At 40.0% G+C, this 144,179-nt stretch overlaps 2 protein-coding genes across 2 annotated transcripts in view; one reads left to right on the top strand and one right to left on the bottom strand.

The window, feature by feature from the left end:
- The window catches only part of CD247 (CD247 molecule), a 55,003-nt gene extending 5,944 nt beyond the window's left edge, over positions 1-49,059 (top strand). The window contains 8 exon segments of the mRNA XM_059821055.1: positions 39,804-39,910; positions 42,454-42,507; positions 43,915-43,998; positions 44,732-44,767; positions 45,805-45,861; positions 47,206-47,208; positions 47,851-47,889; positions 48,994-49,059. Of these exon segments, the coding sequence (XP_059677038.1) occupies positions 39,804-39,910; positions 42,454-42,507; positions 43,915-43,998; positions 44,732-44,767; positions 45,805-45,861; positions 47,206-47,208; positions 47,851-47,889; positions 48,994-49,059 (446 nt within the window).
- A 14,770-nt stretch (positions 49,060-63,829) lies between these two features.
- Positions 63,830-112,371, bottom strand: POU2F1 (POU class 2 homeobox 1). The gene is made up of 16 exons (XM_059819352.1): positions 112,344-112,371; positions 107,783-107,848; positions 100,867-100,967; positions 97,864-97,917; positions 96,085-96,204; positions 94,180-94,359; positions 88,123-88,249; positions 79,597-79,691; positions 77,082-77,255; positions 73,215-73,356; positions 70,890-71,035; positions 69,852-70,031; positions 67,069-67,174; positions 66,303-66,648; positions 65,359-65,447; positions 63,830-64,140 (listed from the first exon to the last, which is right to left on the bottom strand). Exons 1-16 carry the CDS (start codon positions 112,369-112,371, stop codon positions 63,830-63,832), a joined length of 2,265 nt encoding a protein of 754 aa, XP_059675335.1.
- Between the last annotated feature and the right edge of the window lie 31,808 nt (positions 112,372-144,179).

Genomic DNA, 144,179 nt, shown 5'->3' with positions numbered 1-144,179 from the left:
AATCATAAAAATGAATTAACAAATTTTATTATTTAAAAAAAACCAAATCAGAGGAGTGAACTAAACACTTTTCTAATGGGATAAGATGTGGTATCCAGGAAATTAATGAGGGAATACTAATTTGGGTGGTGTTTTATTTCAGGTAAGTGTACATTGGCCATTGAATAAAGGAAAGAGCTATGTGACTAAAAAACCTTTTTTCTGGTTGTTCGTCCAAGTTTCATAATCGGTTTGTTCCAGCCAGGAGCATGGGTGTTTTGCATTCATTTCGCTTAGAATGTTGCTGTCATCTGCATGACAGCCAAACCTGAAATAAACAGAGCCAGCTATTTATAAAAATTATTCCCAAATATTTAATGCGCAAGTATGTATTGTAAATTCATTCCAGTTCCCCATGGTGTATATCTCCTCACAAAGCAAACTGAGACTTGGGAGGGGCAAAACAGAAAAGCCTTCAGTTGCTAACTATTAGATGGGTGACAGCAAACCCTTGCACTTGCACAGATCCTGCAAGTGGATCGAGGTTCTTTGCGCAGGGATCTGTGTATAGGAGTAGGGCCCAAACTAATTAGATACTTCGTTTGCAAAACATTTATTTTGAATTAGTTAATACAGAAATTCAGCTCAAACTAAAAATTAACATATGATAATTATTTATTACTTACCAGATCAATTTGAAGCAAGAGTTTGGTATAGTGTGACGATGCGACTTTTTAAATACTCTCGGCAAACATCATTTCAGTGAAAGAGATCATCTTCCTAATGTTAGGTACTGCATGTTTCTAGTTATTAAACATTTGTTTTGTCATTCAGAAATAGCTGAACGGTTGAATGATGTCTTTAAAAAGTATATGTAAATTGGATTCCTGGGCTGGGACCTTACAGCTCACAATTAATACAGAAGAATTTTAAACCTCTGCAATGAAAAATTTTGACTCTTATAATATTATACATTATAGAGGTATAATTTTTATAATACTAGATCTTTTTTTTTTGGTCGCATATCAGTAAACTTCAGTTGGAGAACCCAACGTCAAATCTTTGGTAGGAAAAGTAATTTCTGTGTCTATCCACTATGTGTTATTGCGATTTACATTGTTTCCCATCCAGCCATGTAAAACCAATTGCAAGAAAGAAGTCTTACCGGAATTATGTGGAGTCATCTCCCTCTCTTTCTCTCTCTCTCTCTCTCTGTTTCTCTCTCCATGATGCAAATTTGCATGGTATCATCGCTTTGGGCTTTTATGTCAGCAAAGTAATTCCAGCAGCACTTCGTGAAATCATGCAAGTGCATTTCTGAAGATTGAAAAGTAGAATAAAGTCTTGCAAGTTGTGTTAAGAATCATGTTCTGAAGGAAGGAAGACAGGATACAGAGAGAGAGAGAGGGAAATATTATATAATTGGTATCTTGTAATAAAAGTCTACCTAAACTAAAGGCAGTTTTTAAGAAGCAAGCAAACAGTTCTGTGACTGAATATAGTTGCTCTGTTCATAAAATGTCTTGTAGCAAATCAGTTTCTTTCAATAATTTTTTTAAGAGAGTTATTTCAATTCTACAGTTTTCTTCCTAACAACTTGCTGCTAATTTTCACGATTTATTTGCTATTTTACATTTTTTTATGGTTTATTACCTAAAGGTATGATACCTGACTGAGTTAGCATGCACAGGTGAACTCGTTCTTAAAGTCTTAGTCATTATAGACTAGAACCTGTTAAAGGAATTTGTAATAAAAGACTTTCAGGAGAGGTGTATGGGACTGGTGCTGTATGAAGTAATGTAAGTATGCATTTTTCTGTTTGATTTTTTATTACAACTTTTTATTTTCATATTTCTCAGGAAATGCAAAAATTCTTGCTATTAATATTGGTTCAGTACTTAATAGTCTGTTGAAATTTGAAGAGTTACGAATGCAACACAACCAAAGTAATCCATGTGATAATTAACTGACTTTGGAGGCTTATACTAGCAATAGATCTGACCTCATGCTTGTTTGTTACCTGCAATTTTTTCTCCTCATTTACCTGTAACATGCTCTTCATTAGTAATGGGCTTCTGGTTCTTTCAAAATCTCTCTGGACATGTAAATTCTCTGCATAAGTTTTGCTGTGGGATTATTCTGATGAATAAAGTATAAGAATTAAATCTTTGCAGGTGGTAAGCTTAAAGAGAATTGGTGAAAGTAAATAAGATAAACCCACCATTTTCAACAACCATCCTCTGATTTTCCCTTTTCCGGAGAAGGAAAGGGAGTAATACGCCATCACAAGTTGCTTAATTTTTAACTTCTTGAAACTATTGATCTTTTAAATGTAAAACTGAGCATTCATGTATTATAAGCATGACTATACCCAGTGGACCAGAGAAGATAAGCAAGGTTAACCGATCTGGATTTCAAACACAAGGTCAAACACCATTCCAGTTACTTTAAAAAATGAGTATCTAATGTATGTCATAAAGGCTTTCTGGAATTTAGCTTCTCAGAATAAACATCCAAAATGAAAAAAAAAAATTTTCTCTAAGTCTCTTTCAGTAAAATTAATTTTAATTATGCTTTCAGTAGGACTCAGTCTCACTTCTGTATGAATAGGGAGGTGATGGGAGCTTTGCCTACACATGCACACCATGCTGTACATGAGCAGAATTAAGCAGTGAATGTTAGCACCCACAGCACAGTGCCGTAACCGGGTCCATGTGGGTCAAGGCACAGATGGGTCGCCACGGACTGCCGGCAAGCTGTAAAAAAACTCCCTTGAAAGCCCAAACCACTGCATGGAGCGATTGTTTTTTCATCCTCAGTTTTGGTAGATGGCCTCTACTTTCTGCATCAAGGTCAGTACAGTTTGCTGAGAATATGGATTTCTTTTTCCCTTGCAAATTAGGAATAATTTTATTGAAAATAGCACAACATTGTCCGTTTTCTTTATACAGAAAGCTTGCGAGAGAACTCGGAGTAATTTTTTTTTAAGGCAACTACCTCCCAGATGATTAGCAATGCTGTTTTAGATGTGGTCTAAAGTTTTGATGAAGACTGCTTGTAACTTCAAAATTATGGTCCATCCCCAAAAGTTCGAAAATAACTACAGATCTTCAAGATGTTTGTTTTTTGCAAGAGCCTTGCCTAAAACATAATGAAATGTGAAAAGTTATGCATACCGGATTTGTTATTTGACTTTTTTTTCTAAGGATGCGTTTTGATCACATCTCCGAGTGTTTCTCCTTGACTCAAATGTTAAAAAAACGGGCGATTCTCACAAAATAAATTCTCCTTAGAAGCGGCAGCTTTAATTTATCTTGTTTTGACTTCTCTCTTAAATTTCAGATGTCTCTAGTATTAATGTGAACTAGACAGAACTGGAATTTTCCCTCTCCTGTCTATTCATGAGGTTAAATTAATGTCTTTTCTTCTAATAAGTCAGATGTTATTTTGCTACTTGCCTCAAAACCCAGCAGCATTATAATGCATTTGTTGCTGCTGTTAGCTATGTCTTTTCTGATGGAAAAGCAACAGAAGATTTATTTTTTTTTTATAACTCTCTTAAAGAAGTTACAGATATGAACCTTCAGCCCTATCTTATTGTAACATCTTTTCCAAGGTGTTTTTATCTGACTTTATCTTTCTCAGCTGCAAAGAAGTAGCTAACAGGTTTGCCCTCTTTCTCTCTTGCTCTTCTTTTTACATCTTGGGCCAAATGTCTATTTGTTAGACATGATGGCTTTAGTTGAATGAATATGAGGTTTAAAATAGAGCTTAAAGGGAAGGAACTTTCTGCAAAACTTAGCAAGATCTTAATTTTCCCCCCGCCTTGTTTTCCACTGGAGTAAACCAAACCCTTCCAAAGTATTTGTGTGAGACACCAAACAAAGTCTGTGAGCAATTAGTGTTCTGTGTTTGGAAAGAGGGAAACCCAGATTCAAGTCTTTATTCTGTCTGACTCAGAGCAGGAGCTTGAACGGGACTCCCACGTGCCTTTAAGCCGTTTGAGAGACACTTGCTGGTTTTGATGAGAAATTCTAATGGGAGTCTAGAAATGTTCCCTAATTAATATGCCATCAGAATTTGTACTGGCAAGTGTTTCTGATGAACAAGTGTTTTCTCGTTAAACCTATACAATAAAAAAGAAAATAAATCTCAACTTCAGTTGTAGTATTTTATAGAGTCAATTTAATACTTTGCAGTGAGTTAATGGACTACATGTACTTTGTTCTGCAGAAGACTTAATGATGTTCTTGCCTGTTTTGCAGAGCCTTATAGTAAGGGTCAGCACTACAGAGCGGAGTGTGTATCTAAGAGTTTCCCCATCCACCCTTGCAAAAATTGCTGTGCTCTCTTTAGTAGCAACTGTATTTCAGCACAACCAGAATCCCTAAGCAGCTTCTCTGTGTGAGACTGTCTGCAAAACGGGGCATAGAGGCGGTGCTGTTCTCTTATGCACGGGTACATAAGAATAACATCAATATGAGTACTGATAATATATGTTTATATATTGACAATTCTCTGCCACTTCTGAAACCACATGTAATTATACAGGACTGGAAGATTTAGAAGGTGGTCCTCGGCTACTAAATCTTAAGGGTATGCAGGGATCTGAGGGAGTCAGCAACAGGAAATATGATCAGAAGAGGCAATCTGAGAAAGCCCAGCACATGCGCTGACCTTTCTTGAAGAGAAGGATTATCTGAAGCCAGAAAGGAGGGCCTCAGGTATTTAAAAAGATTTGGCAAGTAGCTTCACATCTAAACGTGCTGTCTACAGGCTGTAACTATAATGTGGGGATAGTATTTAATTTCTGTCAAACTTTCCCCTTCTAATTAGGTCACGTCAGTGTTTTAGTAAATGCCGCATATTTAAACATGCCTGAACTAGCTTTAAATTAGCTGTCTTGTTTAGGCAGCTCCCCAGTGGTGTCAGCATGAGTTTTACTTCAGGCAAACTGCTTGGGCATTTACCAAACTGCTCAGCCAGATTTTTGCAGCTCACATGAAGATCTATGCTGAAGGAAATATGCTGTTATCAGCTAGTTAGAAACCAATTTAGTGACGTTTTTGTGAGCCGCTGCCGCCTCCATAATGACTGCAGTGTATACAAATGTTTTGGAAAGGAGAAAGTTTCTCATTCTGTGCCTTTGGGTTCAGTGGGGTCTCCACCTCCTTTGAAGCTTCAGGATCATACTATAATAAAAGAATAGTAGTGTTCAGCTTCATGCATAGTTAGAAGGTGTCTTATACCCAAGGAAAAGAGTCCTCTAAGTAGCTATACTATCCGGCTTTTATTTGTCAATTTGCATGTATAAATGAGTTTACAAAGTGGTTTTATCAAAGTCTGCAGTTAAATAATGTTGAATTCCTAAAGCAGTTATGTTTTGAGGTTTTAATTTTCAGTGTTTTTCAGCTTAACTCCTCATTATCTTGTTTTGTTTTAGCTCTGAATATTTTTAAAGTATCTTCTGGTGCTTTTTAATCTATCTGATTAGGAAGATTGCTATTACGATACTAAGAAAAATCAATATGAATGGAACATAAACTTTTTAAATTGGGAAGTTTGAACTTCGGGATCTTGTCTGAAGGATTTGTAAATAATTCTGAAAATTCCTATCATCCTCACTTCTACGAAGTCTTTCTCCCCTTAGTGAAACTAATTTTTTTAGATAAAGCAAGAAAATGGAAAAACAGGGTCGCAGGTTTTGTACTTTTAATTGTGGCTGATTTACTGTGTAACCTTTAGAAAGCTACTGGAATGTGTGTAGGCTTTCCAGCAAACCAGTGTCCAAGTTTAATCAAGATGGGCCATTCTGTTAGCTGTTTTTGTTAACTTTAAATTGCTTGTCCGGTTATTGATACAAAAATAACACTTAGAATGTGTTAGTACACACAATCCTGAAGGCTATATGCTATTTTAGTATTTAATTAATCAACAAAGAGGTTTGTTTGCCTATTTCATGATGGAGTTTTGAAAACTGAGATCTGTCAAGTATCCTTTAGATCCTCCAGTGTAATGTATTTTGTGTATAGAAAATTAAAATAGTGGCTGTGTCTAATTTGCTGCTACATTCACAGTGACCCTTACTGCTTACAGGACAGCCTTTGCTTGCATTGGGAAAATGGCCAACCTTTTTCCTTCCTTCTCTTGAACTGATCAGAGAAACAAAAAGGTAAAAGCTCAGTTATGGACATTCTGTTAGTCTTCTGGAAGCAGAGATAGGGAGGAAAAAATAATACCCTGTACAGACTGTGTGTTATTTCAGACTTAGAAAGCATCTTGAGCTCTTTAGAAAATGTGCTCTAGAGATGAAAAACATTTATTGCGCTCCATGCAACACATGCATGCTGTCACTGTTCATGCCGGTACAGCTCTTAACGTGATGGTGTTTAAGCTGGTTGGTGTCTGAGTGTTATTGTTTAGAGACTGCAGTACTGGGATTGCAAATATACTTGAGCAATTATTCTAGCCACCTTTTACTCCCACGAGAACACCTGTGCTAAGACCTGATGATTATTGTGTCTAAATATCTCATTTAGGCTAATTAAAACATACATTATTTTTAATGGAAATCATTCTTGCTATTTCAGTAGATGTTGAAGTTCAGCTCTCAGCTGTCCATCTTCCTATAACGGAATGCTGCTTTTCTCATAGGTAGCTCCTGGCTGTTGAGGACTTGCCCTATGCATTAACTATTAACCAGGCATCAAGGCAAGGACTTCCTTTGGGGATTGACTGCAGTTTATTTGCTCAGTGTATGTAGCCTCTTTTGCCTCAGGCACCAAATACAGCACCTCGGTTTTGAACTCCCTGGTCTTTGGCTTCTGAGAAGAGAACTTGCCTAAGGGGAGCTATACTTCAGCGGAGCTTTTGTTCAGGGTGTTTTGGCTTATACAGGGTAATATCTGTAATGTGGCTTGGAAAATGCTCAGTGCATGGCACTTACCTATTACCCGTGTCGTATGTGAGAACCAGAGGGGTGTGAACTTGCCTGAAAGCTACTTCGGATATTTTTCCAAAGCCTTCCAATCTTGGAGTATTGAGCTGAGAAGGGACGAGGGAAAGTGTGAAATATTTGGCAGTAGAGCCCTAAAGGCAAGTGGCACTTTGAATGGAGTTTACATGTAACTTATCAAAACGTTGCCTCTTCAACACTTGTATGTAGCATGTGGAACATCTGCTTGCGTATTCGTGCAGAGGATTTGAGACAGGTGATGATTGCTGTCTAAAATACACGGGAAGAAGAGAAGATGAAAATGAGAATGCACAGTATAAAAAATAGCTATAGACTGGTTGCTGAATTACTTCTGGGGATCAGAAGAAGGACTGACACCACTCAAATAGTTTTGGCATAGGTTATTCTTGGGGCAAAGGGCATAGAAACTGAGTTCTTATTTGGGAGCAGTTTGCAGAGCTCATGGAACGGGCTTTTTCAGGTGGCTGGCTGTAGGAGCAAGAGACAGTTTGCCAAGGAGACCTTCCTCAGTCCTTTGTTCTTATGTACATATTTGAGAGATACACAAGAATATCCAATGCTTAATCAAGCATATTACAGACATTTATGCTATATAAGCAAATGGCTAGATACAAACACCGATGCTATTCATATTGCACAAGTATATGTGCGGAGAGCAGAACAAAAATGCGTGGATGTGTTTGTAAGCATTGTTACAAGCAGCTCTGTGCAAACCCATTAAGTTCAGATGTGCTATTTGGTATATCAGCATGATAATGTATTTTTCTTCTATTATTGAAGCCATTTTTAAATGTACATTTAATAAGGATCAAAGATGATCTTTAGCAAGGGTTTGTTTACCACTATATGCATACGTATTAAAATTACAAAATCTATTGATAATATTTTATCAGATAAACAGCAGTTTTCTGTGAGTAAGTGAAGTTATACTATTACATACATGCAGCCCAAGGTGGGGGGAATCATATTTTCTCAGCAGGTGTCAGGAATAATGGAATATTTCTTTAAGCTTTACATTACTCTTTCAAAGGCAGTGAATGCTATTGCTGCTGGGACCTCCTCTGTTTCTGTCCTACTTCCTTTCCCTTGCTGACTACTACCTGGATTTTGTCTTTTATAAGCAAGAGGTATGGGTATATCTTTCTAGTTTTTTACTTTCCCACCAGTGACACATCTGAGACTTATTATGTAAAGACTGCTATTAAATGGTTTTGAAAATCCAAACAGAAATCAGGAAATCCAGAAATGTGAATTCATAAACACCTTTTAAAGTTTCATGATATTTGTCTTTCTCTGACCACACTATGTGTATATCCCTGGATGTTCTCCTACATGCACATATGTAACATCTTGCACGTGTCCAGCGCAAGTCAGTCATTCCCAGGTATCCTTCCAACCTGACATGCTGAACTCATAACCCAGTCTCTACTTGAAGTCACTTTTTGAATGAGCAACACAAACTTCTTTCCTTTGATAATCCACGTATGCATTAAAGATTCATCTGCCCTGATTCAACTTCCCAGTAGGAAACTGCAATTTCAATATTTATTCTGTCAGCTAGTTTACAAGTGCCTTATTCACCCTTTCTTAGGAGGAAGTCTTGTAAACCCTATCTGCATTCTTATTTTTCATTCTTCTTATTTATTCACTTGCTGAGTGAAATCTGAGATCACAGTAACTGGCTAATTACCTCTTGTGTGAATTAGATAAGGTATAGACTCAATAAGAACCGCTACAATTAAATTGAATACTTTAAGCTGTATGTATATTAGAATGATATACAGGTCTTCACTAAACTATAGGAGATCTTGCTTGGGTAACACAAATATTAATGAAACGTGAAATACTGTTTGATTACATCCAGTTTGCCCTGATCTGTGAAGCATAATGTTAACATAATTCTTGAAAAATAAGATCAGATGCATACAATTTTCTAATATAAAAAAAGGCTTTGTGTGTGTGCCTGTCACGTTTTAGAATTACGTTACTGGAAGTTAAGGGCTACCTGGCTTTAAAATATTGAATCTGTTGAATAACAAGAGCCTGCTAAGAGTAACACCTTTGATATTATTTTAGAGAAATGTGTAATTTCCCTGCTGTAAGAAAGCTTTGAGACAGAACAAAATTCTATCGTCTCTTTATATGGTTAGATTTCCTTTATTATCCCTGAAGGACAGATTGGGAAATCAAAATACAAAGAATCAAAACAGCTCTCCTCAAACCTCGTAGCGGAAGAATTTAGAATAGAAGAACTAAATGATTGTTACTGAGGATAAAATAATGATTTGACCTGCTCACTGGGTTCTCTGATTCAGATGTTGTTGATGTAATTTCGTGAAGGACATTCAATAAAGCGTGCATTTTAGGTGAGAGGAATATGTGAAAGTGGTTATGTAAGCAGTTAATTTCTTCCTCTAAAGCTGCACCTATCCCTTCCTGTGATCTTTCTGTCTTCAATTGTTCTTCTCTTTGGAAGTAGTTTGTGTGTGGTTTTTTATTACGGTTAGCTTCATGTGTCCCACTCTTTAGAATCTAATGCTGTATTTCAGTAGCAATTTATTTTTAGCAGTGAAAATAACAAAGGAAAAATAACTGGTTAAAACTACTGCCCCTTCAGGAGAATTTAAACCTGAGGGTGGAGAAAGGAATAGTACAGATCTTTTTAATGGAATTAGGAGACACAAGATTTTTTTTTTTATCCCCACCCCCCCATGATTTCCTTTCATATACAGGCTCTTCTAACTGTCAGTGGTACGGGAAGGGCAATGGTAGTTGCAACTAAATTTGAAGAAAGGGCTTTTCAGCAGCTTCTTGCTTGGATTCATCAAACAATAATAAACATGAATATGTTTAATTTCTGAATTTTTGCTGTTGATGACCTTTGTTAGCCAGCTGACAAGTGTGAACATAATGCAGCTCTGTGACATGCAGGCTCTAAAATTTACATCAAAACCCAGTTTTCTGAATCATAACAAGTTTGAATTCTCTAGCATAGCAATAACTGCCTCTGCAGTTACCATTAAATACAAACCACTTGTCTGTTGAATTAAAAATAAAAAAAGAACATAATGTTTTCCTGTACTTATTTTGATTATACTTCAATAAAATGTTTGATTTTTATGACAGAAGATATCTAAGCAGTTGATCACAAACATGGCAATTCTGTCAGCTCCGGAAAGGTGTTGATGGGTTGGGTTTTTAGAGGAGAAAGAAGTCAAGACAGGAAACCATTAAACCAGCAACATCCATCTACTTGGCTGTATGTATAAGTCTAAGACATACTGGGCTACAAAGAGGGAGGTAAGTCCAATTCATTGTGCCGTCTGGTAAGGGAAGAGTAGGGTGATGCTCTGCCATAAGGAAATATACTTTTGATACATCTTTTTTTGATCAGAGAGGCCCGTTCGCATTGCTTACCCCAAGGTGTTATGTCATTGCCACAGTCACTTTTCTTCTCCAAGTGGACCACTGCTAGTGGGTGGATTGTGTGAGGTCACGGAAGGACAGAGGCCTGAATGCCATGTTGTTCAATGTGTGAGATGTTGCCTTCATACCCAGCACCATGTATCAGAAACTAACTGTGTGAGTGTTGCACCTGGTGTATGAAATTAGTCTAGTTTGGCTATACCAGACTTTTGACCATTATTAGCACCTCAACAAGTATCAGTGTTGGAATATGAACTGGAAATCTCCTAAAAGCCACACTGTAAATGGACACTCTTGTAAAAGCAGACAGAAAGAAGCCACTGTGTAAAATCAGTCAAGCTACACTGCAAAATCTGCTTTTTGATAGTTGTCATTATAGTGTGGCTAGCGCATTTTGGTCTCGAAGTGTAGACAGGACTGTGAATTGTGTCTTTACCTTGTCCCTGAATTATGTGATAGCCTTTGATTTTGGTTGGGCTGTAACATGATTTGGGAATGTGGCCTGACACCATCTACACTGCAGAATAAACTGTGTTCCTAGCAGGGCTGAGCAATTACCATCTCGTGAGTACCTTCTACTCCCCCAGTGTAGGCTTCTTTTAATCTTTTAATGAATCAGCACTTGCCACTAATCACATTACTTTCATTAAACTAACGATTTCTTAGAAATTTGAAGTGCTTCATAAGCATTAGTAAGTCCTCATGCTACTCTTCAGAAGTAGTATGTTCCTGTAATTTCTATTCTAATGGGGTAAATCAAGGCACAGAATGGTTAATTGCCTTTCAGAAAGTCTCTGGCAAAGCCAGCAATAAAACTGCCAATTGCTTTAGCCATTAGCTATAGTATGTTTCCGTGTCTGAATCCAGGATAGACTAACAGAATGGAAGACCAGGCTGGAGTGGGCAAGAAACTGTTTATGCAAAAGTGTATTTCAGGACCCTTGATGATGAGTTTTCAGCCAAAGCAAGGGGAAGTTGTTTCATGTTGCTATTTGTGAACAAAACCAGTGACATAAATAGAAACCCATGTTAAGATAAGAAAAGTATCTCCACACAAGCTGTTGCAGCAAGAATGAAAAGGACTGGAAGATAAATGCAGCGTTGAAGCATGTAGTAGATGAGTTGTGAGATATTCTGCATATCTTTACAACCACCAATTAAAAAAAAATTAAAAATCACCAGCCAAAGCAAAATCTGGTTGGTAGAAAGTAAGTACCATGTCCAGCATGCAAAGCCCAGACATAGCAGTATGACATAGAACGTGGTTAAAATCCATTCAGTTCTTCATAACAGGATGCTGGGGATGCTGAAGGGTTACTATACCTTTCCAAAAGGACAAGTGTAAAGAAACATGGAGATAAGGAGTGAGATTCATTAGTTAGCGTTTGGGTTAAGATAGAAAGGGCATTGGGAAAGGGAAGTCTTACCTGATAACAGACACAAGATTTGAGACTGGTTGTTAGAAAGATAATATCTTTCTATGATACCACCCATTTTACTGGGAAAGCTAAAGATGTGCTGGAAACCACAAGAGTAAGGCAGCAGGATTTCTCTTAAACAGCCATCTGTGAGTTCGAAACAGCAAAGCTGGCTTTTCCTTGAAAGAGCTGGACATCAACAGCTGACATTAGAAGGGGGTCAAGATGAAAATAACCACCAAAAAACCTGCCATGAATGTGTTCTTCTGTAGCAAAATGACAGATTGTTGTGTTATGGCCAGAAGGGAAATCTCTTTGCTTTGAGTCTCTTTTTCTGTTGAAATGGCAATACTGCAACTGCTGTATTAAAGGCTTCAGCGGAAGGGAAGTGTATCAGTCCATCTTTTTGATTTATTTCTGGCAACATCTTAATAGAGAAGTGCATTTTCTTTTTGTTTCAAGCAAAATACATATGAAGAGCAGTAATAAGGTCTTGAGTTCCCAGGGGATTGCTATGAGACTGGATAGCATGTCTGCATCAACCCAGATGTCCTAGGATTAGTGCTGGGTAGCAAACCCTCAGCAAGGCTGCTACTGGCCTTTGCAAAGCAGCAGGCTTATGCACATTTGATTATCTCAAAATGTTGGCATCTGTAGCTGAAAACGTATGTATATTTATACCAGCAGGGGTTGAGAAGGAGTGGGGAGAGTGGGAGGCAGAGGAGCCACCATAAATTTTCTCCAGACACAGAGGCTGAAAATGTTTCGAATGTCTTCCCCGATAGACTTGCCAGGCTAAGCTAATGGCAAGAACCAGACGGGCTTTCAGGAAGGCTCTGTGTGGGTGTAGAAAATGAAAACATGGTAAGGCCACAGTCTTCAAATTCCTACGACGAATAAGTTCAATAATGTCATAGGGTCTGAAGCTGTGATATTAATTCCCTTCTCATATGGGGAAAACTGCAGTGCCTCTCACTGATGGGTGTCATATGATGCTGTCACATACCTCTCCCATTTGTGGTGGTTTTGGATCCAGGACTGTCACTGATCTGCCACGTGAACTTCAAACAGCCACTGCCTCTTTCTGTGCCCCTTACCAGCCTTTATCACTTGTTTATTTGGATTCTGACTGCGTAGCACCTCATACAGTCCAGAAATTAATGCACTAATTGAAGCTAACAATAAACAGAAACACAAATCTTTGCAGGATTGAGGTACGTGCAGTCTTCTGGGGACAATTGCTGTATTTAAGCAGGTACACCTGTACCACCACAAACAGTATCATCCAAAACTGCAGTGGTTGAGGGCTGGGGCCCTCCAGACTATGTAATGATTTATGATAATAATCGACTCTTGCTGTTACCATTTCATGGGCACTGAACACACATCAATGAGCAAAACACAACCCCTATAGTAACGCAGGTTGCTACTGGGAGTTTTATGTGAAGGTAAACTGAATAGCTGAGTACCTCTGCCAAAAGTCTCTCGGTAATTTAAAGCAAGAGAGCTTAATATCTTTGTGGTTTTGTTTTGTTTTTTGTTTTAAATTTTCTGTCCATCTCCAGCGACAGTGGTGTTTTCTTGCAAGAGCTTCTTAGAAACTACATCTCTTCCACTGCTGAACTTCTTTGGGGCCAGAGAGGTGTTTCAACACCGAGGCTGACCCCTTTTGTTTTCAAAGTCTTTTGTGCACAGCCTCCGAAATGCGCAAGTTTCGGGCTGCTTTCCCCTCAACTCAGCAGAAAATGTTAGCACCGCTGATCTCTGTGACAGAGCAACGGGTGACAAACTGCCTTGTCATTTCAATCAAAGCCACCCACACTTGTCATTAGATTTATCCAGGGTTAAACCGTTCATTACGCACCAGCCTGGGCTGCCCGGGGTAGCTGTTTTTCTTAATCTCTTGTCATAACTGTTGTAGGTTGGAGGCGGGAATGAAAGCACCTGCTGCCTGAAGTGACAGCTTTATTCTAGGATCTGGGGACTCAGCTGAAAGAAAAAACAAATGGGGACATGAATTACTGGGTATGCAGTTCAGAAGGATAATGCATTTTATAGAATTAAGAGTTTGTTTAAAAGAATTTACATAGCAGTTCTCACCTCCTCCTGCTTCCGATATACCCTACTTTCTCAACATGTTTTTCTATGTTCCCCTTGTTTCCTTCTCCCACATGAAACTTCTTTTTAGGTTTTTTTTTTAGCTAAGAGACTTTGCTGTTTTAATTGGAATATATTCAACAAAACTCATTACCAATTCTTGTGTCAGTTTTTGTTTAAAAATGCAAATATGTAAGAAAAGATGATGTAGACCTAGCTGGTATAATCCATTTCACATTGTAACAGCACAACTCCAAATGCATTTTATTTTTAATTTTGTCATGTCTCAGTGCTTTAACTGTCTCCGGATTGTAAACTTATTTTTCTTCATCTTGTCTCTATAATGTTAGGGTAATACAGTTCAGTGCCTTAACTCTTGAAATTGGGAATCTTGTTTTGAGTCTGATAGTGACTTGCTTTGCCTCCCACTTACCCTACAGCTAAGTGGAAATAAAGAAATTTTTTTTTTTTTTTTTTTTTTTTTAATTTTTCATTAAGTACCATGCTATTTGCGGTAAAAAGCTCAGCTATACCCCTGGGAGACAGCTATTCCCTGAGCAGCTAAGGGAGAAAAGAATAATTTCTTTTTTTTCCCCCCAGCCACTGGAAAGAAAATGACTGTATTTGAGTTATTTTTAATAAATACTCTACATTAGAGTTTCTGACCTGATAAAATTTACTACCGGTGCATTAGACCTTTGATTTGAATTTTCATAGTATCTTCAAGTGCTAGGTATAGTGCACGTGTATTTTTTTTATATATAACTTAAACCACTTAAATTCTGGCAATACTGCTAACTATTTGTTGCTGCTGGATAACTTTCGATGACTCAAACATCCTAAGCAATTCCAGTGACCCAAGCTTTAAAACAGCGTAACCTATTACAGAGTGTTTTCTTATTTCCTCCTAGTTTGGCCATCCCTGTATAGATAAAAGAAGCACTTAAGGTAATACATATATATATTTATATATTATATTATCTTTATATATTATACATCTCTTTTATTTTTAATGTTTATTATTGATATGTATAGTATCTCAATATGCTGCATGTTAAAAATAAGTGTGTTCTGATATTGTTGAAGCTTTCCAAGAGCATATAGCATGCATCTCGAACCTGTTCTCTGGGGCAAGTCTTTATGATTGTGGCCATTAAAATAAGGGCTTTTTTTCATATGGAAAAGCAACATTAGTCATCTGACATTCATCTTTCCCTTGGTGCTCTGAACGACAGGACTTTTATCAGCGAAGTTTCTGTCTGCAGGTAGAAATGCAGCAAGTAGGCTGGAATAGTTTTTTAGGAACTTCCTAAAATTTTTCTGTCAGGTACCTGGTTTGTTCAGATCCCAGAATGGCGTGGCAGATGTAGGCAGAGAGGTTTTAGAGCTGTTTTTTTCAGATGAGCCGTCAGGAACCTGTGTGTATCTCGGCACGGTTACATTTCCGGCAGGTTGGACATGCCTCCTCCCTGTGCAAATGCTTTGGGGTCTCCGGGAGAAGGACAAACCGAGGCTGTGGAATACTGCTGCTGTGCAGGTGTCCTGCAAGAAAACAAGTCCAGGGTACCCACAGAGGGACTAAGGAGAGCTAAGTGCCAAGAGAAATCATTACAACCCCTCTGTTTTACCAGGAGAGAGCTTGTGAGGAGTGTTAGGGAAGAAGCAAAGGAGAACAGAGTAACTCGAAAGGATTTATAGTACGGTTGTAGAGAGAAGGGAAGCAGAAGCCACTCCCACATGAGAGGAGGTGGGATAGTTCTGAGTTCAAGGATCATGTGGACGAGGCATTGTGGGACGTGGTTTAGTGGGCATGGTGGTGTTAGTTGATGGTTGGACTTGGTCTTACAGGTCTTTTCCAACCTTAGTGATTCTGTGCGTGTAATTCTGTGAGATACGATGGGTGTCATCAGACACACATTAAATTATTTATAAGGTAGTGGCAGGTGAATCTTTTGGCATGATGCTGTGAGGGGGTTGGACCGAAATCTTCCCTTGAGATGAATAAGAGCAGTGAGACCTCAATGGTTACTCGGAATCAGGCCTTCTGTGGTTATATGGGATTATGTGGTTATTGATGCTCCGTTTTGAATTTGATTGTAATTTATTATTGGATTATCTAAAACTGGAGAGCTTTTATGTAAGGTGTATGTGGAGGGGGGAAGAAAGGGGAAGATGAAAAGAAGGGGAAGAGAGAACAAGGCAAATATTCTGTAAAAGGTTAAACTACTTGCAGAGACAGCCAAGGTGGGAACAAAAGGGAAAGCATCAGAGGATAAGCAGCAAAGCATAAGATTAGGGGGAGAATTGTAGATATGATGTCCTAGTAACTCACCTTTATATCACCTTCTTCATGTTAGAAATGATCCTGGGAAGCCAAGCTGTGGTTCAGAGACAAGATGCAATTCAAACACTGCTTTGATTGTGACCTGTAAGGCAAAGGTAGAAATGACCTTCCTAAAGTTTTGCTTACATAGATGAGGATGAGCACAGAAACCTGGAGAGCGCTCTGGAGTCATCTCATAAAGATTGTTGTGGTTGAATTTCACACAGCATGAAGCTGTGATAGCAGTACCTCCCTTGCAGGTAAGTAAGTAGGCTTGAATAAACAACTGTGTTGTCCATCTGAACTGTCCACACCAGGGTTTGTTTTCCTCTCTTTTAACACTTTCTGTCTCATTAATGGTATCGAATATGAAACACTCAAGTATCATTAAAACAACGACATTGGATCCTATTCCTTGAGCGTGCTGCTAAATCCAGAGGGAGCAGGACAAGACCCTTAGTCAAAACCAGCATGCGTGGGTTTATTGTTTGGGGTTTTTTTTTAATTTTTTTTCAGCGCTGAAGGCATAATAAGTTTGCAGGAAAACGTGGCTCTTGAAAGGAAGGTGATAGGGGAAAGATGGTAGCTTGGCTTTGTGTCAGAGTGCCTAAGATTGACATTAATCCCTGCCCTGCTATCTGCATAACTAAATTCAGTCCTGCAAAAAATATTTACCCTGTTCTGTTTGTTATAGAACTGTCAATATGTCATATCTTTGTCAAGTATCCTGTGCTTTTGCTTTGTTTAATTCTGAATGCAATCTAATTATTTATACAATCCTGATCTTCTTTTTTAAAGCACGTAGAGTTAGCAATTCAGTGGCTCTTCTGTTTCCACCACATCCTATCGAAATTTGCTTGTACCTTGTCAGTACCTAATGCCTCCCTGCCTCTACAAATGTTTTCTGCCATTCTGTAGCAGGTGCATGAGTCCTTGCTGCGTGTGTAGCTTTAGGAGTTGCTGAATGCTTATTAATGGTCATCTGCACTGTCTCTTCTTGACCTCATTGCACCCTCTGGTTTTTGATCTGAAACTTGCAGACATGCTGATGAGTTGGAAAGCTTTTCTGCAGTGGGAAGGGATGTACTGGCAAACAGGTTGGCTGTAAGACTTAAGTGAAAGAAAGTGTTGGTGACAAGAGCTGTTCAGTAAACATCTCCGAGTGCCACAGCATCATCAGGTTGTGACTCTGGGGCGCAGCTTAGGTAGTGGAACATATGTAGCTGCACCACGGGGACTGAAAACAAGCAGAAGAAAAACCCACGTAGAGTCAGAAAGACGATAACTTCTGTGAACTCCTGTGCTTCTGCGTGTGAGGCTGACTCCCATGGGGTCCGCTGTTGCCTTTTATCGTAAACGGTAGTATGCAGCTGAGCTGGTGCTTGCCAGGCAGACCGAAGCCACAGAAAACTCAGTTTTGACTTTTTGGTGAACCAGTCGGGTCAAGTCTGCAGTCTGACAGGCCTCTGTCACTTGTATTTTTGATTAAAGGCTAGTGTTATGGTTCTGTGCAAGAGAGATGAAGGTGGTATATATCCCAGAGCAGATGCTTGTTGACTAAACCAGAGAAGTTTTTAAGTAAAAGTTATTTCCTTGCCATTCAGTCATTGAATTTTCTCCATCTGAAACTGCGTAGACTGAATTTAAAATTCAGGCTGTTACAAAGTTTCATGTATAATTGTAGTGAATTAAATGGATAAATGCTCATCTTTTAATACCAGTATAGCAAGGAGATGTTACTGACTCATACCAGAAGAAGAGATCCCAAAATAGTGAGACTTAAAACTTTTTTCTGGTGTTAAGTGGAAATCTTTTATCTGTTTTGATCCCCGCCCCCCCCCCCCAAGAGTTTCCTTATAACAGCCAGAAGATTCTTTGATTTAGAAAAGATGTATTGTTTGATATTTAAAAAAAAAAAACTTACTGAGTATTAAAAATGAAAAATTACATGAAAATGTACATAGTCTTATATCTACTTCTGGTATGTCAGGAAACCAAACAAAAATGATAACAAAAATATTTTGGTTTTAATTTTTCAGAAAGAAAATGCTTGTAAGTCATAATCTCCTCCGAACAGGTACTCTGTGCTGTTGTGCTCTGTGAGCATTTAAGCGAAGAGAGAGCTTTTTCATTCCTTTTTTTGCCTTTTTTTTTTTTTTAAATAACTCCATGGATACAGGTTAGCAGCATAAAGTATTAAAACTGTATTTTTGCCGCTTTTTTTTAGTGCCGTAAGATCTCGTTTCTTTAAAATAAAAACAACTGCAGTGTTAGCAATGAAAACATCATTTTTATTTATAGCACATTGATAAACCTAGCTGGAACTTTTTAGCATGCAAACTCAGCTAACAGTCTGGGGCACCAGAAGGTATGAATGTCTGTCACTAGAGTGACTTAGAGCACACATACCATTTTCTTCAAAGTGCAACGGGACAAAATAATTCAGCTTTTCAGCTTTTTTGGGTGAGTTATCGGGTTCTTCTGAAGGTTGAAAAGGATGTTCACGCAGGCAATTAACTTACCAGTTTAAGTTAGAGCTTCAGTTTGCTGCTTTGAGGAGGACGTAATCTGGGCCCTGGGCAGTTACTTCTCTTTTAGCGTAAATGAACACATCAAGTATGAAGTTCAACACGTTCTTATTTCTGCAAAGAAAATGTTCTTGTGGTAACGTGGTGTAAATACCAAGTGCAACATAATATGTGCTCACAATTGAAGACTTTAAGATCAAAAGAAAGTGGAAGAATAACGTGTAAATTTTTTTTTTTAATAAAATTTATGATTTTAAAATCCTTTTTGGCTACTTTTCCATTAACAACTTAGTCCTCTTTATTAGAAACATTAACAGCCTGTACTTTATGTGGTTTATGTACTTTACATTCTCATTTTCTGGTGCCCTGTAACTAATTTTTGATACCTGAAGCTCTGCTATATGTCAGGACAGTTTTAGGCTAGCATAGTGTGGTATTTTGAAGGAGACACACCATGCTCTCCCACAGAGACTTTGGTTTCTGCTTATTGATTAACTACTTAGCTTCTGTGACTGTGGTGACTGGGCTTTAACAATTACCCAGAAGTTAGGAATATTGTAAATAAACTCTCGGAGAAGGAAGCAAACAGCTGATTTTATAGCTTTTTTTTCTCCATGCAGTTAAGATATTAAACACAACTCTCTAAAGCAGCACCCAAACTCTCTAGTAGCCTAAGATACCATACGCTGAGTTCATTTATTGATCTGAATTTTTTAGCCTCTGAAGAATACATTTCTGACCTGACATTAATTTCTCACCTGTCTCAAAAAGGTGATAATTTTTCTTCAAACCTTGGCTGCTGGGGTTCATGCGATTGCCTGTATCTTTAGGGTTTTTTCTTCAGAAAAATACATACACTCTTTTTTAACTTCTCAGTGACAGAAAAACTTGAAAGTGTGGATGGCAAAGATTCTGATTAGAAAGAAAACAGAGGATGCTGCTTTCTTTATCATGATCTTGGGGTGGGAGGTATGAATGTAGTTTGCAGCATTTTTGACTCCCTTTGATAGCACATGTCCCAGAGAATAGATTGTTGAAATACATTATAGCGGATTAGACAGGGCTAGCACACAGGTGTGAGTACTAACATGTGCATGTTGGTTTATGTGTTAGCATTGTCCCTGACATAGTGTAGTTGGCACTCCAGGAGCGCCCTCAAATCCTAGACTGTATGCAAGAAAACAGCACACTTACCCAGAAAATTACAGATTTTGGCCAGGGAGAACAGCCCAGTCCCTCTTCATGAGTGGAATCCTTACTGTGTGCCTTGGGAGTCAGCTGTCCCTTGGCTATACAGGCATGTTCAGGGATGCTTCCAGAGCTGGAGGCAGGGCTTGCCCACTGATAGGGGTGATTACCACCAGTAAGAACAGGACAGAAAATGCTGAATAGATGAAACAGTTTAATTTTCCACTGTTTTGTCTGTATTGCTTAGGTCTCTTCCTTTAAACATAGGAGGCAAATTATAAATGAATCTGCAGTACCCTCTCCGCTCAAGTGGAAAATATGTTGTTTTCTGTTTTTATGAATCCATTTAAAGCTGCTTACTCTTCTTTCCCATAGCTGCTTTCTGACTCTTTTGCCTACTGTTATTCAGCTTTTTATCGCCCTTCCCCAAACCCCTTCCACTCCTCTCCTACCAGACGCTGATGTGAAAGGAGGCAAGAGGGACACAGCACTAAAGCCAGGCTGGGTGGATGATGAAGGTGTTTCACGCTAATGATGGGCATGCTTTTCCAGTGCAGCCTGGAGGGGAAGGGACCCTGCAGAAGGAAACCCCTGGGGAGGTGGGAGCCCTGTGCTGAGACCCCTTTCAAAGGTGGTGTGGCTTTCTCTGCGCTGCGGTCGCCGGCACCCTCCTGTTTGTGAGGGGGGAGGCAGGGAAGCTCTCCTGCAACCAGGCAAAGCAGGGCAGGTGGCTCCCTTCATTACTGAATCTTTTTTTTTCCTTTCACACATGCATCTGCCTGACTGAAAGTCACTGGTGTTACACGAGTGATTTGTTTGGCTGAGCATCCTCCCTGCTCTGGTCTGTAACCCACCAAGGCAATGAGAAGAAATGGCTGGAGTGAGTGTTTGTAGATATATTTATATATACGCACATACATGGATACACCACACACCCCTCATATATGTGTGTGCGTATATATACGTATGCATATACACCCTTGGTATGTGGTATTGTGCGTATGTTTATATGAAAGGGAAAGACAGCAAGCACATTGCACCTAAGTGAAGAGAAAATGGCAATGAGTGAACCAAAAAGTTTGAGGCGCTCATTTAAACTGAATAGTAGCGCAGATTTAGCCACGTCCAACAGCTCTGGAAGATGGCATCAGAGTAGAATCCTATTATATCTCTGTATTTCTTTCAGTATATCTGTCACTGGCTTATCAATAGTCACTTCAGGAGCAGAATGCTCTGAGGCAACACGAATGCAAAATAATGGGGAAAAGGCAAAACCAATGTTGTTGAATTGAAGATATTTATCAAAAGTTCAGTACAGATTTTTATTTTGATTATTGCAACTCTACCACATCTTTGGAATGAAGTGGCTTAATCTTCTTGAATAAGCAGAAAACTTTCAAATACAAACATTTTGTGATGCCTTTGCATTTCTGATTGCAGCTAATGCCAGAAGTTCTACAATACCACAGCTCTGCGAACAGTGCTGTATTTTGTGGTTACCTGGAATTTGTGTTTCTTACAAGAAAGATATAGCCTAACCTCTTCAGACTTGAATTTAAACTTCTGGATGTTTATTCTGACTTCTGAATGACAGAAGCCGCGTTTTGTTGCTTGCTCATGGGAGCCAATACAGTACATTCCAGAGAGCACAAGCAGGGCTTTTTTGCCCTTTGACATAGTAACTTGACTTATTTTTCCCTAAATCTATGAAGTCAGTTATTCAGATTGAAACCTTCCAGTTGCTCATTATGAAGGAGTGGGAGTAGACAAAAACGTTCTGAAAATTCATGCTGCTATTCTGGGTGCCTCTTATAAAAGAGAGGGAGAGAGAATTTGTGTATCAGTGGTTACTCTATATGGATGTTAATTTTTTTTCCCCTCTGGCAATTTCATTTTCCAATTCCAGAGTCAAAGCCGCCTTCTGAAAAGAGATTTGTATTTTGCTTTTTATTAAAAAAAGAGGAAAAACTGACCTTGTAGCCTTCCCTTTCTGTCTTAGCCTGTCAGGCAGCATTTGCACTTGCACTGCCCTGTTGCACCCTGAGTCTGGCTGTGCAACACAAGATTGTTTAGTGTGGTTTTCTTCTCCAAGCTCCCAGGATATGCCAAGAGCCAAATTCTTCAGCTCGGGCAGCAGAGGTCCAGGACATTAGATGTTGAGGCATTCGGTTCTCTCTGCTGAGTTCTCCAGGCATGTCCCATTTCATAGACGAATGCAACAACTCCTGCAAAGACAGCCACGTTTTGAAAACAAACAAACATCGCCTTGTCACCACCATCTTGCTTAAAAAAAAAAAAAGCGCGTTGGTGTATAAGATTGCGTCATATACGTATTGCCTTCAGGTTGTCGAAAGGGCTTTCTTTGGAGCCAGATACTTCAAAGGAAAACCAGTCCCCGCGTATGCTGTCCCATGCTGTGTAGTGGGGTTGGCACTACGCCTGTGTTTGTTTGGTTGAACACCTACCTATGCGGTCTTTCACCAGGGTCTGATACTTAGCAGAGGTGGGATGTTGATCCCAGACATTACTGCTGCTTCCTGCGTCAGTGGGGTCACCTATCTGACTGTTCACAACATTTCTCCGAGGATCGTTTGCTTGCTTGCTCCAGTCTCCTTACACTCTCAAGTTTGGGAAAAGGATGCCTGTGACCCAGATTTAAGGAAAATACTATGTTGGTATTGCCCTGTTTTAGTCAAGCACTTCTTTTATTTATTTCCCTCCTGTAAAAAGAGAGGCTGAAGAGCCCTGAACTTACAAAGCCCTCTCCTACACTTACTTTATTTTGAGGCAACGATTTCTAGCTCGGTTACAGCAGCTTTCAGCTTCTTTGAGCAAGTGCTTTCTCAGACGCACCTGGTATTGCCTGTCTTTGCTAACAAGTCTCAGATGTGTGTTTGCTGGGGCGGGTGTGTAGGGGCGTAGATTTGTATCTGTCGAAGGGAAGCGTAATGTCTCGCTTTGAGGCTTCAAAGGGGCTGGGGTGTGTATGAGTGAGAGACCATGAGCTCTGTTTCGGCGCTGTCAGACAAGCAAGTGTGGCCCCCCATGATTCTCTCGGAGCATGGGAACAAATCTGTGTAAAAAGGATGTTCGAGCCATTTCATAATCAGCTTCATAGCTGGGGCTTGGAAATACTGTAAGGGCTGCCAGAAATCAGTTGTCTTGAACAAGGAAGAGAGGTTGAAGAAATGGAATAGAAAAAAATACAGATGACCTTACTGATAGTAACCTGACCCAAGAGACAGAGGATGGTGATTTCTAAAAGAAGAAACCAGCCCCTGTTGTGGCAATGGAGCACAGCAGAGCAGGTTGTGCAGTGCTGGAGGTGAGCAGACGAAGGGAGCAGGCTCCCTCCCTCGCTGACCCCATGTCCTGCCTATTGGCAGGTGAAAGTAAACCAGAAAAATCACAGGCGATCTGCTCAGTTCCTGAGGAGTTCCCAAAATGGCCCGGCTGGCCTGGCGCTGGCGTTACGCAGCACGCCAGCGAGAGCTGCTCTCTGTAGTAAATGATGGGCGATTTTCTGAGGCTGCACCGGGATGCAGCAGCAAGGTGTTGGAGCAAGAAAACGCGTTTGGTTTTCTGGAAGTATGGCATCAAGCTCTGATTTGTATGGTCCGCACTGAAAGACAGATCTGATCCTTTCTGGTCAAAGTACAGCATATCTAGAATATGAAAGAAGGGCAAGGAGAAGTCATATAGTATCTATAGCATCGTATAGTATCTACGGAGAGAAACGTATCGCTGTTAACAAAATCTGATAAAAGGATGATTAGTGGCCAGGATGGAAAGCTGTAGCATAGAAGTGAGCAAATAGGATAGATGTAAGAAATGTGATTTATCTGTCTGCAAAGGATAATAAAGTAGTCGTTCTCTACTTAACTATGGCTATAAAGCTATTATTAAAACCAGCCTGGAGAGTGTCTAGTGTGCAATGCCCAGGGGGGCAGCAAGCATGAAAGGGTGCCCTTGGTTGATGTCATGGCTCTGCGTTTTCTGTTTCTCTCTGAACTATTCTGATCAGCACCGAGAATGTCATTAAACTGCAAGTGCTTTTTTCGTGCTTAGAAGTCCTATTTTATCTTTTTACAGTACAGAGTAATTTTGAAGAATAGGAGAAACACTGAACAGTGTGTAGGTAACTACAGAAAATAATTTAATGAAGTCGGTTTAATGGTTTTCTGTCCTTTTCCACCGTTAAGATTGTCTGTGTAAAATGCACTTTCTCAGCCTTTTAACAAGTACTCGGGAAGTTTGTGCATCAGTTGTTTGGGTAGGATCATTCTGATTTCAACACATTATGATTACGTCAATGCTTGTTCTATAGGTTTCCATTCCCATGTAACCTAATAAGGTTATAAAGTATATTTTTAAATAAAGTCAGACATGGTTTTGCTGAAACTGCTAGGGTTCTTCTCTTTCTTACGCGGTTCTTAGAGCGGTGCATTTGCAATTTGAGGAACTCGGATACAAATGACTGAGAGAGTAATGCCAAATTCCCTATAATATCACAAGCAGTATGCAGAAACGACTTCTTTCACTTCTACAATTCTGCTCAATAATAAAAATAAAATACAATTCCTGACTGAAAGCAAGTATATTAATTTTGCTTCATCAGTTGCAAAGTGAGTAATTATTGAACAAAATGGCTATACATTTTTTCCATGAAAATGCTGGTGTCATCAGCCACACTAGAATAAGCACAAAACATTTCTGTGGTAATTAGTAGAGTCGGTCAGGGTTTCGGGAAGTCAAAAGAGTTCACAAGATGATCCACATGTGTTAATAACTTTGATTAGAGCTTTTATTGTCAATTTCAGCACTGATAGGTAACTGCATAGATGGTAAAATTTAGGCTGCTTGTATGCTAGTAGAACTTGATCGTTCATCTGCCTGGAGTTTGCAGAAGAGGAATATGATCCTGATGAGAAGCAAGTCTGTATGCAAACAGACAAACGTAATACCTTCACTAACTGCACTAATCTGCTAAGATAAATGAAAATAGCAGTGTTTATTTTGTTTTTAAAATATAATTTACTGACACTTCATAAAAAAATGAAAGTATAACTGACTTTGAAATATTATTTTTTAAAAAATCTTAATTATTCAGTTATGCCTTGAATTACAAATTGGTTGTGCATGAAGTCTAAATTCTGATATCTGGTATTAGGTTATTCTGCAGATAGCATAACCAGCTGCAGAATTTAATGTAATCTCTTAAAAGCTGCAGAAATACTAATCTCTGAACAGCCTGTCTAGAGGGTATTTCTATGCTGTAGTCAGCTGAGAATTTTAAGTGAAGCAGGATATTCAGTGTGACAATTTATTTAGCTTTACCTAGCTTATATTAATCTCACCATAAAACTGTCATTCATTTACTGCTCCTAAAGAGTACATAACGATTTTTCCTAGGATTTGTAAAGTATTTTTTTGCCTTATATGCTACCAATATTATAATAGTGCTAGAAATGTGATAGAGAAAAGAGAAGAAATATTGTTTCCAAGCTGGTAAACTATGTCTTAAAACCATAGGGTATGGATCACTGATCGTTAGCATGGTAATAAAATACCCGAACAGACGCTTTCTCTGTCCCAGGTGGTCGGACCTTTTCTTTTTTAGGGACTTTAACTATGCTGATTATAAACTCACGAGACCGAGATACATAATGGTGGGGCACTGGAGGAGAACAAGGCAGGGAAATTTTACTTTAGGGGGCTTATGGCACTAGTTTGGCAAAATAAAACCATCTTGGGTCTATGCAGTTTTGCTTATTATTTCTCTGTTGAAATTTTCTTCAGTGTTTTCTCCAGCATGTGAAATGCAATGTATTTGTTTAATTTAAAATAATGTTTGCTCTATAGTTGTATCTAGATCTTTATGCACGTATTTAATTTAGATAAAAAACCACTATGTGACAGTGGATGCCACCGTATTCTAGAAATTTCAGGTGACTGCATGGAATCTGTTAGGTGATGACTTTTTGTGTCATGTCCAAGCTGAAAATTGACTGACAGGACAAATACACAATGAATTTTTCACCATTGTTTTTTGTGAATCAGTTGTTTCATATTCTAAACAATATCAGGTAGAGCAGGTTATAAAGCCAGACTTCTTTTGCTTCATGTACACGGACTTTTCTCTTAGACCTTTGTTTCTTGTGCATGTGCTGTGCTCTTCCTCAATGAAATTGTTTGGAGAATTAGTTACATACATTTGGTCCTCTGCAATGAGCTGAACTATCTGGTCCTTCCTCCTTTTTTTTTGCCTTGTAGTAAATCATTCTAATGTAGCTCTTGTAATGGACTTTGAGTAAACCATTGCTAATTTTTGTTAATAAAACAGAAATACATGCTGTGGGGTGTATTTGTATAAAAATAATGCTGTTTAAAGTGAAGGGTTCAGAGACAACTATTTTTTTTTCTGGCCTTTGATGTGTAGGCATGTAAAAACGAATTGCAGAAGAACAAATTGTAAAGTTACTCTGAAAGCAGGGTAGAATACAGTAAAACTAAAGAAAAGAGTAAAGAAAAGTTATTTTCCAGGAAAAAAAAAAAATCACATCATAGCTTCCCAGACCTAAATTTGTTACAGTAAGAAAGATTTCTTGTATAATGAATATTGTGTTAGAAAAAACATTTGTGTCTATCTTTTAATTATTGCAAAACATTACATGTTTCTTATGTGTCCTTGAAGGTATGTGCAAGTCTGCTTTGGGACTAAACCTATTCGCATTGAATTAAATGGCCTGTGCTCACTTCTGTTGAAATCAATGGTGTGGAGAACGAATTCACCCCATTACAGAATCTGGTCTTTAGTGGGTAGAGAACTGAGCCATTTATTTACATTCACTTGTGTTTCTTCTTCCATTTGGATGCAATAAACCTGAATATAATCCTCTTGAGTACTATTTATTTGAATAGCTTTGCTTTTTTTGTCTGTAAAAACAGAGTAACTTCTCCAAACAGTTTTCAAGGGATAGATTGAAATAATTAATGCACATCTAATGGCTAATTTGGTGGGATAACACTTTGCTTAATGGGATTAATTCCATGCTTGCATATACAAGAAACTTCCGGAGGCACAAATGAGGCTACTGCAAAGCACCTCAAAGTAGCATTTGTCCCTAATACCTTTCCTCTTCCCCTCTGTCATATAAGGAATACACACCAAGTCCAGATGTGAATGAATTATGAATTAATCAAAGCTAATGTCAAAAAAGCATTTCTATTAAGGGAGAACAGTGTTTTGTTTTATACAAGTCCGTGCGTTATCTGGGCAGCCCAGCTTTGCTACGTATTTTAAGTAGTACAATATACAGTTCTGTGGCAAGAAGAAATTTTAATGAGTAGAAGTAGAAGGATTTTCATAGAGAGTACGTAGCAAAAGTAAATGTAATGCTAAGGATCCTTTTCACATTTAGGAGAAAATTTATTTCCTGTGGGCATTTGATCATTAGGCAATATTGCACCCCATCCAACAGTTCTATAACGGCACTTTCCAACACTCTGCTTGGAATAAAGCCTTACCTAAGCTCCGAGTGTTATGAAAAATGGAGCTCATAGATATTTCCTTTGCATTCTAACTCTGTTTTGGCTGCACATAGAAAGTAAACAAACACAGTTTCCAGGCAGTCTTTTTATCTGCTGCACATCTCGGAGGCTTCCCAATAAGGCTTTTTGTGGGGAGAGAGGGTGTGTTTAAAGTAGATATAGTTTGAAATTTTTCATCCATTTTAGAAGCAGCATTAAAGACCTTAAAAGAAACACGTTTCATGAGATTGACAAGCGATTAGATCAGTGTACTGAGCGTGCAATGTGTAATTCTATACTTATAAAGTTAGTTGGAGTGAGAAAAAGCAGAGTGAATATAATATCCCATCGTGAGTGGCTGTTTCAGGTATTTGCCCTAAAACTCCAAGGTATGAACAGAATTGTTCTGTAAACTATATATGGTAAGTGGCTGAGAGCTACTTATCTGCATTAAGATGCAAGCAATAAATACAAGGAATCTAAACACTCTAGAAATAGCTGTGACATTCCTCCAGGAAAACAAAACAAAGCAAAACCCAGTCATAAGCAGCATGGTGGGATTTCTGTGTGCAGTGTTTCTGGAAAATATTTTCCTGAAAAATCCCAAGGAAAAACCAGTACGGTACATTCAGTGCTGTAGATGAAATTAGTTTAGATCGCTGATGATAGCTCACCTTTCCAGGTTCCTTATACTGATTTACACTTACCTAGACAGAGCTTTTCAGAGAAGGGCCCTTCTGTTTCTACATGCTTTACAAAGTACGATGTACACATGCTACACTTCACAAATAACATCAGCATTGTATTTTATAGCAATATGCGCGTTCTTATCAGCCTTGTTTCCTAATGAGATCAACCTTATGCAGTCCCTGTCTTTAGCAGTTTGCCCATTTCCACCAAATTTAACAAAGGGGTTAAGGTGTCAATAGGCAATTGAGTTTCTCCAGGTTTCATGACAACTGATGGCTGGATGGAGGGAGAAAACCCAAGGCAGTGCCTGTGTGGGAGCGGTACGAGCTCAGCAGGGACCTGTTTGTTTTAGGCTGCTGTGGGCTGGCAGATGGACCTCCACAGCAAATACCACTGCTGGGCAAGGCTGGAGTTGTGTGACCTGCAGGGACGTGAGGGTGGGAGAAGGTTTAAGGCATGGTCAGAGATGCTGGAATTTTTTTTATAGTGTAGGAATAAAAATGGAGTGAGGAGAGGAAGCAGAGACTTGCAACTGGGGATATAAAACAGAGAATACAAATTAGTCTTATGAGTGATTTCAATAGCCTTTTTTTTTCCCCCTGCTTGTGCTGACTTTATGTGTCTATAATTCAACTTCTTCTTGGTTTAATGCAAATACATGTCAGCCTCTGAAATCCCATCTCTATCATCATACGTGCTTGATGGTATAAAAATAATAGATCCTGCAGTGTTCACTTTGGTGGACTGATGTCAAACTAATACCCTCTCTGGTGGATTGACTGTTGCTGTAGAACATTGCCATTTTTTTTCCTTTACCAAAAAGATCTGCAAAAATCCCGGTGTGTTGATGTTCAAATACTTTCTTCTTCAGCCCCTCTGAAACCAGCACGTTCAAAAACTATATGAAAACTCAGGGTCTTCAGTGCGTTCCTGCTGTCATCCCATCCTTTTTTCAGCATGTGGAACGTGAGCTGGTCACTTCGTCATTAAATGCTTGCAGGAATCGATGGAGATGTCCTGAATAGAGGGAGTGCAGAATTTGGCCTATGCTTTTCAGACCAGCTGACCCAGAGCATTGCTATGGGTCACTAACGCTTTGTGCAACATAGCCTGTAATTATCACTAGCAAATGAACTCTGAAGTTGAGCCTCTTTTGGAAAATTATTTTATGTTATTAATAGGTCTGCAATGTAAGCTTAAATACAGAGTGGATATCTGGACTGTCAACAACACAGAACACTGAAAAATTTAAAACTGCAAAAAATAAATGCTTTTCCAGAAAGCCTACAATGCTGAGGATATTCTGCTTTACAAAAAATGCGATTTTAATACCCATGTTATACATCAACGACAGAAATTGTGATTTATTTTTTTCCTAACCCTGCACCATTATATTCTTAAATTTGGTGTTCTTACTAATTTTAGATAGCTTTGCTTGGAAGCTCTCATATTCCCTTTCAGCACAGTAGTTATTATGACCAATGAACAATTGGAAAAAATATTGTTAATACAATAGAAATTAACTGCCAGAATAGATATCAGGCATGACTGGAGACTTTACCTCTGTTAACACTTCTCATTTCTTAGTGGTGATGTAGAGATATATTTTAATGTATATATTGGATACTGGAATTAACTTGATAAATTTTAATACTAGTTGCATCCACTGTAGATATGGGTAAAGCATAATTGTTTACTTTCATGTTAGTCACAAACACTGACACAGGAAGGTTTGAACCTTAACTGTAAATAAACAGGAAATTTTCTTTGTGATGAGAGCTTGGGGTCCTTTTTCTTTCCTTGTTTTGCTTTTTCCACGAGTCTGTGTCTCCACAGAGAAGTAATTAAGAAGGTACTAACTCATAGTGTCTGAGATTTTGAAAGCACTTCAATATTTTTGACAGTTAAAATATTACTTTAGTTATTCTTATCTTATGGGTGGCAAAATAAAGGTATTGCATAAAGTCATTAATGATAAGGAAATTCTTTCCACTTATTCCCCCCACCCCCCACAGGAATGCATTGCTTTTTAACAGTCCTTAATTCAGTCAAAATCTATGTGTAAGCTTTTCATATTTGCCATTTCCTACCTACGTATGAGAAGGTATGTCTCAAAATACAGCCTTTTTTTTTTTCTTACCCTGTAATGCAAGCTGAGATAAGGTTTTCTAAAATTGGGCGCAGCCCCTCAGGTGGCAGTGATGGAGGCGTACCAGCCACAGTTATATCACTTGACAGAGAAGCACAGGCCTCAACAGTGAGGTGTTAATGGGGACATAGTCATGCCCCTGTGTCCCACTTGCAGATCCATGACTAATGCCCTTTCTCTTTAGCAGGGTTTTACTCTGCCATAAAACTTTAGCTGTATAGTTGCTATGTGCTATGAAAATGTGAACGCTCCCAAATTAGAGGAAGAACATTTCAGAGGTGGAAGATGCAATTCCTTCTTTTCTCAAGGGGAATCTGTGAGGGTCCGTGGAGTTAGGGGTTTGTTCCAAGACCCTTTGCTGAAGGGCTCCGTCGAGGACCCAGGCAAGGTTTGTTGTGATATTTCCATTTTGTGATAGCTCGTCCATTGGCTCTTTTTTACGAGGCCTGTAAAATGCTTCATGTTCAGATTGTTGTTTTCAGAGTGGAATATTCCCCAATGGTGGTGGTATTATTGCTAAGCTTTGGTGAGCAATGCTGCAAAAAGACTATGCAGGGAATTTAATATTAAACCAAATCCTTGATCAACCTTTCTCTTTACTCAGTACGTAACTGCTGTTGCATGTATTTTTTGTCTGTGCATCTCCTAGCAGAGGCAGGACATGACATGCATGGTTCTCCATTAAGTGGGTCAGTAGCAGGGGACTGAAGGCCTACTTTGAAACCTCTCCCTCCCCAACATGTGTAGCTGCTACATCGTATGGAGCCTCAGCCCTTGGGGCCCGTATAACCTTCTTCCTGCCTGATAACCTGAGGCCGCCACTGCCTCTGTAAGATGATTTAACTGTTTCTCTGCTTGACACCAAGCTTCGCTAGTAATTTCTTCACCCTCAGAAGCCCTCTTGCAAGTGGATGTCTATACAGGGACTGCAATGAAAACATCTTGAGACTGCAAGTCTTAAAACAGTCTGCTCCCTGTTGTCCTGCTGGATGAGCTAAAGTAAATCTTGCAACCTTTCTGCAGCTTTGCATATGTCTACCTACCTTATGATTCAGTCATATTTATCTGCTGAAAAACAGTATATGAGGCATGTGTTGAAAACCTTGGATGACAGCCACCTGAGTTTCGCAAAATGTTGCTATAGGCTTAACCTAAAAAAGTGGATGGCTTTCGCTATTGGGGGTTTGATACCCTTCCTGACACTGGCTCTTTTGGCACGGGTTAGATCTGCTGCTGTCAGTGAGCTTAGGTGGAAATTGATCCTGGAAAAAGGAAAGGAAAACTGGTTTCATCCCAGTAGAATTAGCTGTGATGAGTGCACGGTCACAGCTTTGTCTGACCGTACGTCAAGGATGGCTCCTGTAATTGTCACAGCTTTGGTCCATGTTGGCTGCAAGACAAGGAATTGCTCGTGGGCTGACTTATGTCTGTAAATAGCCTTGTAGCTGCAATTCTCCCTCCAGCACCTCCACCCTTAGCCTGCCTCGTTGTGATGGAAAAGTTTCCTGCTTTTCTTCTCTGCTTGCAGCTGATCAAGAGAGTTGCAATTGAGCTCAGTCTGAGACAAAACAGCTCTGTTAAGTCTCTTGTTGGGCTTGTGCATCTCTGCACTTGGTTTGACACTAGCTGTGAAATCAGAGTAGTCCCTCCCTGCACTAGGACTGAGACAAGAAGAAAATGCACTGATAAGTCTGTGCTTGCTGACTGGCTCTGAATATTTTGTGCACAGGTATTTGTATTACTTTATTACCCAGCTAGTAGAGAGCCATTTCCCACCAACAGTGATAGCCAGCATAAGCTTAATGACTTTTGGAAGTCTGAAACTAGGATAAAAGGTAGTGGGGGATGCCTTATAAAACTCCCAGTTGGGAACTGTTCTTCATGTTATCAGTGTGTTTGATTATTGGAGCCATCCGCAGCGAGCTAGCTGCAAGCTGTTTAGCACAACCATACCTCCTCTGCGTTTCATAAAGTCTAACTTAAAAGTACTAATTTAAAGTGCTAGGGAAACGTCTGCCACGTCGGTGAGGTGCTCACTGAACAGAGAAACACATCTGATTGCAATCAACATCATCTTGTGTCTGACTTAGCGTCTCTTTCTTCAGCCTTGCAGCATGTAGTCTCTTTGGGATTCCCGGTGAGCCGAGATGTGTAGACTGAATTCTTTTAAGTAGTCCTCCATCATGTGCATTGGGTTGTAGAAGCTAAACATGAAAAGGCCACCTAATAGTAAATCAGTTTGGGGTGAGTTACTGTTGTGGGATGCACAGACAGAATTGGTAGGGGAAGGGAAGGGATAAGTGACCTAGAAACAACCGTTTGAATAGTAAGTCTTGCCTCTTGGCACACTTAACACCAGATTGGATAGGACAATAGAAAATTTACAGCAGGGAACATCTTTTGCATTAACTAGATTAAACTTCTTCTATCCCTGATGAAAATGGGTCTAGTAAAAGCACATGTGTCTAATCTAAACCCACTACAAAAGCTGAAAGAGCTGCACAGCTTGCATCTGTCACCTGAGCTTCTTGAATATCCAGGCTCTGCAGTTGCCCTGTGCTTGGTCTGCTGTATCTAGGAGGCAACATCAGGTTTGCTTCAGGAAAGCCCTTTGCACCAAGTTCTTGCAAAACTGAGAAGTGAAAGCAGTTGCTTTTTCTGAGAATGACTGACTGTTTTGACGAAGTGAGGAGTCCCCTTCCAGAGATGAGCAAAGCACTCCCATCCTTTCTGTTTCTGACGAGGCTCTGGAAGGATTTGGAGGGTGAAAGATTGCCTTATTCAATGATATGTTCCAAGCTAACCTTCTTCATCTTCAAACTGGAAAGTTAGACCATTTATTGTTGTTTTCTGCACACACCGGGTCCTCTTTCCACAAATCAGAGAGCTGTTGGAGATCTTCCTGTCTTGCTCCTGTTACAGTACCCTGGACTTTATTTATTAGAGTCTTTATTCCATGATATGCTAGAAAATGTTTGGCCCTTTGTGGCATTATAATCTTTTTCTTTTGAATCTATTTCTTCCCAAATAAATCATAAGAAAGCTTGCATTATTTGAACTTTGTGATAGCACCTCCCTGAAACGGATCCTAGAAGGAGTATGAAGGGCTCATGAGGATCCTAAAGCACCTTAACTTGACCTCATGTTTCCATAGTGCTAACATTTTTTGGCGTAAAAAAGTGAAAGTTAATGACCTGAAATACTTCCTTTTTTTTAAAATGTAATTATTCTGTCTGCATAATGTCTGGTATTGCAACCTGAATCCTGATCATATCAGCCATTTGCTCCTTGGCTTTAAAGCTTGCCAGAGCAAGTGACTGGTATGAAAAGACAAACCCGGGCATATTTTCAGGCAACAAGCTCAATGGCATTTTGCTGTGTTGGGGTTATTGTATCTTCCTGGGTTAAGAGCCTGCTGGCTTTCCTTGGGTGTCTTGGTTTTGCAGGGATGGTAGTGGGGAAGTTTTATGTTGAAAGTGGTACTTGGCCCTGTAGTCTTAATATAATTTAATGATCAACAGGACTATCTTTAGCCTCCGCATAAAGGGAGAAGCCTCCTGACTTCACATCCTTGGTTTGATGCGAGTGATGCCTTTCACTCCACTTGTTTCTCTTAACTGGCTACCGTGCACATCAGACCTGTTAATACACCATGCCTGGTGTAATTCAGGCCTTTTCTTCCCTCAGTTATTTTTGCTCAGATTTTTCCATCGATCTGCCCAAGTGATGGCATGGAGAAGCCTCTTCCTTCTGCGAGGGAAGGAGGATTTGGCCTCTGCTTCTTCAGTCTTGGTGTGTCCCAGGTTTGTTCATTATTTATAACTACGAGTAAAAAACATAGAAACATATAAATAAATAAACCTCAGGATAGATGTGTTCTTTATGAACCTGGTTATCTTTCCTAATTTTAGGTGGCTAACTTTTAGGCATTTAGTCTGGGCTGTCTCTTCAGATGCAAGCCTGTATACACTTGAAGTGAAGCACCATGCAGGGTGCTCGTGTCTCTTCCCTTTCAGCCCTGAGCCCAGGCAGCTATCTTGGGTTCAGCATCTTGCTTTCCGACAGTGGCAGCGAGGCAAGATCCATCACGGCTGGCCTCTCCATGTGTTCGACCTCCGTAGCGAAAATCTGGTGAGTGCCTGACATGCGGCATGGTGGCAGTGGCATGCGCAGCTGTGGAAGTCTGTCCCCCAGGGGGGTCTGGAAACACAAACCTGCAGCAAGAGGTTTTTGGAAGATAAGGGGTAGAAGTGAGGTGAATTGCATGCAGCGACTGTGAGTCCCTGGGATCACTGCTGGTGGGGGACAGTGGCATCTAAGAAATGCTGCCTGCTTCACCCTGGCATGTAGCTGTGGCAGCTGGAGAGAAGGCACTACAGTTTCTGCCTTTAAACACCTTTGTGACTGCAGTTGCATCAATGAATGTCTCGTGCTAGGGTTGGTTTTCATGGGCTTCACTGAGAAACTTGGTTTTAGGGAAGATAAAACTCTTCATTTATAACAGTGTTACTGAATTTTGGTAACCCCTACAAATAAAACTCTTAAATGAATCACTTAATGAGGGCCGTGGGAGAGAGAAAATTTTATGGTGGACAGATTTGATCTGAATCTACAAGTAGTTCAGCTTTTACGGTCTGTATTTCTTAAACTATTACCAGGAATCATGGTCTAACTCAATTCAGGTGCACACTAACAATGTTGGAGGAGGAAAATCCTATTAAAAAAAAACGCACTGGGGTGTTTCAAGGGTCCAGGCCGTGTTTCAGTGATTCACTTCAGCAGATCCCCATTGGGACTGGCTGCATTGAGCTGGCAGTGGGGGCCAGCCCTGTGAACTGCGCCCCGGGCAGCCTCAGGGTGCAGCATCCGCTGATCATGCCATGTTTTGGAGCAGGGTGGATGTGTCTGGACGTGGGTTTTGGGACTCCCTGGCTGTCTCTGAGCCTGGAGCAGGGGAGCGGCGGAGGTGCGTGCAGGCAGTGGGTGGGCAGGTGGCTGACAGTAAACTAACGGCCATGTGCAGGAAAGCTGGTGCTGGGCCTGCACCGGGGGGGTTGAAACTGCTCTCCGAAACCGCACCATGCAGGGCAGGCTGCTGTGCAGCAAAGCCTCCCTCCCCAGCCCCCGGGCTTCCTCTCCTTCGGCTACCGGGGTTGCTGTCAGTCTGGAGGGTTTTTTCTCACTCGCTTGTCACTAGCAGTTGGTGTGAATTGCCTTTTTTTTTTTTTTTTCTTTCTCCCCCCAATACTTTAAAAAGTAAAAGGCCGTAGGGGATTCTTGCGGGGGCACTGGCAGTGCTGCTCTGGGGGCGTTGAGTGTGGAGGGGATGAGGGAGGTGTGCCAGCCCGGGGTCTGGGCGCATGTGTGCAGGGACCTGCAGCGGCACGAGAGAGGGCCCAGGCATAGAGGAGGGCAGGGCTGCATCACTGGGTGGGAAGCGAGAAGAAGAGGGGAACAAAAGTCCAGGCTTTGGAAGGAAGAGCTGCTGGGAAGAAACTTCTCAGCGGCAGAAGGACAGCCTGGGAAAGAGTCCCAAATGTGGTGGCAGGAGGCACCTGGGGTTTGGGATTGAGAAGGGCTGACAACCTTGTCACAAAATGCAGCAGTGCTCCCCTTTCTGACCCCGTCTCCTTTCCTGCTGCCTCATCTGCTATGGCTCTGCCAGTCCTTACTCAGCCCGTGTCAGCTCCTTGTACAAAGCTTTCCCTAGCTTCTCCTGTACAAACTCCTAAAAAAAAAGGTAATTACCTAATGCTGTAAGTTGCATAGTTTGTTTCTGGTTTTCCTTAACATCCCGGTGGTCTATGAGTAAAGGTCATTCCCGCCGTGCAATGGGAGATCTAACTGTGCAGCTACTTGCATAGGAGCACGTGGTAAGCAAGAGTAAATGCAAACTCTTGAATCGTTTACTCCTTCAGAGCTTGCTTCCCTCCCGAGCAAGAGCATCACTTTGACCTCATCCTTAAGCCCTTGTGTATTTGTGTACCTAGATGTCAACTTGTGACTCAACTCCTTTTTGATGCTTGGAGAGAGAGATGCTGTTTGTCTGACCCACGTCTAAGCAGTAAGCTTGACATCGTTTACAATGCAATGTAACTGTATTCTCCACCGGCCCGTGACTTGGCATTAGCTGTGCCGTGTGTCTGTGCTTAGACATCTTGCTTTAAAACCCTGCTGTATTTTACTGGACTGCTGAAATTTGGACTGGTAAAACACTGGTATATGAATATTGAAAAGACGCCGTGTAACTCACGGTAGGCACTGGTTAATCTGTAAGGTTAACAGAGTGGGAATCATCAGTGAAATGTTTATTATTCTTGCTTCGCTCTGTGTGAGGCAGCTGAGTGTGACTGCTCCCTCAAGCCTGGCAGGCTTGGCTCTGCCCAGCTCCCATCATCAGCCCATCCACTGCAGCAGTGCAACCTTGGTGGTGCCTAAGGGACTGGCCTTCTGTTTGTGCATGTTGTGCAAATATTAAAGAGGCAGTAACCCCTCCTGCAGCGATTTCAAAACCTAAACAGATCCTGTTCGCATGAATGGATGCTAACTGTTTTAACTGCTACTTGTTCATTACGCTTTGTATCTCTTTGACCTTTGTTTCAATAGGCTTTGTATCTTTTGTCTTTTTCTCTGTCTCGCTTTCTAATCCGTAAAGCTGTTGCAAAGGTTATTATTTAGAAAGTGGTTTGTGCCTTTTTTTTTTTTTTTAAAGAATACAAAAATTGAACATCAAGGAAGGAAAAGACATGAACTAATTCATTTTCTTGGTTTGTTTCTAAATGTTGGACTTTATCATTGTCTCAATACATATTTTTCCAGCAACCATCACAGCCAGACTATGTCTAGCAGGATTTCCCTCATTGAACAGCTTTAATCCATTACCTGGGGTGCCGGAGGCCAGGCTGCCCCAGATAAGCACCGTGTAGGCACTTGGGCAACTCTGCAGAGTCAGCCAAGGTTGACCACGGCTGACACGGAGCTACAGCTAAGCCCCCTGCACTCTTGACTTCTCCTCCATAGTTCTGTACGTCTCCTGCTTGAGCTCCTCCTGGGCTGGGGAATTTATTAGTGCTGGAGAAATACTGGACTTGAGATGACAGTGTGAATGTCACGGGGCAGACTGCTGCGCTGCACGAAAGCAGCTGAATTACTGCTAGAAACAAATTGTGTCTGGATGCTGTACAGCTGTATTCCCTGATTCTGCGTTTTAGCTACCAAGTCTAATGTGATTCCAGCTGTTTTTTTGTTGAACCAAATATGGCATAAAATATTGTACTGTGAGTGTTTAGAAGAAAAAATCTAGGAAGCTAATCTCAGCTTGTTTGTTGGTTTAATATACAATGTCGGGCATGTAACTTAATCTCTCTGTCTCCATTTACCACATGTATATGAGGTTTTATAATCCTGAAAAACCTTATTTTTAAAAAAAACAGAAATAGGAGGGGAAGAAGGAAAACCATCTAGGATCTTAATGTACTTCCATGGATTTGTTTCTAAACATAAGACTTAAAAAAAAAATTAATGCGAACTCCTAGTTCGGACAAGCAAACAAATCTGCTGTTTGGAAATGTTTCTTTTTCTGGCCGTGTTAGGCTCTCAGTGGGAACAGTGCTTATATCATCATCTGCTTGAGAATTTACAATTACATTACCAAGTATCCGGGCATGTCTTCTCAGCCATGCTTTATACAAATTGCACACTTGAGCAGTGTGACAGGCCATCATCATTAACTTTATTTCTGTGAAGGAGACTTCCCCACAGTGGTGAGTGCGTACTGCCTGAATGTCATCTGCAAGTTTCTTTTAATGAAATCATCAACGTGGCCCGATGGGCGAGGGAGAAACCCCAGCGCGCACAATGGTCCCGCTCTCAGCACTGGAGTAACTCAGCACCTTGAAGCGCTGCACTGAGTGGTTCAACTACCATCCATCACATGTGGTTAATAAGAATTGCCATACTTTGTTCACCTTAGGAAGAAGATGAATCATACCAATTCTTTTCCATTTATCTTCATTGAAGGGCTTCACAGGCTCTTGATCATTCTTGTCTTTCTCTTTTGAACTCCCTCCAATTCTTTGTTCAAAGCACAGCTCAGATTCATTTTTAAGGGTTTTTGTAGTTTGGTTTTTTTTTTTAATAGCTGTGCAATACAGCTTTTCCTTTGGAGATGGACCTGGAGCTGCATATTGGATCTATAGTTACTTAGGCTTCTTGACCTGAATGGCTTTATTTTTTTTTTTTAGCTACATTTGTGGACTTACTACATGTTTACGAACTTATACAGGGGCAGTTTCATCAGTTTTAGCAGCTGAAAACCAACAATATTACTGTGCCCTGCTTGATGCGGTCAGGGTATAAACATATGCAATATTGACTAGGAAATGAACATCAACATCTTCTGCATAACAATTTTATTGAGCTCTCAATTACGGTAGTAGTAGATTTTACTCCCTCAGAAAAGTTTTAACACTTCTTTTAAAAACAAATACAAAATAAAAGTCTTGGGCGGGGAGGGGGGCAATCCATCCAACAAAAGGCAGCCAGCTGATGTTCCTTTGCAGGGTATTCAGCTTTAAAACCTTCCTCTCAAACTGAAAGCACATCAAGGTGTCTCATGGGTATCTCATGGATGTGTCCTGACATCTGGGGTGAAAAGTCTGTCCCTCCTGCCCATAGTTCCCTTCTCATGATTAATGGTCTCCAACATCCCCAAACTGAGAGCCCAAGAGAACTCTCACAGAGGAGACACTGCAGCTTTACAGTTACAATATATAACCTGGGATATGGGAGATGCATCCTCAAATTCCTCTTCGGAATAGAGTAGTGATTTCAGCCTGGATCTCCAGCCGACTATGGTGGTGTCAATCTTTCTTTACATGTAACACAAAATTTTGTCCTGAGAAGCCCTTCCCTAAAATTTTGTCCAAATGGATGTATTTTCTCACACACACACACGTTTTAGTTGATGAAGGAATCCCTAACCAGACCCAGTAATGAATCCCTGCAGGAGATGCTGCTGGGTTTTCCCAGAAAACAAATGCTCTGTGCGAGGCTTTCTTGCAGTAACTGCAGTGTTGGTGATCCTTTGTTATCTCCATGCAGATCCTGTGCTCACTCCCTGACCTGTGCCTGTGAGATGCAGGGAGCAGAGCCTGGACTCTCTGGGTGGGAAACTCTGGGTAAAATGTCCTGTGTTGCTTGAGGGAGGTTGCAAACATTTCCATCCTTGGAGATACTCTATCTCAGCTGGCTGAGGTCCTGGACAGCCTGGTCTAACTGGCCCTGTTTAGCGAGAGGGTTGGACCTGCAGTGGTCCCTTCTGACCTAATTAACCCTATGGTTCTTATTCAGATTTCCATCTCCTTTGCGAATGGACAGACTTGCCCTCATACTGGCTGTTTTTTCATGAAGCACCATGCAGCACTGCCCCATTTATGCTGTCAAGCACGCAGCGATACAAATTGCTTTGTTTGTTGATGTATCTGATGTTTCCGTACAGATGCTGTACCAATCCTTGGACTGACAGACCCAAGACTCTGCTACTTACTGGATGGATTCCTCTTCATTTACGCAGTCGTCATGACAGCCCTTTTTGTGAAAGCGAAGGTCAGTCTTTCCAAACGCTGATGCATTTGGCTTTGGTGGTGTAAACAAGCTGGGCTTAGCTGGAAACTGGGGATGGAGAGAAAGCATGTCTCTTAGATTAAGACCTTTTTTTTTTTTTCTTTTTTTTTTTTTTTTAACTTTTCTCCTTTTCTTGTGCCAGCCTGAGCAATGTGGGGGAGTTCTTTCTGAGGGCTCATGTATGGAGAGGAAGAGAGCATATAAGAGTATTTTGATGCTATAGTTATCGATGCAGTCAGAGATTCTGGATATTGTAGCTGGGAAATGCCTGATCAACAGTGATGTGGTTTCTTCTGCTGCTTTGTCATTGGAATGAGAGGAGGGGATATACAGAAAAATCAGGATAAATGTCTCAAGAAGTCAGACGTGTTTGATAGTATGAGTGTGATGATGCAAATTATATTACCCCAACAACCACAGGAGTCAGGGGGTCGGGACAGACACAACTTGATGGGTTGTTGCTACCATCCAGCAGCTGTTCAGCATCTAGGGAGAGACTTGGTGGCTTTAGCGCACTTCCACGGAAGAAGTGATGGAGGCCTGTACATTTCCAGACGGGTACATGCCCTGAGAGCTCTGCTAATCATAGGAGAGGAGCTGTCTGCCTCTTCCCCGCACAGCGCACTCCAATGCAATGGTGCTTTCAGACAAGCCTAAGCAGGCCAAAAGGTGTCTTGGCCTCTGCATATCTGGGAGAGGGATGGAGGGATGTTTGTAGGAAACGAGCAGAACTTGGTAACGGTGAAGGAGAAACTTTTTTTGTTACAAGTGTAAATCCTGACTGCAGATGAAAGTGCTGCTCTGGAACTGGAAGCCTTTTTGAGGCTGCTAGAGGGACGAGCGGCTGGGGCACACCGAGCGTGCACTGTACCTGCCGGCAGGAGCTGTGCACCTCGCCCGGTGCAGGGCAAGAGAGCGATAGTTAAGGAGGGCTCAGCAAAGCATCCAAGGAAGAGCATGAATCTGGCACAGGCAGCTGCCGCAGCAGCAGTGTGCTCGCCAGCCGCTCTTCCTCCCCCCACCCAGAGCGTGTCTTAAGCGTGCTGCTGCGGGGGCAGAAGCTTGTGTGGTTTCTCCTGCTGGGGCTCCCTGCAGGGGCAAAGCGGGAGCTGGAAATGGCTCCTGGTCAGAGACAGTGGCCCCCTGCCTTAGGTCTGGGAGCGCTCGCTGTCCTGGTGTGCCTAGCTCTTTGCTGGTAACATGCATAGTGTTCAGTCGCAGCAAGTACACTGTTGCATGAGGGAGGGCAGCGGAAGGAAGGGGAAAGCCATGCCTGTGGTTACGCTGGAGTCTCGCAGCTGAAAGCAGCAGAGGCGCTGTAGCTGAAACGCCACCATAAAGCACCAAGAAGCTGATGAGGCATTTTCCAAGGCGCTTCTGTCTTGTCCCAAACCTAGGACTTTTTTATAAATCTTCTATATCTCTAACCTCACCTCCTGGCTGAAGGAATTGTTTGTGGAGGTTTTTGGCAAGGGCACAGCCTCATCTCTGTTGTGAACTTTATGGACCACGTGGGTGATGCATGTGAATATTTAGGGTCCGTTGCAAGGAATATGGGTCAGATGCTTGGTAAATTACTGGCCCCGCCAAAGGTTTAGTGGTGATAACGGCACTTTCACAGGGAAAATGGTGTGGTAGGTAACTAACTTGTAATTACTACAAATATGACTTTAAAAAGCAAAGTCAAGTTTATCCTATGCCTGAAAACAAACCCATCTAGAAAGTTGCTTTTAATAAAGATTTTGACATATAATAATAACTCAAAAAGGTTAAAGCAATACAGAATGGAGTTTGACACTGTTTTTTGAAAGGACTGGAACACAAAGTAGCTGCTCTCACTGGCCTAGAACTGCCCTTTTTTTCCGGAGTTTGGCTCAGCAATTAACTGCTCATAGATATTGTGAGGAGCAGAGCCAAAGAGTAGCTACAGAACGGAAATCCTTGACCTACTCGTTAGTTGCTACTCATGCCAACTTACCATGGTGGCACCGCGGCCCCACCAGCCAGGTGCCACTCCCAAGAGGCGTAGGGATCCCCTGTGCCCTCTGAAGCCGAGGACATTCAGGAACTGTGCAGGCAGCACTTTTGTTGGAGGACTGGGGGCTTGGAGGGGTGCTTTTGGTTGTTAGCAGCCCCAAGATACCCCGTTTTTCTTAACACAGGCTGCAATTGTGATTTTATAGCCTGATGGAGCTGCTTTCAATAGCACAGGATTATGATACACAGGGAATAGGAACGCAAAAGCAGCGGGGGGGGGGGTGGGGGTGGGGGAACACCACAGGTGCTTTGAGTAGCTGCAAACTGGTGTTATGTGCAAGTAAAATGACCTGGCTGCTGAGAGCAACCTGGCATGTGGATAGAAGTGCAGGTGCAGCAGTGGCTTGTATTGCCTGTAACCCCATCAGTGCCTCAGGTTGGCTGCTTAGGGGTTGCCCTGTTTCTGATGAAAATAACTTCTAGGAAAGGGAACGAACGGACTGAATGAAGCCACTGTTTCTCTGCTCATGGTATGGTCTCTCTTCCAGCTTAGCCAGGCCTCTGAAACACAGCTGCAGCCAGGCCAGGATGATGTGTATAATGTAAGTAACTACTGTGTTTTGCTTGTTTGTTTGTTTGTTTTCAAATTTGCTATGCAGACAGACCTTTTTGAGCACTTACAGATAGTGAGTTGCCTGTGGATCATAAAAACTTTGGATGACCCAGCTAATGAAAGCCCTATACCCAAGTGTGCAGCACAGCAGTTGTAAGGAGGAAAGATAAAACCTGAGAAGGGCAGCTTCTGTTGTCATTTATCTGGCTAGATGCTGGACAGAGATACAGGCTGTAGGTTCCTGATTTGTTCCACTGAGCTGTAGGTATACCAGGAACCCAGACCGTTTCAGAGACAGGGCTTGGTGTGCTGCACCATGTAACACGCCTGCAAGAGCTGCGTGTATGTGTGGGCAGCCACCAGGCTATGATGTGCGCACCCCACCTTCGCGCCCAGCCCTCTGCAGTTGGCTTGCAGCTCTCGCTGATCGCCGTTCCTCGGGCAACTCACAGGCATGCCACCACCCATGTTGCCAATGTTACTTGATGTGGACTGGAGAAAGGGCAAATGCCCAGGAATGCTGTGTTGCTGACTTTGGGTGAGTGTAGCTCTTGTATCATTGAGTGTGTGGAGCCTGAGTCACTGCAGCCCGGCTGTCTCCATCCCTGAGCTTTCCTGTTGCCCCACAGCGTGAGACCTGTTGTACCAGATCATACTAGAGGCGTACCTCGTCCGCTGTGCCCCGATTGTAGCCAGCATTGGATGGCTCTTCAAGCTTCCTAGCTAAATTGCTCACTCATGGCAGCATTTAAACTCTAGCTATTTTTGCGTTATCTTTTGCTTTTAATTTTTTTTCTCTCACGCTTTTGACCATAGCCACATCCTGTGATAAGTTCTACTGTTTAACTGTGTAATGTATGAAGACTAATGCGTTTTTTTTTCAGTTTAAGAACTGTTGCTTGTCATCTTTTCAGTAGCACTCTGTCAGCTGTATTATTCTGACCTGAAATCTCTCCTTTGCCCTCTTCTAGGGTAACCTTTCCCAGATAAGAAATGTGTTGTGCATAAAATTTCTGCAGCCACTTGATGCACATTTAGATGAGATGTTCTGCAAGAAAACTTAGGCTTGTGGATCTTCACCCACCAGTAGGAGAGAAAGCATGAAAGTCAGAGTCCCTCCCCCTCACACGCTCTCATTTTCAGCTCATTTCTACTTAAAAAAGGTTCTTGGTGCAATGGCTTGCAGTTTTGTGCTGCACAAACCACTCTGTCATTTTCATGGCTTAGTTGTAGACATTTTTGTTGACAGTTGCATTAAGGGGTAAAAATAATTTCTAGCTCAGTTACAGTACTCATGAAGTTAGACACCAAACTGGGTTCCCTTCCTTTTCCTGTGTTAAGAGCTATTTTCTCATGATCCTAATGTCCGTCCCTGCTTCTTGCTTTCTTATTTCAGAAACTGTCTCGTGGACACAGAGATGAATATGATGTTCTGGGGGCAAAGCGAGGTGCAGACCCTGAGCTGGGCGGGGGACACCAGGTAACTTCCTCCCACACATGCACCTTTTTTCTTTTAATCTGGTTCCTTCCCCCTTGTGTCTAACCGCTGTTTAGACATGCAGGCATTCATCACATAAGCACCAAGTGCCTTCCTGGAGAGGGAACGGCAAAATCTGTGTAGTAACTCAGGCGGCTGGCAGCGTGGCGGGGACAAGAATAAACCTTCCCCCCACCACCACCTTTGATCTTTGCCCCTCACGCCCCCCCCCCGCCCCCGTCACTTTGCTGAGAGCTTGCAGCTACCTAGAATAGGAAGTGACACCCAGCCTTGGGGCGGATGTGGAGCAGGCAAGGCGGGAGTGGGTGTTTCACGAGAGCCTGCTGCACGTGATGCTGCCAAACAAGTGCCAACAAAGTAAAGCAGCAGCCAAAACAACTGTTTCTGCTGCAGAACCCAACAGTTTCAAAGGAAGAGGGAGGGGAAACCTTCTGCATCAGTGTGTAAGGTTTGCCTACACACTGCCTACACCAGCAGGTGACAGCTGTAGAGATAGAGAAGAGCTAAGTTTTATCAATTACTAAAATTAAATTAATTTTCCAGAGAACAAGTTGTCTTAACCGAGCCTTATGGGTGGAGGCAAGATGGCATGTAAGGGGTATGGCGTGTCCATACAGCTGTAGCTGTGCCTTAGAGCCAGTGCACAGGCACATACAAGGTGGTGGGGGATGCTGGTAGTGCAACATGTGGGCAACTTTCTCCTTTTGTTTTCCAGCAGAGAAGAAGGAACCCTCAGGACACCATCTACACTGTGAGTAGAGAGAGCTGGAGGGAGAGGAGAGGAGAGGAGAGGGAGGGATGGCTGGAAATAGGAGTTTCTATTTCATAGGAGACTTCCCCCCCCCCCCCCCCCCCCCGCCCAGTTTCAGCTTTGGTTCTAACTTAACAACTGCTTTGAAAGACTTCTCTTCCCTTCTACCACCCCTTTTTTGCTAGAAGATTTCTGCTTCTTTCTCTGTGGTAGGAGAAAAACATGGGCAGATGGGGAAAAGAATTTGTATCAAGATACCTGCTGATCCCTTTACGTTAGCTATTAGTGACTAGCCAACCTTCATCCCATGTGACTGATGCTGCAGTATTTTATGTGCTTGTTCTCCAGCCTTTCTGGCTGCTCTCTGACAGAGGCCAAATGCCAGTGCATCTAAGAGTGGCTGCTTAGTAGCCTCTTGACTTAACTGATTTAACTTCGGGTAAATGCGGTGGTCTGTCCTCCTAAGGATAGATACATGGATGCTAAAGTTCATGTTTTAACTCGGGTCTTTCTGGATGTTCAGTGAGGAATGAGCTTGTCTCCAAGACTGGCCTTCATCGTTACTGAATCAGATGCTCTGATCACAGCTGGTCATAAGCATTTGGGAACTGCTTCCCCAGATGGAGGAAGAGCTCCTCTTTCTTAACCCTCACCCTGCAGTGTTAGACTTCCCTTTTCTCTGGGGCTGAGCTGCATGTTCGGGTTTGTCTCCTGAACAGATGCTGCTTAAAGCTTTTCTTTAGAGAGCTTTCATTGTAGTATCTGGCGGCAGTCTAGATAAATGATGAGGGTAGAGTTATATTCATTTAAGTGTTTGGAGATACGGTGATATTTATATGCTAAGCAGATCTGATCCCATATAGCATCTACTTAAATGCACATTGGTCAAGTCCCACCACTATCCCTTCTTCTCTGGAACATATTGAAGCTTTGAAGGCAAGGCAGCCCCAGAAGCACAGGCTTGGAGTGCAATCATCCAGGGGGCTGGCCTGGCTTTTCTAGTAACATGCTGACTCTTTCCCCTTCTCTGCTTGCAGTCACTGCAGAAGGACAAGATGGGCGAGGCATACAGTGAAATCGGAATGAAGGGAGAGGTGAGTCCTACTTTCCTTCCTGGTGAAAACCTGGGATGAAAAATTCTTCATTGCCACTCCCTTACAGAGCAGTTGCCCCAGCTGCACATAGCTAGCTGCCTTGCACAAGGAAGTCCCTTGTGTTGCAGAGCACCTACAGGCACAGCTAACAGCAGTTACCTATTTCCTGTAGTAACCGGTGTGTTTGGTGCAGCACTAAGACAGACGTGTAGCTATAGCATTACAGTAGCCGTAAAACAAGGTGGAGATCAGACAGTAAACTTTGGCCCATCAGTATTAGAAACACAGCCCGTACACCAGCAGTGTCCCTGGGGGGACTGAATAACGTCAAGGGGAAATATTTCCACTTTCGGACAGAAAAATTCTGACGGCTGCCCCAGCTAAGGAGGCAGAGGGTATGAGATGGGTGAGGAATAGTTGAAGGAACTGTCTAGTTTGAAGCGCTGCAACATCTGTGGCCCAGCAACTCACATTAGTTGAGCGTGCTCCTCCAGGGCAATCCGAAGCTGGAGGTTCACCATTTCCCCTCTATGGGCTGTCAAGGCTGATCTGCTTTATAGGTACAAGTAAGCGCTTGCAAGCTCCTCCTTGGGCCTGTGTTCAGACAAGTAATGGGGGAAACATTCTCCTTCCCCCACCTCCACTCTCCAATTTTTAAGAAGGAACAGATCAGTTATGTCTAAAGCTAGCAGCAAATGGAGAGTTTTAGCTCTGTGCACAAACTGCTGGGGGAGAGAAGCTTGTGTAAATTAAAAACCATCTGAGGGCACTGTTTATAGCAAAATGAAAAATTGCTGTGACCTACACAGGTTCTATTTTATGTCAAAGTGTCTTAAATATAACCTTTCATTTCCCTCTGAAAAGTGAAAAAAAAAAGGGCACTTCAAAACAAAGTTTAGTGCTGAGAAATGCTGAAGCAACACTGACATTTAATCCCCTCCCCTTTTTTTTAATTCTAATGCCCATCTGCCACATTCCAGCTCAGTTTGCAAGCTATGAGTATATGAAGTCTCGCCATGTTTTTATGACTGTTTCTGTTACTGGGGGGACACATCCCCCCCCCCCCCCCCGCCTTGCCTCGTTCTAGATATACGATCATTTAACAGACTGCTGCAGTTTTAATTGTGGCAGGCACTGCTCTTTGCCATAAGTTCATGAAATGTTTGCGATAGTCAGTGTTCCGCTGCTGCGGGGGAGTTATGACCAGCCATGGGCTTGACATGCCAGCCTCCGTCCAGGGGTCTGTAAGCTCTGCTATCCCTGGTTCTTACCTGGAAATCCCACTCTCGTGCACAACTTGGCTGCTTTGTCTGGCAGCTCCCCCTACCCCTGGGAATGCAGCAGCAAGTGGGTTCAAGCAGCAGGTTTTTCTTTGTACCTGGCTGGTCTGAGTGACCTTGTTTGTATGCTCTACTTGTACCAGGACAGTCCCGGTACCTATTTTACTGAATCCTGCGTGACTTTGTCCTCAGACAGCCTTGTCTGCGGTTCCTTTGAAGCAAGCTTGAGAGCTTACCAAACGTGTGCTGGAGAATTTACTTACACTTATCCATGTCTGTCCAATAGAGAGCAGAGCCCCTCGGACACCAGCTGACATGCAGCAACTGAAAAAATTCAGCGCCATTTCTTCCAGGTGTGCCTTCAGCGCAAAAAAACAATCGGTGTCAATAGGAACGTTGCCAAATCTCTATACACACAGTGAATCAAAGAAATAGCAGTATTTTAACAGTATGACAGGAAAACATGTCAGCAAACCAAAATAATTTCCTTTTTATTTCCAATCCTCACCATTTTCTCCTTCTACAGCCCTTGCAGCATGTCTGGGCTGGTCCAGACTTCGCAGGTGCTTTCCCTCCTGTGCAGAGGGTCTCTAGGCCAAATGCAGCTGCTGGCCCTCAGTACAGGATGGGGGAAGTCAGGGGTTTCTTTCCTTTTGCATAATGGGAAAAGCACTCATTAATCTATGCTTCTTTTTCTTTCTCAAACCAGCAGCGGCGGCGAGGCAAAGGGACCGAAGGTGTCTACCAGGTAGGCAACACATCCAGCACCTGCTCCCCTCATCTATCTTCATGGCTTAATTGTAGCCTCTAGTTACATACCTCACCACACTGTTAGCAATGCATGATGAAGCAGAGCTTTCAAAGCACCTTTCTGAGGGTAGTTACTCAGATTCAGGGCAAAGACCACAGTGTTGGTACTTTGATAAAGTGGTCGCATGTTCTAAATACAACTGGCAGGAACACTTGTTTAGCTGCTCTGGTAAGAACACTTGTTTAGCTGCTCTGGTAGGAACCATTTCCACAGTCCTACATCTTGGAGAACCACCTTTTGACTGCGGCAGATGACGCATACAGTTCTGTCTCTGAATTGTTTATTGTTTAGATGGAAACCTTCAGGTTGCCAAATCTGCTGTTGTAACTCAAAGCATCAGTGGTTCAGCCCATCTGACTAGAGCATACAGAACACAAACTGGTCAGCACCTCCAGTCCGTTACCTCTGCTCTGGCAGCCTCCTTGGCTGACCTGCGACACTGCCATGTCTTCTACTGCCCCGCTCTTGGAGTAGTAGGTTCCACAGCTGCAGCAGGGATCTGTAGCTCACACATTACAGCTGACTTACCCCACCAGAGCAGGCTGGCAGGAGGACTGCTGCATGGCAGGAAGGGGTGTGAGGGGATGCCTCCTGGGGTTTGCAGCCATCTGAAGCCCCACTGCCATCCTACCGGGAGATGAATCTGACTTTCCTTCCAAATTACAGAGGAGAAGTCCAGAGAACAAAGTTGATGATTTGCTGTCTATCCATTTAGTTAGCACAGTTCACTCTAGCATCAGTTAGCTCTTAGTCAATAATATGCAGATAAAATGTACTCTAAAGATCTGCAAAACCAATTAGGATGAGTTGCTGTAGCCATACGTACATAACAGTTATTCAGGATGCATCTTGCCTTCAGGTAAGTGACAGCTCTTGACACCAAACAAAGACTAAGGAAACACTCATGAGTAAAAACCTCTGTAAGGGAAAAAAAAAAAAAAAATAATTTTGCTGTGAGCCCCTGCCATCCTGTTCCTGACCAGTCAGCTAGGGAGAACTAAGCACTCACTCTCACACCTCACCCATTTTTCTCTTTTTCAGGGACTCAGTACAGCAACCAAGGACACTTACGATGCTCTCCAAATGCAGCCTTTGCCTCCCCGCTAAGTGGAAGTCATGGAGGGGATGGGCAAGGGTGAGAGACGCCTGCCTGCTTTGAGGAGGAGAGAAAGCCTTTTTCATCCAAAACAAACACTGTATTTTCTCAGTGCAACAACCTGCTTTGGTTGGTGCACAGAGGGAATATGTCTGGACTTGGTCAGTCCCTTCTCCCCTCTTGAATCATGTAACTGCAAGCTTTAGCTATTAAAATGTACATATCTGTAAAGTTGTTTCCAGTAATAGTGGTTATTAGGCTGATTTTTGTAAGATTTGTGTTGTGGGACCAGACCACACCTACTAACACAGCTGTTTTCGTAGCTCTTACTTCCAGGGGTATCAAGACAGACATGTAATTACGGTTTCACTGCATTTAAAGAACTTGTAAAGATAGAGCTGTAGTTATCTCCTGTAGTATTTATCTTTAGACTATTTGACACAGGCCAGCTAAACTTTTTGCTTTAAATTTACCTTTTAAAAACTGCTTCAGTGGGGGATGACTTTTTTCTTTAATTGTAAAAAGTGATGTGATGTTACTGTAGTGAAGGACAGAGGCTCAATGCCAGCTTTTCACTACAAAGAAAATGAGCTCTAAGCTCCAACAAAAGATAAGCAATGGCATTGCCGCTCATCCAACACCTGAACCTAAACAAGAGCCAGGTAACCTGCCTAGGAGACTTCTCAGAAGGGGGAAGATACCCTTGTTACAATGAAAACAAGGAGAATGGACTCTGATAAAGAGAGTAATACTGGAAAAGCCAGGAAAACACCCCGGAGAATCCCATTTGGCTGAAGGGTTTGGCCAAAACTTATGCCCCCTCACATTAGCAACATCTACAACTATCACTGCAGAACAGGCTCCCCTTTTAAGAGTTGGTATGGTAATTCTAATGTCAGAAACAGACCAAAACTATCACTTCTGGGCAACAGAAACTGTCCAAAAGCTGTCCAATGTAAATGCAGTTTCCAAACCAGTCTATCATCAGGTTACCTTTAAAAGATGATGCAGGTATCATTCCAAACAAATAATAATTCAGTAATGTAATGCATTTTTGATGAATTAATAAAGTTAGTGTCAAAGACCTGTGTGTATGTGTGTGTGCCATGCACAGCCGTGGGAATGGTACAAGCTCATTAGCTGACGCAGTCAGGCTGGCTGGACCAATTTATACCCAGCAGCGTAATCTCCTAGGCAAGCTGAGGAGGACGATACTCTGACAGGAGCTTCTAAACACATCCTGGGAGGAGGGACGGGATGTTGGAAAAATGCTGTCAGCCCAAGTATAAATGGGACACTCACCTCCTGCTGCATCCTCAGTTTTGCCGGTGACTTACAAGACGGTGAGGTGAAGCCTATAAGCAACTCAGCAAGGACAAAAACAGCCGAGCAAAATAAAGGGTATTTTAACTTGGGTCAGTTTAACATTCCGCCAGTCCTTACAGAGGGAGCAGAGCTAAAGCCAGACTGCGGGAACAAGAGCTGCCTCTGTGGGCGCTACCCAGGTGAGGTTACATGTTCATTTCTTAAGGGACTGGGTTAGCAGCAGAAAAACTTGCTGAAATTGCTGCTACATAAATTACAAGACTGTGCCTAACTTCTCAAGCAGTAAAACTGTATCTGCAGTAGGTGCTTTGAAGACTATTTCAAAGACACTAAATTAGGGCAAAAAACCCCACCAAACTGAGACATCCCATGCATGGCAATGAATGTTTCTTGCAAAGAACTTCCTGGATCCCTTACCATTCTTCTGCAATGACAAGAAAGATCTCAGACAATTGGGTGATACCTCAAACAGCTGAGCTGAAAACTACAGTAAAGTTGCTACTGCAAAGCACTCTTGTTCTTGATGCAAGAACATGAGTACTGAAAATATCTTTAAAAAAAAAAAAATCATGATAACCATATTTGCAAGATGTAGAAGTCAAAAGTTTCAGCAGTGATAAAATACCAACCACTAAACAATGGGGAAGAAATTCTTAGGAAAAAATATCACCTTTATGCTCGTCATATACAAACGTATCTTAACCTCAAAAAGCATCCAACGCGTGTTTCGGAGACACTCACCGTAAGCGTGAGCCGAGTCTTCTCTTTGCCTTCAGGAAGCAACTGAAGCTGTTTTTTCTTTTAGGAGAGGAGTTGATAATACAGAAGTAGAGCAAAAGCTTCAAGCTGAGTGCGAAAAAAACCCTGGGGTCTCCTCCATTTTGACAAGACAAAGAGCGCGAAAGAACAATCTCCTGGCCCAGTTCGATGCACCGGGGGAAGGGGAATTAGTCTTCCCCTCACACATTTAAAAAACTACAAACAAGTGCATACATGTTAAAACACTTGGAAAATGGTTTAATGATGTTTACAACAGAAATGAACTGTACAATTACAGTAAGTTTAATATATATAAAAAATTACAGCAGACAAATGCATCTACACAAAATCTACCTTTTCATTCTGATTTACTGTAATCTACACAATCTCTCAATGCCTACAGCTATCTGTAGGCAACCACTGGGAAAATAATAATAATAATAATAATAATTAATAATAATAATAATAAAGGACATCTTTAAAGAGACAGCATTTCGCCTTCCTCCTCACCCCTAGTGTGATCAGCAAGGTTTTGAAATGTGTGGGACTCTCACATTTCAGTCTCAGGAAAAGCCTGGGTTGCGTTTGGGTACGGGTACTCCCACATGGCCCTCAATTTCAAGTGTTCTGCTGACCTGAAGCGTATAAATGCAGTACATGAGGAAGGGAAAGAGAAAAAAACCTCCTGGCCAGTGTAAGCAGGCAGTTGCACAGAGTAGTGAAACCATTAAGACTGAAAATTTCTCTTATTTAGAAACGAAGCAAAAAGGGACTGCCCAGACGCCACAGACGTTCACAAATCATCGTCTCTTTGAAAACTATTGCCGGATTTAGAAGAAAGGGCTTGTTTTTCAACTCCCGATTCTTCGTACAAAGGGTTAGCTTTCAAACTAATGTGTTAAATGTTTTTTTTAAAACAAAATTTAAGCTACTTCTTCCTCTTTGGCCCATCTCAAAAACAGTGAAAACCCCTTTACACTGAGAAAGAACCTCAGGTCAATAGGGAAAAAAAATAACATGCTGTCTCTTTAAAAACAAAGAAAGAATCCCAGTTGGGAGCGGCTGTCAGTGAAAATGCGATCCAAATTGGCGGTCTGGTGGAAATTCCTCATGGAATATTATGTACAGTTTAAAAACCCTTAGTTGTTTTTTTTTTAATTATTATTTATGAACACCTAGGCAGTGAAAACTGTTATGTTAATACATACATAGACACACCCAAAACATACAAAAATACTATTATTTCAAACTACTAAGAATAGGACAAGTTCAGTTATCTCCATGCTATGACTTTAAGAGCATTACACTGAAACAAACAAGAATTTAAACGACAATTTTTTAATATCCCAGAAATATACCAAAATATACATCTAAGCTTTGGAATTACTGAGGTTAGACTAATGCAAGTGCTGGGTAATCGTACTTAATACACAAGTCTAAGGTTCTGCAGGAAAGAAATTATCTTTGGTATCTGCATCAGGCTAATAATATTAACATTTGGATTTTGCTTTGGGATAGAGCTTGTATGACCCTAGAACCAAACACCCCCCAATCAACTGAGATTAAAAAGATCCATGTAAAAAGTTCCTCCATTTGCAATCCCCCCCCCAAAAGTTAAAAAGTCACAGGCATCTACCTAGCATAAAAGGTTGAGAAATACAATGCATAGTTGCACAGTGGTGCTGCAAAAGTAAAAGAAATCTAGAAAAAAGGAACTAGAGGAGAAATGAAAAGCTGCTTCTTCTTCTTTCAGGGATTTCTCACAACGGGACAGCCTCTTCCAAGCAGTGACGGGGGGAGGGGGGAAGCTCAGAAGTGCACCTCAGCGTGTATTAATCAACATCACCCAGCCCCCAGAGGGTTAAAGCACCCAGCAGAGCAGCCAATCCTGCACCCAAGTCTTCAGCTCCTCAACCCACCTGCGAAGCCCCCCGGCCGCCCCCTCCCAGCACCTGCGCCCCAGATTTCACCCCGGGGCAGTGAGTTTCTTCCCAGGGCAGTTGGGAGGCCGGCCCCGGGGCAGCGCCCTCTCGCCTGGGGCAGGCCCTGGGGCTGGGGCCCGGGCTTGGCCCCCCAGGCTGGCAGCTGACGGAGACCCTCACCCTGGCCAGGCCGGCCTCACAGGTGGGCTTGGTGCTGAAGATGCCCTTTGTCTTTGGTTTGTTTGTTTGTTTTGAGTTTATACAATCATTAGGAAATCTTTGGTTTTGGCTGGAAATTTTAAAAGAACAAAACAAAACAAAGAAACCGCCCCCTCCCGACTTATAGCAGCCACCGTGACCTGACAAAGCTTCTCTTTCCCGTGGGGGTAGGGGAACTACATTCAAATAAAGATGGACTGGGTTAAGGATGCAGCTTCTGGCCAGGCTGGGGAGCGGGGAAGGGAGACAGGATTGTCAAATAATAAAGAAGAAAATTAAATATTTGGAGTTTTCTTTTCTTTTTTTTTTCCTTTTTTTGGTCATGTTAAAAAGCGAGTAGCGTGTACGCAGCACTGGGCTGAGAGCGCCTCCGGGCCTGGAGTCCAGCGCAGCCCCGGGGCAGGTGCCCCAGGGTGGGGAAAGGCAGCGCGGGCGGCCCTTTTCCGCGGAGAGTGGAGGGGAGGGGGTGGATATTCACAGACTGATCAAGAGGACCCCTTGTAACCAAAGGAAATAAGATAAGATTGCAATTTGCCCTCACTTTGCAGTAGCTTTTAAGCAGCGACATTCAGAGGCGTTAGGGGGTCACTCCCCGGGTTGCAGGTCACGGGGTGCTATAGGCCAGAGTTCAGTGTTCATCAAAGGAGGGAGGGCAGACTTGGCAACTCTGTAGGGTTTGGAGAAAGTTAAAGCAAGTTACTCAGTTACGAGTTAGAAATGAGGTATACGACAGCTCCTGTACCTGTGGCGGATAAACACCCCACACCTACTCACACCTAGCCTTAGATACTACCACAGAGGAAGGAAATGGAACAACAGCACTGGCGGGGACGAAGAAGCTACTGCCCGGGTCCTTCCCGCAGACCACTGGCATGCGAGGCACCCCACTGGGACCAGCGCTGCTCCAGACCTCGTCAAACCACCCACGGGCGGCTCTGCAGCGATCCCTTCCCTTCCCTTCCCCGTTTCGCAGGGAGGCCCAATCCAGCTCCCCAGGAACTCGCGGGGAGCGGCTCTGATCTCCAGCTCTTTCACATTGCGTTTTCCCCTCGGACTCGCTCGGGTGCAGGGAGCACCAGGGTCACAGAGGCCGACACATGGAGAGTGAATGGGGGAAGAACTAAAGGTTTTGTCTCAACTGCCTTGTTCTCAGGACACTGTCACGGGTGCTCTTTTTCCTAAATTGTTTCTCAAGGGTGTTGTGTGATGTCCACGATTTGCCCCTTGGCATGCCATTTCCAATGTCTTAGGATTCCTTCTGTTTAATAATTTCAGATTTCTATAGCACTGCAACATGCCAGCTTTGTCCACACATAACATTATCACGTTCAGGGAATAGGACTTAAGTAGCTGCTGCTACAAAACTCAGCAAAGGCAGTATGAATCCTGAAGTGGGGTCTACCACAGATAACAGAATTTTGGGAGGAAAGGGGAAGCTAACATGATAAATTAAGTATCTTAATGGTTTTATGTAAAGCTCTGCCAGAGAATATTCACCAGCAGACCAACACAGTTTTAAGACAGATCAGCATTTTGGTCTGAGCTACTTGACAATGTCCTGTTTGGTAGAGAGATGAAATAAGGCAGAGGGGGTATGTTCCAGTTCTGGGGCTGAGCCTCAGCAGCACTAAGGAACGCCAAAGGGTATCATCTTCCCTCGCCTCCTACAAGCTGTTTCATTTCCTTCCTCAGATTTGTTTTCCTTAAAGCACACCTTGTTTTCCACTTCTTTTGTTCCAAGTGCTCTTTTCTTTGAGAAGTCATTTCTTCAATATCCCTATTACCTATCTATAAATCTAACTAGCTCTTTGAAAAGTCACACAATATTAATACCACTTTTACATAATGTCAGAACAACAATTCTATTAGTAAAGCTTTCAGTGAAGTTCTGCAACCCGATTGGTGTCCGGAGGAAGAGTAGCTGGACAACCCACCTCTCCCCCTTCCTCCCTCCCTTTCTTCACAAGAGCTCACCAAATTCATCGATAAAACAACTCAGCCCAATAGCATGATACATGAACATGTACAAGGCTACTTTGGGGAGCAAAGAAAGGAGTCTTCAAGGTCCCTCCCTTAAGAGAAAGGCCATACGCAAAAGCTGTTGAACAGACTCTGACCTTGGACTACACTGCTTCCACATTCGAAGGAAAGAAACAGTTTTCCCTGACTGTATCCCAACATCAGCCTAAGACCTGCAGCACTGGGCAAGCCCCACACACCGTTTGTCTTCACAGAGCCAAAGCAACTCTATGCTGAAAAGGTGGGAGTACCCACAAGAGATGAGGTCCTTACAGAAAGGGACACTGACCCAAAGCTCAAAAAAACCCCACCCAGCTTTTCCTCTTAGCTGCTCTGAGAAGAGCAGAGCTGACAACTTATCAGTGCCTTTGGTTCCCTATGAGGCCACCGGGAATTCTCCCACCCCAGTGGAGTCGAGCTCCTTTAGAAACCCACCTCTCTCGATCACCGCACACAGCCAGGTGCACACACTTGCGCACACACGCACTTGCACACACCCCCACGCACACCCCTCCCCTCTTCCCCCACTCCATCGGCCTTGAAGGGAGATGAGAAGAGAGCCTTGGGGTCCAGATGGAGGGGGCTGCAACACCCTCCCCCAAAGCAATAACCACTCGCTCTTCTGCTGCTCCCACCACAACACCAAGACATATGCCAGGAGAACGACCCACTCCCTCGCCAACAACCCCTCAAAGCTCCTCTCTCCCACGACTGTCTCATGGTATTTCAACCCTTTCAGGCATACCAGCCAGGTGTTAGGAGTAGGTTAGCTTTCACTTCTCAGTTTGGTTTTTTCTTTCATAGTTTTTGGTCTAGACAGGATTAGCATTGCTATTAGAAAAGGAAGTGTTTAAAAAGTTTTCCACCTATTATCAAGCACTACAAGCCCTACATTCAGTAACAAGACAAGGGGGATAAAAGGAACCTGTTTCACTTTTGCTCTCCCAGATAGATTAAGATGCGACAACCATTCTTCTCCCTCCCCGAAGTTAAACACAACGGACCCAGTTCAGCTCTGGAGTAACTCACCTAACTGAAATGGATTTACACCACCTAGGCTGATTCTAACCCAGTACAGCCATCTTCTTTCTCCCGAGCCTCCCGGATACGCGTTGCCTCATCTTTAGATCCCAGCGAAGGGCAAGGAAAGGCCAAGAGGGAGGGAAGTGTGCGCACACTCGAAAAGACCCTGAACAGCAACCCAATCAGTAACCTGCATGCCACCACGTGCTGTGCTGCAGATTAGACCACAGATAAACCAACCAAACAACAATCCCAAACCCAGGAGCGACAAAATGTTTCCTTTGGCAAGACAGGTACAAGGAAAAAAATTCATGAGCAAACATTTTCCTTCTAACACAGTCAACCCCCTTCTCTGCCCCCAACATCCACCCACCCCCACCCGACCCTATAAAGTTGTAACCTATAAACAGGATCTCAAATACATACAGCATAATCATGTTTATCAATCATAATAAACATCAGTTCAACTAAACTCTACAGCTAGAATTATCTCCACTATTTATAAAGTTTGCTTTTCTCTTCTGATTTTTTCAGTTTAAAACCAGTTCTGCGACAATGCTAAGCTATGCTGAGGTATTTTATGAAGGTGCCAGAAGCCAGCTGCTACCCACAAGTATTGTTCTCAGAGCTGTATGGTGCTACCTTTTCGCTGAGGGAAGACAAGGGAAGGAACAAGGAGGGATGGAGGGAGGGGGCCCAGATTATTCCAGTTACGGACGGTTCTTAGCAGAGTATCGCAGATGGATCTAAAAGCAGCCCAAGACAAAGCCCAGTAGTTGCTTCGGTTTTAGGAATTTGGTCAGGAAAGAAGTACCTGGTATGTTCTATATCCTAAACTTACTTGTCTACTCAACTAAAAGGTGTCTTTTGCCTTCTCCCACAGTTAAAGTATTTGTGGTTCCAGTGCAAGCTTCCTAACACCCTTCTAATAGCATCCCAGGAGGGTAAAAGCTCAGAGCATGTACCCACTAAGAGTGTCCTGGGAGAAGTGGCAGACAGATCCAATGAAGATAGATAAGCTGAAAAAAGATCAAGTTCTTTTTCATGCATTAACTCTGTGAGTTTGTCTGTGAAGTACAGGAATTGCCTCTTTCCATCGTTCCAAAAGCACTGAAACTACTTGTGCTGACATACAGGGAATTAGGTACCGTTCAGGTCACAGAGCAAAAGATATGAACATTTTAAGACATTGCAAACTGTGAGTCAATAACTTTACAACAAAGCCTCCTCTGTCAAATATCTTTAAATTATTTTAGGGGTCTCCCCGCTGGAAAGAAGAGAAAGATTCACAGGCAGCAACAGGACTAGGACTTAACAACTGAAAAGAGCAGAACCTCTGCAAGGTATGTATCTTGAATTCTGTATTGCTATAGTATTTTGGAAAGGGAAGGAGAAGTAACAAAGAGGTATCGGTTGCAAAAATATAAAGGAATTTGAGTTGGCTATGTGAGGGCTGACAACCATAAACCCAGTGGGGGGTGGCAGGTCAGCTTACTCCTTTGGTAACACTCTACCCTAGGCGACAGTCGGGTGTACATACAACAGGCATACCTAGGCCCTGTGGATAAACATCATTTAACTGTTTCAGGCAGAACAGGAACAGTGACTCTTAATAAAGTTAACATGGCAATAAATTGATGTATGTTTTAAACTTCTGGTTAAAACCAAGTATCATTGAAAGTTTGGACCAGACGCACTATTTTGTCTGTCCCAAAACATTCTAATGACCATGAGAAGCTACTTGTCTCTCCAAGATGACTTTGTAAAGCAAATTTTTATCTAAGAGAATATCAATTGATATTTAAGTTAAATCAGATGTTGTTTTGGTTTAGTATCTGTGGTATGGTTCCAGCTGTAACAGGTGTTCTGCTCCATTTATAACAAAGAAAGAGGGAATTTCTGTTTTAAAGAATGTTGCTCTGCAGGAATGCGCACAGAGTTAAGGAATTAACACTGCTGTCTCCTTCAGTAACTCAAATGCAGAAATGTGTGATAAGCCAAAGCACACCGCAAGGCTTACAGAGGTGACAATTAAACATTAGAATGAACCAAAACATTAGGTTATAGTTCCAAGAGAAGTAAAAAAAAGAATTTTCTATTACTCATACAATCATTAGCACGGATGCACATGGAGAATTTTCTCTAACATATTTTGGTAACAGCCATTCTCCTACTGCCCCCTGAGCAGAACTAGTTATTTCTATGTTTTGGTTTGGTTTGGGTTTTTTAAAGGAATTAATTATTCTAAAAGATTTTGGCAATATACAAAAAAATCATAAGTATAAAATTTTTGTCTACGTTTAATGCTCACTGTAAAGTACGTAAAATTAAAATAAGAGGTAAAAGTAGAGGCAGTGGATTGCTCTTGCTCAAATGAAAAGTGATCATAGTACGGGAGAACATTTGCTCTTGTGTGTTAAGATCAGCAGATAGCTTCTTCGCTCAGTGCTGGCATGTCCCTGATTAACCTAAAAGGTGCAACAAATCACAAGCTGTAGCTCCAAATACATCAGGAGCTATGCTGTTTTCACTGAAAATCTCTTTGTCAGCCTGTTCATTAAAAGATAAAATTCAAACCTGAAGCTTCTGATGTCCTAAAAGGTCTATAATTCAAGCCATCAGAACATATGTCTTCCTCTTAATGTTCTGGAATTTTAGTTTTCTCTTACAAGATAAGCTCACTAGCACTCAAAATTACTAAGCAACAGCAGCACATTCCTACATGAAGATCCAACTGACTTTCAAGTATGTTCTCCTTGCTGGTTCAGCTAAGCACAGATTTCCCATTCATGGTAAAGTGACTTTTTCAATCCAATTTAACTTCCATTTTAACAACTATTTATTGAAGCAGAGGATCTTAAGAAGTAGCGGGACAATGATGTGTCATCACAAGTTACCCAAAGAAAAACAAAAAACTGAAGTAACACTAGCCTATGGGCTGAAAAAAAATCTCTTAAAAATCAGGTACTTGTGCACATAACAAGCATGGTATCTCCCCAAAAATTTTTTGAGTACACATACATACCATCTCAGAGCAACATGATAAAATGTACTTAGATTAACACATACTGCACACTAACTCAGAAACAAAATAAATCCTCTTAAGGAGATTTAAATAGACAGATGTGACTCTTGTAAGCAGCCATATCTGTGTGTAGTTTCTATGAGCTGTTCATGAATCATTCTATGATGACTATAGAGAGTGCGTTCTCAGGAGATCAAGTGTGCTAAAGCCTGGAATAAAATAAAACTGGAATACATTTTCCTAACATCATAAAAAATTTCATCACCAACCTACACCACCTCATCCAGAAGCCATTTTCTAAATTGTTCTTCTAGACCTTCAGGGCATATCTGTATTTGTGTCTCTGTAAATCTCTTGCTTTTTGAGCTTTGTCCTTGGCTATAATGAGAGAGTTTTTTCACCTTCTCTTTTCCTGCATATGTCCTTTGGCATGCTTGCAACTATGAAAAGCAACCCACACATCTTTAAATACAGAGACATGGAGCTCTGAAAAAAAGATGCTATTAGCCTTCTGGTCCTGGCTGACAATCAGTACCGGAGCAAATGTACCAGCATACAGTAGAATAATGTCTAGAAATGAACATTTGCACAGAAAATCTTCCCCTAAAAAGCATAGTAAGGATTTAAGACAGAAAATCATCTCCGTTCAACATATGAACCCACTGATACTGGAATCAGTGATGTAACTTTGTGTCATTGGAGGGAAAAAATCAAATTTGTCTGCTAAATAAATGTCCTGGGTCTGTCAGCAAGTTTGTGACAATGCATGTCCCAGTGTCTACTGGGACAATAATTCTTCATTTTCAACACTCATGAACTCAGACCATGATCATATTTACTAGGCCTGTATACAATTGTTATTGTCTCTTTTCAGATGCATCAATTTCTGCTGTCAGCATGATTATGATTTAAAAGAAACTTCTGCTACATTCTAGTACATGATCTCATATTCCTTTCATGCTCTGAAGGAGCGTATGCACTCAACTAAGCAGATGTACACCCGCTGCCAAACTGATTTCTGTCTTTCACCCCTAAACATTGGAGGTAGCCAGAATCCATGAGACAAAACACTGCTAGGGATGAAAAGCAGGCTCCAGGAGCAACAGTCAGTCACTGGGATGTTTTAGGACAATGAATCAGAGCACAATGGTGATGGACGCCATGGGATATGTGCTGTTTGGGTATTATGTCAGCTTCTGCAAGCAAAACCAAGCCCTTTCTCGATATGTGGCTACTCTGAGTTTCCAGGTTCTCTCAGAAAAAGACTTGCTAAGAAATTCCCTGGAATCTGGGCCCCAGAAAGGGTGATTGGGTAGAGAGGAGGAGGGTAAGGGGGTATAAGGTGCTCACACCAAAGCCATGTGACCAATGCAAAGGTAGTCAGGGAAAAAAGCAGATTTTTATAATAAATAAACCATCCAAGCTGCATTAGTGTTCCAGATATGTACTCAACAAGACCCTCTCCCAACCACAAACCAACAAGAATGGGACATGAAAACTCATTCAGACAGCTAATGGCACAGTCTCTTTGAACTGTGGAGAGAGGATTTTATGCTGATTTAAGGCCCACCTTTCTTTGCGTTTCCTAGATATATGCAAGGACCATGGTCCCCCACCCTGCCACAAAACCCTTAGGGAACAGAGGATACATCGGAGAAAACACCGGTAGTATCCTCCCTTTAAGAAAAAAAGCTTCCTGATAAATCGTATTTTTGCACAGGCATGAAAGTAAGCGGGTACTTTCAGAGTCAGGAATGAACGTTACAGCTGCAGTTTTCCCCATCTTCTTACTTCACTGAACACAAGTCCCAGGGACTTGCATTCCTTTGGCAGAAACTGTAGTTCATGCTATGGCCTCCAGACCAACGTAAGGGGTACCAGCATCTCCTCTTCCACTTCTTCCCTACCTCCCTGAAGCTCACCCACCTATACCTTTTACTGCTCTGAAGCTATTACTGTGGGCCATTTCCATTTCTGCAGTATTATTCATAGCCCTAAAAGCCTCCTGCACAGCCTGAAGTCATAGAGACGCATCAAAAATACTTAGATTTATCCATACTGGTGGGATGAGGGTGGGGCCTGTTGGATTAACAATCCTCTAACACTGCCATTCTATTTACACATCAAACAAAAGAAAACAAATTAAAATCAAGTTAAGAGTCTGCCCCAAGGATAAAACAAATTACCAACAAAAAAAAAAAAGATTAAAAACAAGCAGCAACTTTTATATAAAATTAATAAAAACAAAAGACAAATGAAAAAGAAATTGTCAGTAGCATCTATCGCCTCTCTGCATCTGAACTGCACTTATACAAACTAGTCCATTAGTACAGCAGCTTGCTAGAAATTGACTTTGGTTCAAGCTTAGTTTTAAAAAAATAAAACATAAAAAAAATAAAAAACACATTAGAAACGGTGGACGGACATTTGTTAGTTTCCCTGCTTGCAGTTCACTAGTTTTGAAGTTTTAGGGATAATTGGTTTAAATATTCAGTAAAACAGAAGGTGGAGAGTTAAGAGATGAACAGAGCAAAACCATGGTGGTGGGGGGAGAGATAAGGGGTTCTGCCACTTGAGTGCAAACGCAAATCCCACATGCTCAGGTCACAAACCAAAGCATATGTTGAGTTTAAAGTTGCTGCCTTCTGGATCTTGGATGAGAAGCTCCAGGATCCCCCTGAATCATCAACAAAATGAACATAGCTGCATCAGCTCATTATTTTAGGACACTCTGGTGACAAAAGAAAAGGGGGTGGGGGGGGGAAGGGACTCTTCTAATACCCTCGCTAGCTAAAAGTAATTTAGTTTTATACACATGGCAGAAACCTTTAAATCCATCAGGAATGGAAAGTTCAAAGTGAACTGCATTGCAGTGATCCAGTCTTCTCTTTTTAAAAATCTTTTTTTTGGTTCAGACACTAGATTGTATATTTAAGAATATACAGATCTAACTTCTGTACAGTTCGTTACTCTTCCTCATCCACGTAAATATCCTTTGCTACATGGATCAGAATCAACCTTGAAAAGATCGTTACAGTGGCAGGCAAGCCCTGACACTCTGTCAGAGATGCTTATTGCCGTTTTTACATAGCTAGCAGCATCACAGCTCAGAGACTACATGAGATCACCCAGGTATGTGCAAAGCCCCAGAGTCAGCTCTATTGTGTTGGCATAAACAATGGCAACTTCTGTTCTCATCTTGTTGGCTTCTGTGTTTTGCAGTCAGCAGCACTTTTTCACTAAGAAGTTTTTCTAAATACAATGTTGGAAGCATCAGAATTAATGGAAAAGGAGTATTTCTATAATAGGGAGAATCTGACCTTTTGAAATCCTGTACCAACTCAGCTGGCAGAAATCTAGGACTGTAAATGCTGCTTTACATACTGCCAATTAGCTTGGGTAACTTGACGTTTTTTAAATATTTGTGTGTATGCTCTTAACAGCAAAATCGAATCAATAGAACAGAAGAGCCATCGGTACGTCACACAATCTAGACTTGGGAGGTCAAATCCCACTCTCGAAGTAAAAAGGAACCATGCACACAAAGCTAAGAGCAGAATTTGGCCATTTTGTCTAAATAATCGAGAGAAGGAGAACTGCAGTTTGGGACTAATTCCTACCTCTGCTTAAAAAGCATAGACCCGCCTGGAAGTTTGCACACAATGATCTCTGCTGCTACACTGAGCTTCCTGCACAGATGATGAACATAAATTCTTCTGACCTCTACAAGTAACCATTAGACAAATTCAAGGATGAGGAAGCTGTTCAGAACGTTCCCAGAAGATTAGGACAGAAAGTCTATTTGTGCTCCATTCTTCCTCTCCACCCTCCTGCCCTCCCCCCATGGTGTGGGAGCTCGCTGAAAATAATCCAGGAGCAAAAGACAAACGCGTCCAAACTATATATATAAAAATAATAATAATAATAATCATAATAATAATAATAGAGATACACCAGTAATACAGGCCTGCCTAAATTGTACCAGTTAAGAAAGGAACCCCCAACACGATTGATACGATTATAAACACCTTGTATGACATAATGGCCTGTACAACAGACCTATAAAATGATAATTAAAAAAGAAAGATATTTAGACCAAAAAGAAACAAGAAATCCCCTTCCTATGTTTGAGTTGATAACCCACCTTAACTTGTCATTGTGACTGCTGGAAATGATAAGTAGTCCTTTCACTTTTTTTGTGGTTTTTGTTTTTCTGTTTTTTGTTTTTTTTTTACATTTTTGGTTAGAAAGTTCTCCGATCCATGAAGCGATCCTGAAAAGACAGTGTTTATTATAAAATTAGGCAAATGTCTGTCCCAGCTTTAAATCCTTCCTGTTTTGCTTTTGTTTTTTATATTTTTCCTTCTCTCCCTTGTCCCCAGCAACACGGCGAGAGGATGCCCATCACATTTTCAGTTTATAAACCCCGCTGGCAGCCAATCCCACCGCACAGTGAAACAGGCTGCTGGCAGCACAGCTCAGCCCGGCTCACTGTGCCTTGGAGGCAGTAGTGGTGGTGGACGTGGCCCCACTCGCAGAGGCCACTGTGAGGAGAGAGTTCTGGATGGACTCGGCTGAGGTGGAGGTGGCATGAAGGCTGGCGACTGGTCCAGAGGCCCCTGCGGAGGCTGCAGCTGCAGAGACCAAGCTAACTGGGTTGCTGGTGAGCAGAGAAAGGTTCTGAGGGTTCAGGAACAGAGGGGCAGTTACGATGTTAGGAGTACCTCCAGCATTGGCAAACACCAAGTTTCCAGTTGCATCCAGTGATGTTATTGGAAGAGAGCCACCAGATGCAAGAGCTAAAAAAGGGAAAATTGAGCAGGGAGGAGATAACATTAGCAGTAAGCAACAATGCAAAATGTGCCTAAAAGCAGCTGGTCTCTGCATTTTCCTTTCTCTGACATGAGTGCTCTCTACACCACTAATGACAGTCATCTTATCATAGGTTGTTTTTTAAAAAAACAACTCTTTTTATGAAGAGTGGATGAGACCTTGCAGATACTAAAATGCCTCTGTTGTCTGTTCCTAAACTAATTCCATCATGCCTTTCTTCAGATCTTTAAGAGCAATACTGGTCTATGTTTCCTGCCACAGAAAACCTGCACATTCAGGCAACCTGTACTGGAAAGGGTTGAGATGAGTGTTCACATGAAATGACAGCTATCCCAAGATAAAGAAGGCCATGTAGCCTTGAGCGTAACATTTTAAATGCTGACATACAACCACTGTTACAACTTACTCTCACCAGTCTACAGGTGAGATTATGATCTTAGATTATGATCTCCTAAATTTATCTGTGACACTTTACGAAATGGTTCTTTCTTGTACCCTGGAAACAAGATTTGTTAAGCTAGTTCAGAGGCTATTTTAATACATAGGTTAGCTAGCTCTTTAGGCGCTTGCACGATCTAGTTTTTACAGATAACGCACTATGAGCTGAGAACAACTCCTGCTAAAGTCAGTGGAAACTTGGGGCTGTGTGGCACTTCCAAAATGAAATCTTTACTCCTCTGAATAAGGATTTATCGATTTAAAAAGTTCTACATAAGGACTTTAGGAGGTAGGTGGTTTGTTGTGGGTTCTTTTTAAATACATCTGAGGACAAGAATTCAGGATCAAGTCTTGCTCGGAAATGCCCTCCTAACAGACCTCAAAACAGTGCAACTCTGCTCAAACTTATGCTAGAAGAGCTATAAAAAGCAAATCTCTCATCTGCTGGAGATACATGCCAATGGGGGGAGGATAACAAAATAAATTCCAGATCACATTCAATATCTTAAATGCCTCCTGTAAATCTCTACAAGATCATACACAGTTCCAAACCCCTTTCTGAAGTTGTACCTGCTCTTATCTCTGTGGTACAGAAAACGTATTTGCGCATTTAAATTTTGTAAAACCTTTACTCCTATAACATTTATGTCCAATGCTGAGGAGTCAATATTCTTTTTTGGTAGAGAAAAACAAAGCACATAAACTCAAGTTGCATGACACAGATGCATTAAAAAAATACTACTGACCTTGAATAGTTGCCAGTGTACTGTTGCTCATCAAGGCCGGGCTGAGAGCACCACCTAATGTCCCTGGATTGAGACTGAGTAAGGCACCTCTGCAGGAAGCAAGATCGTGGAAGAAGAAACAAAGAAAAAGGGAAGGAGTGTTACTTTTAAGAAAAGGTTGTCACTGCCCAGAAGTACACCATCATATTTAAAAAAAAAAAAAAAAGGGAGGGGGAGCAAGACCAGAGATTAAGGGCTAATTTTACTTTATTTTATTTAGTTTATTTTTCCTTCATGATGCTTTGAGTAGATGTTACCTTTCAGCTGTGTGGTTAGCAACAGGCCTGAAGTATAGGCACTGTAAATACATGACTTGTTTTGATTGTTGCTGTAAAATATTCTTGTAAAGTATTTTGGGGAAACTGCCACTTGTTAGAGAGCTATCACCATCTCCGAAATTCAGATAAGACAGATGTAAATCAAGAGAAATTGAAGAAACAAAGAGTTATCTCTCAGAGCAACACTGTTAAAACTAAAACTTCAACAATGCATCATCATGCATCTTTTACAGCTTCTTGCTCATGATGGAGAAATGAATACAGAGGTGTGAAGTGGGTCTAGGCTAGGTCTCCAATTTACAATTAGTAGAACAGATTCTATGATTCACTGGTAAGTTGCAGCTCTTAAGTCAAGCTCTGCAGTGGGATGGATGATTTATCAAATCACAACATTGCTGCAACACAGCTTTTTCATCTGTAAAATGAAAACAACATTTGTGCACATTGACGAGAATGGCCAATTACCATCTATAAGTAAACCTTCAGAATTTGAGATAAATGACACTAGAGTCACAAAGTGAGCTACCAGAAGACAGTGATACGTAAAAGCCCATACAATTCAGCCCAGAAATAATCCTTCCCTCTTCTGTCACCTCACCTAAAAGGGTGTGAAGAATTCATCCTTACCCAGCTGCAAACTGCGAGGATGCCATCAAGCCTGGGTTTAGTCCTGCTGCAGCAGCCATGGCAGCAAGACTTGCATTTGCAGGCAACTGTGCAGCTCCTTGTAACGCAGCTGCTGCCGCTGTTTGCAACCCTGATGCCGTTACCATCACCTGGCTGGTCCCAAGAGGGGAGGACAAGGGAGCGGAGGTTGTCTGTGTTGTGCTGGTCTCACTGGCACTGGATGCCTCTGAAGTGGAGGCTGAGGCAGAAGGGGAAGGACTCAGGGAGGGTGATGTCACTGCTGAAGAAGCTGGAGGTGCTGTTGAAATCACTGTTGCCGTGTTGTTGGAGGTGGTTTCTGTTGTGCCTAGAAGATTGATTCTGGTTAGATCAGTACAAAACAGAAATGACTCAACATAAACCACTACCAACCTGAAATGAACTGCACATCCAACTGAAAAGGAGACAAACACACATTTCTGTAGGACCAAGAAGCACCAACAGTCCAAATGAGAAGCTCAGACTATAATGAAAGGACACTTCCAAGAGGAGGCTGAGGAGCTCTAGAATCTAGAAGCTAGCAATGGAATAAAGCATATTTCATTCCAGCACCACCTGTGATTTTATTCCCAGAAAAAAAGACTGAAGTTTCCTAGTGGAGTAACAAGGAACAATGACAAGAATGTCCTGGGATACCAGTGTGACCAATACTGAATGACCTTTTGAAGAGCTTAAAAGGGGAAATGGTAAAGGTTAATGTGGAGGGGCAAGGGAAATCAGCCCTTACCTGTGACTGACAGACTAGTTACAGCAGGACTGGTCAGAGGGAGCACAGGATTGACAGTCAGGGTTGTAGCTGCACTGCTAGTCACAAGGCTTGGCGTGGTTGCCACCTGGAGGTCAAAAAAGAATACAACTGCTCAACTGTTAGACAAAAACGAGTTCGCTACTAGACTTGAATTTCTTTCTTCCCATCCTCAGCTGAGGAAGTTATCAGGGAAAACACTGCATATAAACTAACTTTTTTGTAATTTCATTACTTTATCATTCAGTGGACCAACCATAGTACCTTCTCTAATTACCAGCAATATCTTTATTCTTCATCATTCAGTATTTGAAGGGAGATGTATCAATTACATCCATACTGTCTCAGGACTGCAAGTTAGCCCTCCCTCTCTGCCTCCCTCCAAAGACAAGCACCTTGTTTTAACAGTCACTCTTATAGAAAGAGTTACAAAATGTATTATTTCTGCGTGGGTGTTTTTTTCTTGTTTAAACATCTTTTCAGCTCCAAATCTCTTTCTCTGATAAAATTATTTAAATGCCCCAGCATTACCAAAGGTATTTAGGGTAATGTGATAAACATGGATAAACAGAAAAACAATTCACTTTTACTCAACCAAACTGTGAAATTCTGTGAGATAGGCTCTACTCTGGTAAATTTCCTTGTGCCAGAGGAAGGATCTCTGAATTTTAAAGCATTCAAATGACATCAGCTAATTTTACTTGTGGACAGCTTATTACAAGAAAGCTACAATAAACTGAAGACATTACAGATAAAAAACACAAAAAATTTAAGGCTGGAGGAACTAGCTTATGAGGAAAAATGAAATATAAGGAGAGAAAGGACTTCTTATGGACAAGAAATAGTGTCCAAAGGTAACATTTGAAGGCTGTTACACATCAATGAGAGAAATGAATCCTTTAGAATTGCCCAAGAGAACAGAGCCAAGGATATAGGCTAAAACCTTCCTCCTTTCCCCTCTCTTACCTTAAGTTTATTATAAGAGAAATCTCTCTCATGCTGCATATCCTCTTATAAGAAGTCAAATGCTTCATGCATTTTAAACAAGACTGGGGCAACTGGGACAGATCTAAAAGCTTTCTGCCCATCTCAAATAGTGTATGAAATGAAGAAGAGCTAGATATATAGCACACTTCTCACAAATGCAGCCCAGACATCATATCTGTCATCTGTCTACCAAACAGTTAAGGCCAAGGTCACAATCCACATTTCAGGGCAGCGAACGACCTAGAATTAATACAGCTAACCCCGTGGTTACAATGACTGACTTTAGCCAACGCAAAAGTAGGTTGACATGAAAAGAAGCATTCCCCTCCAATCCTGCTTCAAGAGCCTTAGCACTTGTGCAGCCAGGCTACAAGTCAGATTGGTTATCTAGCCCTACTGAAAATTCATCATTGTTCTTCACATGGTTAATCTGCAGTCAAATTAGTAAACCAAGTCCAATCATCCTGTGGACACATATCCTCCAGAGCTGACACAGGGAATCAACAAAGCACACAGTCAGGGAAGGCTAGGGGGAGCAGGGCTGGAACATCCATTTGAGTGATAGCACCGTCTTAAGAGAAGCTTACAATGAGTGAAAATGTTTAGTGAAACATCACTGAAAAAACGGAGATTGTGGTTAACACCTCAATTTCTTACATACAATGGCAGTTTATAATAAAAGGAAAATTTATGTAGGAAAGATTTCTTAAGTTGCAGTCTGAGTGAACTTGCATGGTTACTAAAACACACTGTCATAAATCTCACTATGTTCTGCTTTGGTAGCAAGGCATGCAACCTTGCTTTCCAATTGGGAAAAAAAAGAAGAAAAAAAAGAAAGAAAGAAAAAAAAGACTAAGTACATTTAACACATCCCTTCCCCTGAAACAAAAGGTTGCATGCACACATCCTGAGACAGGGATGAGCAGAAAGAATGTCACCAAAATTAATGATTTAATGAAGTACTGGAAGATATTAGCTACTACAGTGATGAGGGTGGAATAAATACTACAAAAGGACAGCTACAGGCTACATAAATTCCACCACATTCCTATTAGCATAGCTACTATGAAATCTAATAGCTACTGTTGCTATTTATGAAAACAGACCTCCATGGACATTGGTAGCAAAGGAGCTGAAGGAACCTTGATGCATGTGTTTTGTTACTCTTTATTTTCATGAAGTTTGTGTTTACCTGAGGCAAATACAAGTGTGCGAAATTAATTACATGAGTATTAGCTAAATTGTTCCTTTGTTCCATGTCTTTTTTTTCCATAAATCATTCCTGACTTAAAGTGACAACAACAGTATCATTGGCTTTGTGTGACCTAAGTCTCCAAATAATATGTTTTACTGCTGCTCATCTACTTATCAGAGCAGCCAAAATAAGAGGGAAGGGGTAGAGCTGTTAAGCATTTTTTTTATTACTATTATTTTACAAAAGAAGTTTGGGCAAGAGAGAAAGTCCAGATATAAACTGGAGTTACTATCTGGAATACTTACAAAGCAATGACCTCAACTGCAAATTTGCTAGTCAGAATATTTACTCACGAGCTGACTTAAATAAAACACCCAAACTAAAGGCCCAACTACTGCCTGATTTGTAAGCATTCTCTCTCTCATACAGTATGCAAGTAGGATATTTAAAATGCCAGTAAAATACAAATTTGTGAGAACAAGTCTGCTGTACAAAGAAGGTGTAGCATGTGCAACTCCCACAGTGAGCACAGTAGAACTGTGTCTTTCAGTGATCTTTGTCAACATGGTTTCTTGATTCTTACCAGTGAGGTTGGGCAAGGGAAAATTGCTTTGATGGGCGAGCTGCTGGTTCCACCACTGCTGGGTGGGTTGATCCTTTTCTCCTTCTGGCGCCGGTTACAGAACCAAACGCGGATCACCTCCTTCTCCATGTTTAGCTGGTCAGCTATCATGGTGATCTCATCCGAGGTAGGCTTTTGGTTCTGAGAAAAGGAAACGGTACTTGAAAAGCTGTGAAATTACCTTCTGAAGTTTTACATTATAGCTTCTTCTTCACTAGGCAGAAATCTAGATGGGCCATTTATATCCAGAATCTAGTCAGTCGTATAGTAGAGGTGGACTATAATACATACTTCTGCCCTCCATTTTCCTAGTTACAGGAACATTTCTACCAATAGTAAGCTGTGTTTCTCAGAGACAGGTGATGAAGACTAAGCTCACATGCTTCTTTTTGAGAGAAGGGATCTGACTTGTGAGTTAATCCTTCAAGGAATTCTAGACCTTGATAAGAAAATCTTTCTTTCAGCATCTCTTGAAAAGGAATAGGAGAGATTAACTACAGCAATAGACAAATGAACCCCAAGTTGTTTAGACCTATAATGAAAGACAGGTAGATTGAACAGGCTACTTAGGCTATCTGCCCATACAGCTGCACAAAGTGCCTATCAAGAGTAACATAAGGCCAGCTAAAACCCTCACATTATGTATGTTTAGAGTGTCAACCCATTTATCCATCTTCAGAAAGGGTAATCTTTTTTTCTTCTTTTTGATGTGCAGAATATCAAGCTTAGATCTATGGCTCAGTATCTTGGAATGCAAAATCACAAAGTCAGTGAACTGCAAGAACCAATGAGTTTTTTCGAGGGGTTTTCTGTTCTTTTTTTTTTTTTTAAAGTGAAGTAGATGTTGATGTGTGCTTCTTGGCACAGCCTTTGTATTCACCTTGTTCAGTACAAGCACTTTCCTAAATAGCACAGTAATGGGTTCACTCTAACAGATATGATTGTTAAGCAAAGTTTCTCAATTTTTTATAGGCTGAGAAGAGCAACAGGATCACCGACCTCCAGGAAACTCTTCTCTAAGGCCACACGTATGTTGGTCTCTATGCTGGTGCGTTTCTTCCTCCTACGGTTCAAGCCTTCGACCCCCAGCCCTGGGGAATTCAGGGCACTTGGGCTGGAGAGAGTTGAATCAGATGAGAGGTTTTCTGGAAAAAAAAAAAAAGTAACCCAAATCAGGAGATTTTATTTGAATGCAGTGCAGCCTAATGCAAGTGTTCTTCACCTGTGCAAGGTATGTTAAAACCCACTCTGTATCTAGTCCAGATATATAGAGATTTCTGAAGATCAGGTGCGTTAATGGTTGTACTTGTAAATTGCAACATATACTTGAAACTTAAAAGCTAGAAGTAAGCCCAGAGGGTGCCCTCTGCTCCTGTATGCTACCACAGTATCCCTTTTACAATACCTGTACAAAGTTTCTGTCTCCCTTATCTCATTCCACCCCACACTCATTCACTGCAAGTCACAGTTTAAAGAAAAAAGGCAGTAACTGATATCCATGAGCCACAGCTGTAAGCCACAAGCAATTATGAAAAAGTCTGAGCAGCCAGAAATTTCTTTTACTCACTCTGCAATACATGAGAGGAAGTTCATAACCAGCTTCACAGTGTTCAACCTCTTCTCTCTGGAGACCTTAGCAGATACTCAGTACTATGCAGTTCTACCTAACAGCCTACACAGCTAGCAGCTCCCACTCCTTAGCTTCACTAGGTCTCTAGCTGTCAACCCCTAATCCTGTCTTTTTGGCTCCACAGAAGAGCCAAGAGAGAACAAACTTGACCCCACTTTGTAGCAGAAAGTGCAAAATAACCAACAGGCAGGTTCCAACAGGGAATTTAAACAAAATGATTAATTATTACTGAAGATCCCTCATTGCATCGGGGTTTGTGGGTGATAAGCAGGTGTCAAAGTTCACAAATTCTAAGACCATTCTGGTAGGCTCAAATAGGCAAGTACATTCAGTTCATTATTTTCTAGATTTTTTTTTTTTTTTCAGTAATGGCACCCATAAATGTGCTGAAACCCCTCTGCATCCTGAAAACCCCACAGAACAAGCTGAGTTCTGTAACAATAAATTCTCCAACACTCCAATGTAACGTAATGGAGGGGATCATCGGTATGCTTCTCCTGCCTGCTTTTACCTAAAAGTAGCCTTTAAAGTCATCTGAATCTTTCTTCCAAAGATTTTCATGAAACTGAATCAGAGGCAAAGACAATGGTTCCCAACTTCCAGGCTGTAAAGGACCCTGTCACTGTTTGCAGTCCTTAACTATACAGATCGCAGTATTTCTTCAGACTAGGAGGAAAAGCAAACTATGACATTCCTTTCAGCACTGGTCTCATCCAGTGTTGCTGGAAGGTTTGGGGACCACTGGCCTGTGGACTAGAGCACTCAGTGTGAAGATCTTTATGTTTTCTATCACAGATCTAGATTACCTAAAGATAACCCCTGTCAGCACAACAGAATGACACTTCCTTGTTTCAATGCAGGACAAATTTTCAACACTGCATCCAATTACTTTCAAAATTTCAGAGAATACTGTAGGCATCAGCATAAAGCTCTCTTCATTTTGGTAAAAACAGGAAGGCACACACCGTCCTTGCCATCTGTTTTGCAGATACATCAGTTTTATACTATGTACAGTTGTATGCTTGGAAGAAAAAACTGGCTGACAGCGTTCTTCAACACTTTCTATCCTAACACCTAGCACCACCATCCAAGCTCCTTTTGCAGGTGGGAAAAAAAATGAAAACAAAAAAGGAACACTACCAACATTGGCACAATGAATAACTTATGTCCCAGGAAAACTAGTTCTGGAAAGAAAAAGCAAAACCTAATCCATAAAAACCTTCCTATGGGGAGAAAGAGAATGTTTATATGGACCCTTGGAGACAGATGAAAAGAATGCACATGGGGTGTAGGAAGAAATGAATGCAATAAGCTCTGCCTACTGAAACAACAAAACATGCAACCCTCTCTCTACTACACATCTGAAAAAGAAAGCTAGAAGAGGATTAGAAGTTATATGCATTAACATACATGGAAGAAAACCATGACACATATTATACCTCACCCCATGCAATTATTCAGCTGGCTGCAGAACACAATTCTGAAAGTTCATATTGGAACAATTTTGGATGCATATGGCCACATGAAAAGGGAAGTATGGACACTTGTTCCTACACCCTTATTTGTCCCGCGGACAGTTACGAAGATTGGTGGCTTCATAAAACTGTAAGGGCACAAACGAAGCAGTTTTTCAGTGTTTTTCAGAATCCTACTGATTTTGGTAGGCTGGTGAAGAAATACACAGACTCATTCACCTGCATCATTGAGCCACTTTTCCAGAAGTGGCTTTAACTTGCACATGTTCTTAAAGCTGAGGTTCAAGGCTTCAAAGCGAGAGATGGTAGTTTGGCTGAAGTCATTTCCATAGAGTTTGCCCATAGCGAGCCCAACATCACCCTGGACAAAGAAAGAGAAAAAAGGAATTCACTAACATAGGCACTTCCAAAGCAAGGAATCCTGTCACATTCTTATGTTCTTTCAGTGACTCCACTGCCGCGTGGGATTTCAGTTTCACAGGAACTTGCTCGGCACTACCAAGATTCATGCTAAAGCAAATAATCACAAAGAAATGTCAAACCTCAGGCAGTTTAACCATGTAACTCTTTCCAGAAAATCCACGATGATTTATCTTCTTTGCATTATCACTGAACAGAACATTCCACTGAATATTAACTTGTCATTTTTTTCTTAGTTCTTTAAAAATAAGTGAAGGACAAGCTCTCTTTAGGAGCAGATTTAAGTATCTGCATATTTCAGACCAAAGAAGAGAAGTTCAAATAAGCAGAAATGCAGTGAATTCATGTTGTCAAATTAGTAGAAAAACACTCTTCGAAAAGGTGTCTACAAACATATATCGTGTTTAAACAGATGCAAAAATATTCTTATCTGAACTTTTAGTATCTTCTGAGGTTCAAACCAAACTTCTCCCCACAGATAAACATTTCAAAGCAGATAAGAAGTTGAACCATTTCAAATAATGATTAACTGTAGTCCTCACTACCATTACCCATCTGCCAAAAAGCTATCCAGAAGATTTACAGACAGATGATCATCTCTTTACACCTGTTACTGCTTTTCAAAACTCAGTTTTAGCTAGCTATCAGACATTCTGCTTATCCCAATACCTATATATATACATCTCTAAGTAGTTTACACTTGGAAAATCTTCTTTAAAAAAAAAAAAAAAAAACAATCCATTCTTGATTGTGGCCATTAAAAACACCATAATGTTTTGTTGTTTTGTTTTAAAACTGGAAGGTCCTGCCGTTTGAAAAAATGTAGTTATTTTTTAAGTATGCTATTTGGTCTGAAGTAGTTTAATTTAGATTTTTAATTTTTAACACAAAAAAGTATGAAAAGTGTAGAAAAAGACACTGAAAAGCTTGAGCATAGTTAGTGGAGTTTAATTGCAAGTTAAGTTAGGTTAGTTGGATTGTGCATAAAGCTTGCTTTCTTTCCTTTTAGGTCAGATCCACAACCACAGCTTGACACAAGTATACTAACAGCATGCAGAGTGGACACATCCAAGCAAGGAAGAAAACCACCTTTGGTAAGCTTCATATATTGTGCAGGTTGCATAAAGAAAACAATTTCATTCCTAGAAGAGGACCAGGACAATTGTTTTGTACGCCCTTCAATCAGAGGAAACATGTGGGAACTCACATTTATACCTCTACCCATATGCCAGGATTCCGTGCATTTTAAAACTCATAAATCATTCCAAGAGAAGTAACATGGATGCTCTAGTGGGCTTATGAAGAAGAAAACCTGGCTATGTAAACCATTTTAGAGATAAGTTGATTTATTTCTTGGCAGGAAAGAGTTATGAAGTTTGTTCCAGTCCCCTGACTAAATTTAATTCTGGTATTTATGTTGTTCTTACTAATATTCGCCATCTGATTTAAAATGAATAGTTAACCATTTCTTTGCAAATAGTTTTCAATGCCAAAAGGTGGCAGCATTTCAGCTGTAGGCAAAGGAATTTACATATTGGGATGAGATTTTTATATATTGGGATGGGCCACTGAAAGGATGCATGGAACAGAGGATAAAGGTAATGTGCACATCTGATCTACCTTGTAGGTTGAATGAAGCTCTGGTACTGAACTGAAGCTGATTATAACGTACATCATTGTTGTGCGTACTGGTCTGTTAAGAAGCACAGATGAACTAGCAGAGGTAATACCTTTTACAGAATAAAAACAACATTGTCTAAAATGTTCGCTCACGTAGGTTGAATCTGTACCAACCAATTAGTCACATACCTGCAATAATGCTAAGATGCAGTGTGCTCATTGTGTCTCTGTATGTCAAACATGGAGATATTTTTAAGGAAAACAGTTAAACAAAAGGATTTAAATCCACCACCCACTTTTTGGGGTGGGAGAAGAGACAGAACTGCTGAAGTTCAAAACCTGTTGTATTGCTCACAAGACAGAATGCAATAAGTGATTAGTTTGCAATGCAAACTACATCTTTCAATTATTTCTGAAAGGCGGGGGTGGCGCGAGTCTGAAAAAGCTTACAGTACCACTGGAAATAAATTCTTTTATCCTCTGAAAGGCAGTCTATTTATCCAACTATAGGAAACCAAAGTAATAGGGTCCCTAATTATCATCCAATTATGCAATTAGGTAGAAGTTATTAGAACTACCTAATTATACACATACAAACTCAGAGTAGGATAGGAATGATCAAATGCAATTTTATCACTTTCTCAAGATTCCCCTTTTTTAAGCTTGAAAGCAAATAATGAAATGTAAGCCCGAGCAGTTGTGTTCATTTTTCCTCACCATGAAAATTCACAACAGGGTCAATAAAGAAGGGTTAACCCATAACTTAAAAACTGTAGTTGAGCCTTTATAATAATCTCACAGCAGGGCTGTAAAGATCTACATGAACCTCCTCAGTCAGGCTATAGGGAAGCTATTGTATTTTACTCTATTCTAGCTTCTGTCTGTGTCCATCAGCTGTATTTCTGTGCCTCCCTCTAGTGGAAAGAAGGGAGGGAAGGAGGCCACATGCCAGCAAAATGCACTTTTACTAAGAACATTCTGTTCTTGAGTTATAATTAAGATGCTGCCAGGAACTTTCATTATGAGCCCTGATTTTTCAAACATTTAGGTCTTTGCCAGAAAAATAAATCTGACTTCAGCACATACTTTCACCTAGAGTAGATTTACTTATTCGGGGGGGGGGGGGGGGGGGGGGGGCGGACAACAAATCACATATGTTGGATTGACTGCTCTGAGCTCAGACTTTTAAATACCTACTCTGATTTTTGCATACTATTTCTTCTAGCAAAAACACGCCTATGCTTACCACAGAGTCCTGCCAAAATTAATTGTTTACCTGGACAGATATTTTAATTTTGCAGGGAAGAAAAATTCATTTTGATACTAATAAGAAAGGATTCTTGGATCCAAGCAGCATTTCCCTTCAACAGAGTAACAGAACATATAAATGCACTTTGTACTTTTAATTGTTCTTCTCATTCAACCATTTTCACTGTGTTCAAGATGACTTTTCTTCTGCTCTATAGGTATTTCTGAGCTTTTAAGCAAACCAAAACAAACCACAATTCCCGCTCACCTTTGTAAGAAGAAAACTTCAAAGTGACAGTCTTTTCAGGTTTTGTTTAGGAGCCTTAGCAAAAGCATTAAATACTGAAATCATTGATGTTTAATAGGAAAATACACTTGAGAGATAAAAACCCTTTGACATCCAAAGCAACTCCACAGTTGTGACATACTTTTTAAACACACAGAGCAGTTAATTGTGCTGTATGATTTTTGGAACTTTGTACTTCTGAAGGCAGCTTTAAAGTGCTTTGTCCCATTCACTTTACATCCTATAGAATGGATAGTGCACATGCAATGACATCTGGAGCTGGTAAATGCACGTACCTGCTGGGAAAATGGCTATGCTTTAAAACCAACAGGGAAGTAAGATGGATGTATGGCTTCTTCTGTTATTTCTTACAAATCCCCTACATAAAGGCCAGAGCATAACCCTATTTAAGAAGCTTCTCCTAGGAAAAGGTGGAATTGTAGTCACCCTCCAGACTTGAAAGATGAGACCTCAGATTCCACACTGGCAGGCACTAAGGTACGCAGTCTCACCTGAGTGAATCCAAGTTTGATCCGTCTTTGTTTGAAAGTCTTGGCAAACTGCTCAAGCTCCTCAAGGTCACTGGGCTCCTCCAAGCTGGGAGTGTCGATTCGCTTTGGTGTTGACTGGCTCTGTGGAAGTGGCTGAATGGGGGTCGCTGCTATTGTGCGTGTTGGGGTTGCTGGCTATTAAGAGAGAGCGCAAGGAAAAGATCAAAACCAGACTTAAAAGAATAATCAGCAAAAATTAAATTCAGAAAAGGTATGTGACGTTTCTGTGAGAAAGATCAATGAATTTGACATTTCCCACAATCTGAAAGTTCCTCCAATTTATTTACATTCCTCTCAAGAACGAGCAATCACAATCCAGAAAACGCTATTAGTATGACAGCCTTTTAAAGGCTCTGTCAGAACCAATTAAAGAAAAGTAAGAGATGTTCAACGCAGCAGCTAACCAACAACTTTCGTTCTACAGAAGCTGCTCAAAGAAAGGCTGAACACTCTTACTTGATATAGTTCTATCATTTATAGGCAGCTTGGCATTCATCCCCTTTTAATCATTTTAAAATTGAATTTACTGCTTGTGTGAGGTGGCAGATTGTCATCAGCCCAAAAGATTCAAGTCTCCTATTTAATCTTGGAACAGTGAGCACATACAGGGGCAGCAAACATGGCAAGTTTCCTCTAATGCCATCTCTTGTGACTGACTCAGCTCTTCCAGTAAGAAAAAAAAATAGATCCCCCTCTAACCCCTCTGTTGATGCTTGCCACAGTAAAAATGAATGTACTGGTGCTATGAGAAATTAAGCAAAGGCAATCTGCAGAAAATAATTCCTTTAAGGTCACACTTTTCTTCTATATAAAAGCCTGGTTTTCCAGGAAGTCCACACCAGGTTCACTATTCCTGAACACTGGCACACTAGAGCATTTTGCTATGCAGCAATAATAAGAATTTGAAAAAACTGAGCATCATAGAAAATATTCCCAGGTGAACAAAATATATTAAGATCCCGTATTGGACAGTTCAGGCTTTATATGCAACAGGAACATTGGAAACATGTTTTGAGTGCACAACTCTACCTTCTTACATGCCATAGATGAACTGAGATGCAGACACAAATCGTTTACTCTAGTTAAATTCTATTCAGTTCAGCTGAGGCTCTCAAGTAAAGGTGATGTTATGCTTTTATGTCCTATGCCCAGTTCTGAAATTACAGGCTCCTTCAGGGCAAATAAGAACAGACTGAAGTCTATGCAACACTACAGTACTATGCCAAGTCTATGCAAAGGTCCAGAAACAGCTGTTCTAAAAGAAATGGCCTACATATAGCTGAGTCTTTACATAGCTCTTTATGTTGTTTTTCTCCTGGGTTAGTGCAGTATTTTGCAGTGCACAGCAGATGGTAGAGGGAGGTCAGGATCTATAACTCCATTACTTCAGAAATAATATGATCATATATGATCCTTCTAGGATTGCAGATATATGTGTCACACTACAAATGTTTTTAATATTTTTTTAATTTACATTAAACATAGTGGCTAATTACTGCAATGTGTCTTTACTGACTTCACCTCCTTTATATAATTTATTTTCTTTTTGTAGCTTTGATACTTTTTTTGAATCCAAGTATAATCTTTCGTAGGGAGTCATGCTGCTAACTGAGGTATGAACTACAGAGGTGAGATAAATTCCATTTTCCACATGGTGCCTGAAAAATACTATAGGTGGTATAATAGAAAATGTCATTTTCTAAGACCCTGATAGACTCAGGCATCTTATTACAAACTAAAACATTCTTATGTGTAACCAAGTTGGCAGGAAGATACCGTATGATATTACACGGTATTTGAGAAACAGCATGCAGGCATGTAACTAAACTGCACAATAAAACCCAGAGTGAAGCAAAATCAAATTTGCAGGCACGTGCAACCTTAAAATTGCTTTTCTTACAGTCTGAAAGCTTAATCATTGTTTAAATATTTTAACATATATCTAACAGAATATTTTAATGCATTTCTAACAAACTCTTCACTTTCACAGAAGGTAACTAATAAGACTGGCAATGACTTAGCAATAATAGCAAAACAACTAGGCTACAATAAAGATAGATTACCACTTCAATCTTTAGAAAAAAAGATACTTGTCACTAATCCTGTTTTCGAGTTTTTTAGGTAGCCTACCACTTGGTCCTCTGAATTTCACAAATTTGTAGATTGTCCAAGAAAGCCTTACAAGAAATCAAGATGCTCTAGAGCCATTCACTCAAGATATCAATCATGGATATTTTCAGCTAAAAATAAAAATTTAGAACATTAAATGCCTGAAAAGAGGCACATTAGGGTGGTAACTACAAAACTGAAGTTACTTCAGCTCTACACTGAATCTATCTATCTAGAAAGATAAACTCACTATTACAGCTACAAGTAACTAATACAATAGCTCCAGTAACTAATACAAAGGGTCCATTCACTTGCAATAGTTTAAATCCACTCAAAGCAACTCATGAACTGTAGAAATAAGCCTGACCTGCGAGGCAAGGGTGATGCTTGGCTGAGACTGCAGGAGGTTGGCTTGGCTTTGCTGAGGTAGTTGCGTTAAGAGATTCTGCGCTTGCAGGAGACCTGGAGAGAGAAAAGGGTGGGTTTGGTTTGCCATTTAAAAAGACTAAAACACGAAATGAGGTGAAACAAGGATCTTGCCAATCAGTGAAAGTTACAAAATATTTGAGATGCAAGCCTTCATTTCATCCCTGCATAGATATCTTCAGACTTTGGACTTTTCAGTCCAAAATCCCCTTGCATTTTCCTGAAATACATGTGGTGACAGAAGGGTAAAAGAAAGAAGTCTGAACTAGTCTCCTCTGCAGAAAGAGTTTGTAATGATCTAGGTTATCCCTGTTCTGTGTGCAGGAATCATTCATTGCCCCTTTCAGCTTGCAGATTTTGGGTAAACCTCTTCCTGTAACCAACAGCCAACCAAAAATTAAGAAGCCATATAAAAATAAACAACAGAACACTAATCAGATCAAATACTAATACTAATCAAAACCACAAATCTGGCTCCTTGATCACCCTTCTTCTTCTCCTTATCACCCCATTCCAACTGCCTAGCAAGAAGGCAACTTTTTCTGGTAAACTCAAGCAGACCACACCAGAAGAAAAAACAAGCCCAGATAACCTCCTCCTGGCTGAAATAAAGAAGAAATCTTCTGGAAAAGTAATCAGAACGTAAAGCTTAGGTAAGATACTGAACACTGGTTAAGTTGCACAAATAGAATAAACATTACACTGAATATATGAAACCCCTGCTATTATGAAAAGGTGACAACATTAAAGCACAGTTGGGACTGATGCAACCAATATGGTGTCATTCTAAAAATAAATTCACTTACAGTCCACTATTTGTATGGTTTACAAAATCTCTCAGGAAATTGAGATATATGCTTGCATCTATATATTTTAACTAGAAGCTATCTGATTTTTTTTTTTTTGCATTTCTAATACTAAAATTTATATATTTTAAAGGGCTAAGAACCTTGACAAAAATATACCCACAATTAGTTAACTCCCTCAATTTTATTGTGAAAAATATTACTGTTATTCTTTAGTTAACTCCTGGTTACGACTATCAGCTTCGCCTATAATAAATTAAGACCCTGACTAATTAACCTACACTTAATAGGCATCTTCAACATACCAAGTTCCTAAACCCAGGGGGGGAACAATGGCACGACAACAACAGATGGACACTATGGCCACTTAGGACAGAACACCAAGTACCACTACAACTCTGTAATTTGAGTTCAATGTTCTGGCTCATCAGCTGGCCAGTCAATCAGAGCACACCACTCATGACCAGCTCCCTCTCAGCAGAATACAGGTAGGGGACGCAGGAATTTAGGACTTGATAAATATTGAGTGAGAAACTAGATGTTTTATGCGAGGTTAAGGCCATAGGAGACATGAAAAGAGGGACTACCATCAGTAGGAAGGAGAAAACGTATCCTCAATGACAGATACACAACTACAGAAGAATTGGCTTCTGACAGTGATATTACTGTTACTTTTTTTTTTACAGTGTTGAATATGTATTTTAAATAGAAGATGTTGCTATCAAAATGCTCAAGACCTACAGAATAAAGACAGCTGCTTATGCAACATAATAGCACAGCATAGACAACTATGTAAATTTGCTTTGCACCACATAATCAGCATGTTCCAGCTGTGTTTTTGAAAAACCACAGCAAGGGAACAGATCAGCTTAAGGAACTTCCAAGACAGCTACCTACTAGTTACACAGTGCTTTTTACAATGCAAATATTTGTTCACTTGAAAGATGATTTCAGCTGCCCAAATCTAAATATTAATTAGTGAACAGTCAACTCTAAGTGAAGAGGTTTTGACCTTCATTTAATGACAGTGAATTTTAACTGACAACTTGAAATAGAAAGGGGCAAGCCATCACACTGACACTAGAGCGACTGACCAACAATGAAGCAAAAAACAGGCAGCTGACAGTGACCACATTTGACTTCCAGTCCACCAGTAACGCCATCAATCACAAGTTACTGACTCATCTTAAAACCGTAATCAGAGTAATTAGGACTGTCCTTTTGTGATTTTTTGTCCTCGGAGAAATCCCAGAGGATGTTTTTCTGGCAATAACACTTCTGCTGAAGAGCATAAGATGACTACAGTCTTCCTCGTTTTATTCTCACTTGTATATTCTGAAGTAATTACCGGAGAAGGACAGTGTAAAATATTCTCAACATGTTTAATCTACTCAGTTTTTACATTATTTTATCTTATTTAAGAAATACTGATATAAGGCATCTCAGGCAGAAACTGGAGAAAGAATGTTAGTTCAACCTGCAGCTGACTGAAGTAATGATCAGCAGATGGGGAAAGCAGCTGAACTGTTTTGGCAAAGTATACATCTCTTCCACTGACTTCTAGTGTTTTCAGACAGTTGCTGTGCACACACTTCGGACTCTTGTTGGTTTCCATAGGTGGGCAGCTACAGTTTTGCTCTTTACAAACATGACTTCTACTAGTCTAAGCTTCACCTTCATTTTTTTTCTGAGAAGAAAACTACTGGACCCCACTTCGGTCCAAGATAACTTCAGTGACTTAACTTACAGGGCACATAAACTGTATTTTAAAGGGTGTGCTAAGTCCAAAACTGCACCTTTTAGGCAACTGCTGAAATATTGGTGTTTCAAACTTTGCTGTTTCCTTAGGGACTCATACTGGCATCAATACTGTTTAACATCTTTATTACCAATAATGTTGATGGGACAAAATATATTCTCAGCAAGTTTGTGGACAATACCAAATACAGGGAAAGTGGTCAACAGGCCAGAAGTCAGGGTCTAGACAGGCTGGACAAATGGAACCTCATGAAGATCAATGCAGGAAAATGCAACGTCCTGCATGGGGGCTGGAATAACCCTGTGCAGCAATACAGGGTAGGTACTGGCTGGCTGGAAAGCAATTTCACAGAAAAAACCCCTGGGGGTCCTGGAGGACAAAAAGATGAACATGAGCCAGCAGTGTGCCCTTACAATAAAGACAGCCAATAACATCCTGGGCTGTATTTGCAAGAGTTCAGCCAGCAGGTCAAGGGCTGTGATTTTTGCCCTCCGTTTGGCACTTGTGAGACCACATCTGGAGTACTGTGTTCAGCCTTGCGTTTCCCAATACAAGACACAATGACATCCTAGATTTTGTACATTCAAGACCCACCAGTGTGGTTAACAGGCTGGAACACCCATACAAGGAATGGATAAGTGAGCTGGTTTGTTCAGCCTTATGAGAAGACTAAGGTGACATCCTATTGCTGTCTTCAAAGACACAAATGGACCCTTCTTGAGGGTGCACAGTAATGAGATGCAACAGACATAAGCTGGAACGTGGAAAACTCCAACTAGATATAAGGAAACTTTTTTTTTTTTTTTTTTTTTTTTTTTTTTACCATGACAGCGGTCAACTACTGGGGCAAGTACTTGAAGAGTCTGAAGAATCTCCACCCTTGGAGATGTTCAAACTCAACTGGCCAAGGCACTGCTGTAACTGGACCTGCTTTGAGCAATACTACATGACCTCTAGAAGTCCCTTCCAACCTACATGATTTCTTGAATCTGTAAAAACTAATATTGTACTTGTACACTTAACTTTACAAAGGCGGTATTTCTAACTCTGCTTTGGGTTCTAAGAGCCCAGTGGTATTACTGCATTAAATATGGCATACAAATCACCTATGTGACGCTCCAGAAGAATGACTGCATGGAGGTAAATAAGGTTTTATGCAAAAATATGATGCTTTAGAGGCATTTAATTTTTTTTAATAGTTAAAGTAAACGCATCTACCATCATCCAGGATTTTTCCTGTAATGTCTACAAGTAGCATGAGTAACGGCCCAAGTCAAAAAACTCTTCCTGCCAGTCAACAGTTCCCAAGGACTGATCTGGGGTTCAGTTCTTACTGTCTAAAATTGAACAAAAGATAAAACAAACATTCAAGTGCAGACGTTTTCAGCACAATTTTTAAAAAGTTGGCCCAGAAGCATAATACGTAATTCACCCCTAACTGATCTCCCAAAAGAGTGAATTTTTTCATCTGAGAAGAACTTGACTGCTTTTTCCCTGCCAAAGCTGATCATCTTCTCACATATACTGGAACTCAGCTTGCAAGACAAAGCCATTACAATGTCATAATTTGATTAACTGGAAACAACTGAGAGGGAAAAAGGAAGGGTGTCATACCACAAATTGCATACAGTGCCATTTGATCAACTTTGTTGATCACTGTTGATGCAAAGAAACTTCTGGGCACTTTGGTGTACCTCATTTTATCAAATGCAGATCTTCCAAAACGGGGACTCACTGTTGGAATTATATTGGTATCCAACACAGGAGAGAAAGTAGTAATCTATGCATTCCTACAAATCTGTTCCACTGAGACCTTAAGCTGCTGCACCTTTTGCAGTATCCAGGTACCCTTTAAGATCCGTTGAAGAGTATGACGCAAATATGCTGAAGCTGGTGAACCGCGGTTTTGAAGAGTACCAATTCAGTGATCCATGCAAAGCTGCTGCCATGCTACTTCAATGAAAGTCAACATTTTTATCCATTGATGCTGTTCATATGGTTAGAAGCAAAGACTTGATTTCAAAGAGGACGGTAAATACTAAGTATTTAATTCATATCTTGGAAATGGGTATCTGCAGCACAGGGGAAAAAGTCACTGTTTAAATCACTTCTTCTGAGTTCTTCCTCATTCCACTTCAATCTCTCCCCTTTTATCTGGGGAATGAGTTTGAGTCAGCTACATTTTTATTCAACTGCTGTGTCAGCAAATATGCTGTCATTAAGAGTCTCTTGACAATGAAGAGCTGGGTCTCCTCATCTGCATATTGAGGGGACCAAAGCTCTTTCACCTGGTTCACATAGCATATTATTAAAAAAAATGAGGAGTCATCCTGTAAGGACAGCACAGGTGCATAATCTCAGATGAGATGAATACTTGTCCATCACAAATTTGATGCATCTGAGAAGAAACACAGGCAACTTCAGGCATCTTCCTCCATCCTCACACTGGGTGAGGAAGCTGCACTCTGATTTATGGTACCAGAGGCCAGCAGGGTAGGTACCAATGTTTAACATTCATTATCCCATTTTAAAAATGTGGGGGTTTTGGTTTTTTTAATGATACAAGTGAAGTCTCGAAGTCTGTAGGACAAGTACGCAAGAAGAGAACAGGACTGGATTTGGCCTGCTATCATCATCCCAGGTATTTTTACGATAAAAAAATGAAATCATAAACAATGCCTTTGATAATAAACAGCAATAATTTGAGAATAGGTAGGCCCAGTTTCAGTGTTTAAAGCTAATCGGTAGCTTGTCTTCCACATTTGCCTTTCGGGATACTTTCTTTATAAGTACTGTTTCTAAACCTCCTTGACAATGAGGCAGTCTTTTCTCAGATCTTAACTTCTGTTTCCAAGATTAATTTAAATGAAATGCAGCACCGTTTCCCCTCTTCATTCAGATTTTTACTGATACAAATTTTATTGGCAATATATTCCAAGTAGAAAGGCGAACGGTCATCTGATGAGGGTAATATTTTTAAAGAAGCAGCCATAATTGCAGAAAAGGATGTTGAATTGATCATTCTAGAGACAGATCTATTAGATACAAGAACAGATACAAGAGGTATAAAGACTGTACAAGGTGCTACATTCCTGCCTGTGACTTTAACAATAATATGGGGACAATAATTGCTCCAAAGAAGAAATTGTTCCAAATTTCTATTTCCATTCAATCTTCTGCTGAGGCTTGAAACAATTCCTTCAGTTATGATGTTACCTATTACAAGCCATGAAAAACAGGAACTTCACAATTTGTTTCACTTAAGCCACTGAATAACCAGAAATCATGTGGAAAAGGAAGATGACTACATTAGATATATGGCAGCGAATTTATGGGGAGAATTTCACATCTGCTGCTGTGATCTATAATGTGTGTTGAAGATAGATAGCAGAATAACATCCTGATTGTTGATTAATATTTTAGGTATTGAATTTTCTAAAATTTTTCAGAAGTTGGGTCTAAGCCATGATGTTCAACCCCTTCCAAGAATCTAAATATGATTGCTGATGATTGCTTTACTCTGCACCCTGTCACGTCTTCAAGTAAAAGAAGCTTTTCTCTACGAAATGTTTACATGTCTTCTACGATCTTGCTTAGAGGTACTAGCTTTCACTTATTTCCCTCATAACTATTCTCTTGTATTAAAAACAATGTTTCTCATGTACGTGACTACATGGCATGTACAAAATATGTAGAGTAGTCTGTAAAGCAATAGATTTCTTCCAGAAAAGATAATCTATAAATAAGTCTCAATGTTCATTTTAGTTATTAAATGCGTACACACATATATATAAAGCTGCATGCAGTACCAATGAGGCATCCAAAAAAATCTGAATGCCACTGGTTTTAAAGCTCTATGCTAGTTTCTTTAGAATATTTATTATTTTATGAAGTTGACTAATGGAGCAATAGGACAAGAACAACATGGAAAAGTCAGCTGCAACAGCAAATAACAAAATAAAAATACACACTTTCTCAATCTTTCTCATAAATAATAACATACTGTTTGAGATCTTCTAACAATAACCATGAAATACTGCAAAAAGCCATACCAAAAAGTGAGATAAGGGGTATTATGACATACATGTTGCTTTATCATTGAGTGCTCATGAAGAAAATTAGATCCATTCAAGCATTTCAGCTTGGAAGGTTGTCACACACTAATGGCCTATGGTCGGAATACAGAATATAAATCTTCCCACATTTTTGAGCTATTCAGTTGTCCAGGCTGCACATTACCAGTAAAACATGCTGTTTCTACACATACTGACTCACTGATGACAGCAGTATGCAGGTCTTAAATTGTAGTGAAGAAATAATTTTCAGAGCTAGCCCCCGGAAAAGGTACTATGAAAACCTCTTCTGGTAGTTATTTTATTTGAGAAGATTTTAAACAAATGAACATAATGCAAACAACTCATTTCGAGATATAATTTGCTTCTGTTAGTTTCCTTCTTTGTGCAGCATCTTCAGACATATTTTAGAAAACCAGCAGAAGTTAGCTGAAAAACGTAGGCAAACATTAATACCAGTGAGTTTTTCAAAACAATGCTTTTGTGCTTGCTGTTTCCTGAAAAGAATTTATTTTAAAAAAAAAGCCTATTTTAAAGAATCCTTGAACTAAATTTCAGTCAAGTTTGATTTTTTCTAGAAAAGTATGTTAAGCTTATAAGTTCTGCTTCATTTTAAGAAACTAGTACATCATTACATGGCTCCATGAATAGTCTTTTAGTCATTTTCTACTAGTGCTGGTATAAAAGCTCTCCTAAATCAAGTTCTATTAAAATAAAGTTAATTTTGACTAACCCTTTATTCAAACATGAGAGCATTCAGACAGTGAAAGAGCTTCAGCATAACGGAAAGCCAGTTCTATCCAAGTCATAGTATGTAAGAAGGAATGATGCATGAAAAAATTGAAAGGAACAGAAGAAAATGAGGTGCAAAGAGCTGCTTTATAGGACAGCCAGGCTCTGGAGGACTCTTCAAGCATAAGAGGATTTGCCTTCTGAGCAAGAATCTTTGGATTACCAGACCTGAACAACTGAGTAGAGTTCATGTAGAAGAGAAAGGGGGAAAAAAAGAGACCACTAGAGTATATCAGTATAGGAGGCCATGGCTAAATGCAGTTTTCTGTGGGCATCAACAAATGGGGTGCAATCAGTACTGTGATGTATTGCAACTTGAATGCATTGGTTCTTAGAGCAAAGTTCCTGTACAACATCTTAACTGGTCTGGCACACTACCACCTACCACTGTCTTGGTTTGCCCTTAGCACATACGCCACAGCCAGTGTATCACCAAAATACTATTTCCAAGAGTTGTTATACAAAATCAAGCATTCTAGCTCTTCCCAAGGTGTAATTATTATTTCAGTTTATGACAAAATTCACTGTACCCTCTTTAGTCTTAAGGACTTTTCTAGTCTCCCACAAGGACTCTTGATTTTGTAATCTTTTTCTAGTCTTAGAATTTTGTAGCCCTTTTAGCATTGACCTAATCCAGACAGCCCACAGACCCTCCAGGCCTACAGCTCCTAGGATTCTGCCTTTGAGTTCTGGAGAGTTGTCTTCTCCAAGTTCTCTTCCCAGTAGGCTTCCTTCTTGAGAGCCTGACCCAGAAATTCAGATGCTGCAGTATTTCCCAAGAGGCTCTGTTGTTAAGAAATGTTCCTATGACACGATCTCTGGATTGATCCTCCTTGAGAAATGAGCTACAGAAACTTTGACAAGGCTGAGGTCTAACACCCAGAAAAGGGCAACCTGTTAGAGTTTCCTAATTGCAATACTGTTACTTCTCCTAGGGAATATCAACAGTTAGTGAAGGTGTACGAACCACCTCAGTTTCACCTTGTCCTCTAAAAAGCTATGTAGGATTTTTTTTTTTTCTGGCAAGGAGCACTTACCCTGCTGCCCCTGCGGTGTTTGTGAGATGATGAACTGTGCTGGCTGCAAGTTGGTTGTTGGATGCACCAACACAAACTGTTGCAGGTTGAGATTCTGCTGCTGAAGCTGCTGCAAGTGCTGCAAATCCTTAAGGAAACAGGGGAAGGGAAAAAAATAAAAAATAAAAAGAAAAAAGAAAAAAGAAAAAGGAAAAGAAAGAGCTGTGTGTTAGACATGTAAGTCAGCCATGACTGCCAATGTAACTAGATTTCCTATCAACCAGTTACATTCTAACATTTAGAGATAAAAGTGGATGTCAAACGCAGCAGTCCTGCTACTGAATATCCTTTTGGCTGGCAATTTGAATTTCACAGTCCTTCATAAAACCAAACAAAAATTGTTTACCAAATAATCCAGCAAAATATTTCCAGCACTGTTCTGCTTTTAAAAAAAAAAGTGTCAATCTCCCTCCCCTCCAAAGGCAGAAGTTTTCAAATACTTTAGACTTATCAGCACAGAGATTTCTCAGACTTATTTTTTGAGGATGTAACTCTGCTACAAAATTCATTGTTGACAAATCAAGCATATTAGCTTATTTTTGTTTATAACAACAATGTGCAATTACCATTCTAATCAGCAACAGGAAAGCAAAAAAAATCACAGATTCCTAGTCTGCACTCTCATTGTTCAGGTCAAATTTTGGGAAGTAGCTAACTCAAATAGTAAATAAATATATTTGATTAGTTCTGAAACAAATTACAATAAGCTTAATAGACATGGCTATAATTAAGGTTAAAAGGAATAACCCAAAACACTGCACTGTTGTAGAACCCTACTTTCATGTATTTAAATGGTTCAGAACTATTAATTTTCTATAATTAAATGACTGGTCTCAATGTAAATGCTAATCTCTGAGAAACTGAATCATCAAGAAAAATGATTCAACTTGCTGTTTAGCTGGAGAATGCAAACATAGAGAACTGCTTAAAAATATTCCCCCCAAACTAGCCTTTTTATTTTCCTCTTCTCCAAACAGGACAATAACAAGAGTAACTGAAATTTGAAAATTGAAGCACAATGTGAAGCCAGCCAACATAGGGAATCTATGAAACCTATCCATACACGTGTAGAATCTTTCCATCTTTCTGAGAAGAAACTGTTTCAAAATACCTGCCAAGCAGGTGGATAAAAACCTGAAGTATTTCCCACACTTACAACCTCCCATTAAACAAACCAAACCAACCAAACAAAAAACCTCCCAAAACTCTATTTCAGATAAGTTACTCAGATACCGGGGTATCTGTTTGCAGACAGATACTCTCTTCTGGGTCCAGCTGTGTCAGAAGATGTTAACCATGCCAGTTTGCTCCTAAACACTGTTCGGTCTGGCTGCTTGAACGGAGCTGCTCATTTTAACATACTTCCTAACATGCTTGAGTTAAAGTGAGCCAGACTAACAAAGACCTGCTTCTTAAGGCCAGCAAATTAGCCCCCATGCTTTTTGGCTGATTCAGGTTACTGAGCACTCACACAAGCTGCTCATCCAGCAGATGTGAAAGGCCATTAACTGCCAGCAATGGAAATGGTGATGGGAAGTCAAGACAGACTGACAAGGATAAGTTTTTATTTACACAATACAACCATTTGCAGAATATAGTTATCTATGACCTTACATTATTTTAAAACTGTTAAACTGAGACTTAAAAGTTGCAACAATCTCCTTACGGGGAAAGGGGGGGGGGGGGGGGGGAGGGATGGCGCGGGGAGGAGTGCCAGTGGGTGGAAAGGAAGTCTAGGGAGGAAAAAAATACAGTCCATTGATTTATGAGACCGTAGATATGCATTATAAGAAAACGACTACTTAACCTGAATTGTAAAGACACTGGCCGTCAATCACTTGGGCAGCTTGGTCATGTTAAGTCAAGAGCATGCAGTGTTATAATATGGTAGACAGATACCAGATGGATTGACCAAGCAATGCTCTTTAAGAAATGGAAACTTCTGTTGTATAAGAGAATGGTAACATTTTAAAAAGTGCTCCCAGCGCAACAGAGTTTTTTTAAATTTGATAGTATTGTTTGCTTTCAGAAAATTTCAGAGTAACCATTCCTATGCAACCATTCCTATGAAATCAAGGCCAATTTCCTTTCTAAAAAAAGAGAGATGTAACCACTCCAGTTTTCTCCCAGGAACTCCATGTTTCTTCTGACTTCATATCATAAAGTTACATTGGTCAGAACTGCTACTAAAAACTCCTGCTACTTGAGCCCAACGCGACATGGACCTCCACTCATTTATTCATTGATATTCAATGCTCTACTGGTTACCGCTGCAGATTGAGCAGACCCTCCAGCACAGAGGGGCTTATACCAAATTGGATGCAAGGACTAGATGCAGAGGAAGAAACAGAAATAGAAATAGAAAAGAGTAGGGTATGCTGACTAAGGCTGCGAACGTGGGGTGGAAGAAAAAGAAATGAAGAGAGGCGGAAGGATGAAAATAGAGGCAGATAAGAGAAAAAATAGAAACACAAAAGGAAGAGTTGGGAAGAAATTTTTGAACGAAAAAGTATGGACAGAAAAACAGGTTGAGGACCTCCCCCACCAAAAACAAACAAATGAACACACCCCACACCCCCCCAGATGACCAAGCAGATCTCAGATGATTTGAAGAAGCACCACAGGAGATGGAGTTACATACAAGAAAGAATACAAAGAAACAGTGGCAGTCTATTTGTAAGATCAAAGGAGAGCTTTTTGTTTAAGACTATAGTATTCATAACACAGAGTACCCAGCTAAGACATGACAGCTCTTATCATCAGGCTCTTACACTTTAATATGAGGAAACTGTTTTTAAATTGAGGCCTCAGGGATAACTGGTATAAGCAATCTTATTCTGTACATCTGCCTTGGTAAATGGTATCTTGGCTGAGTCTTGTTTAAATACAGAAATATAATTCTGTAATGCAGAATGGAAATGATACCTCCAAGGCTAATCACTCTTAAATAGCCCTACCAGCCCCTCAAATTCATTTGAAATCCAACTTTATTTCTACCTTGGGAAAGTTTTATTATTTAGTTAATTGTAGCATTACAATAAATCTCCCAATAGCAACCATGCAAACAACCCCAACACTGTTTTCCTATACTGATCTTTTTTCTCTCAATGGTAAAATCTGTATACTAGCACAAGCACATAGCAAGAGATTGAAAGACTTTTGGGTAAACATGCATGTCTTCTGGTGCTGCCTAACAATTTAGGAAAATCAAAATAATCCAAGTCCTACCTTGGCAGAATAATCTGCCAAGTGCTATGTCTTGACCTGAGGAAGTTTTTTTGTTTTTAAAAAAAAATTATCTAAAGTTCTAAATTCAATGCCATTATGTCTAGTTACAACTTCAGTACAAACTTAAGCATCTCTGTCATTTTGAAGTTTACACCATACAAACATTGATCACAGATCATGAAAACAAGTAAAGTTTACAAAGAACTCCAAAACTTGGTACAACTGTTTAGTGACAATTTAGCATCAGCCCAGCAGCAACACTAACTTCTTATAAGGCTGCTGCAGCAGATATCTTACATTAACTGCAGTGCACATTAAAGAAGTCGTGCTTGTGCAATTAGTTAATTAAAATAAATATGGTAATCCCCCTGCTGCAGAGACCTGCCAGTTAATCAATTATTCAAAAATCATCAATTAAAACAAACATTCAGCTATTTGTGCAATCAGCTATATGTTTACAATAGCAATGCAAACAAAGCTGAGCACTGTTTACAAATTGTTGTCAAGATGGATCAAAAAGCATGGTATTATCCACCTACAAACCTAGACCGTGGAAGTTTTCCATAAAGTATCTCAAATTATATCCAACACCTGCACAAATTATGCCCTAGACTTTCATCATAAGAAGCAGCTAACAAGATTCAACCAAGCTACATTTATGTATCAAAATAACCTATCCTAAAAGAAATTAATTGTGAAGTCAAAGATTTAAATAATCAGGAGTATCAGAAAACAAGTGAAACTTCAATTTGTTCCCCTTGTGCTACAAATACATATTATACGGTGGCAAATACATGATCACATGTTATTTTTTCATAGAGCCTTTAGCTCATTTACGTGCACAAACCAGAAAATGTTCACTTCAGGAGCTCCTGTTTCATGGCATGTGCCTGATCTTTTCAACTCTTCTCAAACACTTCTCGGAAGATTTTGTAAGTTTTGGAGAAAACCCCAGTACTAAATTAATAATTGTAAATGCTTCACACATTTTCATAGCTTCCCACTGAAGTGGAAGAGTGGGATTAGCATCTTGCACATGCACAACAATGCCTTCAAAAGTATCCACTAATTTCGCGGCATATTTGACAAATGTAAAGCCAGAAAGTTCAAGGTACAGATTTCATTAATATGAAATTTTAATGTTCCACACTTCAGTAAAGCAGACCTCACTATCTTAAGCTGCCCACGTGGAAGATGAGGCATACACCTGTGGATCACTTACATTTACGTTAAAAGACTCGCATAATATCAAATGGGAACTCTGTGACAGATGCCTGGAGAGATGTTAGAAGCTAACCATCAACTTCTCTGACAAGGACATTTCCCATTCTTTTCTTGAAATTTGTCTGTATTACCAGCTACAGACAAAGGCTTAACAAAATTAAGAGATGGTCTTGGCAGTTACGAGTTTCCTTGAATGCTACATCCTTGAGTCATCTCCAGATCATGACAGTGAGGTGGGATCCTTTACTAAAAGAAGTATTAATATCTGGTCACTTGACTTGACACAGTGCACCAAGAGGCTCAGTGTGAGGGGTCTGTGGGCAACATCAGTACTGGCCTTTTAAATGTGGGATGGCATCACTCTGGCCTCTGTAAGGACAGCCAGAGGGGTCAGAACTTTTAGACCAATGCCACAGAAGTTTGCCATTTCAGCTAATAAAAAACTGATAGCACAACCAGGTTGTTATTCAGCTAGTGGACCAGCACAGTAAAGGAATAGCACATTTCACCAATGGACTTCACAGATTGTGACATTTCCATTCTTTTACTTAATCAGCCCTCATCTTCACTTTTTAGACACTTCATCCCAGCTGAATGCAAGTGAAAATAGTCTGAATAGAAAGCATCAGACAGTCTTAAAGAAGCTGCTCACTGTAAGAAGCAGCAGCTTTGGAGATTACATACCCAACATACTTTGCACAGCTAGACTAATCAACCTGAAATATTACAGACTGAGAACCTTAATCTATGGAAAGATGGACCTCAGCATCAGCAACACAATCCCCTACTAGTAGTACTCAAGATGCCTATGCTGTACGTTCGGTTACCCTTGTCCAGAAGTCTAAGGAGTTTCCACACTACATATGCTAAGCATAGAGTCAGTGGCACTGCACCCTCCACACTGAATTAAGCCAATCCTGGAAGACCCAAGAGGAACTTTGCTACTCATAGTAAGCACAACTTCCTTGGCAAGCAGTTCTTCAGAGTTAAGAATTAATGGGCCTTTACCAGCAGACCATAAAACTGGACAGATTCCAACACCAGACTCATTCTGGCAAGTTTTTCTCTAGACACACAAGAGTGCCCTTTCTTTGTTACTGAACTCTGAGCATTAAGCACTAAGCCAAAATAGCACACAAATGTGTCAAGTCAAACTGCCTTTCTTCAACTCCATCCTTTTGCTGTTTGGATCTAACAAGCATCCTTTGTGATACGCAAGTTTCCCTTCCCATCCATACAGGTCTCGACAAGTGTCATTTCTATAGGCATCTTTCTATAGCCCTTTTTCTCCTTTCTCAAGCTAACTACAAGGAGGAAGATTCAGAAAATACAGCATCTGGTCAGATTCTGGAACAAACTCAGAAGCCTAGTGGAACTGGTGAGCAGCTGGTACACATTCTTTGCTAAAACTACCAACTTCAACCTCATCAGCTAAGGATGCATGAGGGAAGACTAGCAGTACTCTAGGACTCTAGAAACTCACTGAATAAGGAATAAAAATATTATTTGAATGATGCAATTAGTCAAACCTCTTTATCTTCCACCCTCTCAAGCCTCAAGGCTCACCTGTGCAATCTGTATTGGCTGAGATAGAGGGATCTGCGTCATCGGCGTTGCAGCAGAGGCCGAGATGGTGGCACCAGCAGCGCTGTGCTGCTGACTGGCTGAATGCTGCACTGCAGCTGCCAGCAACTGTGCCTGCGCCTGTTGTAGCAATAACTGTTGCTGGGCTGGCGTCAACGTGAGCTATAAATAATTAGAAAACACAGCCATTAATAATGGAAAGAGCCACTTCAGCTACAAAGTCATTAGCTAGCTCATTACTAGTTATATTAACCAGACATTCCTAGAACTATTACTACAGTTCAGCCATTAACTAGCCAATGACTCTGGCCTTAAGTAAGGACAGCTGGCTACTCAACACAGTGTAGGAACCAACCTGCCACAGACCTGACATAAACCAAACCGCATGAACGCAAATATTTGCGCTTAACTGGAACCTACAGAACCTAACTTTACTCCTACGTTTTCTTCACAACTCTACCAAGAGGTTCAGGAAAAAGGTAATTAAGTAGTAAGCAAAAGAAAAGAATCAGTATTGCCAGGATTTGAAAGGAAATTTACACCCAGCAGAACAGCAAGTGATTAGTCAGATGAATGAGAAGCAGGAATGCTGGCTATGGCTACTGAACAAACTGATAACACCCCAGCTGCTTCACATTAGCATGAATCCCTGCCATATTCCATCATTTCCATTATGCCCTAAGATATAAGTAAAGAACATGAGCGCCATTTGTTTCTCTCCAAGTCTCCCCATCTGCTTTTTTTTTTTTTAAATAGAATAGAGTTGGCAAGTTTACATCCCTTCCCTTTCCCAAACATGCATTATCTCTGTGAAACAGGTGGCAGCAGTCTCTCCTTTACATGTGAAATGAATCTTGATGCCCATATTTACTGCATTCCATATCTGCATAGGCCTGGAGTTTTGAATGTTTCACTACTGCAGACAATCATAAATTAAAACAAACAAGTATTTTTTGAGAATGAGACAAATAAAATATGCTGGGTTTGAATAACATATTACAACAGTCTCACTTTTAAAACTTTCTAATGTAATTAACCAAAAACTAAATAGGATGTTTATTTACACACTAGCATACAAGAAGATTTAACAATTGAACATGGTTAAGACATCGTTTCATTCAAGTGTAGAGATGATCTAACCTAATACTTCAAATTATAAATACATTGTTGGGGCAACTGCCCTAATTCCTTATTAACATGCAAACTCTTAAAACTGCAAAGCTGATTACGTGGAAGCAAACTCTTTAACCAAACCAGCCCATTCACAAAACTTGCTCTTTTTTTAAATGACTGAAAGCATTTACAACAATTCAGAAACACCAGTAATCCTAAAACAACAGTTATTTCATAATTACTCCCAAAGCCTTGCAATTAAAAAACTCAAAATTGGTTGGTGAAAACAGAAGGGTTGAATAGGCTTAAGGCAAGCACTAATATAGTTACTTAAAAAGAAATGTGTTTGAGAAGAGGAAGAATTAGTGTCAGCAGTTCCCGTAATTTTTGTTCTTCACCTAGCTGTCTGATAAGATTTAGTCTCATGCTTCATTTTAATCTTGCAAAAAAATAAAAATTCCTCTTTATGACATCAGTGACTTTCTTATTTGTACACACACCATGTTTTAATTTCTTTGCAGAGTCAAGACAGATACTGAGAAGAGAGAGATTTTTTTTTTTTTTTTTGAAGCAAATACTTTGCAACAAAAAACAAAGATTAAAGTCTGCTTTTTTAATAGGAAGACATTTTCTGTCCCCTCTTTCACTCAAGTTTCTTCCTATGTTAAAGGAAATGACAATAACCTCCACTGGCAGTTCTACGGGGACTGCCGTCGATACTGCCATCATTTGCCGGACAGGAGGCTTACTGCAGTATACTTGGGTAAATCTTACCCCAGTGATCTGTCCTCCGGCCAGCATGAGCTGGGTCTGGGGTATGGCCGCCTGCACTGAAGGCTGCTGGGAAGGCTGGCTTGGCTGCTGAGAGTCCCCAGATTCTTCATTAGATTTAGACTAGTAAAAAAAAAAAAACCCAACTCTTTATAGTGTAAAACAGATGTTAATGTATAACACTGCTATCTCAACACTGCACAATAAAAATCTTTCATCTGCATACAAAAAGCCCTTGGGTTTATTTTAAGAGTGTGTTTAAGCAATGGCTCTATGCGCCCACCGTCTCAGCTACGATTGCTCAAACATGTCTGTAGGTAATGCAGTTTAAACAAAACAAAAAGGATCTCAGGTCTTTTGTAACTTTTTGACATTATTTCGGGTCTCTCTTCATTTTACGCAATGCAACTGAAGCTTACACTATCTTTCACCATAAAGAAAGAAAAGGTTGTTAAAATTATTCATTGCCTAAAATTCTGAACAATGGAACAAGAGAAAGGAGATTGTGTTTCCATTTTCTGTATCTGCATCCTGCACCTCTAAGTTATCATACTGTTGGCTTATACAGAACTGGTTTGAGAAATCCTCACAGGTTTATCTACCTACAGCAAAATACATAATATATACAGTGCTTTTAAATAATCAAAGTTTAGCATTTATTTAATTGAATGCTGCTTTATTTTAAAAGATTTGAGGGTTTTTTGCTTTTTTGTGTGGTTTTGGGTTTTGTTTTTTTCTTAAACAGAAGACACTGTGAAGACATGAGGGAGGAAATGCAAGTGCATGAAGAGAGGGGGAGAGAGTTTTATGATAATTAAAACTGGTTATGCAGAACATTAAAATTCTGCATAGATTTGCATATTTTCCACCACCTGTTTTGGGGACTGCAGAGCAGGCTAATTAACATAAAGGCTCTGATTAATTCTGCCAGTCATTGAGCGATAATTACAGCGCAGGACTGTAAACATTCTGCACTGGAGATACAGCCTGTTTGCCAACATCTCTCTCAGGGATGGAAGTTTACCATGGCAACCAAGGCAATTTTCTGCCTCCTTCCTCTTAGAAAGGAAGGTCACTATACCTCCTCTTCTTTCCAAATTGTTATTATGTATAAGTGGGTCCACATTCTACTGCATTTCATGTAATGCACTACATACATTCTTTAATAACAAGCAATACTGAAACCAGTTTTCAATAAAACTGCATCCCTTGCCCCTTAATATAGTACTGAGAGGAAGTGGCACGTTAACTGATACGCTAAGTGTTCAGCATCATAAAAAGTTTGAAAGCTTTGTTGTCTCATATACATTATTAAACAACAATTACTCTGACTTATTTTGAAATCACTATGTGTTATTTACACACGCAATCTACACTACCCACATTACATAGTTAGTATGTTACATTATACTCCTATATTCAGCTACCAGAAGTAAGGACAAATTGTAAAGTAATACTTGCTATGTTTAAAATAAGTGAATAAATGGAAGCACATGAAATATTCCTGGACTTTTATAGTTTTCACGATGCAAACACCTGACTGAAATTCAATAGAAAATTATGATCACGGCATGTTTTAAGCAACTCCAGTTTCTGAATGCTTACAATCCTGAACCTGATTTACAGTTGTAAAACTATTACTCCTTCATACCTATCACTTGCAAGACCAGCCAGAATGAAAAAAACAGAGGAACATATCATAGGTTAAAAACCATCTCTAATGGGACCATAACGCTGTTTGGAATGACAGAAGGACAAGTAGTAGAAGGAAACTGTCTTTACCTGTACATTTAAGGACTGAGCAGCAGCCTGTAAACTTGTTCCAGCGAGCTGGACCTACAACACAATGCAAAAATGGAAATGAAATAATGTAGAATCCACAGAAGTCTTTAACAATGTAAAAACGAACAACCTCCCCATCTGCACCCCAACAAAAACTCCCCCAAGAACAATGCATGCCCCCTCTAACACCTGAATCAGTGAAATAGGGGTTGTGCTCCAGACTGAAAAAAATCTGAAAGACTCTTCCACAGTGTTATTTGTCTACCTCTTGCTGAATGTATTCCTGCCTAAGGATCTAGATATTATCATGAAACTGAGTTGAAACAGAGCATTTTGGGGTGGATAGGCTAACTATTCTTATTCCTGTTAAAAAAATCCAGGCTTCAGGGGAGGGCGTTAAGCTCTACTCATCATCATCCTTCTAATATTTCAGAATGGGTCTTACCCCAAATATGTACACTGCATTCACCCGTCTCCTTATACGACACAGGAGCAATCACCTGCATAGCACAAAACCCACAGCATAAACACTCTTCCTCAAATCAACCCATTCAAGTATTTGCAGTCCTCAGCCACTGCAAAGAGATCTCAATACAGAGGACTGGAGACACTTACAAAGGATGTATTGATTCAGGTATACTCAAAACTTGAATTCAATGTTTGTGATTAATAAGTCCAAAGAAGTTCTTGTGGGTTAACAGTGAAGAGAAACTGATGCTTCAGAAAGTGAGATTTTTAAAGAGTGTTATTTTATCTCTAATAAGGATTTTCTCTATACAACAAACGCTAAACTTTCATTTACTGAAGAACATTTTAATCAGTCTCGCCTTGTTTCCACCACCACTCCTACTATAAAGAAGGAATGCTATGTAATTAATTACCAACACTTTCAAAGGTCAGAGTTACAGCCTGTAGTGAATTCCATCTCTGGCCGTGTTTGAAAACCACTGCTCATTTGAAAACCAGGCAACACATAAGGATACAATAAAGCAAAGCAAAATGTAGCACTCTTGCCTCTATAAAAAGATGTCCCCACATAACATACATCACAAAAGAGAGTCCAAATATCTGCAAGCACAGGAAGGAGAGTTTTAATTTAAATTGCAATACATGAAATTAATAACTGAATATTCGAACAGGCAGCCCTTAAGAGTCACCTTGGAAATTACTTCTTACCACTCTAGATGAAGGTACTAGACTTACTAAGCATGTTCTACATCTAAAAGAACACTCCCAGAAAAGCTCCTCCTCATCACAAGCAAAATATAGTTTGACACAGTTGATGTAACCTGAGCTTTTAACATGAATTAACAGCAGAGAATAATCTAAGCAATAATAGCCTGCCATCCAGAAAATATACTCAGAAATAATCCTTTAAAAATTACACGATAAAAAAAAAAAACCACATGAAAGACTACATTTGTATCTCACTCAGGTACAGCCAGCGTATTCCTGAAAATCTCTTTGAATGCAATTTGGACACCCCTTCCACCACACAACAAACATTTTCTAATTAGAAAGTAAACTGTTCCTGAACAGTTGTCTACAACCTAATATTTTGTATTAGTCTGGAGGAAAGCACTGTGTGTTAAGGCTGAATAACACCCCACTAACAGCAGCCACACTGGAAGAGGACAGTTTGACAATAGATTCCCACACACCTGCAGGTGCATAAAAGAATAGCTGAGATTTTCCTTTGAACTAGTTTCAAGAAATGAATCGCACTTTATCAAACAAGAAGTTATAAAGATCCTGACAACTGTTTAAAGAAATACATTTCCAAAGCAAGATAAAGCACTGTGCTAAATACAATCACTGTCCTGGATCAATCTATATAACAAAACAAAGACTAAAACAAACACACAAAATTCTGAAGAACAGCTGTATCTGTCTCTGTGTTAAACACATACTGACAACCCATGAAAACTAGTCAGCTTCTCTCCAATAAAGGCAGCCTACAACTGCCTGTTGGTTCAGCAAATTCGAACACTGGCACTCCTTAGGTTCTATATAACCCAATCCACTAGGAAAATTATAATTATGTGACAAGACGTGTGGAATGTTCCATACAATAAAATAGCAGTTCAGAGCTCTTAAAAGAGGGCATAAACGCTTCAGTACATCAATTATACCACAGTAACTGTGCAACCTCAGACCTCAAACATTCAAGGTCAGCCAATTAGGTACAGTATTTTAAAGTTTAAACTCGGTGCTGAGGAAGAGAAAGAAATTAGGACATTTGTTTTCATACATCAAGTGCGAACAGATAAAAACCTACAAAAAATGCCCCTTATACTTCTCTTCACCTAGGGATGCCCCATTTTGCTTCAGCCTACATCTAAAGTTCAGCTTTGATTCCCTAAACACAGCAGCAGCAGAACAGAGGGATAGTAGTAGAAGCCTGAATATCATCTGACAAACAGGTCCCTGAAATAACTTTAAAAAAAAAAATTTAAAAACTCACTAACCATGTACACTTAGTAATTATGATCACTTTGTATTTCTAGTTAATGTGTAAGAGCTTGAAAGATTGAAGCATAGTGCTGACTACCATTCAACACCACTTCTAGTTTCTTAAGTAGGTAGTGACTCAGAACTTTGGCAGCCGTTGGGCTAATACAATCCTTAACCAAAAAGATTAAATTTTACCTTGCCTTTCAATTTGCTATCTCCATTAAGGTTTAAAAAACAACACAAAACAAAACAACAACAACAAAATAAACACCAAAAAACTTTAGGCATTCTCAAGTCCCCAAAAAGGGGCTTTCTAGTTCCCCCAAATAAGTCTCATCCTACCTTGATGTATTCTGCAGCCTAATACAATGAAGTGAGTGCCACCATAAGAGCTTTTTCCCATGCAAGCTATTTCAGCATGTGGTCTACCCATATGTTTCTGTACATGACTACCCATCATTCACAGAAAGAGAGAACATAGAACACACAAGAGCAGCTGCATTCGTACCTGCCAGAGTCTCCCCTACTTTGAAATGGGTCTTCTCTTACCTGATGAAGGTGCCCAAGGAAGGCCTGGGCCTGGGCTGTAGAGATTGCTCCTCCGACAGGCACCGGCTGCTTTTGAAAGTCCAGGCCATTTGTTTGTGTGCCTGGAGAAAGAGAGATATTAAGAACTATTAGTTATTATTGCTTTTATGAAATGGAATAAGAATTAATATTCCTAAGTCTCCTGCTAGTCTCTCAATACTATGTAGTAGAAAAATACTCTGAGAGTAAGACAAATTGAAGTTTTTTACTGAAATAGGGGGATGGGGAAGCAGTGTCACTTCCAGCTGAACAAAATCAACATCATATTTTCTTTAGCTTCTATCATCTTACCTACTCTACGTACGCTATTACCCCATCATTCTCTACCATGGTTTGAGAACCAAATGGGTGCATGCTGTTAAGGTTAAACCATGTTTCCATTCTCCATGCACTCCCTATCCAGCAGCTGAAGACCATCTTCAAGTTCAGAAAGTGGCAAGAACAAGGTTCATATAAAGTCACCTTTCATTAAAAACAGGTAAAATTATACTTGATGAAAACAGAAGTACCGTATATACATGGCAGTTACGAGCCACAGTTTTACTCATTTGATAAAAGATACCTCCACATTTCTATGAATATTTTTGCAGAGCTCTCATTACATACAATAACTGCCTGGGCTTGCTTTTGCTGTCACCCACTTTCATATAGCTAAAACCTGATTATTTTCCTATGTTTTTGTTGTCTTCGTTCTAAACAGCTCAGAAGACATGAAAACCCCCAAACTATCCCCAAATAATCTGGTTGTGAGAAGACAAAAAAAAAATAAATAAAAAGAACATTTCTTCCACAAGAAACCAGCACCGAATTCTCTTCTACTAAGAGGAACTATAACTACAAATTTTTAAGAATCATTCTGTGGGGAAATGATAAAATCCGCATTAGGGATTATCAACAACTGGTTTTGTATGTTGGGTATTACTACCTACAGTGGCTAACAACAAGAAGGGAGACTCTTGAGTGTATCAGGCTGCATGGAATTTCTAGAACAGATGATGCAATCTTAAAAATTGCATGACTGAAATGAAGTAAAACCAGCTTTAGACTTGCATGTTTACTCTTCATGACAATCAGATTTTGTTCCGTGCCTATGGACAGGTGTTCAGCTAACTCCTACTTCAAAATTCCTTCCATCATCTACATTTTTTGCCATAAAAATCTGGGTTATCTACTAAGCAAAAGAGAGTCACAGTTGTTAAACAACAACAGAGGTTTGCTATTCCTTGGAAACATCTGCAAAAGCAAGCAGGCGTAAAATTTGATCAGTAAAATACACTATCTAAATTTTACATTGCTATTTTGACCTACAAACAGCTTACACAGATAAAATTTCCAAAGACAGAGTCACTGTTCAATTAAATACAGATACAATGTGGATAGTCAAGCTTTCTACCATGTCAGGTATACCTAAGGTAGCCCTTTGATGCATCTTTGGTGGAGGTGCTGTGGGGGAAGAGTTGGTCTACTCTCAAGTTTTTAATTCTATGCTTTGAGCCAGGGTTTACAGACTTAAGAGACATATGTGCAGCCAAAGATCCACAGACATGTTAAAAATATTCAAATTTTGAACTATGTAAAATTAATTTGCTTAATGAGTCTAACATTCCAATCCAAAGTGAATGGAAGTACTATGACTGGTCTGAACTGATCTTGAATGAATGCAACTTGGTTGTATTTCTCTAAAGAAAGGTAGCTAAGAATGTCTGCTGGAAAGAGCTAGAAGAATCTCATCTACTCATCTACTTTCATTCTTTCCAGTAAACTACAGAATTGTCTCAATGCAGAAGGCCAAAGGGAATGGGAAAATGATTGAGTAAATATATAAAAATAATTCCTGGCAAACAGCTACTGTAATTCAAAGGAAACAATCTACCACCTCCTCATTTAAGCAGATGTTTTGAATCAGTTTTCAACAGGTGGTCAGGGACCCCCAAGTAGAAAACAAAAAATACAGATAAGAAAACCTACTGTGAGGCGGATATTCCACATTCCAACTGGAAACTTGCAGGGGTCAAGAAAATTATCCATTTCTGAGAGGACTACCTGGAAGTCTCACCTTATAATAAATAGGTGACGTTGTTCTAGTTAACTATCTTCCAAAAAGAGCCTCAAATCACGATACCATATTAAAAGAGCACTGCTGTGCATGTGTGCAGAAGAAACGTTCCAGTTAGCACTTCTGACTCTTAATATGGGAATTTGAAACGAGCCTCCTAGGGTTGATAGATTAGAACAAAGCAAGTTCCAAGACTGAGCTTAAAATCTCCATGGGTCCCAAAAAATAGTTTAGACAGGTACTGAGAGAAAACAACATTTTGTTTAAATTCAACCCTGAAGGACTCCAACTCCTTCTTCCCAAACCTCCCAAAACCAAAGTCAGAGCAAAAAAAAACCAAACCACACCTGTTCACTCTCTGTTCTACTTGCATCTTAAGTTTTCTTTGGTATTTGGAAGTACAGTGTCCCCTCCCCTTTGGATGCAGCCTTAGTTTTGAAAGGAATGCTACCCTACTTGCTTGCATTTATCACAGGATGCCTATGTCTTATGAAGAACAGCAGGGAAAATTAACTTTGAGGCCAGTGTATGAGCGGCCTTGCTCTTAAGGTGCTCATAAGGATGTGACACCACTCCCGTGGAATCTAAAAAAATCTGATAGAGAGACTGGAAAATGGAGCTGTCAGAAGCAGAAGGTCAGCACATTGTAAGGACATGAAAGGGCCAGAATGCCACTTCTACTCAAGATAAGAGTTAAATGCAAAAACCCATGGTGATTATCAGACACTGCAGATGCAATCACAAGTACTGTGATTTTAACAATCCCAAGTATTTACGTCTTTTCCATCTCCATCCCAGCTCCCATAACTGCTAGAGCTGATCTAGCAGCTCACCAATGCCAAAAAAACAGGAGTGGGAACTCTTCATCTCCCACCTCTCCTTTCTTCTCGGTTCCAACTACATTGTCACTGTCCTGAATTAGTTTTCTGCCAATTATGTGAGATGAATTAACTCACCTTAGGGCCCAGCAAGCACCAGATAATGCAAAGCAGGGGACATCAGAGACGTGGTAGAAGGGAAATGAGCCTCCCCCTCCACAAGCAGTTAAGACTGAATCAAGCTGTAGGATGAAATTTCACCCTTATAGCCCAAGTCCAATGCAACTTAAGCACATTTAAATTCTGGCATAAATTCAACCATGTAGTTAGCTACTTCACAGAGTTGGTTTGGATGAAGACTAATACTAAATGCAAATAATTTTCAGCCAAATCAAATTTTTGAACCATCTCACTTAGTGCCACTCCAGGGAAAGGAACAGAACACTAAGTACCAGGACACCCTGAATGTGGATTACTTCATGCTGGCTTGGAATTATACCTGCAGAGGGTAAAGGCATGACAAAATGGAGCAGGCAAGGTAATGTTGCATCTGCAGTCAGCAGAAGAACATACTCTCAAAATCCAAGATCACAATCATTAGACTTTAGCCTGAGTTTACAAACTGCAGCAGAAAGGAAGAGGAGCGAGGAACTACAAGTTTGGGGCAATGTGGAGTAAGGTGCAAGAAAGGACTTAGGAATGCAAGGCAAACAAGGAGAAGGAAGATTTCAAAACTAACTTGAGTGAGTATCTGCACTGTGCTCTGGGAGACACCTTCCCGCACCAGCAGTACATTTCCCCATCTCTCTCTCTCTCTCTTTCTCTGCATGTGTGCGTTGAGAGAGAGAGATCCCCAGCACTCAGAAATTGCTGATTCCTTGTCCATGTTACTAATAAGAAGTTTAGCATTGATACTTGCTCAGAATTTTAGCAGTTAAAGAATATTTCATGGTCCCTCTCCCACTCTCCTATAGACATGCTTCTTATGGAAAGCGGAAAATCAATCTCCAGAAACGAAGCAATGCAAACAAGAATCCTGAGAATCCTTTCAAATACTACACTTACAAAAATTACTATTTTGCTGCTATGTCAATGCATGTTTTAATGCAGTTTCCATAAACATTATAACCTTAGTTTTCATAGTACTGCATTCACATAGCTTTTAAAAAAGTATATGCATTAAACTCTTCTTACCTTCCTCTCTTTTTTCCGGTATATACTAAGTAGACTGTCCACCCACAACTAAAGGTTGGAAAAGATCTGTGTAATTCTGCAATACTGACAACCAGTTGATCAATTCATGTTCTTGTGAAAACAGCCATTCAACAACTCTTGTACTCTTAAAGACTTTTTCTGTTGTTGTGTTTAATTCATCTGAAATATGGGTTGCTTTTTTCAGATGCTTAAAAGGGGAGTCCAGTTAGCACAAAAATTTTAAAAGTTAAAATGTTTCAGGCTTTTTGTTGTGACCAACGTACTCAGGGGACTTTACTATGTTCCCTAAATAGTCAGAGTTAGAAATACAAAACCCTAATTCGTTAACTTCCATGAAACTTAGCTGTTAGCTCAGAGAGGTACCAATGCTAAGTCATCTTTACCAGTGGTAACCGTATTTTTTTCTGCTGAGAACACTAGCTCTACCAAATGTAAATTCCATGCCCTACAGTAATTTCTCTTAAAATTTTTTAAGTTGCATCAGCTTACTACAGTGTAAGACAGGAATGACACAAACAAACATCCTCTGAGGTACAAAAGATAGATTAGTAGTGCTTACACAGCAGACTCAAGTGATTTACAAATGTCACTGGAAAACAGACAGTTACAGAAAGTTACAAAAATAAGAACTGAGTGTTTATAAAGATCATCTTCACGCATTTTGTTTCAGAGCCTATACTCCCCAGACAATCAATGGCACTTCCAGTTCCTTAGCATCCAAGCTGAAAGCTGACTTCTTTTCACGAAGTATGCACAGAGCCCAGAACCATAATCTAAGTACCCTCATCAGAAGCCTAAAATTACATTCCGTGAGTATTCCTTTCAGGGTTTAACATCTGCCAGTTGACTAATGCAACTGGATTCTTGAGCCCCCAAAGAACCTGACAAATGCCATTAATCACTACCTCCAGTGGTTTATGAGCACTATATTTAAAAACAAAACAATGACTGCAGAACAATGGGTCCTCAAAGATTTTAGATTATTTTAGTTTGCATCATTTAAAAAGTCAGGAAACAAAACTGAAAGGAATGTCTGGGAACATTTAAATTACAGAAGTAATGTTTGCAAAAGGTCCGAACACCACTAAGAGTCAAGCTTTTGTAATAACTAACCTTAGTATGAGCGTATAAAAAACACAGACGTTGTATCCCCCTTTTGTGATCAAAGCACCTACACGCAGCTTTACAATCCATCAATTTCTTTATACCACGACCACCACCTTCACATCGATGAAGTATTTGCCTAGGACAGCAGATGCAGTACTTCTGTGATAATGGGCTACCTTTGAATAAACCAAGTCCTCCTCATTAACAGCTCAGTTTAGGTGAAACTGCTAGTTAAAGCTGCACTTAAGGAAGCGCGTTGGGAATGCACTCTTTGGAGAAAGCATACGGAGGGAATGGTGGTCATACAGAGCAGGAAGGCTGAGTTTTCTCAGAAGTTTAGACACACCCTCCAGCTACAAGGATTCTACAGGGATATTTAAAACCATTGTTCTCTTGATGCTGTTTATGATTATGAAATATTTACAGCCCATATGTTTTTTGAAATAATGCTTTATATCATCCTACACCAGTATTAAATACATAATAAATAATTTTTGTGCATAAAAATATTGATACCTCTCCTATTATAAATACAACAGAAATTATAAAAACCAAGATGCCAGTAACAAAACACACATTAATAAGTGAGCAGAATTCCTTTTGACTGACCCCATGCATTGGCAGAAAACATCCAGCCTCTCGGATCAGTATCAGAACATTCAGTCACTTTTAGCGTATTAAAGTCTTGCACAAAGAATGAGGAGACAGCAGCATAAAATGAAATAAATTGTTAATTTCATCACAACTCCAGAGTTGAAAATAAAACCCTTATTACTGAACCAAGAGGAGGAAAAATAATTTTCCTCACACAAGGTAACTACTCTCAAAGCAACAAGTTCCTTATCATTAATATTTTCTCTTCCCAAATGCTATTCTGAGCTCAGAGTAGATTCTGAGTTAGGTTAAACTATTTACTTTCCATTCAGAACCATCATTTCTCTTGCTTCCCAAAATGAACACTAAATTGCCTCCAGAAAAGAATTAAAGCATGAGATAGCATGATTGAGTTATAGTGGCTTAACAAGCTTCTTCAAGGGCTTAGAACTTGGCCACATCTTAAGGATGCGCCAAGGCACATTGGCGTGACACAAAGCCTATTCTTCCCCAGCCAAATTTCAAGGTTCTATTCTAACACATGAAGAAATTACAGAAAAGCCAACTAACATTTTTTTTAAATGTTGAGAAATGATGCTTTGTCCCTTTGCCTTGTTCTTGAGAACTGTTGTGAGAGCTTCAACGAAATCTAAAATGGAAACAAGATCAGCCAGTGGCCCACATCCTCCTGGGAAAATTTCAACCCAAAAATAAATGAGGAAGTTAGAGGTGTTGAAGGTATGTTCTGCCAGGAAACGATGAGACTACTTATGGAGAGCTAGTGCCACCAGACCTTCCATAATATCAGAAACATTACAGATAGAGGAAGTGGGGAAGGGCAATCTTACATACAAAGTGCGGGTAGTGCTCTGATACAGTAGGTGCGAATAATGCCCTGCATAGAGTAGGGTTAATAACAAGACAAAAGCGTTCCCAAGTCTCTAAAAACAGTAGGTGTGGGGGGTTTTTTTTGTTTGTTTTGTGGTTGTTTTTTTTTAAATTCCTGTAAACTGGTAAAGAAATTTTGCTTTTAATATCCATTCGATTCCACCAGAAAGTATCCGTGCATCAATTCATCGTTTCTTACCTGTGTTCCCATCTCCACTCTCCATTGATGGTTTACTGTTTTCTGACGGATTGTTCATTCTTGAGTCTGCATTAAAACAGAAATAAAGATAAACTAATACAGCAAAAAAACCCCAAATCTATTCATACCTTCTTGTCCAAGGGAAGTACAGAACATCAGGAATTTGATATGTGCTTTACCCTAATTCAGATTATAACACAAAAAGAACTATATGTTTTCCATATGTGAAAACATGGTGTTAAAGGAATAAAAGACAGCATGCTAGAGGGGAAAGATAGGTAGGAACTTAATTTTCAGTACAATGAAAGTCACAGAAGGAAGGGGGTGGGGGGGCGGGGGGAGAAAGACAGAAGGAATGACGACTACATCGATTCAAAAACGTTAAGTCTGACCATGGCCTACATTATTCTTGTGTTGGTCCGTCGTCCCGTCGTTGTTCCCTGCCCCACCCCCCCAGAGCGAGAAAGGAAATTCAGTCATCATAATTAAATAGATGCCATTTTTCTAATACTGCATTTTTATTTTACAGGAATGTCACTGATATTAAGTCATTTTCTATTTCCTATATATTCATGCAAAACCATATAAATATAGAATAATTGCTCTTCCTTCTCCCTCTGGATGAATCTGTTGAAAAGTCTGCTCTTGGTTTCAAAGCTTGTCAGCTGAATATAGTGCAACGCAGAGGGCCTCTCCAGATGGCAAATGGAGAATATAGTTTCCTTATATAGGAATCTATACAGATGTTCTGTGTACAGCATCAGCTCTCCAGCTTATTACCTCCTCATTCCTTGCTACCGACCTCAGTGTGCCACATTATCACAAACCAAAATTACAAAAAGAATCTCAAGACAGACCAGTTCATAAAATAAAGTGTAAGCAAATCCTTAAGCACATTCTTCCATTCCCATAACCAGTTAAACGCAAGTTCAATGAGCTCAAAATGAACTCTTGACTCCAGGATATTCTCTTGCTAGGTGCTTAAAAGGTTACCTCTGTCATGTACTTTCATCAAAGCAGTGATTTCCAAAATACCAATCGGCTGAAGAAGAATACAGTAACAGCCTTAACTGCTGCATCTTTCCCCCAGATATTTCCAAGAATGCCCAGACACCTCACCGCCTGGCAGTCTATGAGAGTTGGAAATGAGAAGCAAGACTATTGCCGTATACTATCACCCGCTACTGCCCAGAAAGACCAGTGCCACCCTCAGGCTATCAGAACCAGGGGCGACAGCAGCAGAAGAACACAAGCACAAGCCAGAGGAAGGAAGCACGTGGACAGGGCCTGAAGGAAAACAGGAATCACGATGAAGTCTGGCTGGGAGTGTGGGGTGGGAAGAGGAGGGAACTAGTTAGAGATGCAACATGCGTGAGAGAAAAGTTAAAGAGACATCAACCTTGGAAAAACTCCAATAAGCAGTTAGGAAACACAATTTAAGACACGTCGATATTTTTTAAATGAATGTAATTTTCCACATCAACAACTGCTGCAGTTGAACCCAGTAGGGCCTAGAAAACCCAGAGGACTGTAACAAACAGGAATCTTCCTCCAACAAGTTAACCCAACCTCTCCAGAGCCTCAACCCTTCTCAGAAAGTTCCTACGCCTATACTTAAATCTTTCAAATGTCAGCCACGTGTAAAAGAGAGCTGAACTATCAATGTTACTCTCACTATAAAGGCAGATATATTAAACTGCTTTTTGAAAGGGGGAGTGAGTGAGGAGAAACTTTCCAGCTGAGCACTGCTGGCCCACACTTCAGCAAAGGCTGCAAGTTTTGCCCTGTTTTTCACCACCTCTGCTTAGCAGATTCAAGCTACAAGTTCATAGTCTTGAAAGACAGTGCTCTGCTGAGGTTGCAGATACAGAACCTGTTGGTTCTCAGCTCCTTATTGTGTTATTTTCCACATTTGGATAGTATGATCCACACTCTAGAAAGAGAACATGGGTTCCATTGACTGCACAGAAATGTTTGTTGTTCATGTGCCACTCCCTGCTGATAGATCTGCGTGTAAAACAAATACAAGTATGTTTCTATCTAGAAGTTGCGTGCACCTTAAATTGAGTTTATTGTTGTGGCAACAGTATGTTTATTTAAAGTGATTTTAGGCAACATTCATTTGATAAACAGCATTCCTTGACAAACAGCTGGCTACTGAAATCAGTTTCGGTTCAGAGAACACTGAATGGGAGACTTCTCTTTGGACACAAACATGAAGAGTCCTCATCCAACATGAAAATGAGCAAGGGGGACTTAGGAGTCCAGTACATTTGGTTGTGGAAACTAGGCTAACTCATGGGGCTATTGGACATAGGACGTGTTTTTTAAGCCCAGAAGGGAAGAACACAAGTTCAAAAGATCACCTCTCAGTAACACGGGATCCATTCGCTGAACCACTTCAGAAAGCTCTTGCAAGGAAAACAACACAGGGCCTCCTGTGCTAGTTTGTTGCAGAAACTGAAGTATTAGAGCCACTGTGCAGGATGCTAGTAGTAGAATAAACCAACTGAACCCAGAGAGGGGACACAACTGTCCTGTGCACAGAATTCCAAGCAACGTAGTGACTGTTCCCTCTGTATGAGGAGGTTCATACAACAAACCTTCCTGCAAGACCAGCAAGTTTGCTCAGGACAAAGTTAGAACTGTACAGACCTCTTTTCATAAAGCAACTAAGACATGTTTTTCTTTCAGGCTATGCTGCAAAATGAATCCTTTTAAAAAAGGGTTTCAGTGTTTCCTAGTACTAGACATACACGTAAAGTTTACTCAACTACCAAAAGCACGTCTAAACGAAAACTATTTTGTTGTAAAGATTCATCCCTAACAAAGACCTCAAACATTGCTATTGCAAAAAAGCAGCAAGTTGGATGAAGAAACATCTTTCTGCTACTGTTCAGGTTCAAATGAAGGATACCATCCATTATTTCACCAGCTGACTATTTCTTGTTCAATCTGTGGGCCTTCTGCATGTAAAGCATCAAGAACAATGCCGCTATTTCCATTGCAAATGGTATGACATACATCTGAAGCACAAAACTGCTACCAGCAAAACAGACATATATCCCCAGGATACTAAACCTACAGATTCATTATACATCAAATAAAAAGATTATTTGGTTTATACATGCTCATACGATTTCTGCTTTTAAGTTAAAAGAATAAACAAATGAAGTGGGCTAAAAAAACCAAACCATAATGCCATCACCTCTTCTTTTTCCTTTAGATCTTACTCGGGTTTTAAATAAAGGCCCTGGGCTACAACTTCTGCCAACATTATCTAAAAACAAACTCCACAGAAGGAAGGATCGAAAGCAGCAGGTGCATGATTGAAATCAAACTCTCAGGAGTGAATACATTCAGTACTGCTACTCCGCTAGCAGGGCTGAGGGTGTCGCAAGGCAATGCTGTGCCAGGCTTTCACATACCCTCAGTAACATTTCAAAAGGTATTCAGAAGAAAGAAGCAGCGGACACCGCACCAACCTGGAGTATTAGGTTCTGTACATAGCTAGTAAAACACAGAAAATCTTAACATGGAATATATCATTAACTATTTCCTTTCACCCATTAAAGTGAAACTGCTTAATACTCCATCAGCACCAGCAAAAATGATTCATTGATGCATATGGAAAAATCAAAGTTCAATGTGAGCGAAAACATGGCAAGAATTCTCTAGAAATTCATTTTCAAAAAACCACTTCATATTCAGAAACAAATATTCAGATGTCTGCTTTATAATTTACCATCCAAAAATAAATTCTCTTACTTTGACATTTAAGTTCTTACATGAACTTATAATAATGGAATCAAAAGAAAAAAAAATCTATACATTGAACTTTAGGAAAAGAGCCTTGAAAATAAACAAAACCTGTTGTAAAATTGGGATGATCCATTATTATAAATAACTTTAAAAGACACGAAGAAGAAATTACGGCATGTCTGTTCTGCAGTCCTGATAGAATCTCAGTGCAGGAAATACATTATCCCAGTAACCTTAGGCACAGCTTGCAACGGTATCAATGGCAACCACTGTGCACGCCACCTTATTTTCTATTACGCATGAAGAACCTTGCTATTACATTAAAAATACACAGACATAATATACGTTCTGTTGGGGAATGGCTCAATACAGCTACTAAATTCTTTGAGACGGGGACTCACTCTCATTCATTTTAATGCTTTAAAATTCATAACACAGGGATATGCAAGTCAAGTCCAGTGTTTGTTATAAGCCAAATGCTTCTCAGATTGAAATCCTAAAAGCAAAAGGTCTGTATTAATATCATCCAAGCCTAGCAGCAAATCTCTCCAGTGCAGAGGAAACAAATTCTCCTGGAGCGAGGGAAAGAAGAAGAAAAAAAAAACAAACCATGTATTTCCCTGGTACAGATCTATCTATCTACCAGGCAGCTACTTGCTGCCGATTTACTGGTGAGCTTCAGCCTTACAAATACCTTCTCTATCCTCTGCATGTGTGATTAAGCCTCTATGCATAGTCAACTTCACAGCCTCTATTTCCATATTAAACGCTCATAAGAAAGAGCTGAGCTGGTACCCACCTAGAACGTAGTCGCTGCAGTCCAGCATTGCTGTGGTATCCTCTACAGGTTCAGATAGTCCAAGGAAAGGGAGAATGGCAATTTCTATCAAATCTACACTACTGCTCTCGACCGAACACGAAAGGGAATAGGGAGGTGGGGGAAGAAATACAACTTCAGTTACACCATAGCAATCTTCAACTGAACAGGGAAACTTCGGTTGCTCTGTGGAGTTTTAGTCTCTCCTACTAGCTGTGTCTGACATTGTCAAGGCGACTGAAGCGTGAAAAGTTCCCCTTTTTGTAATAAAATAGAAACAAAGATTGCAGCTGGCAGTTTCCATAATGAAGCTTAATCAGTATGCGCCTGATTAGGGCCTTATGCAAATCTCCTCTCGTTAGCACAGCAGCCAGCACTTTGAAGTCCATGAACAATTCATTTGCAGAGTACACTGAAAGCGCTCCCTGCATAATTTAAATCACGGTATAAATATTTATCAGCTCATTTGCATATTAATTGGCAGTGCATGAAGGGAAAAATTATCTCCCGAGTGCCAGCATAATAATTAGAGAACAAAATGAATTTTCTTCCAATAGCCTGGCTTCTCAGCCCTAACTCAAGCACAGTACCACAGGGGAGCAGGGAGGGGAAGAGACAGAGTCCTGTTCAAATGCCACTGAAATGACACGTACAAATTAGAAACAACTCTACAGACTTAAGCACCTTTAATCTTATTCCTGCTGGCAACAATAACTTCAGTAATAAAGGGGATTTGGAAAAAGCTTTCTACACAATCCAAATAATCCCACGAAAACAATTAGCAAGGTAGAAGCTGAAGACAAAGCTGTCAAACCGGTGCTTGCACATCTGCGTGGAGTTTTCCACATCCGAACACGAACTGTCACAAGAAGGTCCTCGGCAGGAAAGAGTACCACCAGGGCAAGGAAGCGGCACGATTCCCTTTAAATGGCTAAAGAGCTTGGTGATTCATTATCGGGTAATCCCTTTGCCACGGCCAACTTAACAGCAGTGGATATGTCAAGTATTGTGTAACATTTGACACCCACTAATCTATCCCAAGTGAAATCAAAATAGATTTAGCCTTTTGCTTTCCAATGACTTCCAAGAAAAAAAAAAATCTATTACTAATCCCTTCCACAAGCGTACACAATATAGCTAAACAAAGCTTACTGTGGAGCTATGGTTTTTTGAAAGGGACACTTTACACCCAGGTTGCATCTTTGAACCACTCACTGATAACCAGAACATGCTGCTGTGACCACAAAATACACTGAAAGACTGGAGAACTGGGAAGAGGCTTTGGTCTGTGGAGGAATCAATCTTCTTTTCCAAAAGCAAAACAAAACTAAGAAGAACTAAGTGTACTGACAAACTATGAGGCTAGATTAAACCATTTCAAATAGTTTGTTTACCACTCAAATACTAATGTCCTAAACAGCAAGAACACTTAAATAAAAATTCAACTGTAATGTGGACATCACAACATTTAGTATTCCATATTCTGATCAGGAAAAGATAATGTGATGATGCAGATGACTACAGGGTTGAGCCACCCACTTCCAGATGTTGATGCAAATTTAAAGAGTAAGGTTTTTTTTTTTCTTCCTTTTTTCTTTCAAAAAAGCTAGCTGTACTTTTCTTCTCCTCATTTCTGAAGTGAATTCAAGCACCGCTTCTCCAAACAAGAGGGAGCAAGAGAAAAAGGACTTCTCAATCATCCAGTACTGACTAGAATTTATTTCCACGCTTGACCTCTTCTTCTGTTCAGGTTCATATCTCTACTTAACACAAGATGTTCCTTGCTATATATTTAACATGAGTGATCTACACTTGAAAAAGATTGCAAGAAGGGAAGGTGCTCCCAATTGCAGGGAAACAACTGCGTGTACTGAATAGGTTTTCCTAATACCTTGTTTCCAACTTGGTTTTCTACTCATGCACATGTTCCATTGAGACCTCTGAAACACATCTCCATGGTTCACAGATCTTCAGTAAACTTCACTCTTCCCTACACGCTTTTGGAGTGCACTGGGAGATAATCCATTTGCTTCATTGGAAGAGTCTGGACACAAATGGTGTAACAAGCCAAGCACTTCATAAAGCAAGTGCCCGTTTAAGCAGTGGCTGAGCTGAGGCAGCCGGTAGCATAGTAAGAGGACATCAGTGTTATCTTTGGGATGCTTTTCAAATGAGAGTCTATGTTGAGCCGGTTGAACACAGGTGCAGCATCAAAAGCACACGACCACAGGAAATGACCGTTAAAAACAGGCACGTGTGTAGTGATGGATGACTTGTATCAAGCAACAGAACAAGCACGCAGCAAATGACAGCCAGGGAAGAATGTGCCTGAAGCACTGTTTGCAAGTGTGCTGGTGGTACCATGGCGCTACTCATTGTCCATACTATCAACATTGCACTGACAGCTAACAAGGACAAGGCAGAAGTTTTCTTTCAATTCCCAACTGTGCCAACCAATCTGTCTTACAAATACCAACCCCCACACAAATGTTCATTTGAACTGTAACTTCCACTAACCTGATAATTGAAATAAAACCTTATACACTGACGTTTCAAACTAACAACTGGGAAAAGAAAACAAACAAACCACCTCAAAACATTCTTTCAGTGACCACTTCATTCTTTGACAATTTTATTATCTTCCCTTTTATGCAAGTTCTTAATTTTTGGCAAAAAAAACCCTACTGTTTCATTTAGGCCACACTACTGCAACTATTTATCTGGTAGGCTTCCGAAGGAGGCCTGAAGACACAAGTAGGAAAGGTTTGGGGAGGAACAGTGCATACCACCCTGCTTCAAAACCAACGGCAGAATATGCTAGTTTAACTTTCTGTTTAGGTTCTGCCACGTCATTGGCTGTTCTTTTCTTTCTGGAGTCTTACATTAAAAGTTACTTAACACACTGAACCAAAGTCATACCTCTGGTACTCATGTTTAAGCAAAACACCACTCTGGGCTTTGCACACAAAGTTTCACTTTTCCTCCAAAGATGCCTCTAAGAAGAGAAAGTGGTGCACCTTGCGATCATCAGTGCAAAAAAACTCTCCACATCCTGCGCAACTACAGGCATCTCAAAAACTGTTTCTCTCCTCTTCACCCAATTCTACAATTCTTACATTGATAATTTTTCCCACATAATTCTACTCATACTTTTCCTTAAAACCAGTGGAATTAAGCCACTAACACGAAGCCAGGTATGACAAAGGCAAACGTTCTTCAGTCAAATACTTCAGAGTCTACAGACAAGGCTTTAGGAGACTCTTTCTACCCCATTCTCTTCTTCTCTTCACTATTTACATATCTTCCATACCTTCCCATTTCAAATGCATGGGTTTGTTTTGCTGTTTGTCCCACCAATACGTCCACTATTTATTCAGTTCTAATGATTATACTTGATACTTTAATACCTTACTTTTTGGAAAGGGAACCTCATTTTCCCCTGTAGATTATGGAACTCTTGGTTAGACCTCGTTTTTTTTTGTATCTTCTATTTCTCCTCCTGTTTTTTTTCCAGTTATTATGCCCAACTGACTGACTGTAAACCCCACAAAATTATTCCCCAATGTCATCTATTGTAAGTAAGTGTTATAGATCGTGAAAGTTGTCATAAACTAGGGGGAAAAGATGTTAAAACCCTTATCTTCAGATGGTTAGCCGGTCTCTCTTTTTCCTTCTTTTATTTAAAAAAAAACAAAAAAACAAACAATACAAATGAGGCAGAATTAAAGGGATAAAGGGCAAAGTTATTACCAACATTATTCTATTCAATACATTTATGGGGGGAAGAATCTTCATTTTTATATAGTAATGTTTCCATATGAAAGTAAAATGCCCTCGATGACAATTACTACATGCCCTCAAAACAGTTAGGAAATTTCTGCCACTAGCCAGCTTTGTGACAAGCGTGACCTTTGTAAACTTTGCAGGCATGCTTCCTGACACAACATAGCAAGATTACCCAATAAGCCAACAACGCATTATTTCCCTTTTCAACGGTGTACTTGGAATGATACAAGAAAAGGAAATATGGTATTAATTGAAACAGATTAGCAGACTGCCTTCATTAGTGTATCAGTATCTAGTTTTTTATTTTATCTTGAAGAACCACTGAAGAAGACTGGTCACCAAGCTTTGAAAAAAGTGCATGACTAAGCTCAACCTCAATGAACACTGGCAACACTCAGAGTAAGGCTGCTTTCTATATGCCACGCCAGCCAAGACCATAGATACAGTTAGCCCTAAACTGACATTACACAGAGCTACTACATTTTAACGCAAGACATTTCCAAGTCTCCATTCCACAAGCTAAATGAAACCTAATAAAAATTTCATCAAATAGAACTCCAATGTGCTATTAACAAAAAAACCCACACCACATACTTCAACAAAATAAACTGTTATTAAAGTTGGCACAATCCTCTTAGAGTAATTACGGACAGACAGACAGCAGCCTGTTCATAGTTAGGGCTGCAAACTAAGCTCTAATTTTAGCCACCAGCTTTAACTTTGGCTAACAAAATTGATTTTATCTGAAAATTGCAAAGTTTGCTCCGAAAGCCAAAGAGCAGTTGTCTGGAAAAGTCAAATAAAATTGGCCTGGTTTAGAATTACCAGTCATTACGCAATTGCTATGAATTGGAATTTTAGTCTACATCTAATTTTACATCTGTCTCACAAACTCAAATAATAACTATCCTTTCAAACTTTCCACAGCACAAAATGTCTTTCAAAATTCTTTCACGTACCTTTTTTAGAGGAAAATTAAGTATGCATACAGCTAAGCAGGAATGCTAATTCATCTTATCAGTGCAGGACAGCAGACACTCATAAGCACCTGACACATTAATATGAAGGGGTTTGTTTGTGGGTTTGTTTTTTTAAGTCTCACTTATTTTTGTCCACAGAAGGTAGCAAGTATAATGGTTTAACTCTTTTTTTTTTAATAGTAAGAAAACTGTGGTCATGAAAAACTCACAGCAGAGTCCCACTATAAGAGGAGGGGAAAAAGGGGGGGGCAGTGGCGGGGCAGAAAAGAAAATAAATAACCTCATTAAAAAATTACAGCATTATAGCTTTCACAAGCAAACTGAGCCTTATTTGAAACTCATGTCTAATACTATCATTGTGGCACATCATCTGAACAGTTTTGCCCTCCCCTTAATGCCTAGAAGCCATAGCATACAAGAAAGGATCCATATTATATTTACATAAAAGTTTTCCTTTCATTCTGTTGAGCGTTTTATTTTCAAAAGCAAAGGATATAAATTCTGTGCAGTCAACCCTTGGTGTTCAAAACCACAACTTTGATCCATGAAACCATCATAACATTTACTTAGAAATCACGGAATATTTTGAAGAGTAGCAAACATTAGGTCTTTACATCTTCTGATTTAAGAACTCATGTTTCACTCATCTTTTCAAGGTTTTCATCACTATCACATATTGGTTTGGGACTTTTTAAAATTTATGTATTTACATGCACTGATCACTACATCATAAGCACTGACTCCAGGAACTTAATTAAAAAACAACCCAGTGTCACACGTTTGAAAACAAATTTGTTATTTAACTAGCATGTTACACCTGCCATAGAGCTGTTGTACAGTAGCACTTTCTAGTATTTTCAGGAGGGCACTTACCTCCTTTCAATTTAACTAGAAGTTAGCATAGAAAAATGTGCAAATCATGCTTTGATTCCACCACACTTGAGGTATAGTTCTATACCATTACATATTCATTGCTCTAATAAACTTGCATGTGAAAAGTAATATTCAAAGTTATGCAGGCATTTTTAAAAAACACACTCAAACCACTTTTAAAATATAAATATTTTAAGGGAGACACCTGTGAGTTTTTAGCCACATATAAGTGGGTCTCATCTTCCTTTGAAAATTACTGGTTTGTCAAATCTGAACTACTTCACGCTGACAAGTATTGAACACCTGGAGCAGATGTATATTGTTTTATTAGTAAACATCTCTTACTATTTTATTACTTTTACAAGATTTGCATGCTCCACATTGCTTTTCAAAAAAGTACTGCAGGAAACAAATTACAGAAAGACCAAAATTAAGGCTGATGTGAAGTTAACGTGAACAAAACACAAGGGAGGGCTGAAAAACACAACCAGTAAAACCTTAAAATTTATCAGAATAAGAAAAAAAGAAGCAATCTAAGGGCACAGGTCTGCATAACAGCAGTACTGAAGCAAACAAACAAAAAAAAGCGCGCCACCACTACCTTGAAAGCTTGCAAGCTTTTATGGGACGCTGCAGCTTGGGGCAGTTGGAGAACCTGGAGCACGGCCAGGCACCAGCCACCACAAGGAGCGGGGTGACCCCGAACTTCCCCTGGCAAGAACACCAGCCCATGCTCACATATCCCCTTGACCTAACGTGGTCGTCTCTTACTAGTCACATGCTGGGTTGACATTTATGGGAACATATCTTCCACACACGTAGCGGCTACTGAAATTGTGCACGCATTTGAATGGAAAAGGTAAACGCAGTTCATGCTACCAAAACCCCAAGCAATGAAGATAGCATAAATACTGCTAGTTTCAAATTGTTATTGCCATGCACATTAAAAATACCAAGTATTTGAGTAAAATAAGTGTTCTCTAATGGGTAAATCGCAACACGATTGATCTGACAACGTATGAAAGCTACTTACACCAAGCTCAAATATTGAACGGCAGTATTTGTTTTAGCAGTTGTACGACCTATTACATTTAGAAAACATCACCATATGTGCATTCCAAAAGCATTAGATTTGCCTCCCCATGGCCACCCACATAACAGAGACAGACTCTCAAAACTTAAACATTATTTTTAAACTCACCTGTAAATCAGAACATAATGCCTTATGCAAACATACTGTTTCACTATTCTCCACTTTGTCAAAAAGTAGTAATTACTAGTCTAGTGTGACGATGAATAGGGACTCTACAAAGAATTGACTAATTCAGTGTATGACTTAACCATACAATTCAGTTCAATTAGAAACCCAGAGTCTCCACACCACTTGTCATTAAATACACTACAGGTCACTCTCAAAATACATAAATCAAAGTCACAGATTTAAGTTTATTATCATTTCTGCTGGAGCCAACTGCATACATCAAGATCAACAGCAGAGATAGTGTTTAGCTCTAGTTAGCACTAGAGCATTTGACAAATTAATAGAAAAAGCGTGTGCAAAACCTCTACAGTTCATGGTATGAATCGAAGTTGCACTGCTCTTATCACCATCCTTTGCAGAAACTGCTTTTGCTCTTTCTTCCTTAATAACTATCTCAAATCTGAAGGAGGATATTGCTTTAATGCCCTCAGCACACTGATCCAGACACTATTAACACCTGTAGGAACCACAAGACATGTCATGAGGATGCTTCTTTCTGAAGCCTAAATTATTTCATTTCAAAGAGAAAAAGGCCAAATTCCAGACAAGCTGCTTTGTGTGCTATAAATTGAATAAAAAATTGCCAGATGCAAGATCTGAAGAAAGAAACGGAGTTATTCACACTGCAGACACTGATTCCATCCATCAGCACACCTATCCAAGTATCTATCATTTTGGATGGTCAGAGCTAACATAAGACTGCATTTGCTATCAGTCAGAAAAAAATAAAAATACAAAGTTCCTGGACACCTGGGTCTTTAATTTACGATAATTTAGGAAGAGTGGAAAGTGAAAACCACAGCGTAAGTACACGTATAAAGTATTACCTAGATGAGCTTTTCCAGGAAATGTTCACAAGCACGGTTTTGCCCCTTTTAGTAGCTATGCTGTGCTAAAGCAGAAAAGGCACTGATGAGCTTTTCCAGGAAATAACCACAAGAACAGGTTTACTAGCAGCAATGCTGAAGTGCATGCAGTATGACTACCACCTGTGGCTGTGTTTGAAGAGGATTTGCTGGGAAGACATGCACATTTTATTTGTAGGCCCATGGACACACACCACTGAAGACCGGAACATCTTGTTTATTTCTCCAACAAAGCAGAGCAGAGGTACACTTTTCTGCATTGCCCCACTTTCTGGAACTTATTTTGGTTGGAAGTGTTAAGTTGACAGATACAGAATCCTCTCAAAAGAAATTCATGATCTAGTCGCAAATTACAGGGTAAGAGAAGTCAACTGAAAAAATTAGGTCAAAAGGCCTGACAAAAAAAAAATTTTAAAAGTGATATGCAGGATACTTTAATTCTTAGCTGCCAATTCCTCAATAAAACACAAGTTTCATAGGTGTGCATCTCATCGTTTCCACAGAAAAAAAACCCAAAAATTAAAAATAGGACACTTAATGTAGGACCCTAAATATATGCCTGACAGTACTACAACCACGGGCTATGAACACTGAGTCAGCAAAAGGCCAGCAGAAGCGCCAGCAGCTGCAGCCCCGCTCATCCCCACTGCTGTACTGCCTCCTCTCTTGTGCTGCCGCATACACAGCTACACAAGAGAATTGGTCTGTGTTAAAACTACTCCGACCACAAGGAGAAAATACTAACCCAAATCTGTTTCTTAATCCAAGGAGAGAAATGATTACCCTGTTGAAGAACAAAGGCAGCAAGGAGGCAGGAATAAACAACTGGGCAAGACTGTTTCAGCAGCAATAGTACCTTAAAACTTTTATAGTCTATGGCTTAAATACATTTGTATATTACATATTCACCTTATGAACTCTATCAAGCAATTTCTGTGAGAAATAGAAGAAATTAAAATCTCACAATGACTATTTATTTCCTCTTTGGGACACTGACTCTCAGCCCTAATGTTGACAACTCGCATCAATTAGTATACTAACATAAGCACGCACCCCTCCAATTCCACTCTTGAGAATACTCTTTTTGATTTCTGGTCTACTCTCACACACCATTTCCGTGCTCAAAAACGGAAATGTGATTCCTACACTGTAAGACTTAACTATGTAATCACTTATTTTCATCGGATGTGTTGAAAAAGGCATTAGAACTACAAGGTTTTGAAAGTAGAGAAAATTGGGAGTGTTGACAAGAAACTAACAGCTACAATTATATCAGTAAGAAGTTCAGCATAGACCTGGCTTAGAGTGCTAAACCCCAAATTCAAGGAATTGTTCACAGAAGAATTTAAAAATAACTACTAATAACCCTATAGTATCACAGTAGACCAAATTATAGCAAACAAACAAAAAGTACACCTTATAAATGTCTGACGCGCCTATATAAAAAGGCCGTATGTTGGTCTACAGCATCACGACAGGCTGAGAACGTGAATCTTCAAGGGAGACCAAGGCGCTGGTGACATTACAATAGATCAGAACTGAAAGTGTTTACAGGTAGACAACCATCCATTAACCCTCAGAATTATTTTATATATATAAAATATATGAACTTTATATGTTTTATATAAAAACATATATACTTTTATATATATACATACTTTGTGTTTTAAATAAAAACATATATACTGTATTATATATAGTATATATAGTATGTTTTTAATATATATATAAATTTTTTTAAAGTACTGAAGTGGTGATCTCAGCTTTCTCAAAGCTTCTAAGCCTACTGTTCTGAAAACAGTTTACATGTTCCTGTAAGACACTCCTGCAGAAAGGTATCCTGGCAGTTTATCAAGCCAGTGGAAGAAATAGCATAAAAAGCAAGTTGGGATACAGTGCTGTTTTAATCACTGTTGTCCAGTCTTGGACAAGTTGATGTAGTGAGAATGAACAAGCAAGAAAGAAGTAAAGCACTTAAGTGCCAGGACACCATCATCCCCAAAAATCCAGCCACAAACAGCCTGAGAGCTGCCAGCTGACCAATGCTGCTGACTTGAATGAAAATTGTTCCACAGCCGCCTTACGAAGTCACAGTCACCACTGAAAGAAAAGCAATTCAGTATTCAGAAAAAAAATCAAGCTAAGCTCTCCAGCAACACTCAATATTACACTGACATTTTAATATTGCACTGAGTTGAACTAACATGCCATTTTAAAAGAATGACCTGTATTCTGTACTGCCTTCACAATCCCTCACCATCACAGAGAGATTACTCATTAAAAATGCAGAGAAAGTTAACAAATTCTCTGCAACTTAATTAAGTTAGAGGCAATAATACCAAAAAAATCCTCTGTGACATTACATTTCCAACAAGCCTCACAACACTGGCAAAATGCACAAAAAAGGCTATAAAATTCAGAACCCTGCATGAGTCTGCAAGAACCATGAATACGAGCAGCTTTTCCATCCAATGTGACAGTCTCAAAATGACAAGCCCTTTTTTGCCTGCCTACCGGCTAGCCTACACTCCTCTTTTCCTCTTTTGAATTTTCGCCAAGTTAAATTGAATGCAAATAAGCCAGGTGTGGTCCCCAGAGCAGTAATCTGCAGATAGTCCCCACCGAGTTCCCATAGCAACTTGCACAGCTGGCCATGAGAAAGAGGTTGTATCTCCTTCATATTGGCTACAGAGTTTAAACACTCAGCAAGTGAAACACCAATTACAGCATCTCGGTAAAGGAAACATCTACTAAAAAAGCACATCCATTTTTCCTTGATTAATACAGGAAAATAAAACTCTGGATACGCTCCTAGTTCGGCAGCTGCTCAACATGTAAAGTGAGTATCTGTTATTTACAGGAGGTGATGCCTGCGAAGGAAATGGCTTCTCTCTTCCGCTGCAAGGTACTGAAGTTTAGGAAACACTACACCATTTAGAAAATGCCTGTCATTCTGTAAATTGCAATCAAGAATACACAGCTCAAAGACAGAAGTCAGAAACCCAAACACAAATCCTTCTGGTCAGGTTATAGAACTTCCACAAGACAGTACCTCTCTCATAAGTGCTTTGTAATATTTCCAATTTTAATTGTACTCTTTCTGTAGAGGCTTTCTAAGTCTCATTCTAAAAATCTAAAGTTACCCTGTGACTGACAAACAGTTGTTCATCATGTACAAATCCTATCCTTTGTTCCTTACCTACAAACACGCATCCCACCTTCTATTCACTCCACTCCTTTCTGTGTCCTGCACACGTAGCTCACTGTTTTCGCCTACATCCAAGCCCGCAACTCTTCTCCTTTATGTTTCATTCCAGCCTTCTCACTGTGTCTCCTTCCATATCTGGTGGCTAAACAACAGGGAGAAGTTGCTGCGGCTAATTTGGAACCGCGGGTGTACTGACTGGCCATAGGTATGTACTTGTTGGTCAACTGACCAGATAAGCAATACAGATAGGAACTACACTTTCTCTGCTTTTCCTTTAGCATGGCCACAAACAGGACATCTCTCCTCTATTCAGACTGTGGTTTCAAGTAAGAACAGCCCTACAGGCTTAAGGAAAAGGGCCCGTGTATCCCAACTAATATCCTATGGCTAGCCAGGAAGCAGGAACCAGAAGCTGATACTTAAGCGAGAACGCAGGAACACAGAGGTACATAAGATGCTGCCCCCCCAAATTACAACTCAAAGACTTATTGGGGCAGAGGATGTTGATAAACACTAAGTAACCCTCAACGGATTTTTCTCTCCCATGAACCCGCATCAACATCCCATTGAACCCCTGTAAACTTTCAGGAGCCAGCCTGCAGCAATGAGTCCCACAACTGAAATGTACATTGAAGAACATTGGTTTTTGTTTTGAATGTATCTTCTTCTGTAGCACTACTTCAATTTCCCCTACTTCTTGCACAAAAAGAGACTGAACTGTGAGCCTCTATTCACCCCTCCATGAGACTTCACTGACTTTTGCCATATCCCCCCTTAGCTCTATCTTTTCTAGAATGACAATCTCTAGCCTACACAATTGTTCATAAAAAGTGTGAATGTCTTCCATATGATGATTCCTAAAGCTGCTTTTCTACATCTTTTTCATGGAGGGGGAGAAGAGTGGCACAGCACAGTACCCAGGAGAAAGAAGTGGTAATGGATTGTGGCACAATGCTATTTTTTCTTACATTGCTTTGCACTCTGTTCTTTTCTGGTAAGTCCTAGCATTTGATTTGCTTTTTGACTACTTGTTGAGCATGAAAATACAATAGATATTTCCATGAAAAATCATAATATGAAAGATCTCATACCTGGAGCATTAAAGAGTGCCTATACTACTGCACATAAAGTCAGGATCTTCTCTCTAACTTATTCACCAGTTTCAGGAAAACTACAGGAGCTTAGTATCATTGAAATATCATAATTTGTTCAATTTGGTTAAAATTGGCCAACTGCTTATGAGGGAGAGTGGAAAGGAAAAGCCAGACAGAAATGACACAAACCTCTCTTTCCTTATGAAATCTGGCTAACAAAAATAACAACATGATGCTTCTCTGCTTCCAAAAGAGCAGGTGGCTGATAAGAAATAGACTCAGTACCAGTCAGTTCTGTTTGTGCTGACTTTAGAAAATGCCTGTCCTTGTACCTGGCTTACCCATCTCTCTGCAAACAATCCCTATTTTTCAAGGAGGGCAAGACAAGCTTACCCAGGAACATTCAGCTTCTAACTGTGCAAGAGGCCACCATTATGCTAGCAGTCTCATAAGAGAATATACATTTATGTATGAAATGGGGAATATAAGCAAACAGGAGCGGTTTAATGTGCATATCAGAAGTTAGCTATAAATTTTATTCATCCATCAACATCTATAAGACATTGTACACCTGTAAGCTTTATCCATTACCCCACCTGTGGGAACTAGCCTTAATCCATCACTAACTTGAAAGCTGCTCATTTGCTTAAGTAGTTTTAGTTTTCTTGTCTACCCTTTCTGCATTCCCTTCCAAATGTCTTTTCAGACTAATCAGCAGCACTTCAAAGAAACAGCTGAGCTGGTGGCATTAAAATGACCAGGGAAACACACAAAGCTTTAACAGGGTACAACCACTGAGCAAGTGAAACATGCCATTTAGTGTTAAAAATGATGACTGTAAGCCCACTCAATTGAAAAAAAAAAAAAAAAATCACAATTCATTAGAAGGAAAAAAAAAAAAAAAATCAGTATTCCCCTATAGGCCTGGCATAATTTGCACTTTAAGAACACCATATTAACATTAACAGTCCATCATATGTTAACAAAAGCCAAACAATTAAAAACCAAAGGCTCTTGGTCTGTATTGCAAGAAATAGGTTTACACAATTTAAAGAGAGAAATGAAATGGACAAAACAGGTGGCAGAGTCTAGAATTTGAGAAGCTGAAAAATGAAGAGATTTTACATTGGAAGTGAACATGTAATTTTGAAAGAATTTCAAGTGTAGTACCAGCTAATACTGGTATAACAAATAAATATTTAATGTCAGGTGTTAAGGAGGAGACACTCCAAATGCAAATATGCATGCGTGCGCACACACACACTCTGTCACTCATATCTTTTATACCAACAAAGAGGCAGGTTTTGTACATCTCAAAAATGCGGAAGATTTAAGCACCTATTGATTCTGTCCTCTAGAGCTCTTATCTCTGCTGTGGTTTCTATTCATGACAGTTGATGCATGCTGAGGACAAACTTGCAATGAAATTGTCCATATGTAATTAGAATTTCATTTGGCCAGATCAGCACTAACCCTACACGTGGTACTTGCTTACAAACAACTTAAATGTAGGATGGAGGAGAAGGGAGAAGGTAAAAGGAAGGAGTGAAGGTTTTGATTTCTGAAGAGACTTGGCATTGAGCATAGCATTTTTGTAATAAAAGGAGGCTGTTAAGCTCTACTGTGTAACTTAGGCCTCAACTTCCAGGTAATGGATTAGATTAAAACCACTGTATACTGACTAAGACACTCCAAGAGACAGAGCTATACCATTTTCTTAGCTTTAGCTGTTAACTTGAAGTCCCTTTTTTGTAAGTATAAGGTGTGCTTTAAGACTGAAATCACCTAGGATCAACTTCCAGCAACTGGATCTTGTTATGCACCTTTGGCTGGTTAAAGAGGCTACCTTAAACAGAAGTACCCTTATGTACTGCGAGCAGGTCACTGTTCACTCGGTCCAACTTCGCTTAACCAAAGATTCTGAATTTTAAATTCAGTTTGATAGGCTTTTCATACTCTGAATCCATCACGACTCTTCTCAGAAACATCTTTGGCTTTGTTAGCAACTCTTCTGATCTTAGAAATTTCCTAGTAGCACCATAAGGTTAGTCTCAACTGTATTTATAATTCAAGTATTGTAATTGTTCTTATAGGTACAGCCTCACTCCAGAAGCCATTTCCACATTGTAATTCATCACAATTCAATTCATTTTTAGAGTCCATGTGTTTCAGAACACAGGCTCCTCTTCCAAATGTGCAATCTACATCTCTTTTGCTGGATGTTTAGCAGAAAATGTATTGGGCTAAATTAAAATACATGGTTCATTTCCCAGAAAAACTGCTGAATCTTAGATCCCTTCGTAGTAACTGATTTGATAGTTGCAACTCCACCAATCTTTGCATCCTCTGAAAACTTTACCAACGAAGTTTCCGTATTTCTTCCTCATCACTGGCAGATACAGAAGAGTACTTGCTGAAGAAAGAGACACAGCTAGTAGATTTTTACTTTCCATTAACAACTATATTGAGATTTTTCAGTTATCCTGTCCTTAATCCTTTTAGTATGTGTTACTATTGATTTTGTATCACTTTAATTTGGTAATCAATGAAGTTAGCCATTCTAAATCAGCTACATTATAGAAGAGTGCATTTTATCAATACAATTACAAAACAAAGCTTAAATCTTAACAAGAACTGAAAAAGCTTACAGCAAATTCATCTGAAAAGACTTTCTCTCCTACCCCAGAAAACTGTATAAATTGACATTAGATTATGTTCATTGACCAAAAATTGTCTATCAGCAAATAAAATTATCTAGTCACTCATGTAAGTGCAACTGGCCTCTAGCTTTTGAAATAAACCTGCCCCATTTTTTCATATTATTGACTTGCTCATTCTATCCCCTCTCTGCAGCTTCCTTGGCCACTTAAGATTTACTGACATCAACAAATACATAACATCAACAAATTAGAGACATTCCTTTCCAGTCATTGTAAATTACTAAATGCAAGCTGCCTCATCCTGCAGATTTTAGAATTCCAACTCACACAATCTCAAGCATTCCTCTCCCTCCCTTATTCCCATATACTTTGAGAATGGCATTTTCCCTCCGTTTTTAGGAAACACTTAAGGCCCCTCAAAAGCAGGTAAATATCCAACAAAGCTCAAAGACTGCATTCTCACTTGTGACCCTGATGTTACAAAGTTAAGAACACGTATGACCCTTTCCTGATGAGCTAACAAGGTAGTTTTCCGTCACGCCAGCTCAACTCAGGAAGCTGGGGCAGAGGGGATGGAGGATCCCTTAAAACAGGTTAAGAAGTGTGCAAACACGCTAGTGATCCGTGTTAGAACGTAGGCTCTCACCCTTGCACATTTCAAAAAGTGCCCGTGGACTACAGATCCATGGGCTGGTCAGTCAACCTAACAGCTGGCTCCCACCAAAGATGGGGGGGTGGGGAAGGAATCTCACTGTTTCCTCTTTTTGGGGGGGTTGGTGTGGTTTTTTGGCACTGCTTTATCAGTCCACAGAGGTGTTTAACCACAAGAAGTTGCAAAGAGAGAAGCAGGGGGTGGTTGGGGAGCAGGGGGAAAGGTGCTGCTGCTTTTGACAGCAAGCTGCTGTGGTGGTTCACTTTGCCTCATGAAATCCTATTTGCAGAAATATTCATCCTTCAACATCCAATCTTAATCATATAACAAGTGTTATATGTAAATTTTGCAATGGAGGCATTTATTGGCATTGCTTGAGCTTTATCAGCTTGCTAAATACCATCAGGAAAAATAGATTAGGGTATTGTTCCAAACAATTCCTTGTGTACTCGTATTCCAATAGCTTGAGAAAAGTAGATACCGTAATTCCATATGACTTCATCAGATAATGCTTCCCAAACCATGCTACTGCCTGTCCTCCTTATTAGCAAACCAAGACATAACCATCTTGGAGAGAAAACACAGACTGCTATTTCAGAAGGAGAATACAGTGAGCAAACTGATGAAGCTGTAACTGGGACTCCTGGTCTCCCAAGCCAGCAGAAAGATACTGAAGACCAGACCCCCATTTGGACTCCTCTTTGCCTCATCGGGAGGGGGGAAGCCATATAAAGTATTTACTACATTTATTTTTCAATAAACTTTACAAAAAACCCTATAGTATCCTTTTAAAGAGCAGACTATGGGCAGTTACTTGTCTGTCAAGCCGCTTTTGTTGATGGAAAGTAGGTACCGGGTAGCAGAGGTACAATTTAAATGAGTCATCATCACTGAGTTTATTCTTTGATTTCCCTCATTTTTATATTACTTTTAAAATATCAGCCATCAGTATTTGTGCATTTCACTGAGATCTGTTCCCTCAGAGATTATTTGGCTGCAATAGTCAACAGGTAGACTCCAAGATCGGGAAGCTCCGTCAAACAGCGTTCCTTGCAATTCCTCTTTCAAATTTTACTTCACTGTGCAAGTTGGGAATCTTACAGCATTACTTCATCTTACAGCTAATCTATCCTACCTGTGCAATGAATCATCAGTTTGACTATTATTAACAGTCAAATTAATAATTAATTTCTCAGGCTTTTGTCCTGCCTAATTACAGAAGCATACGTATCATATTAAGGGCCCTTTTTAATGCTGCTGAGCTCACGTTATTTGTTTTTAATATCAATTTTTACTAATAAATTTTTCTCATATTCTCACACTTGAAATCAGAGATATGTTCAGTTCTAAATCATGCACCCACTATTTTAGCTGTTAGAATTCTCTAATTGGTAATGTTAATACCATTGACCTTCTCAGCACAGATTTGACATTCCAAATGTTCCTCCTCACTTAAAATTTTCACCATACAACCCTACTGCAAATAATCGTCCTCATTATTTCTTTGTCAGGTTTCTGGTTACACTTTGATTATAGTACACCTATCCTTTCTCCAGAGGCTCTCTCTTCTGGAAAGAGATCTTGCGCATAACTAAATTTAAACTTTGCTTCCCTAAGCAGTCCTTCCAGCTACACATTTCTATTCAAATCAACAGACAGCATCTGTTTAAGTGGTCATAAGAATTGTTGCAAAGATGTGAATCACCTAACGTAAAACTTGCCTGACTATGATTAATACTAGCTACAAGAAACCTCACAGTGGACACCCATGGAATAGCCTACTTACCAGAGAAGTTTCTTCCTAATCCCCTTTAGTTAGCACTTTATTTGTTCCCTGTTGTATAATGGTTTTTCAATTCTTTACAAAGGCTTTACAAAGCTTTCATTTAACCTAACATAATGTACTGTAAATGAATAATCCCTTTTCTTTCTTGATCCTGTTAATCTTTTGGCCTCAGTTACATCTCACAGCAGTGAGATGCAAATGTTAATTATGCAAGAAGTATAAGATCTGTATTCTGATTTCCATCTGACCAGTACAAGTCCAGCACAGAGGCAGATAACAGAGTTCTTTCCTATCACCATGGGAACATGATTGCCAGGAACATCTCATGTTGACTCCCAGAAGCCCCAGTCAAGTACCTTCTACCCATTAGACCCTCCTTTATCTCCTTTGTTGACTCCTATTTTTCATAAACTCCTGATTATTCTCACTGTAACTCAATCTTCCTCAGGACCGAAGAAACATTGTCTTACTGTAACTCATGTAACATCTCCCCCTTATTAGCATTATGTATGTGAATTATCTCATCTACATAATTTATATGGATGTAGAAGTAGTTGAAACATTTATTAATGTGATAGTGAAAACAACCGAAGTTGACAAAGTTGTAGGCCGACCCCCTTTTTCCCTGACCATACGTCCCATGGGGTTATACCAGCACTCAACTGACCTCACAGTTGGCGAGATTAGCAAGCTTCGAGAACTGGGCAGCAGAAAATTAACTCCTCTGAAAAACAATTTTGGCAGCTCAGCTCCCCAACCTGGAGGACTACAGAGTCAGACAAGTGCACTGGAGCAAATGCCAGCGAGGGTGGGACTGAACAGAATCAGTCTAGTTTGGTTTCAATTGTCCAAACCACAGCCTCACAATACATTTAGATTTTATAACTAATCCAATCTAACGACCATCCACTGCTGAAATAGAAAGGCCTCATTTTCTTTCCTTCCCCCAGTCACAACAAGATGGCTCTACCTCTTCCCTCACACTGGCCCTGGTGCTCACCTAACTAGAGGGAGAGACAATTTGACTTGGCAATCCAGAAGAAAATTAACTTGATAAAAAGTTAACAGAAAATTATTTTTCTTTCAAGTTAAATCAGCTATGTCTGAAAGTCAAAGACTGAAAACAGACACAAGGATGCATCATGAAAGTGTGGGAGAGAAAGGGGAAATGGTCTGTCCTTCCAGTGGCATAAAACTTAAAAAGGTTTGTGTTATAACTTCAGCATGAGGGTGAAGAGACAGGGTACAGCAATGTGATGGCTTACCACTGTTAAAAGGAGGCCACACTTCCCACTTGGATTTCCCACCGTTACTGACTATGTTGTGCTGGCTTTGTCACTAGTGAGCCCCTTCCGGAAGGCTATATAACTTGCCAGAGTGGTGAAAGACTTTCCAAGGGAAGAGGAGCAAAGGTAAGATGACGAGGCTGAAGGTAAGGAGTAAGGGTAGTCCCATTTCAGCTTCAGAGAGCTGTTACATCGGCTTAGCTATGCTTGGAACCATAACTTAAGTATATACACTTCTCTTACAGAAACAGCAACGTATGGTTGTACTGTTAAAGTGCCTAAAAATAACGTTGTTATCAAATATACATATGTAGGAGTCACTCAAGACACCATCACTGCTATTGGTAGCCAATTGCTACCTTCTCCACTACATTAGCGATTGTACACTATAACATTAGCTTTCCTCTTAAATAAAGCATTGGACTGTGACCACCCAAAAGTCTTACACTGCAAAACACACTTGCACTCTTATGTTTTCAGCTTCCTTCAAATACAAGACTATGTGCAAAATCCAATGCATCAAACAATGTCAAGAGAAAGGCACAGAAGACATTGCCACAGTATCAAGACATGTTTTGTCAATACTGACTCAAGACAGCTGAAGCAATGCTCATCTCTTAGAATTACTAGTTAGGTTCTATTGATCAACAGCTGACATATAAGCATGTTAAAAATTAGTTGATATACTGCTCTGACTGCAAAATAACACAAGGCTGAGTTCTATCAACTCTCAACTATCAACCAGCAATGGAGAATGAAAAGACAGGTTTTTCAGAACAAAAGCTTCCAAGAACATATGGTGCATAAATACTATTTTCACATTTTGGTAAAGTTGTCCAAAACTTTTTCCCCCTTGAAATGACACAAGATAGAAATGTTATTAAAACACAGGCAGTGGCAATGTAATTCAACGGGCAACAAAACTAGCAAAGGATCTTTTCTGAAGTATTTGTATCTTGTAGTTGTTGAATTTTGGGGGTTTTTTAACCAGATTATGATTAAAGCAAGAATTTGCCCCTTTTGATATATTAGAGACTCCACCTACAAAAAAGCTGTTCTGCATATCCTAATTTCCAGAAAAGCTTAAAATCTGTGTCACCTCAGAACAAAAATCCATTGGACCGAGCAGCCATCTTTTTGGCAAGCATTTCTTTTGGCAACATATCTTCTGAATCAAATTCTATGCTCCTGCACTTGTTTCCACCCCTGCTCTTCTCCCTCAGTTCTACCAGTATGATCATTTGCACAGTCTCCCAGGAACAGGATTAAAGAATTGATAGAGGTTAAAAGTAACTGTACAGTTCACCATACAAAAGACTTGTCTACTTTAAGGGCATATTACATACACACACGATAGACTAAGGATGAGTTTCTCTCATTTACCAAACTTCTGCAGTAAGTGTGTTATAAACACACACCTTCATAAAAGGTCTCTTCTCTGCATTAATTTTCCAATAATTGATGAGTCTTATATTCTAACTGAATTCTTTCCTTTCATGTGAATGGTAGCAGAGTTTTTCTACTTGACCTTGAGACTTCCATGCCCCTGTGAAACATGACCAACTGGACAGCAGATGGAAAAAAATTATAAGAAATTAGATTAACAGTCAGCATAAACAATCTCAACGTTCCTTGGAAACCAGGCTTAAACATCCCCCTGCCCAAAAAATCCTGCCAACCTATGGGGTTTAATAAAGCTTATAGGCTTTTAGTATAAATTCTAAATTAGAGATTGTAAACAGGTTAACAAACAACAAAAATATATTCCTAAAGAAAGAAAATATGACCTTTTGTCAGTACATCATCTTTTTCCCTGCTGCTTAGAAACTATGTAAAGGTATATTTACCCTCCTCTTAAATATTTCTTTCTGTTCTCTCCCATGCTATAATACGCTATGTGTTTATTTCATAGCCTCACACCCTGAACTTGAGGGACAGGCCATTCTCTTAAATCTACCTTATTAGCTTCACAAATGCACAGTACGCCAAGGTCAAAGTATAAGGAAAAAAATCCTATGGATCAAAGGAGGTACAAAGAACAGAAATGCTTGAAATAAAGGCTGAAACACTACATGCTCTAGGAGGGCATGCCTCAAAAAAACAGATTCACACAAAAGGGAAAAGAAAAGGTTGTACTCCAATTTAATCAAAATCCATTGGACACAACAGCTGACTCCGCAGCCCTTGTGACCTGAAGAGTAATTTTATTAGTTATACGGGAACAACCATTTTCAAATTCCAACTTCCATTCCTCCCTACTTCCCTACCTTGCCCATGAAGAGAAAGAAATTTACGCAAGCAGCATTTTTACAGGTTTCTCCTCAAGAAATTCTCTCAAATGGCCTAAGAGAGTTCCCTTCCTTTATTTGGAGCAACACACCTTTTTAAATAGCACATGCTGAAATGCAAAAAAAAAAAAACAAAACCCCACTTTAATTTTAAAGCAGCACTGGCACTTGGAACTTCTACACCCACCAGACAAGCTCAAAACACATCTGAAGAGACAATATTGGAACACGTATTTCCACATAATCTAGATTTTGGTACAGTTTACATAAATTTAGCAGGAGTGGAGTAGGTAAAGCTGTCCCAGTAATGCTTTAAGCATCTGCTGCACAACAGTTCAGTTGTGTTCAATTTTCACCTGAAAAAATACAGTTGTTACCTGTGAAGGCAGACTGCAATAGATTACACAGTGTATTTGACGCACCGGTAAATGTTAAGAAATGTTTCTGTTATTTTAACAGCATTTTGCCCATTTGTATACAGCATACTTTGAACTTGTGTCCTTAGTCGTGGTTTCCCTATGAACAAAAAGAGAGCATAAAAGTGATGCTACTTTTTTGTTTAATACCTAAATAGGTTCTGACTACCTGCCAAGTCCTATTAACTTTATTCTGCCATTGACTAGTAAAACTGTTGAGCAGCAGAGGCATCTCAGTAGCTTACTGTAGGCAAAGCAATACGTACACTGTATTTGGTTTGTATTTGGAAAATTGTTTGCCATTTCATCAGTTGATTTTTATTATGAAGAACTTCAGTTTTACAGGTATTAATGGCATAAATCACTATCCCAGCCCAGAAAACCTTAATTTCTTAAAAATGAAACGAAGAAAAGCGAACATTTAAAGCTCTCCCCTTATTAGTACCAGAAAATTCCAACAGAAAACAGTAAGATAACTCAGCTAGCACAGAATGCAACCACATATGCACATTTTCTCCATGAAACACATGATAATTGAGCTCTGCAGTCTTCACTAGATTAGTTATTTCTCTACCCTTGCTTGCCCTGTGCAAACTCCAGCTTGCTTCGAACCAAAGACCTTTATGGTTCAAGTCCCAGGAGATGCTGAGAAGGTGTTCTCAGCGGAAAAAACTTTTCCAGAGAAATCACATTCTGATTTGAGAGAATTCATTTCTTTTGGCCTTTGGGGGAACACTGCAAGTCCCATGTATTTGTTTAAGTCTTTACCTAGCGAGAGCAGAATCCCTTCTAGGCTATGTCAGGTTCACACTGATCTTGCAACATCTGGCTGTGTACAGCCACATCGTTCACATATTTTTAATTTTGTACATCAAGCAATTTTAACCCAATCTTTTAAAGAACACTGTTTTCTAGTCCTTTAAAACAGGAATTTAAGAGAAACCTTCAAGTAATACTGAGTCAATTATACAGAGTTCAAATATAACATGTTGAAGAAGAAAGAAACAGTTGATTAGTATTAAACAAGAATATACAACTAGAAAGTTAAGCTGAGGTAAAGCTTAAAAGATGGGAGTGAAACGCTGTGTAGGCATGTGAACCACTTCTAATATTGACAATAAGATCACAAAAGACCTTAACAAATAGGAAAGGCATCCCAAGTGGCACAAAAACAATTTTTAGACATTTGAAATATGAAATCTTATTATTCAGGAAAAAGTAAAAGAGAGTAAAGTAAAAACAAACAAAAAAGGCTACAGAGGAAGAGAAAGAAATTCATTTAAGAGCAATCCTTCCATTTTGAACGGCCACTAATATTTCAAGCACCTACATCATAACTGCTCACATAATTAATTCAGCGTAGCAGTCAGAAACAGCAATACTGAGACAGCCACAGTTCAGCAGTCTACACTTTGCTGTAAGGAAATTCTTCCTGAAGACAGATGCCACCCGGAGGAACAAAACCAGAAAAACATTCGGCCGCCTGACCAGAGGCAAGGCAAGGAGAGATTAGAACTGCAAGCCCCTCTCTCCTCCCGAGACTGCCAGCCTGCGTTCGCAGAACAAACTCGCGCAGCCAACAGCGGCAGCAGTTTTCCAAAGGAAGACAAAGCATGCCGCATTCTGGCTATGAGACAAGTGAAAGAAAAAGCAGATTGGCCTCTCAGAAAGGGCTGCAAGAAGAAAGCATACGTGTTTCTCCTAACGGCAAGCACAACCGTGAATGCTACTTTTCAGTTGCCTAGGATCACGTCAAGTGTTCGGTGTCTGCTGGTAAGCCAGAAGACAGGGGGTTTTGCTCACTAACTGTCATTTTTTTAAGTGGATTGTCAGCAGTTATTCTCTGTTTAGGAAACCTGTGTTCTCTCAGCTGAGAAAATTATGCCTTCTGGGGAAAAGAACTGTTTGGGCCATGCCCATAACTCCCATGGAGAGCTGAGCATTTACACTTAACAGCTGATAAGCAGCCACAAACATGACACCTTCATTTCCTTTCTACTTTCTTAAACCATATGTTAATGCACATTGGGAAATGTAGATCTACCTGGAACAGTAATTAGTTCTGTTAATTAAGCTCTCTGAGTATGGACATGGAAGATATCCATGAGACTTTAATGTAAAATTGCATACCGCAGGACTACTGTCTTCCACCGTGGGTACTATGCCCAGAAACAGAATCTGGGACCACAGTGCTTAATCCTAGACAGTGAATTCCACACAGCAGCTCCGAAGTGCAAAAGTCACCTATACAACTCTCTAGACCTTGCCAAGAATACCAATAGTTACTTCAACACAACATTACAATATATGCTCATACAAATATGCAAGTAATTTAGAAAAAATTTGGGAGGGGGATGTTACCTAAATGTAAACGACAGAGAACAGCTAAGTGTAGACACCTTGCAGCTCTCTAGGTAACACCTTAGGGCTACATTTTAAGACGTGCTCCATCTTTAAAACCTCCTAAGAACAGATCTTCCTGAATTCTAACACTACACACACATCCAAGAATCAACACAATAGACTCCTGGTCCGAAAATGAAGCGTAGGCAGGAAGATGCATACAGAAGGAAGGATCCAACTTGAAGTTTGAGTTTAGAATATAGCAGTAGTCCCATGCTATCTGGAAAGACTATTGTGTCATGGTAAGCAGAAAAAGGAAGAGATCTAATCAGAAATATAGGCTTCATGGCTTTCTTTGCTACTGTCGTTGCTTTTAGCAAGAAATTCTAATGGAAGGGTTAATATTCCTAGAAGATGAAAATCCTGATCTATCAAGAAAGAAAAAAAAAAAAACCTATAATGCTCACCATATTAACTTTGGGCATAGGAGACCTGGTTTCAGAGTTCCCCATTTCTAACATGTGGGCAAGTCATGAGAAAAATCCACAAGAGATAATTAGGCACCAATTTGACCCTGCTGGTACCCTTAACAAGCTAATTCCACAACAAGAGAGAAGTACCATATCTAAATATCTTTACAGACTTGCCCTTAGTGTCTCAGTTTATTAACTGTAAAAATCCTTCCTGCCTCACAGGATATTGTGAGGAAAGATCATGAGGCTCTCAGATACTGCAGCCGCAGTGACAATGATCTAAACCAGAGACATGTGGCCTGATTCTAGTCCCAGAACAGACAAGATCAGCTAGAAATAGTTCTGAATGCAAGTTAAGTCTTTAAAAATCTCTACATTCAGATGTGCACAAGAAAACTGGAAGGGTGGTGAAAACAAACAGGTTGTAATGAGTAAGAATAACCTAGACTGTGTCAGTGAGAACTGATAAGGAAAATAAACATTAAAGATTAAGAATTAGTGTTGGTGGAGTTTTTTGGTATAAAGAGTAATAAACTCCACCAAAGAATTGGCGGAGTTTTTTGGTATACCAGGGGTTTTTGTTTCTGTTGTTGTTTGGGGGTTTTTTTGTTTTGGTTTGTGGAATAGGTTGGGATGGGTTTTTTTGGAAGAAACAACTGTATGTTTCACTTCAAAACAAAGTATGCAATCTTCAGAAAAGCTCTCTGTATTTAATGCCAATAATCTGAATTGGGATGGCTGACTGTGCATTGCTGTGATTTTTAGAGACCGCTCAGACCTGAAAAACATCGCCAAGTACTGTTGAGATCAGATAGTTAAGTGACTAGAGACAAAAGAACCCAAACTGACAAGAATAAATCAAGACTAATTGTATCAGTTATGTCCAAAAGCTCCAGAACTGGTTCCCACTGTCTCTATCTCAAACAATAAAAATGTGTGTGGGACAAAAAGAAGGAAGGGATGCTATAATGAAACAGATTGACTAAGGTCAAAGAGGGGGGAGGAGGAGAAAAAAAAAAAACAACCCAAAAACCAGAAAAACCCAAACAAACAAAAAAACCCCACAACAGAGCTGGGGGCAGAAGTCCATGCCCAGTCAAGGTGATAAACCTATCTTCATATTCCTGATGACTCTAGAAACACATGGAAAACACAATGATTCTTTTGTTCTAATCCAGGGGACAGTATGCAAAAAAAGCCAAGTCTCCAGCAACACAAGTTAGAGTGTGTCAATAACCTGTGTTAAATAGCTGTGTGCTTGCAGCTGTACAAAATAATTCAGGTTAGCTTTGTCCTTAATAAAAGCAGATTACAGTCAAAAAAGCGTTGACCGTTCTTACACATGGACAGTTACTCTATGTCCTTCAGAGTAAGTGGTTACCATAAGGTAATTTGTATGTGAAGTCCTGTCTTCTCTTTTCTAATGCCCAATCAGGATAGACCACATTGTCATGGCAAAACAAACAGGTACTCCTTTCCTAAACCACTATAGCGTGAAAAATTCACCCACCAGCTCTCTACTGGCTGTGGTTGAACAAATCTTGCTACACCAATTTCTAATTAATTTAATATTTTGTTTTGCCCTTAGAAAGGAAAACATAAAAGTGTCAGTACACAAAACCTCCTCTTCACAAGCCTGATAAGAGACTGATTTAACACACAGCAGAATGGTAATCAACTTTGAAAGTTGTACTTAGTGTTCAAAATCCAACACGCAACACAATCTTTTTGCAAAAGTTTCCATTTCATACTGCTGCCTGTAAAAAAATGCTAAATACAATAAACAAAGAAGTTAAACATAAAAATAATAATCTCCATATTATAACCTAAAGCAAGCTAGTGAAAAAGAGCCCATTCCAGTGGCAGAGAACTCAGAATGCTAGCTACAGCTCAAAGTGCATGGAGCCTTGCTTATTGTTGTCTACAAACCAAATAATAAAAAAGCAGAAAATTCTATTTGTTTTAACTCAATAAATTTTACATTTTGTGTGATGAGGCTGAGAGTATTTATACAGCTTCAAAGCTCTACTAGGAATCTAATAAGAAATACTAGTCCTTTGGGAAGGAGCAGATGATGTAATGGACCACTTATCCTGGACCGACCCCATGAGAATCTCAATGACTAGAATAACCAACCTAGCATTTCAGAGCTCTGATAAGCAAGCCTTTCCTGAATGACTGAAAGTTCAAAATTAAGACAAACCTGAGAAACTTCTGGCAGCGTCAGTGCGGAAGAAATAAATTCCATTTTCACGCTACAGGAGAACATTTTAGATATAGAAAACCCTTTTAATCAAAGTAGCAAATATTAAATCTGTAGGGCCCAGTCGCATATGATGGCTTAGCACACGTACTAAGGAGCATTCAGGATATCACAGACATACAAGAATGCTGAGATCTTGAAAATGTAGTGGCAAAGTCACAATCTTCACAAAAGCTATGCTCAAATTAAAAAACTTGAAAACCAAAAACCTCTTTTAAAAGAAGGCTCTTCCAGGGAGTCACAGGAGTTTAGAGAGGCATTTGGTGACAGCATAGCCACCTGCTGATGGCACCCTGTGACCTCACCATTGGCTCAAGAATAAGGGTTGTCATTTGAACATTTGACCCTTTCTCTCCTCCATCTCTACATTTCTCAATAAACTTGAGGGACTGTGCTGTCATGAAGACGGCAAGATCATCTTGCTGCTCTAACTGTACAGGATTCTTCTTTTCTTCTAGGATACGTTTCAGCCATTCCAGCTCAGAGGCAAATTGGTAACAGAGCTGGCAGAAGTACACATCTGAAGGCAGGAAGAACAGGGTCTTTCATGTACCACAGTCTTGGAGTGTTAAGACTCATAAAGCCATCTAAATTTTTATCTGGAAACCCACAATTCCACTAGTCCCATGCCCACAACCCTTCCTTCACAAGAGCAGATCTAGGTGTATTTCAGCTGGTTTAAAGATTTGTATCTCTGCACGTCACAGTTAGTGCTTTTTGCAGCTATGGCATGGATCTCAACTGAAACCTGTTTTTGCAAGTGCCGACATGGTCATTCTGAAGATATCACCACTTCTTAAAAATGTTGAGCTTATTTCAAGCATAGCAATGTAAGTGTTTTCCATTGCGGGGTTCTGCCTCAAGGCATGAGGTACTGTTGTTGAAAATTTGCAGTTCCTATGTAAGTAAGGAACACAGTTTCGAGTAAGTAAAACTTAAGCCTCTTGCTAATATGTTCTTTCATTACTTATCTCAAGAAGTCTTCAATGGAAGCCGCCAAGACTTTACTTTTACTATGTCACTGGTCTTTATACAGAAATTACCAAATAAAACTCAAAATTCAGGCCCTAAGTCTGTTTTGTGCAGACATACGACTGAAAATTCACAATGGTCTCTTCTGGGTGTACATTACGTGTTCTTAAAGAAAAATGATGAGGAAAAATATAATCTGACAGAATTTAAAAACATAAGTTATCAACAAGATGTTCCTGGGAAAATCATTCTCCTAATAGTGTTGGAAGGAATACTCAGAAGGTGCCACTCACCGTTTATTGCATTGGTAAAATGTATTTATGTAAGTTCCTTTTCATCTTTATAGAAATTCCAGGTAGTATTAAAATCTTATTACTAAATTGCATGATCCAGCCCCACCTACCTCAAAATCTTCCTCTTACTCTGCCCAACATGAAGTCTTTTAGTCCGGTGGTTCACAGACTTGTCAGTGGTGGTACACGCTTTACACTCAGTGTACAGCACAATTCCCAACAAAAGCATCTCCATGCTAGTGACTGGTAGTTAACACTAATCAACAGTTGCTGTAGCTAAACCATGGACATGGCAGCTGCATCTTCTCACCCACTGTTCTACTTCTAGCAGCTGCTGCGACCAAGCTGGCACAGTCAAGACCTGCATTTGCTGCTCAGGACCAGGGTGAAGATCCGCGCCCAGCATCAGCCGAGGATCTCTCCGATCAGTAAATAGAACATCCCCGCAGGCAGATGGGGAGGCAGGGTTTGCGAGGCTGGGGCAGATGACTACAGGTACAGCTCCATGATGGAGTAAGAGGACATAGGTTAAATGACAACAGGAGAGGCTACATGACAAATGGTGCATGGTAAGGGGGAGGGGGAAGACAGAACAAAGGTTCATCTTCCATACTCAGGCAGCTGTAGCCACTGCCATTAATCACAGCATCCACACCTACCACAAGTAGATGTACTACTGCTGCCTACCCAGTATTCTACCAGAACACCTGAAGTTACAGATTCTGTTTTAGACAATCCATTCTTGTATAAAATATGGATCAAAATAAGCCAATTATATACTGAAAGTTCATTAAATGCCAGCATCACCTCCCTCCCCACACAGCAGGAAGCTAAGTAGGCCAATTACAAGTGGATGGGGAAGTGAGTTTAATTCCTTTGCAGGGAAGGGGGTGTGTAAAACCTTGCTCACATACAGAGTGAAGAAAAATTTGACTGATTACAATCAATAACATTTATTGTAAAATTTCTTATGCAACACGATGGGGTGAGGAGGAGGAGAATCAAACTTGCCATGAAGAGTCAGATTTCAAGGTGGATTTTCCTTGCCTTGTAGTCTACAAAATAGTCTGATAAGAGTCATTGTTATTTCTTTAAGTAGCCTTGTTGACATTTTCTCTGGAATTACTATGTTCATAACAATATATGCTCATAAAAGCATATACTCCAGGAGGTGAAGTGGTAGCATTAAGAAGCAGTGCCAAAAATAAAAATAGGAGGGCATTCTCTTGTTAATCATTACATATTTAACTGTGTTACACAACCTAATAAAAATACTTCTTGTCAGTGAAAATGCAGAACTAGAAGATGAAAGCAAGCACAAATACCAAACCAAACAGACATCCTTGAAAATAATTTATTTGGAAAGAAGTAGAAGTTGGGAGAACATAAATTCCAAATTCCAAGAAATACTTGTATGCTTTATAATTTCCAGACAACTTAGGCATGAATTATGCTATCCCACATCAATTATTTTAATCTTTCAAGACTCTGCCATAAAAATCAACTCCCCAAAAGATGCCTTTTAAATTATTAGCAAATTTTGTCATTTAAGTACTAAACAGTTTAGTTGCAATTTTAGGTTTAAGATACAGTGGTTTACACTGGTTTAAGTTTTTGTATATGCATGCATATATTTCAGTGCTATTTTTCAACTTCTCTTCACTAAGGGCCTGACTGATTTCTTTTTAAAAGGTGCACACTACAAAGGTGACATTTTAAACCTATCTAGGTCTGAACCTTAGCTGGTACTTTTCACTGGAACTCTGGAACAGATAGTTGTCCAAAACATAAAGAAAAATAAATAATCATGAAGGCTTAAGAGAAGATTTCTATAGCTTTAAAGTCTTGTGGCATGCATTTCCTCATAACTCTCATTTAGCCCTATTTCCTTGTTTGTTTTTGAAACAAACAGGAAGAAATTATGAACCTTCCCTGAGATATGTTAAGTGTAACTGGGGCACAGAGGCAACATGTTGAGAAGAAAAGAAAACATCTGTATTTCCTTCCCATTCCCTTCCACCTGAAATAAATTCTTTGGTTGCAGTTTGTCTTCTATTCTGAAAGCATTTACACAGTATCTAATGCTATCCACCACCATGACTACCCCCGGGGGCTTTTATGAGGGTGGGAACAATCAGTTTAAGAATTACTAGGGACATCAAAGAGACAAAACATTTATTGAAGAGGGAAGAGGAAGAGAGTGTGAGGTAACGAGGGTCCTACTGTATTTACCTTATGTGCCAAGCATGTGGACAGCAATAAAAACCATGTAGGGAGCAATTTTGGTCAGAGAAAGAACACGGCAGCCTAATGGGAGGCCTTTGTTCTTCAAAAGGGTCTCCTTTTCCCCTTTTGTGCTTCACTTAATTCATGGCATCTGAGCTGCTCTTGAACTTGACAGACAGAGAGAAGGAGGAGGGGGAAGAGATGGAGAAAGGGGGAGACAGAGACACAAAGAAAGAAAAAAGAAAAAAGGACTTCAAAGAGTTTTCCTTTGAAAATTCAGTTGTGCTGTATGCATTGCTGAAGGTTTTAGATCCAAAAAAAGGGTAGAAAACATTTCATGTAATTTCTTCATGGGGATAAATTGTCCAATGCTCTTATTAAAAAAGCTAGAAGAAAGGAACAGAACAAAAATTAAAAAAAAAAAATCTATCTGAGCTAAGGAATATAAATAAAACAGAATTACTCTCCTGGGTGCTTTTTATTTATTTTCATGTTAAATCTTATTCTCAATGGATCCCAATACATTTACCAAAATCTTATCAAAAACATCTGGTTTCCGGTAGTCACCTGAAAGGCATACATTTTCCATACAGCCCCACCAGAATTCCCAGCACAGCAGCTCCCACTCGGAGAGCAGCGGGAGAGCACCACGACAGACCGCGCCACCTGGGGGGCAAGCTCGTGGACAAACGCCGACCTCATCTCTCCAGCGCCACGGAAGGCTGCTCCACGCAAACTGTTCAAAAGTCACAGTTCTCCGAAAAATTCTTTATCATTACTTACAATAGGAATCAAGACATAGTAATTCTTCAAAAGACCAAGTGGCTTGAAGTTGGTTATCTAAAGAAAAAACAGCAGGGTGTATCCGAGACAGACTTCCAAACTCGGTCGCCTCCTCTCTGAATTGCTTGAGCATGCTCCGATAGCTTAGTAACGGCAGTTAATATTGGCTCTCGTAATATATTCAGCTTTTCACCCTCTTTAAATATCCATCCCATAGGCAATATGTATATGAAATAATTCATAACTGCAGACTGCGCTTTTCTCAAGCATCTTTTTTTGTCCACTAGACCACCTCCTCCCCTCAATACGGTGCATCAACTACTTACACATAAATTATATATTCCTATTCATATATTCCTTTGTGGATTTTTATCTATGATATATATACCTAAAATGTTTGCCAGTAGTATTGGTAATAAAACATGAGATTGCAAAATGCAGAGAGATATTTATGTGTCAATATCACAATAATTATTAATAATTGTTTTAATTCAATAAAAGATTGAATAAGGACCTTAAGTTGTCCTTTATCAACAATTAACCCGTCTCCTTCCTGATTTACATATTCTGACAACGTGTCTACCTACAGCACTCTACTTCCAGAGTGCAGAAAGTAACAGTAAATCCATAATTAACTTCCCTACTTGATAATGCTCTTTTCATTACTTGACTATTCTAATTTGACAACAGATCTTTTCTTCATCTGAACAAAAAAGGTACCCAAAATAAAAATTTTAAATTCATTCCATAATTTAAAACACTCTTCTTCCTTCTTTAAATAGGACTATAAAGTACATCCATTTTTAAGGATATGTATTTTAATGAGCCTGCACAAGGTTAATTTCATTTGAAAGTCCAAAGGCACGATTAGACTATGCATATTACACAAAAACACGTGCTTATAAACTGACAAGCAAACTATTCTCCAGCTGATTGCCAGTCTTATAGAGGGATTTCTGTCTCACACTGGTAGCGTATTTACAACCTGTCATGCTACCTGTAAGGTAATCTGGGAAACACCATGAAATAAAATTGGAAGAATTGTTTCTTAATCATAGAAAACAAGCTTGTGATAAAGAACTGTGTCTTCTGAAGCAATTACATATTTTGGGGGTTTTTTTCTTTCTTTTTTTTTTTAAATGGGGAAATTCCACTGGAGAGTATTACAGAACCTGTACCTATTACATCAACTTTACAAGCTAGACTGAATGTACTTCAGATTATAGATACTGAGTAGAAGCAAAAAAGATGGAAGTAAAGAGCTTAAAGAGCAATTTAAGTAATTGACAATAAAAATTCAATCTGTTTT

This window comes from Gavia stellata, chromosome 1 (genome assembly GCF_030936135.1).
Source record: "Gavia stellata isolate bGavSte3 chromosome 1, bGavSte3.hap2, whole genome shotgun sequence".
Lineage (NCBI taxonomy): Eukaryota > Metazoa > Chordata > Aves > Gaviiformes > Gaviidae > Gavia > Gavia stellata.
Note: the sequence above shows the minus strand (reverse complement) of the source record. Positions and strands in the feature narration are given on the sequence as shown.

Coding starts and splice junctions, on each gene's coding strand:
- POU2F1 (XM_059819352.1), bottom strand. CDS start 112,371: ATGCTGGACTGCAGCGACTACGTTCTAG. Junction 107,849..112,343: donor CTGCAGCGACTACGTTCTAG/GTGGGTACCAGC, acceptor GTTTTAATGCAG/ACTCAAGAATGAACAATCCG. Junction 64,141..65,358: donor TACACTGGCAACTATTCAAG/GTCAGTAGTATT, acceptor TCCCTTTTTTAG/CTCTTGCATCTGGTGGCTCT.